The sequence below is a fragment of the Nicotiana tabacum genome, chromosome 10, assembly GCF_000715075.1.
Source record: "Nicotiana tabacum cultivar K326 chromosome 10, ASM71507v2, whole genome shotgun sequence".
Lineage (NCBI taxonomy): Eukaryota > Viridiplantae > Streptophyta > Magnoliopsida > Solanales > Solanaceae > Nicotiana > Nicotiana tabacum.
In genome coordinates, this window is record NC_134089.1 from 50,258,497 (window position 1) to 50,402,675 (window position 144,179).

Genomic DNA, 144,179 nt, shown 5'->3' on the forward strand with positions numbered 1-144,179 from the left:
TGAAATGTGTACCTGGATACTGAAATGTAAAGAAGAAGTGGAAGCAGAAGAGTCAGCAGCAGCAGCACAAGAATGGTAGTAACAAACAAAGCAATACAGCAGCAATGACAATCCCAGACCAACAGACCAAAGCAGTAAGCCAATGGTACAATAATCAATATTTGATCTTTTCAAAAATTCAGAGGAAAAATCCTAAAATCTGATAGAAACAAAACAAACTGGATACTGGACTTCAGACAGGAAAGGATGAGAAAAAGTAGTGTTTTCCAGTCGAGCAAGAATTTCTTTTCTAAATCCCCCTCCTGATTTCAAAAAAAAAAAAATTCTCTTTCTCCCTTAGAAACTGATTCTGTTTGGTTTCAGTTTCCCTTTTGTGTGTATTTTGTGTGTCTCCCCCCCTGTATCCCTATCTTCCTCCTCTTTTATAGCTCCAAATCAGGCTATTTGAACAGCCTGTTAATCAATCAGGTCCCCTCCCATGTGCTGTCCCTTTTCAGTTTCCACTTAGCTAATTAAGTATAAACCTCCCCCATGATATTCCTGACAGTACCCTCTAATATTTAAACTAAAAGGCAGACAGGGCAGCAAGAATATAATCTGACAAACATGCTGTCAAATTATTTTAATCAGAATGGCTTTTATGCACATGTTGTGCACTAATGCACATGCCCTCCAATTCAGGCTGTAACTAACAGACCAAACCTTAGATTTCTGAAATCAAATTAACAACTATAAGTTACTAAACCCAGTCCCTAATTGATTCAGGCAATGCTTAACAGAAGCAGGTCAATTGGTTATTGTTCGGACAACTGAAACTAATTGACGACACATATCGACTCGACTATATCAATCATAACATGTACAATCATAGCCAAAATCAGACATTTAACAGTATCGAACACATGATTTGAATTGTACTGACTAAGCAAAATTGTACTCGAGGAATTAGTTAATCAGTTCAAATTTGAAATTCAACTAATTGCACAACAAATACATACATACACATTATCAGAACAAGTAGAAGAAGGACTCAATCAAACAACATAGGTTCAGGCAAGGTGGACAGGACACAGTCGGTAAAATTCGAAACACAAATTTCACAACAACATGAACAGCCTTTTAAACAAACATGGACTAACAGAATAAAGAAAAGAAAACAAAACTCACCTTAAATCCCGAAAAATCAAAAGCCTTAACTTGGATTCGAACAGACCTTTCTTAAGGCTGAACGGACTTTAATCGAAGTGTTTCTCAGATGAGAAACACTTCGATTAAGGTCCATTAGACCTTAATCTCTTGGTTTAAACGAGATACGGACCAGTGACGAGGAACCCTAAGGTTCCAAAGATTAGATCTGGGATTCATGCTTCCCTGGTCAGATTCGGACCAAACCAAGCATGGTTTGGTCACGAGGGGGGTCTGGGGAGTGTCTGGTGTGAAACTGGGGTTAAACGGTGTAAGTCAAGTTCCGACTCGAATCTTCAAACGAAGATTCGAGAAGGTGGGAAGGGATTCGAGTTAAGTGGTTAACAGATCCATGTTCAGGATGACAAGGGGGTTCTATGGTGTTAAGGGTGGGGTTACCGGCGTCCATGCTGCTGGCTTTCACGGTGAAGAATACAGGGGCGGCTAGGGTTTTGGAGGGTAAGGGGATGAGGACGAAGGTGACCTAAAGCTGGGGTTCGGATAGGGGGGCTGGGTAAGGTTATGGGTTTATATAATTAGTGGATAGGTGGATCCTGGCCGTTGGATGAGACATGATGAAGGGCCAGGATCCTTCAACTAACGGGGAACAGTGTCGTTTCGAGGGTAAAGGGTTGGGGTCGGTCCGGGTGAGACGGGTCGGGTCTGTTAGTGGGTACGGGGTGTGAGATCTTGGCCGTTGGATCAGTTTGGTTTGAATGGTTGAGATGGATCGGCATTAAAACGACGTAGTTTTGGTGTTAAACTACATAGTTTTGTGGCCTGGGGGTGGGCTGTTCGGACTGGTGGCTTGGGCCGTTCATTTGGGCTTCAGATTATGAAATGGGCACGACCCAAATTCATTTAAAACAAATTTTTACCCTCTTTTTCTTTATTTATAATTTCCTAAATACACAACCTAAATAATAAAACTAGACACCATTAATTAACACTTAACATATTTATTTCACGCGTATAAAATGTTAAAAGTAGGTAAAATTAAACAAGGCAACAAATCAGGACAAAAAAAAATGCGTATTTTTGTGATCTCCCATTTAACAATCGGATTACGGTTCACATTACGCACGACACATACATTTTGTATTTTGTTTTAATAAAAATGGGCAAAAATCATAAATAATTAACAAAGTGCCATGTAAAATCCAAATTTGTACAGCAGGACCATATGTTATTATTTTTTTAATTCTTTTGGAGCGATTGTCGCGTAAAACAAAAATCACGTGCTCACAGCTGCCCCTCTTTGTTCGGAAACACGAAGAGTTTTCGTGCAAAGATAAAGTGAGCGGATATGAGCGATTTTTTGCCTACGGACTACTCCGTGTGAAGCATGTTTTTGAAAGATCTGACCGAATCTTTGCTTCAAAGATTTCCTACATATCCCGGGCTAAACAGGAATCAGGTCAATGTAGTTCTGGAAGCTTCGGTAGCTGGGACTACCATGGGATTGCAATGCTTGCTGTTACTGCTGTTGCTGTTGTCACTGCTGCGTCACTGACTGCCTTATTACAACCAAAGGAAAATTGGAACTGAACTAACTACTTATATGCATGTCAACTGCGAGTTACAAGATTCCTATCTATGATTCTTTTGCGACTTGATCTTGGGTCTTAGCTGATTGTGCTTGGAGACTTTGATCAGAATCTTGATGCTTGCGAGTTGCGGCGACTTGTTCAATCTTTGGGATACTGAGTGAAACGCGACTGGCAGAGTTCAGGACCTTAATCAAATGTTGGGGTCGATCCGCCTTCCATTTACTCTGATATCTCGGGACATCTTCTTTTTGTCTTTTTCTTCTTTGATTCTGAGTTGAGGCTCATCTCGTGGGTCATTTCGATCCGTGTGGCTCGAGGTTAGACATGCGGGAGAAAACAAACAAACGAACGAAATTTTCTGCCCCAGTTTCACTAGGAAAATTTCGTGAATTATTCGCCAGGAAGTTCATAAAATTGATGAAGGAAGATAAAAATGCTCAGTTCAGGGTTGGAGCCCTAATACCGACTAGCTGGGGAGAAGTTCAGTTTTAGAGTTGAAACTCTAATACTGACCAACTGGGAAAAAGTTCAGTTTAGGGTTTAAAACCCTAATGCTGACTGAAGGAAAAGTTCAGTTTAGGGTTTAAAACCCTAATGTTGGCTGAAGGAAAAATTCAGTTTAGGGTTTAAAACCTTAATGCTGACTAAATGGAAAAACTCAGTTTAGGGTTTAAAACCCTAATTCTGGCTAAAGGAAAAATTCAGTTTAGGGTTTAAAACCCTAATGCTGACTGCATGGAAAAGCTCAGTTTAGGGTTTAAAACCCTAATGCTGGCTGAATGGAAAATCTTAGTTTAGGGTTTAAAACCCTAATGCTGAATAAAGGAAAAATTTAGTTTAGGGTTTAAAACCCTAATGCTGACTGCATGGAAAAGCTCAGTTTAGGGTTTAAAACCCTAATGCTGGCTGAATGGAAAAATTCAGTTTAGGGTTTAAAACCCTAATGCTGACTAAAGGAAAAATTCAATTTAGGGTTTAAAACCCTAATGCTGACTAAAGGAAAAATTCAGTTTAGGGTTTAAAACCCTAATGCTGACTGCATGGAAAAGCTCAGTTTAGGGTTTAAAACCCTAATGCTGGCTGAATGGAAAAGCTCAGTTTAGGGTTTAAAACCCTAATGCTGACTGAAAGGAAAAATTCAGTTTAGGGTTTAAAACCCTAATGCTGACTGCAGGAAAAATTTCAGCTTAGGGTTTAAAACCCTAATGCTGATTAAAGGAAAAAATTCAGTTTAGAGTTTAAAACCCTAATGCTGACTGCATGGAAAAGCTCAGTTTATGGTTTAAAACCCTAATGCTGGCTGAATGGAAAAGCTCAGTTTAGGGTTTAAAACCCTAATGCTGACTGAAAGAAAAAGTTCAGTTTAGGGTTTAAAACCCTAATGCTGACTAAAGGAAAAATTTCAGTTTAGGGTTTAAAACCCTAATGCTGATTAAAGGAAAAATTCAGTTTAGGGTTTAAAACCCTAATGCTGACTGCATGAAAAATCTCAGTTTAGGGTTTAAAACCCTAATGCTGGCTGAATGGAAAAGCTCAGTTTAGGGTTTAAAACCCTAATGCTGGCTGAAAGGAAATATTCAGTTTAGGGTTTAAAACCCTAATGCTGAGTGCATGGAAAAGCTCAGTTTAGGGTTTAAAACCCTAATGTTGGCTGAATGGAAAAGCTCAGTTTAGGGTTTAAAACCCTAATGCTGACTGAAAGGAAAAATTCAGTTTAGGGTTTAAAACCCTAATGCTGACTGCATGAAAAATTTAAGTTTAGGGTTTAAAACTCTAATGCTGATTAAAGGAAAAATTCAGTTTAGGGTTTAAAACCCTAATGCTGACTGCATGGAAAAGCTCAGTTTAGGGTTTAAAACCCTAATGTTGGCTGAATGGAAAAAGTTCAGTTTAGGGTTTAAAACCCTAATGCTGACTAAAGGAAAAATTCAGTTTAGGGTTTAAAACCCTAATGCTGACTGCATGGAAAAATTCAGTTTAGGGTTTAAAACCTTAATGCTGATTGCATGGTAAAGCTCAGTTTAGGGTTTAAAACCCTAATGCTGGCTGAATGAGAAAAAAAAAAGTTCAGTTTAGGGTTTAAAACCCTAATGCTGGCTGAAGGAAAATTCAGTTTAGGGTTTAAAGCCCTAATGCTGACTAAATGGAAAAACTCAGTTTAGGGTTTAAAACCCTAATGCTGGCTGAATGAAAAGAGTTCAGTTTAGGGTTTAAAAACCTAATGCTGATTAAAGGAAAAATTCAGTTTAGGATTTTAAAACCCTAATGCTGACTGAAAGGAAAAATTCAGTTTAGGGTTTAAAACCCTAATGCTGATTAAAGGAAAAGTTCAGTTTAGGGTTTAAAACCCTAATGCTGACTGAATGGAAAAGAGTTCAGTTTAGGGTTTAAAACCCTAATGCTGACTGGCTGGAAAAGAGTTCAGTTTAGGGTTTAAAACCCTAATGCTGGCTGCATGTAAAAGCTCAGTTTAGGGTTTAAATCCCTAATGCTGGCTGAATGGAAAAGCTCAGTTTAGGGTTTAAAACCCTAATGCTGACTGCATGGAAAAGCTCAGTTTAAGGTTTAAAACCCTAGTGCTGGCTGAATGGAAAAAGTTCAGTTTAGGGTTTAAAACCCTAATGCTGACTAAAGGAAAAATTCAGTTTAGGGTTTAAAACTCTAATGCTGACTAAAGGAAAAATTCAGTTTAGAGTTTAAAACCCTAATGCTGACTGCATGGAAAAGCTCAGTTTAGGGTTTAAAACCCTAATGCTGGCTGAATGGAAAAGCTCAGTTTAGGGTTTAAAACCCTAATGCTGACTGAAAGGAAAAATTCAGTTTAGGGTTTAAAACCCTAATGCTGACTAAAAGAAAAGTTCAGTTTAGGGTTTAAAACTCTAATGCTGACTGAATGGAAAAGAGTTCAGTTTAGGGTTTAAAACCCTAATGCTGACTGAATGGAAAAGAGTTCAGTTTAGGGTTTAAAACCCTAATGCTGACTGGCTGGAAAGTTCAGTTTAGGGTTTAAAACCCTAATGCTGACTGAAAGGAAAAATTCAGTTTAGGGTTTAAAACCCTAATGCTGATTGGTTGGGGGGTGAAGTTCGAGAATGCTAGCTAGCCTCTCTTTTTTTGGATTTTCTTGTTTTAGTAGCAGATAAAAGGGAGTCTCGTAGAAACTTACCTTTCGAGTGAATTCCTTATTGTCAAAAATATTTCTTGTACCCATGTACCTTCTTCTTTGGGCGACACCTGCTTCTTGCACGGTTGTCTTGGATTATACCTGTTTCAACTTTTCAGACAAAGAACAATTGTTAGTTCGGAAATGACGGTCGGTTTGGTGACCTTGATCGTTCCTGTTGCTTTGTTGCGTTCTTATTTCTGTCGCGAAGTCCCGCCGTTGATTGTATTCAAATGGCGAAACTCTTTTGACTGCTCAGGCTTTGTATTTCCAGATTCTGTGATGACTTGCCTCGTAAGGCTCTTTTTTTTTCTTTTTTTTTTGTGTCCCATCTTGCTTGGAGATTCTCAACGGGGATTTTATTGGGGATACTCTGTGGGGATTTGTACAAAAGGAAACTCTGTGGGGGGGGGGGGGAATATTTACAAAGTGGATTCTTTGTGTGGATTTTTGTACAACAGGGCATGCTGGGGATTTGTTTCAAAGCGGGCTTTCTAGGATTTGTTGGGGTAAGCTTGTTGGGGAATTTTTACAAAGGGACTCGCTGGGGATGTGCTGGGGAAATTACAACGGGAATTTTTTTTTATATTGGGGAGACTTTGTCGGGGATTGTACAAAGGGAGACTCTGTGGGGATTCGTCCGTAGGCGGACTTGCTGGGGGAAATTTCTCTTTTTCCTCTTTACTTTGAACGCCATCAAACATCATGATTCATCAGGCTTGGACAAACGTACCAACGAAACGAGGCGTTTTCCTTCATGAAACGGAATTCCGTGCAACCAAACCTGCCACCTGTCCTTTCCGGTACATCTAGAACTTGGGCTTAAACATAAAAGAGATTCGAAGAAAAACAAAGAAAAGATAAAACGAATTTCAGAAAAGGAGTGCCCCCTTCGGAACGAGAAAGACTTATCTGAGGAAGATAATGCTGGCTTTAAATGACATGACATGCTCTTTGGACTGGACGCCTGACTTTCCATGAGCTTGCGTTTCCCTCAACCAGAACGGATATGTGATTCCAAACCTGGTGGAACTTTGCCGAAACCTCCTTGGGTAGGGTCACTCTTTCGGCCAACAGCGCCCTTAGCGGGTTTTCGCCGGCTGACCTCTCTCATTTCTCTTCCTGTCATCGCTTGATAGCACTCTTTGTGAGTTTTTACTAAACAAGCTCTCTCATTTTAGTTTCTCTACTCCCGTCGCCTCGTGGTGCCCGAAGGTTTTCACCGACGAGACTCTCTCATTTTATCTCTCTCAATTCAGAGTGTGCCGGTCTCCATTTGTGACGCTTATTGGTTTCCCACTATCTTTGGTAATTGATCTGAAGGCTTGTGCTTGGTAAAGAGAGGTAGATGATACTAACTTCTAAACTGCTCGACGTGCCCCGGTTTCAATTTCAGGGTGAATGGGATTTTATTGTTGGTGTGACTAAACCTCAGGGAGAGGCTGCCTACGTATCCTTTTGGAATCAAGTCAAACGTAGTTCAGGCCTCAATCAATTTTTTTTTTTTTTGTAAGCGGCTCAAAGGTTTGTAGAGAGAATTGGGCAGTGTTTGGGGAGTAGTGGGGAATAAAACCTTCATCATTTCAAATGTGTCAAGACTACTAGAGTATAATTCAGACGTAGTATCTCTTGACTGCATCCGCATTTACTGCTGTGTCGGGGTCATTTCCTTCGATATCACCTAAATACAATGCTCCTCTCGGCAATATCTTCCTTATGATGTATGGGCCTTTCCAATTTGGAGCAAACTTCCCTTTTGCTTCCTCATGATGCGGCAGAATACGCCTCAGTACCAGCTGACCTACTTCGAAATTCCTGGGTCGGACTTTCTTGTTGTAAGCACGGGCCATTCTTCGTTGGTACAACTGTCCATGACAAACCGCGACCATTCGCTTTTCATCAATCAAAGTCAATTGCTCTAACCGAGTCTTGACCCACTCGCTGTCTTTGATTTCTGCTTCGACAATGGTTCGAAGCGAAGGAATTTCTACCTCTACCGGTATTACAGCCTCGGTCCCATAAACCAGAAGATAAGGAGTCGCTCCTACTAATGTGCGTACCGTAGTGCGATACCCCAACAGTGCAAATGGTAACTGCTCATGCCACTGTCGGGAACTTTGGATGGTTTTCCTCAAAATCTTCTTGATGTTTTTGTTTGCCGCTTCCACACCACCATTGGCCTTTGGCCGATAAGGAGTAGAATTCCTATGCGTTATTTTGAATTGCTCGCATACATCTCCCATTAAGTGACTGTTCAAGTTTGCTGCATTATCTGTAATGATAGTCGCAGGAATACCGAAACGACAGATAAGATTTGAGTGTACGAAATCCACTACAGCTTTTTTAGTGACCGACTTGAGGGTGACAGCCTCTACCCATTTTGTGAAGTAATCGATGGCAACCAGTATGAATCTGTGTCCATTCGAAGCCTTTGGTTCGATTGGTCCAATAACGTCCATGCCCCAGGCGACAAATGGCCAAGGTGCAGACATGGGATGCAGTTCCGTGGGAGGTGCATGAATCAAATCACCGTGCACCTGACACTGATGACACTTCCGAACGAAGCTAAAGCAATCCTTTTCCATGGTCATCCAGTAATAACCTGCTCGAAGGATTTTCTTCGCTAAGACATACCCGTTCATGTGAGGTCCGCACACACCTGCGTGTACTTCGTGCATGATCTTTCTCGCTTCCTCGATATCGACACATCTTAGGAGATTGAGGTCCGGGGTCCTCTTATATAACAATTCACCGCTCAGAAAGAAACCACTTGCATGTCGCCTAATGGTCCTCTTTTGATCTCCAGTAGCGTGCTCGGGGTATTCTTGTGTCTTCAGGAACCTCTTGATGTCATGGTACCAAGGCTACGTATTTGATCCCTCCTCGATTACATTGCAGTAACCGTGTCTTTCCTTGATTTGGATTTCCAAAGGATCGACGTGGGCGTTGCCCGGGTAGGGTAGCATTGAAGCCAAAGTAGCAAGTGCATCTGCCAGTTCATTGTGACACCTCGGGATATACCTGAACTTTATTGATGTAAAGCGCTTGGTGAGGTCCTCCACATGCTGTCGGTATGGTATAAGTTTGACATCCCGAGTTTCCCATTCACCTTGGACTTGTCGGATAATCAGGTCAGAATCTCCCATAATCAGTAAGTCTTCGACATCCTGATCGATTGCCATATGCATGCCCATGATGCAGGCTTCATACTCAGCTGTATTATTTGTGCAAAAGAAACGCAGTCTAGCTGTGGCGGGATAATGCTGACCGGAAGGAGAGATCAAAATTGCCCCAATCCCTACACCTTTGGCATTCACGGCTCCATCAAAGAACATTTTCCAAACATGAGCATCCTCCGAGACCACCTCTACGGCGTTTACTTCTTCATCTGGAAAGTAGGTACTCAATGGCTGGTATTCCTCATCGACCGAATTTTCGGCCAAATGATCTGCTAGCGCCTGGGCTTTCATTGCCGTGCGAGTGACATAGACTATGTCGAATTCAGTAAGCAGGATTTGCCACTTGGCCGGTCTCCCAGTAGGCATCGGTTTCTGAAATATATACTTCAAAGGATCCAGCCTGCTTATGAGGAAAGTAGTGTGGGCTTGGAGATAATGTCTCAGCTATTGAGCAACCCACGTCAGAGCGCAACATGTCCTTTCCAGCAGAGTGTATTAGGCCTCGTAGCCAGTGAATTTCTTGCTCAAGTAGTAGATTGCTTGCTCCTTCTTTCCGGTTATGTCGTGTTGCCCGAGGACGCAAACGGTAGAGTTCTCCAAGACTGTTAGATACAAGAAAAGTGGCCTCCCAGGTTTTGGAGGGACCAAGACTGGGGGATTCGAAAGGTATTCTTTGACTTTATCAAAGGCTTCTTGACACTCAGCTGTCCATTTAATCGCCGCATCTTTCCTTAACAGCCTGAATATGGGCTCACACGTGCTTGTCAGCTAGGCAATAAATCTACTGATGTAGTTCAACCTGCCCAACAAACTCATCACGTCTTTCTTCGTTCTCGGGGGAGGTAGATCTCTGATAGATTTTATCTTAGTTGGATCTAGTTCGATACCTCTCCTGCTTACGATGAAGCCCAAAAGTTTGCCCGACGGGACTCCGAAAGCACACTTGGCTGGGTTTAGCTTCAAGTCATACTTCCTTAGTCTCTCGAAGAATTTCCTCAAGTCTTGGATGTGATTATCCTGCATCCTGGACTTGACTATCACGTCGTCCACGTACACCTCTATTTCCTGATGCATCATGTCATGAAAAATGGCAGTCATGGCCCTCATGTAAGTAGCCCCAGCATTCTTCAAACCGAATGGCATGACCCGATAGCAGTAGGTGCCCCAAGGCGTGGTGAAGGCAGTTTTCTCGGCATCCTCTTCATCCATCAGTACCTGATGATACCCAGCGTAACAATCTACGAAAGACTGTATCTCGTGTTTGGCGCAATTATCAACGAGGATGTGGATGTTGGGCAGTGGGAAATTATCTTTGGGACTTGCTCTATTCAAATCTCGGTAATCTACGCATACCCGAGTCTTCCCGTCTTTTTTCGGTACCGGAACCACATTCGCCAACCATGTTGTATATTGGACTACCCGAATCACTCCCGTTTTCAGTTGTTTAGTGATCTCCTCTTTAATCTTGTCGCTGACCTCAGTTTTGAACTTTCGTTGCTTTTGTTGAACTGGAGGACAATCAGGATGAATCGACAATTTATGAACCACTAGATCAACACCTAGACCCGGCATGTCATCATATGACCAAGCAAACACGTCTTTAAATTCAAAAAGAAGTTGAATTATCGCCTCTCGCGTTTTCTTGTCCGTGTGAATGCTTATTTTGGTCTCCCGGATTTCTTCAGGAGTTCCTAAATTAACCGGTTCGGTGTCATTCAGATTTGGCTTAGGTTTATTCTCAAAATATTCCAACTCTCGGTTTATTTCCCTAAAAGCTTCTTCCGCATCATATTCTGGTTCTGGGTTCATTAATTCGCAGTTAAATAGCTCATTGTGATCTGGGCGTGAAGTCCACAAGCATGTCATATTTAAAGCCGCATTATTATAACTGAAAAGAAAGATAAAAGGAAAAATAACAAAAATCAGAACAAAAGAAAGAATGGGAAAGCAATGATGATTTTTTTTTATTTTTTTGGAAAGTTGGAAGACAACAATGTTTACAACTTAGGAATTCAAAACAACAATGGAAAGGAAGAGAACGTTCAAGTTATGTCCTGGAGATAACTTGTGACACAGGAAAGGTGGCAGGACAGGTCTACCCGGACTTCTGTCTAGTCGGGAATGGTGTGGCCTCCCAGTTTTGAAGTTTGGCGTTCGGCCCCACGTTCATCATCTTAGCAGTGCTTGTGCCTTCACCTGGTTGAACCATGTGGATCTCGTAGAGCATCTCTCTCATCGCTCCACATATCTCCTTGATTTCCTCAGCTGTGAAGACCTCATCATCTTCTTCTTCGGCGTACCTTGGCCTGATGAAAGTTGCATATAAATCTGGCAGTGGTCGAGGTAACTTCCAACCCTCATTTTTCCTTTTCTTTGCCCATTCTTCGTCTGCTGGAGTAGGTTTGAAACCTAGTCCAAAAGGTTTCTTGGTGACTGGCAAGGTAATGGGTTCTGTTATTCCCTGAAGGGTTCGTCCAAGCCCCTTCCCTGGCCTAAATCCGTGCCGGATCATCTCTTTGGCCACCATAACCGAGGCGTTAGACAAGAAAGGCTGGGGGCAGGGTATTCCCTCTTCGTGCTGCTCTGCCAGTACAATCTCAAAAGCTTGAAAGACCGTATGTTCGCTCCCTTCTCTCGGTTCCAGATATGGGATGGACGGGTCCCGATAAATAGCATGCTCATCTTCCCCATGGAGCACGATTTCTCGGTCTTCGTACTCGAACTTCACCATCTGGTGAAGAGTGGAAGGCACGACTCCTGCCGCATGGATCCAAGGTCTGCCAAGGAGAAAATTGTAGGATGTATCCATGTCGAGCACCTGGAAGGTTACTTGAAATTCGACTGGTCCTATGACCAACAACAGGTCTATTTCTCCCAAGGTATCTCTCTTGATGCCGTCGAAAGCCCTTACGTAGACATTGTTGGGTCGGATTCTTCCGGTCCCAATTTCCATTCTTTGTAGCGTGGAGAGCGGGCAAATGTCAACGCCTGAGCCCCCATCCAACATTACCCGCTTGACATAATAGTCTTCGCATTTAACTGTTAGATGCAAAGCCTTGTTGTGTGCCGCTCCTTCTGGGGGTAGATGGTTCTTGCTGAAAGAGATTTGGTTGACGGCGAAGAATCTTTCTGTCATCCGCTCTAATTGTTCTACCGAGGTTTCAACTGGCACATATGCTTCATTCAGGGTCTTCAGTAAGATCTTTTGATGCTCGGTTGACCTCATTAACAATGACAACATGGACACTTGCTCGGGGTACTTGCGCAGTTGATCCATCACTTCGTAATCCGGCATTTTCATTTGTTGGAAAAACACTTCCGCTTCTTCAACACTTACGGGCTTCTTTGGCAGGAAGCGCCTTTGTGTGGCGTTGTTCAGTTCTTGGGTATTTGAATACCTTCCAATGAAAGTATTTTATGGAAGTTCTCCCATGACCTCTTTACCTTTGTACATTACCAAAGTCTTTTGATAATTCCACGGCACTGTGGACGGGTTGGTCATTGGCTTTTGTGGCACGCGTCCGATAACCACTGGCTCATTCAGCCGAGGTGGTTGAATCGTCCCCCGGACCACATAGGCCCCTTTCGGCACGTACATAGGTTTTGTTTTTTTGATTCCGAAGTTCTGCGTCTTCTCAGCTCGACCTCGTGGTATGTAAAGAACTCCATCCTTTACCGGTTCCACTTTCTTCTCCACCTTATTTTCAGGCACTTTCTTTATAGCTTTGGCCTCCTCCCCCTTTTTCTGGTTTCTGGTCTGTTTCGGGCCTCTTTCCCGTGTCGACAATGGCAATTATGGCTTTCAGAGCAGGGTCGAACTCTTTGTCTTCACAAATCATTCCGATCAGCGGCCCATTATTGTGAGCAAGTAATGGATTGTTAGTTACATTCGGGATCTCCTCGTCCCTTAGCACTATCTTCCCTTGCTCTATCAAATTTTCGACCACTCTCTTCAACGACCAGCAGTCATTTGTATCATGTCCCTCGGCCCCTGAATGATAGGCGCATCTGACTCCAGCTTTGTAAGAAGGTGACGTCGGGTTTTGCCTTGTTTGAGGGATTGGTTGCAAGAAACCCAACTGGACCAGTTTTGGGAACAAAGTTGAGTATGGTTCACCGATGGGCGTGAAAGTCCACCTTCTGGGTGGCTCCTGAGGGCGGAAGTTATTCTGCGAGGGTTGTGGGTTATAGTGGTTGCGGTAAGGAGGCTGATTTCTGGGAGGTGGAGCTGGGCCTCGGTTGGCTTGTTGTGGTGGATGGGCATAAGGCTGGGCATTCATGACCATATAAGGTTGATGAGCATATGCCAAATTTGAGTGGGGGTAGTAGTGTTGTGGGGTTCTTTCCAGAAAACGGGGCTTGGGATGACGATACTCCCTTGCTTCCGAGGCTGCCATAGTCGTTTCTTCCTTCTTCTTCCCTCTTGTCATTCCTCCGGACCCACTTTGGACGGCCTGGGAGGTCGCCCTTATGGCTGCTTGACTCAGAATCCTACTTGTTTTCAGACCATTTTCCACCATCTCTCCAATCTTGATCGCTTCCGCGAATGGCTTACCCATGGCTGACATCATGTTTTGGAAATAGTCAGACTCTTGAGCCTGGAGAAAGGTAGTGACCATTTCCACTTCATCCATGGGAGGCTTCACTCTTGACGCCTGTTCACGCCACTTAATAGCATATTCTCTGAAGGTTTCTTCTTCAAATTCGACAGAGAATTTCGGTCTGGCGCAATGTCGATGTTATACTGGAATTGTTTCACAAAATCTCTGGCGAGATCATCCCATATATGCCATCGGGACATTTCCTGGTCCATATACCATTCCGAGGCTATCCCTACTAGACTTTCCCCAAAATATGCCATTAGCAGTTCTTCTTTTCCGCCGGCTCCCCGCAATTGGTTGCAGTATTTGTTAAGATGTGCAATGGGGTCACCGTGCCCATCGTATTTCTCGAACTTTGGGGTCTTGAAACCCGTTGGCAGGTGTACGTGAGGGAACATGCATAGGTCGGCGTAAGAGACGCTCTTCTGCCCGCTCAATCCTTGCATATTCTTCAAACTTTGTTCAAGGCTTCTCATTCTCTTGGCAATCTCATTTTGTTCTGCAATTCTGGGGTTCTGATCCTGCCCGGGTGCAAGCTCGCGCTGAGGCGGTAGAGGATTAGTGCTGGTAGCGAACCTAGTTGGTTCCATTAAGAACGATGGTGCTTGGAATGTAAAAGAGGATGAGTCAAAGCTTGGCTTGTACGTGGCAGGCTGTGCCGTAATCGGACAAGGCGATGCAGTAAAGATGTTCATGCTTGCATCGGTGGATGACATTCGGGGATGAGGCTCAGAAGGCGATCCAGCAGAGAAGGCTGAGGTGGCTGGGTACCCGAATGGGGTAGCAGGATAATTTATGGGGACATTAGAAGTCCCACATGACCTGGAGAATAATTCAGGGAATCCGGGGACGACACTTGGCGACTCTTTCCCATTATTCCAGTCGTCCAGCATTTCCAACATGCGGAGCCGTAGGATTCTATTTTCCTCCGCAGTTGCGGATTCAGGTGTGAGGACGGCTGAGATTGAGCTCTCCTCGGAAACAGGGATTGTTTGCAATGGAATTTCTGAAGACATTTCCACACTTCCTTTTGACCTGGTGAAGTAAGTGTGAGTACTGCTTCTGGTCCTAACAACAGGTAGTTGAACACTTCTCCTTGACCTCGTGAAATATGAGTGCGAGGCCAGACTTTCACCAAACCAACCGTCTTTTCAAAAACCCTGGGGAGACTCAACGACAAACGCACGGTTAATTTTGCAGCAAATAACAGATAGTCAATCTCACGTTGGGCATGATGCACCTATACAATTAAGTGGATTACTACATGTTTGCTACGAGAGCATGCGTCCTTCCGGCATTTTCCTCTTATTAGTTTTTTCCCTCTTTTTTTTATTTATTTATTATTTTTTATTTTTGCAGTAAAAGAAATGCGACCGGATCCGATGAGGATTGCCTACGTATCATGATGCCTACGTGAATCAAATCATTACGTAGTTCGAAAAACACAAATGAGCGTAAAAGAAGCAACCTCTTTATTGTTGAAATGGTCTATTACAAACTACATTTTGCAAAAGAAAGAGCAAACTTTGAAAATAAACCTAGACTCAAAATAGACTAAAAATCACCCTGATGGGAAAAACAGGCAGAAGATGCTAAGATGCAGGCTTGACTTATGAGTGCATTATGGTTTTGAAAATTGGTGTCCGCGGGGCATCGTTCGGCCTCGCCGCGGTCCTAGGCGTGAGATCCCTCTCAAGTTGCTCCAGCTCGTGCATAGTCTGCTTGACATAACCCATCACTGCCGAGAGGACGGTAACGCTGGACATGTTCTCACATCGTAGACATCGTCTGGTGATGGCATGGGCAATGGCCTTGATCCTATCTCTGGTTTGCTTCTTCTTTACGAGCAGGCGTTTTATCTGATCGCTGCATATCTTGAATACTTGAGCATCCTGTATATGCTGATGCTTCAGTCGCCGTACTTCCAACTTCATCTGGGCTATTGAGTTGTACCAATATCTGCTCTCAATTTGGAAATCCTTGGCCTGATTAACTGCTTTGATCTCAAGTGCAGCCATCTCTCTCTTTATTTTAGCAACAGTTTTCTTGTGGTCGCCTTCCAATTGATTCAGGTATTGGCGATGCTTATCTACTCTTGTATCCCACTGTGCCATGAGCTCTGCTATGACGTTTTCAGATTTCTCCAAACCATCTTGCCATTCCCTGATTTCACTTTTTAGCCTTTTTATCATCTGCTCGTCTGATCGACACCTTGGCTGTTTGTCCGCATCCACCTTTATCTGTTTGATATGGGCTCTGAGCATTTCGTTTTCCTGAATTAACTTGTTCCGCTCTCCCAGATTGGTAGCAACTTGCACGTTGTGCTCATATTTCAAGCCTTCCACTTGTTGCTTTAACCTGCTGATTTCGGCGCAATAGCCTCTTTCCTTTGCTAACCAATCCCACTGCCTTTGCGATGATTCGGTGAAATTCCGGATGTGGGGTCTCTTAGCCGGCCTTTCATGCTCAAATTACCTTCTATACCATGCAAGGTAACCTGGCGCCGTCTCTCCTTTGGCTCGATCCCGCATGCAAGTATCTGATTTCAAATATTGACACTCACTCCAGATTTGGCGAATCTTTGCTTCTGGGAATTGTCCGTTAGGACTTATCTCAACTGCTTGAGTGCTAAGATCTTCCTCATGAGGTACTGTCTGGCATCTTTCGAACTGTCTCAAAACTTGGCAGGGTGCGTAAGGTTGAATGCTCTTAAGCCCCATCAGTAAGAAATAAGTTTTAGCTGCCGACATATATAGGATCTCATCAACAGGCAACCATCCTAGCGTCCATTGTATTTGGCTGGCAGTAAGAGCTTGAAAGAACGAGGTCCATGCCAGGACTCCTTTGGGAAAACTGATCTCTTTGGTTCTCGTGTAAGATTCTTCTATGCAAGTCTTTTCCGGGGAACCATGGCTCAAAATCTCGGAATGATGGCAGAGGTGCTCGGTCATCCATATCTGTAGGAGCAAGTTACAACCTTCGAAGAAATTTCCCCCAGCTTTACAAGCTGTAAGAGCTCGAAAGATGTCAGATACCACCATAGGCGCGAGAGTACTGTCATTTTGCGTGAGTAAAGTGCTGACGACCCCGGATATCTTCAAATCAATGTTTCCGTCTTTCCTTGGAAATACCAGAAGGCCCAGGAACATCATTATGAACGCTACCCGTCTGTGCTTGTCCCACTTCTGACGAACACCTTTGCTGCACAGTTTGTTGATTGGATTATTGAATCCCCCCTCATGACCGTACCTATCATATATGAAGCATGGAGTACAAAATCCGGCTGCCAGATCCGGGTTATGGACTGTTCTGGGTATCTTCAATGAATCTAGGAACCGATGTACCGTGACGACTCTTGGGGCGACCAAGTATTTTTGCCTCAACGGAAGTTCAGCATTCCCGATGTACCCAGCCATTTCTTCCAAAGTCGGGGTGAGTTCAAAATCAGAGAAATGGAAAACATTGTGCACCGGGTCCCAGTAGGAAATCAAAGCTCTTATGATATCTCCCCGAGGTTGTATTTCCAACAAACCCACGAGACCTTTCAGATATTTCTTGACCTCATTTTGTCCTTCAATACCTAGATCATTCCACCATAGCCGTAACTTGATAGGGATTTTGGTCATTATTGAAAAATGTTCATTTTGCATCGTGCTCATCCTGCACATTTATTAAGGTGATTTTAACAAAAATGAATTGACTCAAAAATATTTTACAAAGGGGATCAAGTTTTGAACACGACCTTTAAACACTTTGGGGACGAAGATTTTAAGGCTGTGAGGGTCAACTGGACAAAAATGCTAAGCAAGACCCAAAGGTGGCTGTTTATGCAAAGTCAGCCTTCCGGCGTCCCTTTTTCGGAAACATTCGGCTATTTATGATAAAACAGCGTCACCCGACTTATTTATGACTCTTTTAAAAATTGACACATCTTCTTTTTTTCTTTTTTTTTATTTATTTATTGATTTTGGCTATTTTTAGCAAAATGGGGTTGAACCCGACGAGGGTTGCCTACGTATCTCACATCCGGTGAGAATCAAACCGGCGTAGTTCGGCCTATCGTGAATAGAGAAAATCAAATAAACCTAGAAAACAAGAATATATATTTTTATACTATTTTTTTCTTTTTAAAAGAGATAAAGACTAAAGAAAATATTTATTATTTTTTTTAGGAAATATTTGGACTATTAGTCTGAATTTATAAAAGGGGTACTACAAAAGAAACAACATTTTTTTTTTGAATTATGAATTTTCCGTTTTTTTTACTTTTAAATAAATACCTTCTCTTTTTTTTTTGATTTTGAAAATGATAAAAAGAAAATTTTTATATTATTTTTTTTAAAATCAAACTAGAAGACAATCTTTTTTTTTATATATATTTTTTAGAAGAAATTCCGGCGAGGTTTCGACACTACTCGGACATTGGTTTTTCCAAAAGAAGTAATTATCTCCCTACGCTGCTATTTTTCCCTTTCATTTTTAGAAACCGGTCAGCATGCGGAACTGAAGCAAATAAATGCGCAAAACAAATAGGATGCAGCAGGATGGTCTTTTCATTTCAGATTGCTAGTCCTAGACGGACCCAACCCCTGTGTTGAGTCCCCTAAGTCAAATGCAACATGATGCAAATAAGCGTTCCTACTAGGGATCCGGCATGAAGTTTCGTTATACTAGGTTCACAACCTGGGTATTCGTTCTAGACTGTGTACCCAAGCGGACAACTCGAGTCGAGGAGGGGGCTACGTACCGGGGACCCGCGAGATCGTCCGGCTTTGTAACTTGTCCGACCTCTTTCTTATTTCAGGTATTGACACTAACAGAATAGGGAGTCTCGACCAGCGAGCTTCTCCCCGGAGGTAAGAAGAGAAGGGTTTCGGCATAGTTTATACACAGTTCAAATAATATCAAAGCGGTAAAAGACAACATTTAGCACGTTATGCAAAAGCATGTAATAAAGATCAGATAATAAAGCCAAATATAACAATTATTCTAAGCTCGAATTCTTGAACCCTGAACCAGTAGTTCTGGGTTGCATTTCCCCAGCAGAGTCACCAGAGCTGTCACACCTCCTTTTTGCGCGCCCGCCCCGAAGGGTTGAATGCGCGAGGGGAGTTTTTCCAATTTAAGTGACAATATTCGAAATGGGATTATTTATTTAATTCAGATTCGCCAGAGCTGTCACACCTCCTTTTTGCGCGCCCGCCCCGAAGGGTTAAATGCGCGAGGGGAGTTTTTCCAATTTAAGTGACAATATTCGAAATGGGATTATTTATTTAATTCAGAGTCGCCACTTGGGAAAGGTTTGGCTTTTGGTGTCCCAAGTCACCGGTTTATCTTGAATCCCAAATCGAGGAAAAATATTCGACTTTTCCAAATGAAGTATGCGAACCAGAAATTCTAAGTAAGGAATTCTGTTGACCCGAGGGAAGGTGTTAGGCACCCTCGAATCCCGTGGTTCTAGCACGGTCGCTTAAACTGTTATAATGGCTAAATATCTGATTTAAATACATGTTGTGACTTATGTGCTTTTATTAAATATTAAACCGTTTTTATTATTATCATTTAGTTTTATAGAATTGCAACGTCGCGAAAATGTATCTCGAACCACGTCGCAATCAATGCACCCATAGTTGTTGACCATTTCGACTTTGTCGAGATTTGGATTCGAGTCACATCAATGTGCACCCGAGTTTAAGAATGTAACTTAATTAAGCCGCGCCTAAAGAAGCCTAGCGCGTTATTATTTTTTGTAGAAGGCCATGAAATTCACTAAACGGCCTATCCTGAATTCTAAATATTTTTTATGGTTATTTGTTGAGGGCCCCGCAATTTCGCATTTTTATTTGGCGAGGCTCGTCTCTATTTTAGAAAGGGTATCCTAAAGTGGCTACATTTCTAATGCATTTGTCTCTAAAACTAGAAGGAAAGGTACATGCTAATTTAATTATATGCTTTGGCCTAACCTGGATTCTTATCAATTTCTGCTTAATTATTTACAAAGTGAAGAGGCGTCATACCTTGTGAAGCATGCGAGATTGACCAAATGCTATACTTGTATCTAAACATTTCTTGAATTGAACTTAAACTAGACTTATTTTAGGCTAGATTAAGGGAATTGAACACTAGGCATTATTGCTAATGGGGATTCGAACGTGCTTCTATATACTGCCTAGCGGGTCCTGATGAAAGAACTAAAGTAAAACAGAACATCATTGTGTAAGGTGGAAATATTCTATCCTATGTATGTCATTATAGTTAAACAGGAATCCGATCAAAAATTCTATGTTAATTATCCATGCATTCTACATACTGTACATCATATCTCGTACTAACAAACAACTATAAACTAAGACGCAAGAGACTAGAACTCAGCTAAGCACCAAACTGATCTTTTCCTGCTATTGAAATTTACAAACTAATCATATATATAGAAAGAAATCAACATGCCATGAGTATTACAACAGACATTTAAACTTCTCCAACTTTCATTTCATGCTTTCAGACTGTTACAGTTACACCAATATGGGACTTGAAATGTGTACCTGGATACTGAAATGTAATGAAGAAGTGGAAGCAAAAGAGTCAGCAGCAGCAGCACAAGAATGGTAGTAACAAACAAAGCAATACAGCAGCAATGACAATCCCAGACCAACAGACCAAAGCAGTAAGCTAATGGTACAATAATCAATATTTGATCTTTTCAAAAATTCAGAGGAAAAATCCTAAAAACTGATAGAAACAAAACAAACTGGATACTGGACTTCAGACACGAAAGGATGAGAAAAAGTAGTGTTTTCCAGTTGAGCAAGAATTTCTTTTCTAAATCCCCCTCCTGATTTAAAAAAAAAAAAAATTCTCTTTCTCCCTTAGAAACTGATTCTGTTTGGTTTCAGCTTCCCTTTTGTGTGTATATGTATGTATTTTTTCCTCCTCCCTCTTCCCAGACCTCCTTCTCTTTTTATAGCTCCAAATCAGGCTATTTGAACAGCCTGTTAATCAATCAGGTCCCCTCCCATGTGCTGTCCCTTTTCAGTTTCCACTTAGCTAATTAAGTATAAACCTCCCCCATGATATTCCTGACAGTACCCTCTAATATTTAAACTAAAAGGCAGACAGGGCAGCAAGAATATAATCTGACAAACATACTGTCAAATTATTTTAATCAGAATGGCTTTTATGCACATGTTGTGCACTAATGCACATGCCCTCCAATTCAGGCTGTAACTAACAGACCAAACCTTAGATTTCTGAAATCAAATTAACAACTATAAGTTACTAAACCCAGTCCCTAATTGATTCAAGCAATGCTTAACAGAAGCAGGTCAATTGGTTATTGTTCGGACAACTGAAACTAATTGACGACACATATCGACTCGACTATATCAATCATAACATGTACAATCATAGCCAAAATCAGACATTTAACAGTATCGAACACATGATTTGAATTGTACTGACTAAGTAGAATTGTACTCGAGGAATCAGTTAATCAGTTCAAATTTGAAATTCAACTAATTGCACAACAAATACATACATACACTTTATCAGAACAAGTAGAAGAAGGACTCAATCAAACAACAGAGGTTCAGGCAAGGTGGACAGGACACAGTCGGTAAAATTCGAAACACAAATTTCACAACAACATGAACAGCCTTTTAAACAAACATGGACTAACAGAATAAAGAAAAGAAAACAAAACTCACCTTAAATCCCGAAAAATCAAAAGCCTTAACTTGGATTCGAACAGACCTTTCTTAAGGCTGAACGGACTTTAATCGAAGTGTTTCTCATATGAGAAACACTTCGATTAAGGTCCATTAGACCTTAATCTCTTTGTTTAAACGAGATACAGACTAGTGACGAGGAACCCTAAGGTTCCAAAGATTAGATCTGGGATTCATGCTTCCCTGGTCAGATTCGGACCAAACCAAGCATGGTTTGGTCACGAGGGGGGTCTGGGGAGTGTCTGGTGTGAAACTGGGGTTAAATGGTGTAAGTCAAGTTCCGACTCGAATCTTCAAACGAAGATTCGAGAAGGTGGGAAGGGATTCGAGTTAAGTGGTTAACAGATCCATGTTCAGGATGGCAAGGGGGTTCTATGGTGTTAAGGGTGGGGTTACCGACGTCCATGCCGCCGGCTTTCACGGTGAAGAATACAGGGGCGGCTAGGGTTTTGGAGGGGAAGGGGATGAGGATGAAGGTGACCTAAAGCTGGGTTTCGGATGGGGGGGGCAGGGTAAGGTTATGGGTTTATATAGTTAGTGGATAGGTGGATCCTGGCCGTTGGATGAGACATGATGAAGGGCCAGGATCCTTCAACTAACGGGGAACGATGTCGTTTCGAGGGTAAAGGGTTGGGGTCGGTCCGGGTGAGACTGGTCGGGTCTGTTAGTGGGTACGGGGTGTGAGATCTTGGCCGTTGGATCAGTTTGGTTTGAATGGTTGAGATGGATCGACATTGAAAGGACGTAGTTTTGGTGTTAAACTACGTCGTTTTGTGGCCTGGGGGGTGGGCTGTTCGGACTGGTGGCTTGGGCCGTTCATTTGGGCTTCAGATTTTGAAATGGGCACGGCCCAAATTCATTTAAAACAAATTTTTACCCTCTTTTTCTTTATTTATAATTTCCTAAATACACAACCTAATTAAATAAAACTAGACACCATTAATTAACACTTAACATATTTATTTCACGCGTATAAAATGTTAAAAGTAGGTAAAATTAAACAAGGCAACAAATCAGGACAAAAAAAATGCGTATTTTTGTGATCTCCCATTTAACAATCGGATTACGGTTCACATTACGCACGACACATACATTTTGTATTTTGTTTTAATAAAAATGGGCAAAAATCATAAATAATTAACAAAGTGCCATGTAAAATCCAAATTTGTACAGCAGGACCATTTGTTATTATTTTTTAATTCTTTTGGAGCGATTGTCGCGTAAGACAAAAATCACGTGCTCACATCGGGCATTTTCAATCCTTCAAGGATCTAGTTAAATTAGGGTTATTTTAATGACTTGGCTAATTTCTTTCTTATTTGTTGACTGATTTGATTTAGTTTGGGCTTTGAAGCCATTGCAGACCTCACTCCAGGGGGTTGATTTGGGACATTGGGTCAGAATTTAGCCCAAATTTTGGTTTAAATATCGGGCCAGTCTGACCCAGTTGGTTTCCTAGAGTAAATTAACAGAACATTCGGGGGCAGTTTAGGAAATGGGGGAAGGGGAATATTTTGTAACAAGAAGGGGAAGCTTCTAGGAAGCTGGGGTGGGGGCTGTTTTGATAATTGGTTAATCACGTTAAGGGTAATTCAGCAAAAAGGGAAAATCAGGTAAGGATTAGTTAGCAAAAAACAAAATTAAAAAAGGACTGAATGGCAAAAAATATCTCCTTGGGTCTGCCCTATTTGCTTACCTATAAAGGCATATTTTCCTTGCCATTCAAGGCAGAATTTCCAGAGATAGAAAAATACAGAAGAGCAAACGGCTAAAGCTTTACTGTTCCATTGAAATTTCTCCTTCTCTTTGTGATTTCAGAAGTTTTCAAGCCCTAAAACATTTTCTAATTCATATGGTGGCTGAAAGGGTTTGATTTTGGTTGGTTTACGAGTCTGACCTGATGTTTTGGTTGATCTTGTTATTATTGCACATTATTTTCTGGAATTGAGCTGGTTTTTGCTGGGAATCACTGTTCTATTGCTTTTTCCTGCTGATTTCTGCTGTCTTTGCTCGGCTGTAGCCACTGCTTCTTCATCTTTGTTTCCTCTGTCAATTTCCAAGTATTTCCTCATACCATTGTTAACAAATGAGGTGCTACAAGTTAGAACCAGACTGAATCTGTGTACAGAATTGAGAATTTGAGTTGGAATTTGAACAGAAGCATTGGTTAATGTTGAGCTTCTATTAGCTCCTGCTGTTTTATGTCCTTAATTTCCCCTATTCTGAAATAATTCAGTATTTCTCTTTCAAATATGTTAGTCTGCTCTTTCATGCTCAATGGTTTAGGGTTGTTTGGTCATTTGGAATGAATGCTTGGATTTTTGGCTCTGTAATTGTAAATGGAAGCTCATGTGTGAATGGACTATTAAACATGTTGTAGATTGCTTGAGTATGCCATGTGGTTTTCTGTAGCTCGCAATTAGGGGCTGTTATGATGAAGTATTGTCTATTCTGCAATTTGGATTTGCATTGTTATGCTTAATTAGAAGTACCATTTAAATGGTCTGTATAAGTTTGAATTCCTTGTGTTTATTTGTGAAAGTTAGCTCAGAAATTAAAGCGCAAGTATGATCCGTTCTGATGTTAAAGTTGAGAGTCATGCTGAAATATGTGAAAACTGATTTTGGAATTGTTAATTGGGCAATTGGTTGAATCAGAAATCATGTAAGTGGCTGGTATATGATATTTGGGGGGTCTGACCGTTTTTGGAAAATAAAACACAAGTTTCTTTTTTTTTGATAAATCAATCTCAATGTGTCCAATGTGGTATGAATCGATGAATATTTTGAATTGGCGTGATAATGGGGAACCTGACTTCTATGTGAGTTGATACGGACTCACAAGGATTCGATCCTGAGTCTCTGTTTTTTCGCTGCAATGTTTACGAATTGGGCCTGCTATCGAGGTTTGGCCCAAATCATTTTTGAAATCAATGTTTCATTTGTCACCGTAAGTTCTTGGGTTCAGGTTCTAAAAGAAAAGGACCATTTGTTTACTTATTCTACTTTTTGGCTTTAAGCTTTAACACATAACACCTTTTTGAATTCCATTAGGCTTTTTCTTTAATTAAGCTAGACTATCACAAAGTAGATTGGACCCAGAATCTCTGGTTCAGGGTTCAAGAATTCGAGCTTAGGATAATTGTTATAGTTGGCTTTATCCATTATCTGATTTTGTTACATGATTTGGGCCTAATGTGCTAGTTGACTGCTTTTACCGCTTTGACATTCCGTGAGCTGTATATAAATTGTTGCGAAATCCCTCCTCTCTCTGAGTCTTCTAAATCATGAAGAAGTGTGCACTTCGTGTGACTTCTTTTCTGTTAGAGTCATATTCCAAATTTAGAACGAGGTTCGGACAAGTTGCAAAGCCGGTGAAGCTTCTGTATTCCCGGTACGCTGCCCCCCCTCGGCTCGAGCTGTCCGCTCGGGTAATCCAGGTCTAGAACAATAAACCCAGGTTTTGACCTAGTATAACAAGACCTCACGCCGGATCCCTAGTAGGAACGTTTGTTTGCATCATGTATATTTTGGCTTTGGAGACTCAACACAGGGGTTGGGTCTGTCTAGGACAGGTGCACCCGAAACAAAAAGACCATCCTGATGCATCCTACTTGCTACTTGTGCATTTATTTGCTTCGGACTTGCATGCTGACCGGCTTATGAATATTGGGAATAGTTGAGGAAAGAGAAATAGCAGTATGAGGGTTAAAGAGAGTTAATCGCCTCTTCTAAAATAAAACCTAATGTCCAAACAGTGTCGAAACTCTGCCGAATTTTTGAGAAAATAACAAAAAAATAAAAAAGAGGAAAAACAAAAGTTGGTGTTTTCAAAAATAGTTTTATTTGCCAATGGAATGAAAAAAAGTCTTGTTTTCAAAAATAGTTTGTTTTATTTGCCCGAACTACGCCAGTTTGATTCTCACAGGGTGTGAGATACGTAGGCAACCCCCATCGGGTCCAACTTCCTTTTTTGCGAAAGTAGCCAAAAGAAAAAAAATTTTACTTTAATTTGAAAATAATTAGGGTGATGCCATTCTTGTCAGAAATAACCGAATGTCCCTAAAAGGGCGTCGGAAGGCTGTTTTTGCAAGAACAACCACTTTTGGTCACTTTTAAAGGTTTTGGCTGGTTAACTGACATAGCCTTAAAATCTTCGTTTCGAAGTGCTGAAAGGCCGTGTTGGCAAGGCCGGATGTTTTGTGAAAATTCTGAAAGATGGTCATTTCTCTTTAGTCAAAACGAGTCATGACATTTTTTAAATTAAAATCACCTTAATAATTGTGCAGGATGAGCACAAATCAAAATGAACCTTTCTCAGTCCGTGAAGAGATCCCTTTGGAGCTACATATGTGGTAGCATGATTTGGGGGGCGACAACAGGAAAGTTGTGACAAAAGCATTGGGCGGTCTTATTGGGCTTTTGAAGGTCAAGCCCAGAAAAGACGTGATTGAGGCCTTGATACCGTTTTGGGACCCAGCACATAATGTGTTCCACTTTGCGGATTTCAAGTTAACTCCTACGCTAGAAGAGATAGTAGGCTATGCTGGTTTCGATGGGAATCTCAAAAGTCAATACCCGGTAGAGCCAATGACGGTGACCCCCCACAAATTTTTGGACTTGTTAAGCATCAGTCGGGACATCCGAGACGGAAATCTAGCCAAAGGATTTTGTGCCTTCTACTTTCTGTATCGACGTTACGGGAATCCCCGTGGCTTTAAAATGCCAGATACCGGTCTTACTCACGCTGGAAATAGAGACTAGTGGAAGGCTCGGAGAGGATTAACTTTCATAGTGGCGTTCTTGGGTATCTTGATTTGCCCGAGAAAAGACGGGAACATAGAGATGAGGCTAGTAGGGATAGCCGACTTTATGATGAAAAAGGCAAATGGGACTATATTGCTGCTGATCTTGGCATAAATTTACCGAGCTCTCACTCTCTGTCGAGAAGGAGCGAAATTCTTTGAAGGGTGCAATATGCTGTTACAAATATGGATGGAGGAACACCTTTGCCACCGTCCCGATTACTTGAATTGCGGTATGGCCGGCCTTGAGTGCATTGAATAACATGAAAAGCGAGTAGAGGGTTATGAGTTTTCGGATGGTACGGAAGCATGGCATGCTCATTTGAGATCTTTGACCGCAAATAAGATCGAATGGACATTCCGGTGACTCTGGGTCAACGAAGCAATCTATATGTCGGCTGAGGTGTGTTTCTTGCTGTTGATGGGTCTTCGGAGTATCCAGCCTTATGCTCCGCACAGAGTCTTATGTCAGTTAGGCCGATACCAGACCATCCCAAACAATAAAGATTTGAGTCGGCAAGTCATTGAGTTAGATCTAAAAGCTGCCTTCCCAGAAGAGAAAGTGCGCCGGATTTAGCATTAGTGCAGATTCTTAGGGCCTAATACTCAAGTACGAAACCTATCCAGAGGCGAGATGGAGCATAGTTATACTGCTTGGTATGGTAATAGATCCCAAGCACAGCATGAACCTGACAGGCCCACAAAGAGGCCCTATGTCCAACAATTTACCGACGGAGAACAAGTGCAATAGGACTGGCTGACAAAAGAAAACGAGTGCAGGGCTACCATAAGCAAATTGGAAAAGCAAGTCAAAGAACTCCAATTCAAGAATAGCCTGCAAGTTGCAGTGGATGAATGAGAAAAGAAAAAGCTAGCCAAAGAAAATGAGGCCCTTCGAGCTCAAATTCAGAAAATGAAAGTAGCGGCAGAAAATCCAGCCCGAAGCGACAGAGATGAAAAACTCATAGCTAACCTGAGGCAGAAAGTAAATGACTATAGTTTTGATTTGAATAAAGTAGAAAGTGAACTGGCCAAGGCTCGAAAGCAATTGGCTAAAAACGCAGATGAACGAGTACGCCTGGTTAAGCAATTGAGAGAAAGGTACGACGATGAGGTCGTAGGGTTAAAGAAAAGGGTCATCATCATGGAAAACAAAATGATCAAACAGGCAAAAGACTTCAAAGTTGAAAGGCAACATTGTTATACAACATTGGCGCAATTAGAACTATATTTGCAACAACTTCAGGAGTAAAATCATGCGGTTGAGCAAACTTTGGAAGCCAGGGCCCAGCAGATTGGGCGTTTGATACAAGAAAAAGGCATCATAAGAGAGAGAATTAGAAACATTGCTGACTACATCATTATGAAGTGCCAGATCTGTGAGGAAATGACTCGCACTACCTTCTTTGCAGCAATAATGACATTTGTTAAATAGATAATGAGCGACTTGGATCGACTTCAAAGGGAGCTTGCATATAGGCCCGCGACGAGACCAAATGATGTCCCGCGGGCACCAGGAGCATTGATGTATTCATGATTTTTCCGTTTGAGTCTGTATTTCCCTTTTGTTAGCGTCTGTCAGTCATGTTGAGTTTATATCTTCTTTCTACTAGAGTCTGGCAAATTGTTTTCGAGTCTGTATTTTCTTCTGTTGGAGTATGATGTCTATTTTCGGAGTCTATATTTCATCTTTGCATCGAAATCTATTAGTCTTTTGGAAGTTATTAATTTTGAGTTTGTAATGGAAGCAGTTGTTTTTTATTTTACTTTATGAAAACTGAAAATCCCAAAAATGTTTTATTTCGCACTTATCTACAAGAACTACGCTTGGTCTGATTCATGCGGGGTCATGATACGTAGGCAATCTCCATAGGATTCGACCGTAACCAAAAAAATTAAAAAAAAAAAGAGGGGAAGAAAATAAGAGGAAAAACAAGAGAGTAAAGAAAAGGAAAGAGCAGAAAAACGAGAGAGAAAAGAGAGAAAATAAGAAATCAAGAGAGAGTAAAACAAAGAGAGAACAGAGGCAAGAATGAAGGGAAAGGAAAGAAAAGAAAAGAAAGAAAAGGGGAAGTTTGCAATCGAAAGAAAGAAAAGGCCGGGATGACGCATGCAACCGATCAAATACATAATGGAGACGGTTAGCTACTTAGGTGCATTCATGCCCAATGTGCGGTTTCTAATCTGTCAAAGCCTAATCGCTAACAAGATTGTTGTTTGATGTATTGAGTCCAGGTAGGTGGTTAGTTGATCGGCATTCTGGAAACTCACTCCTACAACACCCGATCGAAAGACAGGCTGAATATGGCCAACCAGGAACCGGAAACAAGTATTGTCGACCCATCGAAAGAGGTGGAAGAAATGGACGTTAATGCGATGAGGGAAGAAATGTATAAGCTGAAGCAGCAGATCGCTGAAATGTACCAAGCCTGGGCTAAAGGGCATCCACCACCAGCTTATCCCGCTAACCCTGCTTATATCCCACCATCAGCCCAACCTCCGGAGCCTCCCACCGTGAACTCATCTCCAGCCTTTCCCCTCTACCAACAATTTCATCGCGCCACTTCCCATACTTCTCAATATCCACAACCCAAACAAGTCCCATACCCTCCCCCACCAATTACACCTGTTTTTGTGGCATCTCCACCTGCTACATTACACCGATCTTCCACTGAACCCCTGTTTCGAACTCATGACAACCTGTACTATCCCCCTGAACCCACCTTCAAAGTTCCAGAACCATATACTTACACCCCTTATCTTGATATCCCGGCAGAGATCGAGAAACCGCCCAAAAACCCCGAGCATGAAGAGATGATCAGAAAGGTCAAAAGCTTAGAGCAATCGTTCCGAGATATGAGGGGTCTGGGAGGGCAAGTGAGTGTGGCCTATAAGGATTTATGTCTGTTCCCAAATGTTCAGTTGCCAGCAGGGTTCAAAATGCCCCAGTTTGATCTGTACGATGGGCATGGTGACCCAATAGCACACTTAAGAGGATTTTGTAGCAAAATGAGAGGAGCAAGTGGAAGGGATGAATTGCTAATGGCATATTTCAGCCAAAGTTTAAGTGGATCGGCCTTAGAATGGTACACCAGACAATATCACAACAGGTGGTACACATGGGACGACTTGGCCCAAGCTTTCGCCTGCCATTTTCAGTACAACCTCGAAATTATCCCAGATCGTCTATCGTTGACAAAGCTGGAAAAGAACCCCAGTGAGAGCTTCACAGAATATGGATTCCGCTGGAGAGAGCAATCAGCGAGGGTTGACCCTCCGATGAAAGAAAGCGAGATGGTTGATTATTTCTTGCAGGCCTTGGAACCCACTTATTTCGGTCACTTGGTGTCAGTAGTAGGTAAGTCCTTTAATGAAGTCGTGAAAATGGGAGGCATGGTTGAAGAGGGACTCAAGTCCAACAAGATCATGAGTTATTCAGCAATCAAGGCGACCACTCAAGCCATTCAAAATGGTACTGGGGGTGTGCTCGGGAAGAAAAAGAAGAAGGAGGATGTTGTGACAATTGAGTCGGGAGCTTGGGTTGGATCAAGTAACCTTCCCCGTTAGTACAATCAGCCGCGAACCTATCTCCAAACTTACCCCCACACTCCATATAACCCACCACAACACTATTACCCACCGCCAGATCCCCATTTTTCTGTCCATCATGCACAAACCTATACCCAGCCGCCCGCTCACTCACAATGGCATGCGCTAGCTCCACAAAACCCATACCAAGCTCCACAAAATAACTACCCATCCCCAAAAGCCAACAGAAATCCTCCTAGAACGGGTTTTCGACCCAACCAAGCCTTTAAGAATGAGAGGTTGTAGAAGCAAAAGACTTTCACTCCATTGGGAGAATCGTATGCTAGCCTATTCCACAGACTAAGACAGTTGGGTATGTTGAATCCGATTGAGGCTAAATTGCCGAATCCCCCTCCCAGAAATCTTAACCGCTCGGTGAGTTGTGAGTATTGTTTAGGGGCCCCGGGACATGACACAAAGAAATGCTAGAAATTGAAAACAGCCATTCAAGAACTCATTGACACCAATCAGATTGAGGTCCAAGCTCCATAGGCGCCCAATATCAATCAGAATCCCTTGCCAGCCCATCATGAAACAAATATGATTGAGATAGTGCATAGGGGAGAGGAGCCTAAGAAGCCTTCGCAAACCGTCTTGATGATTCGGGCTAGTGAAGCCGGGACATTTGAAAAGTCAACCAGTGAGAAGTCTGTGACCAAGTTGAGCAGGGCAAATAATGAACCATCTGTGGAGGTCAAGAAGGGGTCCTCAAGTGATGTTGTAGGAAAACATGAAAAAGCAAAAGTGGTTGTGCCAGGAGTGATGAATAAACCTATGGTAATTGTGAAGGGTGCCCCCACAGATCCTGTTGTTATCAAACCGGTAACTCAATTACCAATAGTTAACAGCAAGGCAGTCTTATGGAATTATGAACGAGTGACAGTGACTTACAAGGGGAAAGAGGTTAGAGAAGAAGTGTGTGAGACTCATGGTTTGACTCGATTAGGGAGATGCTTCGCCCCCGAAGAGTTGAGAAAAGCTAAGACCTCAAAAGATAATCCAGTGTTGGTGAAGAAAGCGGTGACTGAGGAGGAAGCAGAAGAATTTTTGAGAAAGATGAAAGTGCAAGATTATTCCATTGTGGAGCAGTTAAGGAAGACACCAGCTCAAATCTCGCTCTTGTCATTATTGATCCATTCAGACGAGCACCGCCAGGCTTTGATAAAGATCTTGAACGAGGCTCATGTTCCCCACAAAATCTCAGTAAACCACTAGTAAAAGATAGCTAACAAGATATTTGAGGTAAACAGAGTCACTTTTTCTTATGATGAGTTGCCCGTGGAGGGTACCGAGCACAATAGAGCCCTCTATCTGACGGTGAAATGCGAAGATTCCGTGGTTACTCGGGTACTGGTTGACAACAGGTCTAGCGCAAATATTTGTCCTCTCTCCACATTGAACAAGCTGCAAGTGAAGGATGAAAGAATTCACAAGAACAATATTTGCATTCAGGGATTCGACGGTGGAGGGAAAGATTCAGTCAGGGACATAGTGCTTGAGCTCACAATAGGGCCAGTTGAATTTACCATGGAATTTCAGGTGCTCGATGTGGCTGTTTCGTACAATCTTCTGTTGGGACGACCCTGGATCCATGCTGCCAAAGCAGTTCTGTCTACTCTGCATCAAATGGTCAAGTTTTAATGGGATCGATAGGAAATTGTTATACACGGCGAAGATAATTTGTGTGTGCCCAATGGTGCCATTGTTCCGTTCATAGAGGTTGACAATGGCAAGGGACCATGGGTTTATTAGGTTTTCGACACAGTATCGGTAGAGAAAATTCCGGAAGGAAAGTGCGCTCTAACTCTAAAGATGGCTGCTGCATCAGTCATGGTAGCTGTTGAAATGTTGAAAAAGGGTTTCGTACCGGGCAAGGGTTTGGGTGCAACTCTGCATGGTATTGTGCAGCCAGTTTCTCTTCCAAAGAATCTGGATACTTTTGGTCTGGGGTTCAAGCCTACCATTGCAGACGTGAGAAGATCTAGAAAAATGAAACAAAAAGCATGGGCATTGCCAAAGCCAATCCCGCGTCTGTCCAGATCATTCGTCAAGCCGGGTATCAGAAAGCAATTGTTGTCAAAGGCACCTGGACCACTGATTGGTGCCGATGGAGACTTGGAGAAGGGGTTCGAAAGGTTATTCGCTGAGGTTAACATGGTTCAGGCTGGGGAAGGGTCCAGCAGGGCAGATGTGCAATTCGTGGGACCACGTGCAAAAGTCAACAACTAGGAAGCTACTCCTCTTCCTATCCGGAGGGAATCTTGGTAGTGGGTTTTGATTTTCTTTTGTTGTGTGGATTATTCCAGGGTCTGTAATTCAGATATTATGTTATGTCCAGTTGGATGTGTTAAAACCCTGTTATCTTTAAATTCAATGAAATGCAATTGTTCCTTTTCCTTTATTTCTTCTAATTTTATTTTGTTTTCTTCTTTTGTACAGTTCTTTTTACGCTGATATCAATGACATGACATGCATAAGGAATCTTCGGCCCAGTTTTAAAAGCCAATCTAACTCTGAAATAATAATACAAGAAATTGAGTGCGATAACGGGTTGGAATTTGATGATAATGAGGCCTATGAAGAAATTAGTAAGGAAGTAAGTCATTTTGAGAAAAAGCCCAAACCTAATTTGAATGATATAGAAACAGTTAATCTAGGGGACCAAGATAATGTTCGTGAAACTAAAATAAGTGTCCATCTGGAACCTTAACTTAGGGAGGAGATAATTAAAGCACTGTTCGAATACAAAGATGTTTTTGCATGGTCCTATGATGACATGCTGGGTCTAAGCACAGATTTAGTGGTTCACAAGTTGCCCACTGACCCGACATTCCCTCCTGTCAAACAGAAGCTGAGAAAGTTCAAAACGGATATGAGTGTAAAGATCAAGGAAGAGGTCACCAAGAAGTTCGATGCCAAAGTCATTCGGGTCACCCGGTATCCCACCTGGTTAGCCAATGATGTGCCTGTATCGAAGAAGGATGGAAAGACCAAGGTGTGTGTTGACTATCGGGATCTCAACAAGCCAAGTCCAAAAGACAATTTCCCACTGCCGAACATCCATATCTTGATCGATAATTGTGCCAAATATGAGATTGGTTATTTTGTGGATTGTTACGCGGGTTATCATCAAAACTTAATGGACGAGGAGGATGTAGAAAAGATGGCATTCATCACGCCGTGGGGAACATACTGCTATTGGGTCATGCCATTTGGTTTGAAGAATGCTGGGGCAACCTACATGAGGGCAGTGACAACAATCTTCCATGATATGATACACCAGGAAATCGAGGTGTATATGGATGATGTGATCGTGAAGTCTAGAAAGTAGTCTGACCATGTCATGGATCTAAAGAAGTTCTTCCGAAGGCTTCGCAAGTACAATCTCAAGCTTAATCCTGCAAAGTGTGCTTTTGGGGTGCCGTCTAGAAAGTTGTTGGGGTTCGTAGTCAGCCGCCGGGGCATTAAATTAGATCCATCGAAAGTCAAGGCTATCCAGGAATTGCCACCTCCGAGGAACAAGACTGAGGTGATGCGTTTGTTAGGGAGATTGAATTATATCAGCAGGTTCATCACTCAGCTCACGACAACTTGCGAGCCTATCTTCAAACTATTAAAGAAAGACACTGCGGTCAAGTGGACAGATGAATGTCAGGAGACATTTAATAAGATAAAGGGGTATTTGTCAAATCCACCTGTGTTGGTCCCGCCAGAACCAGAGCGACCGTTGATTCTATATTTGACGATTTTGGACAACTCATTCGGCTGTGTATTGGGTCAACATGACATTACTGTAAGGAAGGAGCAGGCCATATATTATCTCAGTAAGAAATTCACACCGTACGAGGTCAAGTACACTCAGCTTGAGAGGACGTGTTGCGCCCTAACTTGGTTAGCCCAGAAGTTGAAACATTATTTGTACTCTTATACTACTTACCTCATATCTCGCTTGGATCCATTGAAGTATATCTTTCAGAAGCCTATGCCCACAGGGAGGCTTGCAAAGTGGCAGATCCTGCTCACAGAGTTTGACATTGTCTACGTGACTCGAACCGCAATGAAAGCACAGGCCTTGGCGGACCATTTGGTTGAGAACCCGGTTGATGAAGATTATGAACCTTTGAAAACTTATTTCACTGATGAAGAAGTGATGCACATTGATGAGTTGGAACAAGTCGAGAAGCCTGGACGGAAACTTTCCTTTGATGGAGCCGTAAACATAAAGGGCATGAGGATAGGAGCAGTACTTATTTTTGAAATAGAGCAGCACTACCCTGTTACGGTTCAGCTTCGTTTTTACTGTACCAACAACATGGCTGAGTACGAGGCATGCATTCTGGGTTTGAGGTTAGCTGTAGATATGGGTGTCCAGGAAGTCTTGGTCTTAGGTGACTCAGATCTTCTGGTTCACCAAATTCAAGGATAATGGGAAACATGGGATTTGAAACTCATACCATACAGACAATGTTTGCATGATCTTTGTTAGTAGTTTCGGTCAATAGAATTCAGGCATATCCCAAGGATCCATAATGAAGTCGCCGATGTTTTAGCTACTCTGGCGTCAATGTTACACCATCCAGATAAGGCTTATGTGGACCCTTTGCAGATCCAGGTCCGTGATCAGCATGCTTACTGTAATATGGTAGAAGAAGAACTTGACGGGAAGCTATGGTTCCATGATATCAAAGAATACCTCCGGATGGGGGTATGTCCGGTACATGCCACATGTGATCAGAAAAGAACAATTCGATGATTGGCAAGCATATTTTTCTTCAGTGGAGGGGTGTTATACAAAATAACTCCAGAGCTTGGATTGCTAAGATGCATAGATGCTAGACATGCCACAGTTATCATGACTGAGGTACACTCCGGAGTTTGTGGACCGCATATGAGTAGGTACGTTTTGGCAAAGAAGATTCTCCGAGCAGGCTATTACTGGCTCACTATGGAGCGAGATTGCATCAGTTTTGTGCGCAAGTTTCATCAGTGCCAGGTACACGGAGATTTGATTCATTCCCCACCATCTGAACTGCATACCATGTCGACACCATGGCCCTTTGTTGCTTGGGGCATGGATGTCATTGGGCCAATAGAGCCAGCAGCATCAAACGGATACAGGTTTATTATGGTAGCCATTGATTATTTCACCAAGTTGGTTGAAGCAAAAACTTTCAAATCTGTGACCAAGAAAGCAGTGGTCGATTTTGTGCATTCAAATATTGTCTGTCGATTTGGGATTCCGAAGGTAATCATCACGGACAATGGTTCTAATCTCAACAGTCATCTGATGACGGAGACCTATCAGCAGTTTAAGATTTTACATCGCAATTCCATCCCATATCGCCCCAAAGCGAATAGAGTAGTCGAGGCAGCTAATAAGAACATAAAGAAGATACTTCGGAAAATGGTGGAAGGGTCCAGACAATGGCATGAGAAGATACCTTTCGCATTGTTGGGTTATCGCATTACTATTCGTACTTTAGTAGGGGTCACTCCTTATTTGTTGGTGTATGGCACGGAGGCAGTAATACCCATAGAAATTGAAATCCCATCCCTTCGGATTGTCGCTAAGGCAGAAATTGATGACGTTGAATGGGTCAAAACCCGCTTGGAGCAATTAAGTCTGATTGATGAAAAGGGATTGGCAGCAGTATGTCACGGCCAATTGTACCAACAAAGAATGGCGAGAGAATATAACAAGAAGGTACGTCCACAGAAGTTCGAAGTGGGTCAGTTAGTGTTGAGACGTATCTTGCCTCATCAGGCTGAAGCAAAAGGAAAGTTCGCCCCAAACTGGCAGGGTCCATTTGTCGTAACTAGGGTATTGTCCAATGGCGCGCTATATTTGACAGATGTGGAAGGGAAATGCATGGAAATGGCTATCAATTCCGATGCAGTCAAGAGATACTATGTATGATTCCTTTGTTTGATTGTACTTGTTTGTATTTGACATATTTTAAAGATTGAAATGACGAAGGCGTTTTGTTCTGCTATCTAGACACTTTATCTCTCGTCACCCCTCTTGAGCCTTATTTATTTTCTTTCTTACCCCTCCTTCAAATCAGTAGCAAAAGATCAGAAACACAAGCGTGAAAGATAAGTAAAGGAAAAAGAGAAAAGCAAAGAACGAAAGGAAGAGGAGAAAAATAAAAATTGAAGAAAAAGAGAAAAAAAAGAAAAAAAGCGAAAGGAAAGAAAATAATGAAAAAGAAAAGAGAAAAAAAAACAAAACAACAAAAAGAGAAAAAAACAAACAAAACAATAAAAAGAGAAAAAGAAAGCAAAAAGAGAAAGAAAAGAAAGAGTAAAGAGAAAATCACGACAACAAAGTAATTCCTATGACGTGAACTATGTTCGACCTGATTCCTTTTAAGGATACGTAGGCAGCCTCACGGTTCGGTCTCATCAAACAAAATCCAAAAGCCCCCAAGCAAGAAATTGGGGCAAAAGTTGTGGTTGTTGTGAGAAACTTGATTCCGAAAGTTGTAATTCTAACCCATTTGAATTGTTTTGAGCCTTTTATACCTTTTCTTTCCAACCCTATCCAAAAGCCCACATTACGGTCCAAAGAAAGACCTTCTGATCAATCTTTGAGAAATTCCAAGTCGAGCAGGTAAAGGTAATTCCTGTCAGGGGAAACACTCTGGTTCAAGCAGGAAAAATAAAAATGAGAGAGTCTTACTGGTGAAATCCTTCACAGACACCGTAAGGCGACGGGAGTTGAGAGAAATAAAATGAGAGAGTCTTATTGGTGAAAACCTTCACATGCACCGTAAGGCAATGGGAGTTGAGAGAAATAAAATGAGAGCGTCTTATTGGTGAAAACCCTCACAGGCACCTTAAGGTGAAAGTGAGTTAAAAAGTCAACAAGGGAGAAAGGTCTGTTGGTGGAAATTGTTTTATGGCACCGCAGGATGAACGAGGTCATGTTTTGGGTAAAGTAATCAGGTCATGGAATTTCTGAGGCAACAAAGTACAACAATTGAAAGTTGATTGGTTGGATAGATTGGGCCAATTAATCCGAAATGCATGTCATGATCATTGGTACCAGCTGTTCCACTCAGATAAGTTTCTTTTTCTTTTTCCCTTTGTAGTAGTTATCTGGTTTTGGATTCTTCTTATCCTTAACCCGCAAAGTCATTGCATTTCATTTTCTTTTGGGTTTATTTGTCTAAGAGGCTTTAATGTCAGTCTTGTCCCAAGTAAGTGGAAAGGAGTTTTAAAGCTCACTACCAACTCCCAAAATTGCAAATCACAATATGGTCAGAGCATACTAAAGACAACATGATGTAAGGTGGGGTACAAGGAATCACTGGAAATTTCATCGGTGGAATGATTTGGTAATGTCATGGGAGATGCAAAGGTTCAGATAAAGGGGTCAGAGGTATGAAACAACAACAGGGGTATAGAACACTCGGTTCGTCAAAGGTCGTGGGATTTGAAAGTCAGCTAGAAAGGCAAAACGGTTCAGCGCCAGTTCGGGAAAGTTATTTAGAACAAAACAATGCAGTGGAAAGATCTTCAACAAGAATGCCATCAGCTAACCAGCACCTTAAACTAACAAAATTTTCTTTGATTGAAACAGGGGCAGACAACTCGTTTGCTTCGGAGAAACTCTCCGAAGGGGAAAGAACAAACATCAAAACAGGTTTGACCGTAAACTTTTAGGACCCTCCTGGAAAATGGACCTAGTTTAAAGTTCAGAAATAGCATAATCTAGCATAAATGTATCCCAAAAGAATATAAGTTAGCTTAGAAGTTTGCATGTTCGAGATAGGATTCAATTAGGCGTTTCCAGGACCCTCCTGAATAATGGGACTTAGCTTTAAGATTTTGATTAGATAATAACATTTAGCATAAGTTCTGCTATAGGGTAGCATAATTCAGCCATGAAAGTTGTCACTCTTAAGATAGAACTTGACTTTTGATTTTCAGGACCCTCCTGGATAATGGGGAGTAGTTTGAAGACCCTCTTAGATAACAAGATTTAGCAGAAGTCACACTTTAGAAGATATAACTTAGATTTTTAATTATCGTTTAACTAGGAATTTCAGGACCCTCATGGATAATGAGACCTAGCTTTCAATTCTTAGTAATACTTGGTAATACAATTTAGTTTTACACTCACATCTATGCCCAGCCGCCAAACTAGGGCAGAAAAAAATTTGCTTTGTTTTTATCTATTTTAAAGTCAGGAGCCCGCTTGGAGAGCAGAGAATACATTTTAAGTTGAAGTTAGGAGCCCGCCTGGAGAGCAGGGAATACATTTCAAGTTGAAGTCAGGAGCCCGCCTGGAGAGCAGGGAATACTTTCAAATGCAGCAGTCAGGAGCCCGTCTGGAGAGCAGGGAATACTTTCAAATTTAGCATTCAGGAGCCCACTTGGAGAACAAGGGAGTACAATTCAAGTTTTGGTTTTTCGAGATTCTTATTGATATTCGGTAATGTGATTCGTTTTGCACTTACACATGGGCCCAACCACTAAACAGGGGCAAGAAACCTTTCTTTGTTTTATCTATTTTGAAGTTAGGAGCCCGCCTAGAAAGCAGGGAATACATTTCAAGTTGAAATCAGGAGCCCGCCTGGAGAACAAGAGAGTACAATTTAAGTTTTAGCTTTCAAATTCTTTGTTTTGTCTATGTTGAAGTCAGGAGCCCGCCTGGAAAGCAGGGAATACATTTCAAGCCAGCATTCAGGAGCCCGCCTGGAAAGTAGGGAATACTTTCAAGTTTAGCAGTCAGGAGCCCGCCTAGAGAGCAGGGAATACTTTCAAGTGTAGCAATCAGGAGCCCGCCTGGAGAACAAGGGAGTACAATCTAAATTTTAGTGGTCGAATTTGTTATAGAAGTCAGGAGCCCGTCTGGAGAGCAGGGAGTACTTTCAAATTAGCATTCAGGAGCCCGCCTGGAAAGCAGGGAACACTTTCAAATTAGTAGTCAGGAGCCCGCCTGGATAGCATGGGAATACACTCATGTTTTGAAGTCACGAGCTCGCCTGGATAGCATGGGAATACATTCACGTTTTGAAGTCAGGAGCTCGCTTGGATAACATGGGAATACATATCAAGTTCAGCAGTCGGGCATCCGCCTGGAGAAAGGGAAGCATCTCAATTTACAATTCAAGACGGCAACAAAGGAATTTTACCAAGAGAATACAAGACAACAAGAAACACAAGATTAAGTTTGAAGATCAAGATATGATTTTGTAAAGCATAGATCATAGTCTAGTCTAGCTTCTTTTATTTTTCGCACGGCGTAATAAGGGTTTCAGTGAGCAGTAGCAGCAGCAGCAGTGAAATCACAGCTCCATGGTAGTCCCAGCTACCAGACATTCCCGAACTACAATAACCTGATTCCTTTTTAGCCAAGGATATGTAGGCAACCTCGGAAACAGAGTGCGGTCAAATCTTTCAAAAATGCTTCCCACGGAGTATTCGAACGGGCAAAAATTGCTCGTATCCGCTCACTTTATCTTTGCACAAAAACTCTCCGTGTTTCCGCACAAAGAGGGGCAGCTGTGAGCATGTGATTTTTGCCCTATATGAATTACTCCCATAAATTCAAAACAAAATAATCTCTTTTCATTATTTGCAATTTTTGTGGATTTTCGTAGCATTTTCTGTTAATTGTTTGCATATTTGTTGGTGCATTTTCATTAGTGAAAAATACAAAAAAATATGTTGCATTGGCATTTAGGTTTAATTTTACATTTTAGGATTAATTAGAAAATTAATCGTTGCATAAAATGGGAAAATCACAAAAATAGTTTAATTTGCACTTTTAATTTTAGCTCTGATTTTGAGTAGCTTTCTTTAATTAATTTGTTTTAATTAATTGTGTCAATTATCATTTTAGATTTAATTAGTTTTTGTTTAGTTCTAGAAATTAATTCTGATTTTAATTAATTTTCGAAAAAAAAGGGAGAAAAAGGAAAAGGAGAAAAAAAAGGGTTTTGAATTAAGTTGATCTTGAATAAAAATGAAAGGGATTTCACACTTTGGGCCAAATCACTGAAAATTCCCAAAGCCCAATACCATTTCCCTTTAACCCATCCCAAACCAGCCCATTCCGACCCCGACCCAATTCTCCACTTAGTCTAAACGGCGTCGTTTTGAGTCCTTTTAAGCTTGGTTGATCCTGGTCCTTTATCTCCCAGTATCTAACGGCCAAAATGGTTTCTCATAATGCAATTAATATGTCTGAACCTAGTCCCAACGAACCCCTAACTCACCCCCTACCCCGCCTCATCTCTCATCGTCCCAACACACCCCAGAAAATCCCTCGTCGCCTCCACCCTGAACCGCCCGCCGAAAATCGTTTCCGCCGGCGGCATCGGTCCAATCGCTATCAGATTAACACCATAGATTCCCCTCCTCCTCCTCTTTCCAAGTCTCCAAATCCCCACCCTCAAATCCTAACCCAGCCTCTCGAATCTTGAATCAAAAGGAATGACCAAAACCCTAACGCCTCCAATCAACCCCAAATTAACACCACATAGCCACCACAACCCCCTCATGCCAAATCCACACTCCATTTCCCTCGAACCTTGTCGAAGCTGATCGAATCCTAAATCTGAGATCGACCCCTGAAGTTCAGAAATCATTTTTTTATCGGACCTGGTACATGCATGGTCCTAAGGCACTGTTCTTCGAGTCTTGAAGTTCGGATTCAAACAATTGACCTTAGCTTTGTTAGGGCTTTTGTCTTCGATGTATTTCGAGTCTGAATCGGTAAGCTCCTTTCTTCTCTTGCCTTCTCTTCCTTTTTGCTGTCTTGTTCTCTTCCTCCTTCCCCTTTTCTTTAGCTTAGTCTAGTCTGGCTGAAACTCGATTAATCTTTCGAGTTTGAATTGGTCATTTGTTCATTGTCCTTCTCTTCTTCGTGAAAGTTGTTCTTTGTTTCCTTAGTTGTGTTATCAGCCCGTTTAAAGGTCTAAATTCATATCTCGTTTAGTCACCTAGTTAAATTAGGGTTATTTTAATGACTTGGCTAATTTTTTTTCTTATTTGCGTATAATAATCAGTTGACTAGTGTAGGTTTTAATTATCGAAATCTTTCAAGTGTTTGCCTTTTTGTTTGTTGACTGATTTGATTTAGTTTGGGCTTTGAAGCCATTGCAGACCTCACCCCAAGGGGGTTGATTTGGGACATTGGGTCAGAATTTAGCCCAAATTTTGGTTTAAATATCGGGCCAGTCTGACCCAGTTGGTTTCCTAGAGTAAATTAACAGGGCATTCGGGGTTAGTTTAGGAAATAGAGGAAGGGGAATCTTTTGTAACAAGAAGGGGAAGCTTCTAGGAAGCTGGGGTGGGGGCTGTTTTGGTAATTGGTTAATCACGTTAAGGGTAATTCAGCAAAAAAGGAAAATCAGGTAAAGATTAGTTAGCAAAAAGCAAAATTAAAAAAGGACTAAATGGCAAAAAATATCTCCTTGGGTCTGACCTATTTGCTTACCTATAAAGGCATCTTTTCCTTGCCATTCAAGGCAGAATTTCCAGAGATAGAAAAATACAGAAGAGCAAACGGCTAAAGCTTTACTGTTCCATTGAAATTTCTCCTTCTCTTTGTGATTTAGGAAGTTTTCAAGCCCTAAGACATTTTCTAATTCATATTGGTGGCTGAAAGGGTTTGATTTTGGTTGGTTTACGAGTCTGACCTAAAGTTCTGGTTGATCTTGTTATTATTGCATATTATTTTCTGGAATTGAGCTGGCTTTTGTTGGGAATCACTGTTCTATTGCTTTTTCCTGCTGATTTCTGTTGTCTTTCTCGGCTGTAGCCACTGCTTCTTCATCTTTGTTTCCTCTGTCAATTTTCAGGTATTTCCTCATATCATTTTTAACAAATGAGGTGCTACAAGTTAGAACCAGACTGAATCTGTGTACAGAGTTGAGAATTTGAGTTGGAATTTGAACAGAAGCATTGGTTAATGTTGAGCTTCAATTAGCTCCTGCTGTTTTATGTCCTTAATTTCCCTTGTTCTGAAATAATTCAGTATTTCTCTTTCAAATATGTTAGTCTGCTATTTCATGATCAATGGTTTAGGGTTGTTTTGTCATTTTGAATGAATGCTTGGATTTTTGGCTCTGTAATTGTAAATGGAAGCTCATGTGTGAATGGACTGTTAAACATGTTGTAGATTGCTTGAGTATGCCATGTGGTTTTCTATAGCTCGCAATTAGGGGCTGTTATGATGAAGTATTGTCTATTCTGCAATTTGGATTTGCATTGTTATGCTTAATTAGAAGTACCATTTAAATGGTCTGTATAAGTTTGAATTCCTTGTTTTTATTTGTGAAAGTTAGCTCAGAAATTAAAGCGCAAGTATGATCCGTTCTGATGTTAAAGTTGAGAGTCATGCTGAAATATGTGAAAACTGATTTTGAAATTGTTAATTGGACAATTGGTTGAATCAGAAATCATGTAAGTGGCTGGTATATGATAGTTGGGGGTTCTGACCGCTTTTGGAAAATAAAAACACAAGTTTTTTTTTTTGATAAATCAATCTCAATGTGTCCAGTGTGGTATGAATCGATGAATATTTTGAATTGGTGTGATAATGGGGAACCTGACTTCTATGTGAGTTGATACGGACTCACAAGGATTCGATCCCGAGTCTCTGTTTTTCCGCTGCAATGTTTACGAATTGGGCCTGCTATCGAGGTTTGGCCCAAATCATTTTTGAAATCAATGGTTCATTTGTCACCGTAAGTTCTTGGGTTCAGGTTCTAAAAGAAAAGGACCATTTGTTTACTTATTCTGCTTTTTGGCTTTAAGCTTTAACACATAACACCCTTTTGAATTCCATTAGGCTTTTTCTTTAATTAAGCTAGACTATCACAAAGTAAATTGGAGGTGCGCCGTATTAGACAATAAAATAGTTTATGGCCCCCTAAATCTAGTTTGAATACCCTTTAAAATTAGAACTGAGGGGCGCCATGCTGAACAAAAATGACAATTGCGTGGCTCTCACTTAATTATTTCTTCTAAAATTCTTAGAATTCGAGGCGTGCCATTTAGCAAATTTTAATGGCCCTCGCAAAGTTGCAACGCGAAGCTGCTTTAGGCGCGTTAGTTTAATAATATTATCTTCCTAAACTCGGGTGTGCATTTCATGTGACCCAAATCCAAATCCTAAAACGCTGAATAAAATATGTTCGGAATTGCGGGTGCATTTCATGTGGCGTGATCCAAAGGCACATTTTAAATGACGTTCAATCTCTGTTAAAAATGAATAAAAGCGGTTTTGAAAGGTTAAAAGTGCACATAGGTTTTAAAAGTGTTTTAAAATCAGATAATTAAGCCAAATACAACAGTTGAGCGACCGTGCTAGAACCACGGAACTCGGGAAGGCCTAACACCTTATCTCGGGTTAACAGAATTCCTTACTCGAATTTCTGGTTCGCGGACTGTTAAACAGAGTTAAGCTTTTCCTCGATTCGGGATTCAACCGGTGACTTAGGACACCATAAATCTCTCAAGTGGCGACTCTGAATCTTTAATAAATCCCGTTTCAATTGTCCTTTAAATTGGAAAAAACTCTCTTCTGGGGGTGTAGGTAAAAAGGAGGTGTGACAATCCCTCTCCTCTCTCAAATGTTCTCAAACCTAACCCTAATTGGACCTCACCATCATTCATCTATGGCTATCGATGGTGGTTTCTCACCACCCCCAAGCCTCTATTATCCTCTCTCACATTGGTATTGCCATCTCCAGGGCCCTCAAGGGACCAGGGTTAGTTGGCTTGCATCTATGGCTCCTTTCTCGCCTGTTCCAGGCTATTCCAATATTATTCCGAGTAAGATCGTCCTACATAGACTACGATCTATGAGTTTCTAAGAATGTTTCTTCACCTCTGTGTTGTTCTCCTCGAAAACCCTAATTTCTTTCTTCTGAACCTCTTAGATCTGTACAGATCTGAGATGATTTAGACTTGTTTCATATGAGTTTTACAATAACCTTGTGATTCTTTACAAGAATCGTATGATTTTCGAGTGATTCTTCATTTTTCTCTAAACTAGGGTTTCTGAGATTTCTTTTTCAAAACAGTTGGTAATTTTGTAGTGCTTGATCTTCTGCTTCTTTCGTGTTTGACTGATTTTGTAAGTTTGCTACAACCTTAACTCGCTTGTACTGAAAACCCTAATTTTCTGACATTTCTTTATTTGGCTTCTAAGTACTGGTGTACTGATTTTGTTCTTGCCATGGTTCTTATGATTTTTCTTTAGCCATTTGAATGTCTTGTGATTTTCTTGTCCTAATATGCCTTTCACTGATTCTATACGTTTGTGCTCATCCTGACTATTCATCTTGAATCACTATCGATTTAACTATTTGTTGTTTTAAAATTATGTGTCGAATCCTGACTATTCATTTCTTACCTTATTTTATCCGCTAAACTTGCTGACTCTTTCATGATTTTCTCTTTGATTGAACCCTTGATTATTCTGAAGTCCTTATTTCTTGGTTTGATTTGAACATTTTTCCTTAACAAAACTTTCGCTTCTTACTTCTCTACTCGGTTTAATTGAACTGCTTGCCTTAATTAATTTTTCCTTGCCTTATTTGTTATTTTGTTGATTCTTACTGATTGTTTCCTTAATTTAAATCCATGTGCATTCACCCCTAATTACCTACTCTATACTTAAGCTGTACTCGATTTCCTTCCTTAAGTATCTGTCCGCTTTTACCATTGATTGATTATCCCTTGATTAAAGGGAAGACTCTTTGATTTTACATGTGATTTATTCCCTAAATTTCTCTAATTGCTACTTAATTGATCCCTTACCTTATTTTGCTAAGCTTTTGATTACTATATAAACTCCTTCCTATTCTCACTTCTGACAATGAACATTAGTTCACAAAAGCACACTTACACTCTAAAGCTCTCTTTTTCTCCTCTGTTACTTGTGGTATTCACTGGTCTAGCCGGCTGAAAGCCAAGCCTAGATATTGGAACTACATCTGCTTTATATTCTGCACTCTTTTATTCATCTGGTATGTCTCTAGTTAAATTTTAAAATCCAAACACTATATGTTTCATTCCTGCACTAGTTCATCAACTATGAATCCAACTTGTATTCCTGCTTACTTCTTTGCCTAGCATGTCTAAACTCTGTCCTACTCAATGTATGATTAGTATATCTGCACTTCACCTAGTTATTTGATACTTAACTATGTTTGTTTGTGAATATTTGTTCAATCCCTCAATCATGTGATCATGTTGGCTATTTGATGTATGTGATTGACCTTGCCTGTATGTTTAATCTTATTCAAGACATGTCAGGCTTTCTGTCCATGACTAGCCTGCTAAGTCTCTAATACCCTAAGTGTTTTATGCAGTTTGTTGACTATATGTTTCCCCTATACCCTATCCATGTACCCCCAATGTGACTTTTCTGTGCCCCAATCCTTTTATCCCCATGTGATATCTGTTTGTTGAGTGTTTCTGAATCTGGATGTTTTATGACCAATTGATTATCTGCTATTTTCAAAAGAGTTTTGGTACTCTTCTCAAACTGTCTTTTACCACCAAACTATTTCCTATTTCAGAAAACCTTTTCACTCCTAAAGTCATCTGTATTATTTTCAAAACACTTTTCAAAACTATGACAAGCACTCTCACTTTACTCTTAGAATACTAGGTTCTGCCCCTCTGACAAGTGTACTTCCTTGAGATCCTTGAGATCTCTCTGAAGTCTGGCATGTCAGAGCTGGCCTTTCCACACTGCACCTAAATCAGTTATTATTTGAGAAAAGGTCTAGGTGTGAGCACTGCCTGGGATCTTTGAGGTCTTTAGAGAACTCTGACAGACCTAGACATGGAATTGGCTATGAACGTTGGGCATTTGAGGCTATTGGAGGCTTGAAAATCATTTGGGCCTACTACAGGCTCCCTATAGATTAATTTCTGTTTATTTATGTAATTTTTTTTATTTCAATTCATTAGTCTGTAATAATTATTGTAAACAAACAGTGGGGTGATTAGTGAAAAAGGGAGGGTAGTATATATTGTGGGTAAAATTGGGTAGATACCATGCCTATAGGGTCCATGCTGATTCAAATATGTTTGTTATGTTTGCTTTACTTCCACACAATTAAAAACCATGCCTATAGGATCTAAAATGGCTTCAATAATAGAGATCATGTCTATAGGATTAAAAACCAACTCTATAGAAATCATGTCTATAGGATTAAAAAGCCAGCTCTATAGAAATCATGCCTATAGGGTTAAAAAATCAACTCTATAGAAATCATGCCTATAGGGGTTTCACTTTGGTTAAATGTATGATGTTTATTTTACCTCATGCTTAATTAGAAGTCATGCCTATAAGACTTAAAACAGTTCAATCAGTTCAATTCGTGGTTATATATTCTGAAGTGGTTTAATTAACTAAATCTGTCCGCTTCTTTAAAAGGTTTTCAAACACTGCCCTAAAATTAATACCGCTAGAAAAACATGTCTACAGGATCTCAAGTTATTCGTTTAAAAATTGTTCACAGTTTTACTGCATTCCTAATCAATATAGATATCATGCTCTTAGGACATCACTGTTATGTGCTTTGGCAAGCCTATAGGGCTATTAAAAATCTTGCAACTATAAAACTGCGCTTTGTTATTTGAGACTGCTCACATTCAACAGGTCTAAAATCAGTAGGCAAGCTGAATAGGTCTTTGACACTTTGTCTTAATTTAATGCTGTATAATCTCTGCTCACCTAGATATCATGTTCTAGGATTTTCTCTTAAATACTTGAAACTGTTGTTTGAGACGTGCATTTGTTATGTTTGTGGAGGTGAATGTGAGCCAGTATTTGTTCTCTTTATAATTGTTTTTGATTGACGCCTAGACTTTTATCCTTTAAAACCTTAGGAAGTTCTTGAACTACCTAAATTAGAGGTCCTAAATACCTCCAGGGCCACAAGGAAGGGACAGGAAGTGCACGCATACTTTTCAAGGTTACTAGAACGCTTTAGGCTATGATCAAGGGGAGAGAATTGGGTAGTAAGGATATGATGACTACGCGCTAATGTCACGTGTAGCCCCTCATTGAAGAGTGATTATCGAGCATTGTGTGGAGTGATCCTGTAGGCTAACCAACCTAGGACCCCTATTTCCCAATTTTCATTGTTTAGATAAATTTATTTTCCTTTATATATGTGCAACTTGTTCAAACCTTTTCTTTTATTTCATTACTTGAATCATACATGTGCCTAAAAATGCCAAAACATGCCTTTATTTGCAAGTATGTGTTAGAACTATTTATTTGCTAAAACGACTAATTCACATAAGTATAAGTTCGGCCGGGATCCACTGTTGTGGACCGCGAGGGGTGCCAACACCTTCCCATCAAGGTTATTTCGAGCCCTTACCCTAAATCTCTAGTAATGCAAACTAGTCTAAGAGTTAATCACTCTAGGTGCCCTAACGCACCATAATCCGTTAGGTGGCGACACTTCAAATACCCAAATCCCAAAAGGAAATGAGTTATTACCCCCATGAATCTCTGAGCCCGGACCTTTTCTCCGCGGAGGAAAAAAGGGGCGCGACAGCATGACGACTCTGATGGGGATATTTTTAGGATCTTACCATAACAAAGTTATCTTTTGTAAATTAGTCCAAGCATGCTCTATCCCACGTACCCTTTCCCCTTATTTGAATTTAACTGTCTATTTTCAAGTATTTGTGATTTCTTTATTTCTGAAACTGATTTGTCTCCTTATTTTTATTTTTCGTAACTGCCTTTCAATTATTTAAATACTGTATTTATTATTTTCCTACGTTCAAATACCTGACAACATGCTATTTATTGTTGCATAACTCATGCTCCACATCATATTCTATTCGTGCATATTAAATCATATAGCAACGCTTGACGAGTGTTTGCGTTCTTCCAATTTATTACCCTTAAATTTGGAAAGGCTTATTTGCGGTAAAACTAGTCGATCAGCGGTGTAGTCGATGGTTCCATGCCTTTCCCTCTGAAGTTGTCCGCTTGAGGGTAGCAGTTTAGACCCTCATAGTAACCTTACTCTGATTGAAATTGTGCATGAATCATGTTCAAACCTAGTCGGATTAATATGTTAGCCACGTAATGCTCCTTTAAGATGAGCCTTATCCAAAAGTTCACCGGGGTTTCCATAATTCCAACGGACACAACCACACTCTGTGCATTAATCTGGAGAACTAAATGCAATATGCTAATCATGAATGTACAAATAGTCGAGTCTGGTGGGGAAGAATGGACTAACCTTTTTTTTGTTTTGCAGAAAATGAGGCACGAGGTCACCAGATTCGGTATGGTCAACAATATTCCACCATTGCTACTAGACTGGTGGGAGGACCTTTCCTCAAGTGACAAGAAACATGTAAGAAAGTACCTGGGTAATTTGCCTTCACTGGTAGACATTCAGCCAAATAACAGGTTGATCGAGGCTGCCACTTTGTTCTGGGACAGTGAAAGGTTTGTGTTCCATTTCGGCGACATAGAAATGACTCCACTCCTAGAGGAAATTGGGGGACTTGCGGGATTGACCTGGGATAGACCTGGGTTGTTGGTACCGGAGAACCGTACTGGTAAGGGGCACCTAAAGATGATAGGGTTGAAGAAAAATGCTGACTTGGGATGCTTGGAGAAGTCCTACATACCCTTGGAATACCTGTACGAGAAATATGGCCATAGCAAGTCCTACCGTACCTTCCACGACGATCTCTCTCTCACTTCTCTGGGACACATCCACCGCAGAGTGTTCGTGTTCATTGTATGCTTCTTAGGCCTGATAGTATTCCCAATTACAAGGAAAAGAATCCATATTAGGTTGGCCATGGTCGCCAAGACTTTGATGGAAGGGGATCAATGGGCAAACATACACTATAGTCCCCATGATCATAGCCGACATCTACAAGGCTATGGAGCGCTATCAAAGAGGGGTCAAGCATTTCGAGGGTTGTAACTCGTTGCTGCAGTTGTGCTTATTAGAACATATTAAAAAAGGTCACTATCGCCAAGAATTTCGTGAAGGGCTTGGAACGACCATATTGCCTTTCATCACCCCAAGCGGATGTCTTACATTCCGGACATATTTGCTCAGCTGGAAAGCGCCAAAGAGTGGGTAGAGGTCTTCGACAATCTGACCGAGGAACATGTGCAATGGATGTTTGAATGGTTCCCAACAGACGAATTCATCATCAGATCCAGGGACGCTCCACACTTGGTACTGATTGGGTTAAGAGGGATATACCCTTATATCCCTATCCGAGTCATGAGGCAAGCAGGCAGGAAATAGGTTGTACCCAGGATTGCCAAAATGAGCCATTTCAGAGCAAACTTTCAGGATGATGATGTCCCTTACAAATGCCAAGCTCGGCACATGTGGCACTATAAGATCATTGTGGAAAAGAACACCATTGAGCCAGATAGGTATCATCCGGGGTGTGAACCTCTCTACCCAGCATGGTTAGAGGACAATCTGAAGGGGATGGTGATGCCAGGAACTGGTCGAGGGAATAGGATCATAGACGAAGAAGCTAAGGCTCAAGTCAAATACAACAGTCTGCGCAAGAGGGTCCACAACTCTGAGAATGAGCACCGGGAAATACACGAGAGAAATATGAGTTTGATCGACGAGTGGAAAGAAATGGCTATCACTTCCAACATAAAGTTGGAATATCTGGAGCAAAGATTAGTGGAGCTAGAGGGAAAAGTCATAAAGAGGATTGAGGATTTCCAGAATGCCGAAGGAAGTGAAGGAGGACATCTGGCCAGAGCCTACCTGCTGCTGGGTCTGCGCGAGCTGGGGAACCTGTACGATGGAGTCAAGAATATCAAATCCAGGGAAGGTCCTTCTGGGACCAAGTAGGCTAGATTTATTTGCTTTCCTAAATGTTATAAGGCCAAGTGCCAATATTGACTTACTTTTCTATTGTCTTAGTGTCGTTTTGGGATTCGTCTATTTTCACATTATGAAATGAATCATTTACTGGCACCTAAAGTTCTCCAAATTTACTTGTCGCTAGGCCTACCTCGAGCACAATGAGGCTCCCAAATTAGGACATAAATTTACATTCCCACAATATGTGTTTAAATATTGCAAACATTTCAGAATCCTTACTGACTTGTTTACCTTTTCAGTTTTTCTTTATTTCTTATTCCCATCCCCTAAGGTTGGTTTACTCATACTGGCATCGTCAACATATCACACCAGATCTAGAGGCTCTCCACCTCCTCTGTTACATCTCGTACTTTTCTACAGAGGATTTGAGACACTACTTTTAATGACCACGACTGTTAATATGAGCGGAGGGAGAGTGAGATCGCTATGTGTGTATATTATATATTACATAAACATATACAAAAATATTTATATATTGGGGGAGCAATCTCTACAAATTTACAGCGACTCAATTTGGACGGATTGGATCTCATTTGAAAGGTAAAAAAAAAGTGTACTTTATTTGCACGTATTTTCTATACTTGATAAATCAGTTTATATAAATGGGTACACTTATATACAGATATGCGTATTATTATTTATGTTTTGATGTATTGCTATTGGATTCTTTTATTTGTTGTATTCTGTTTTGTAATTTTGTTCGCGGTGATCTCAAAGTTTAATTTCGGTCTAAATAAGATTTTTTTTTTGTGATAAGTTGGGAATGAAGCATAAAAAAAAGATGCTTGGAGTTAATTTTTGCTAATTATTAACCATTTTGACTACTTAGATTAATATTAGATACATTTTGATATGGTATTTATATTGAGTGGAAAGTTTTTGTAAAAAGGTTGAAAAATATAATTTTATATACTCCCTCCGTTTCAATTTATGTGAACTCATTTGACTGGGCACGAAATTTAAGAAAAGAGAGAAGACTTTTCAACTTGTGGTGTAAAATGAAGCACATATATTTTGTGTGGCTATAAATTATTGCATAAAGGTAGATTGTTTCCAAATAGGAAAAGAGATCATTCTTTTTGACACGGACTAAAAAGGAAATAAGTTCACATAAATTGGAACAGAGGGAATAGTTATTAATATTACTACTTTCGAATATGCTTTAAATTATACACATAATATAAGAAAGTTCATGACATTTTGTTTATTATAAAGATAGAAATTATTTTGTCACAAGAAAAGAAGGTTATCTTTTTACCATTTTAAGAATTAAGCGCACGAGAATTTTTACTCTTTATATGAGATTAGGAAAATTTTAAGTGAAGAAAATATATTCATTTTTATATAGATGTTTTAATAAAATAATAGTGTATGCATTTATTTCGTATGGTACCACATGACCATGATAGTAAATTATATAAAATGTATTAAAAATAAGTAGAATTTTAAGTGATTTGAGACAATTTTTAATTACGTGAATAATTTATTAATTACCGGGTAACAGAACATTTCCTAATTACCTAATAATTGGATAAAGCTTAAACTTATCTACCCTACCCAACCCCACGTGGCAGCCCCTTTTGATTTAGAGATACTCATTAGTCATTTATTGACACATTAAGAATTGGTTTACATCTGGTTCACACGAAGAGAAAGGAATGGAAGTAATCTTGTTGATTTTGTTACTTTAAGCAAGGTTTTTTTTATGCGGAAGGAGTCCTTTGGAGTTTCAGCTTTGAGAGAGACTCGGTGGAGAGTTTGCTTTTGTCACTTGGCTATATGAGATTTTTCTAATGGCGGGTGAGGGGTCTTTCATCATTGTTTTGTAGGATGAAGGTAACTTTGCATGACCCCACCTTGATTTATACAGTATATATGATAATTCGTACTTCTTCCAAAACAACAAGAGTCAAATATTATACTGCTAGCATTTTAATCTTTGTTTCGGGGTGTTTGGACCACTTTCAAAGTCCAGTTGTGTAAACCGTTCTCAGTGCAAGTGGAAAAATTGTAATTTCAACTAGCATTGTAAGTCATTGAAGACAACACATTCTCATACGTATTTTCCCCTACTTCGATCCGTCGCTACGTGTTGTCGTAACGGACGTGAGGAATTTTCAAGAGAATCGACTCAGGACGTGAGGAATTTTCAAGAGAATCGACTCAGGACGTGAGGAATTTTCAAGAGAATCGACTCAGGTATATTAAGGCTAAGCCCTCCCTCTCTTCTTTTGGCATGATCCGAATTATACTGAAGAAACGAGCAAACGCACAAGTCTCCATAAATTACTCTATTTATAGAGATACTAGGGGTGTCTATATTGTTGATTCCCCATGAAAAATACTATTATCTTCTGTTCATGGGTCTCAAAATAATACGCAGTTAAAAAAGTTTATCCGGAAGAAATATTGAGATTATTACGAAAAGATTTTAGCTTGGCGTGGTATCTCAGGCGGGTCTATGAGATTTTGGAAAAAGTTCTATTTTTGGTGTTTCTTCTTTGTCTCATAAGCCTACTTAATGCTTGCAGCCACGATGAATTTCAAAGCTTTTTGTTTTTTTTTTTTGTCTGAGAAAAAGGTAATATGTGCCTGCCCCATTATGTTGATATTTTGGTATTTTGTCTTAAAACAAACTGTAGCTTGGCGTGGCAGCTCACGTGTCTATGAGATTTTGGGGGAAAAAATTCCATCTTTGGTGTTTGAAGCGTATATGCATTCAGAGTTTCATAGATTTTGAAAGAATAACTATATTATAACGTATCGAGATATTTTATTAACGTATTTCATATGCATTTCATGTATTTATATATGCACATTGACTCATGACTCAGACGACGTTATATACGCATATATATGTGTATATTTATGTATATATGTATATGGGATATGGGAAAAGGTTACGGCGTTATATCTCGAACATTTAAGCTACATCTCGAACATTTTGGTCCTCATAACTCTTTTGCCTGGACTGAGCTATACGAAGTCGCTCCTAAATCACCTTAAACTTCTCCATGGTGTTGATACCCAATTTTTCCTTATATATTTTTAATACATATATATTTTCAAAATAGCACATATGCAGTTATAAGCATGCATAATTATTTTTATAATTTTTCTATAATTTTAAAAGCTCCATATCAATTTATTTCTTCTCCTTTTTATTTATAAAATATCCAATAATTATCCTTCATATCCTTTTGTGGTGATTTAGCCATTTAAATTCATTATTTATGCCAACATAGTGTTTAAATATTTTTAGTGCATTTTTTATAATTGCATTTATGTTTTTAAGATAAATTGCACATCTTTGCAATAATAGCCCATACTAATGCATAATTACATTATTGATGCATAAAATGGTATTTTATATTTTTAAACTGTTAAATAACTATTTTTGAATCATTTTACTACACGAAATATTTTTTTTGGAACTCATTTATTATTTATTTTTATAAAGTATGTAGTTATTAAAAGTGGCTATTTAAAATCTGGCCTATTTTTATTTCAAATTTGGTCCTAATTCAACCCAACACCAGCCCAATTTCAATTTAAACCTACCCAGCCCAAACCCTAATACCCGATCTGGCCCCAAACCCTTTTAATCTCGGCCGTTGATCATATAGATCAACGACCACAATTAGCCTCTTCCTTTTTAGTCCCAAACGACCCCCCAAACCCTTTCATTTCCCATCGTCCGCCGCCCTAAAATCCCTCTCCTCTCTCAAATGCTCTCAAACCTAACCCTAATCGGATCTCGCCGTCACTCATCTATGGCTATCTATAGTGGTTTCTCACCACCCCCAGGCCTCTAGTAGTCTCTCTTGTACTAGTATCAACATCTTGAGGGTCCTCAAGGGACCAGGGTTAGTTTGCTTGCATCTATGGCCATTTGTCGTCTGTTTCAAGCTGTCCTAGTTTGATTCTGAGTGAGATATTCCTATTTCAAACTGTCCTGTTTCAAGCTATTCCGTTGCTTGCTATAACAACCCGACCGGTCATTTTGAGCTTTTGCACTTTGCTCTCCCGTTCTCGGGCATGACTTTCCCTATGTGGTGTATTATGACTTATGTAAATTGTTGGTGTTGGGTTTCAGGTTAATCAAAATGAATTTGGAAGAACAGTCTTAGTTGAAAGCTTAAATTTGAAAGGTTTGACCAAGATTTGACTTATTTGTATTTGATCTCGGATTGGATTTTTTATGATTTGGTTAGCTCCGTTAGGTGACTTAGGACTTAGGAGCGTGATTGGAATGATGTTAGAAGTCCTTGGAAGGTTTAGGCTTGAATTGGCGAAATTGAGATTTCAGCGTTTTCCGGTTGATAGGTGAGATTTTGATATAAAGGTCGGAATGAAATTCTGAGAGTAGCAGTAGCTTTGTTGTGTCATTTCGGATGTGTGTGCAAAATTTCAGGTCATTCGAACGATGTTTGATAGGCTTTCTGATCGAAAGAATAATTGAAGAGTTCTTGGAGTTCTTAGGCTTGAATCTTATGTTAAATTGGTGATTTGATGTTGTTGTGAGCATTGCGAAGTTTTGAACGATGTCATGGGATGTGTTGGTACAATTGGTTTTATGTTCCGGGAGTTCCAGGTAGGTTCCGGGATGTTTTAGGCCGAAAATCATAGCTGTAGTAGGTCTAGAAAGGTTGCAGGCCTCGGAACTCACCCACGTGGTCCACACAAAAATGAAGTGCATCCGCGATAAGTGCTGTGCGGAACGCACAAAATGGTGTGCGGCCGCAGTAGGTGCTGTGCGGACCGCACAAAATGGTGTGCGGCTGCGGTGAAGAACATTCTGCTGGTCCTACTTCAGAAGCTCATATATTTTGATCTACAAGGAATTTTGATATTATTCAAAAACAAAAGTTGTAGAACTTTGTGTCTAGTTTCTTGAAATGTAAAGATATCCTAATTTGGACATTTGTAGTGAAAGTTATGGCTAAAATACTAAAGCCTGGCAGTGCAGAGGAAAGCCTGTGCGGCCGCGGTCATTTTTGTGCGGACCGCACTGGTTTTGTGCAGACCGCGGTCGATTTTGTGCGGTCCGCGGAGGTGGAAATCTGTGGGTTACTCTATAAATATGAGGTTTTGGGTTTTATTTGATATTGTGACCTAGAGAGCTCAGATTTTTGCGATTTTTCGAAGGTTTTTCTAAGAAGTTCATTGGGGTATGTGATCCTAACTCAGCTTTGGCTAGAGTACATGAATCTATCATTGAATTTATCATTTAATTCGTGATTTGGGAAGAAAATTGTGAAATCTTTCAAAAATATAATATGATGATTTGAAGGACCAAATGGTATTAGAATTGGATAATTTTCGTATAGATAGACTCGTGAGAGTATAAGGATTCTAGTTTTGTGAATTTTGTCAAATTTCGAGATGTGGGACTGGGGGTCGGGTTTGAACAATTTCTGAAATTTTGTGGTAATTCAATTGTTTTCGCTTGGGCTTTATTCCCTTAGCATATTGTGACGTATTTGTTCTGATTTTGGATAGATTCGACGAGCATGGAGGCCAATTCGAGGGGCAAAGGCATCGCGAGCTAGAGAATTAGCCGGTTCGAGGTGAGTAATGATTGTAAATGATGTTTTGAGGGTTTGATACCCTGGATTGCTCATCGTAGTGCTATATTGAGGTGAGGCACATGCTTGACGACAAGCGTGGGGTCGTGTACTATTGGGGATTGTGACTTGGTCCATCCCGATTGATGATTTTACCTCGTATTTGACTGAAACTTATTTGGTATCATCATGATTTAGGCTGTTTGCCATATTTGGGCTTCGTGCCAACTATTTGAACCCTTCGGGGATTTTTATTACTATTTCCTCACTACTTTGACTTACTAATTGAACTCAGTCATGCTATTTTCCACTGTTTTACCACTCAGCCATTTTTAATCCGTTTTGAGACTTAAATGATATTTTAAATGATGTTTTGGGTTGAGAAATACTGTTTTACTAATGCCCGAGGGGCTTGTGAGTACTTTTATCTAAGTAAGGCCGAGGGCCTAGTTGTGAGGAAACACTGATACTGATTGAGGCCGAGGGCCTGAGATATGTACGCCACGAGGTGGTTTGTTGATATTGTTTATGAGGCCGAGGGCCTAGGATTCATATATACGCCACGAGGTGGCTTGACTGATATGAGGCCGATGACCTAGATTTTATGCCACGAGATGGCTTAATATTGCGCTTGGGCCGTAAGGGGACCCTCCTGAAGTCTGTACACCTCCAGTGAGCGCGGGGTACCCATTGTGATGTGAGATATAGTTCGAGGGGCTCATATTGTTCTATGTGATAGCCCGAGGGGCTGATATTGTTCTATGTGATAGCCCGATGGGCTGATATTGTTCTATGTGATAGCCCGATGGGCTGGTATTGTTCTATGTGATTTGCCCAAGGGGCTGGTACCGTTCTATGTGATTGTCCGAGGTGCTGTTATTGTTCTAAGATATTGCCCGAGGAGCAGAGTTGTTGACATTGTGCCCGAGGGGCGAACCTTTAACATTGTGCCCGAGGGGCGAACCTTTATGTGTTTATCTTTCATATTTACCTGTCATTTACCTGTTAAACTATGTTATTTGTGCCCGAGGGGCGGATTTCTGTGCTTATCTGCACTAACTGTTTTTGGCATTCATTTGTGTAACTGTTGGAAAAGTCATTTTCAAAAAGTTTAAATTGAGCCAAAATATTTTAAAGAGATTTTTAAAGCTTCACTACATTCTTACTGGTTTTGGACTGCTTCTATACAACATCTTGATATATTTTATGTGATTTCTTGCCTTCAGTATTTATTTATTATTATTACTCACTGAGTCGGAGTACTCACATTACTCCTTGCACCTTGTGTGCAGATTCAAGTATGTTTTGGCTGATCGAAGGCAGAATCCTCAGAGTTAAGCAAGGTAGCTGCCGGCGTTCGCATCATTGCTTTTCTCTCTCTTCAATTCATTAGATTGTGTTTGTACACTTCAGACCTTAAGTTGTATTAATACCCTAGTAGATGCTCGTGATTTGTGACACCCCGGTTAGGACCGTGTCGGGCTGGATTTCTGCATTGTTATCTATGTTTCCGCTATTTAGTATCATGTAAACCATGTTTAGACTATATTTGTGTTGATTAACTGTTTTAAAGGGAGAATAGGGTTAAAATGGCTGGCCTTGTCTTCATAAGAGGCGCCATCACGACTAGGTTTGGGGTTAGGGTCGTGACAAGTTGGTATCAGAGCCTAGGTTATATAGGTCTCATGAGTCATGAGCAGGTTTAGTAGAGTCTCGTGGATCGGTACGGAGACGTCTGTATTTATCCTCAAGAGGCTGCAGAACCTTTAGGAAACCTTCACATTCTTGAATTCATATCGTGCGTCCTTGATTCAGCTTGAGATATAACTCTTGATTTCATTCCACGCGTTCGTATGCACGCATGAGCGCTCAGTATCAGATGTGCATTAATGCCTTGTGATTCCCCGATTGAGGGGCCAGATGTGATCTCCGTGAGTTGATATTAGGCAGTTTGGAGGACTTGAGGTTGGATTTTTGCCTATAGGTTGAGCACCGAGGTGCTGATTGTGTGAGCAAGTGTTTTTGAACTTATATGTGCAGTATTGTCCCTATTAGTGGAAGTGATGGCTGGATAACTATGTGATGAGTATGTTGGTACTGCGAGATGTATCCATATGATTTGGAAGCGACGAGAAAGGTCAGCGGGAGGATAGAAAAACTATTAGGTGCTTGAATTCCACCTTGATTCGAGGTATAGTCCTGAGTTATAGGCGTGTGAAGGATTTTTTCATGTTTCCCAGTTGAAAGTGAAGTAAATTTCATGTTGCGGTATGAATTCAAACTCAGGAAGACTAAGTGACTGTGTACAGTTTATCACGGTGGAAGGTATACAAGAATGTTAGTTGGAGGCAAAGCAAGTGGGTTATCTCCTGCGAAGTGTTCCGAGGTTGTGTGATCCTTATGTGTCTTTTAGAAGGTATCATTTACAAGTGAAATGTAAGTGTTGAAATTTGAATTTTGAGTCGTTTAAGAGAGTGGGCTTGACTGTCGCAAGGAATAAATACAAGACTTGCAGAAGATTCAAGTTACTAGATGGTCTGTGTTTCACGAGCTTATGAAGGTTTGAGTTTAATATCACTATGGTATTATGGTAGCAATAAAGTGTATGCGTTATGAGTTATGGTGCGTGTTTTGACCTATGGCTTCGAGCCAAGTGGGGGAGTCCGCTATTGAATAGTTGATTGCAAGGTTATGTGCTCTAATGGTTCCAGCTCGAGGCGTATTTGTGAATCAGTTATGGCTCGAGTAAAGGAAATTTAAATAAAGCCTATGTTATGCTTTATGGGTGTACGAGCATCAGAGAATAACTTGAGTCGTGGTTGGTAAGGAATGCTCGGTGCATAAGGTAGGAAGTTGCTTGGTTATATTGGAATGGGGTCACATTCTGCAGTGTCGGAGTGCTAGTGAAGCATAGGTTTTTTGGTTCGTTTAATCAATCTAACTGCGGTTTGAGTGGAGTTAATGACTCTAGAGAATGGTCCTATTGTGTTCAAAACTCTACATGCAATAATTGGAGGCTTTTAAGTTGTACTTATGGCTAGAAACTGAGTTTTTAGTGGAAGATGACAAGACTTGTGGTATTTTCTATATTAATTATGGGATTCTATATATCAGTATCGGGAAGGTGAAGGTAATAACTTTGGGGAACACTTAAAAAAAAAGTATTCAGTGGCTTATGAGCCTTAGACGGTGTGGCTTTATGCTTGGGTTCCGTGTGGTAAGTCAGGGTTGAGGAATTGTGATGATATAGCAAGGAGGGATATCAAGCTGAAGGTAAATTAGAAGGGAACTCGGATAGATGGGGTAGTTTGGTAGTAGGCCGGATCGGTATGGTAAGTATATGATTAGTTCCTTAGGGGTGTTCGAGGTAATGAGTTCCTACAGGTATTTCGCGGCAATGCCCTTACGTTTTGATGGTTTGCGTAGCTTGCCGAGTTAGAAGGATTCAGTCCTGGCAGGTCTGGTTTATGCAAGGGGAACTCGGAGAGTTCTTGATGGTTTCTACCTCGATTGGAGATGTATATTTTCTGTGGGCATGAGGAGCAGGGGATGCATAGTGATTTTCTTGTAGATGGGATCAATGGAAAGTTCTTGACTAGTTGAGTATGTAGATGTTTGTGGCTCAGAAGGGAGATAAAGTTCTCATGTTATTCTAGGATGGTATGGTATATGCAGTATGTTGTAGAGGATTGAGATTTGCTTGTGTAAGGTTATGATTAAGTTTTGGAACGGAAAGTCATAAAATTCTTAGGCAGTATGGGCAGTTTCAGATGATTAGGGGGATGATCTTCAGATGATTAAGGAAATGGTATTGCTAATTGGAGTGATTTGATGAGGGTATATGTTTCAGGAAAGGCAATGTGACTAAGTTGATGGTACTTCAATAGTATTGCGGCACCTTCTTGATAGATCGATTGCGGGTATTCGAGTTTGCTTGGTGGCACCGAGGAATTTCAGAGTATCTCTCGTGGAATGATTGAGTATTTGAGGTGTGGTATGCATTCAGACGACGGAATTGGGGTCAAGTGTGTTGAGTCATTTTCCATATGGATTTGGAGGCAGGAAAGTCCTCACATTTATGCTATGTTGAAATTGTGAGCCGTGTGTATCAACACTGTTTAGCGACTATCGAGGTTTGGAAACCCGAGCGGATTTTTCGTTGTTGGGTATGTTAGATTTTGGATGTGATATTGGGTTCAGACTGGTTGTCTCCGCGTTGTGCCATTTTGGACTATTGCGCTAAGGCGGTGCTGTTGGCTATGCCGAAAATGCCACAGATTGAGTGGCGAGGTTCGACGGAGTATGTCCTAGTGGAGTGGTTTTATTTTTTGAGGACCCAGTGGACGACTGGGAAGAATTGTCTTTCTTATATGGGCTTTCGTGATAAATGTCAGTGCAAAGGCTTCTACCATTGATTCAGTTCCGGTGGTGAGGGACTTTTTGGATATGTTCTTGCGGACGGGCATGCCGTCGGGCAAGGTTATTGATTTGATGCCGAACACCGTATTGTACGGCATCGACAAAGTTAGAGGAGTTGAAGGAACAACCTCAGGATTTCCTTGATGAAGAGTTCATTGGCAGGCCAATGTAGATGCGTGTTCTAACTTGAGTCGGTTTGGTTGGCTCCAAATTGTATTGCTGGGAGAGTTGTTGTGATTTTTCAGTTATAGGCATATAGGGTGCGGTTCTATTGAGGTTTCATAGTGGAAGTTGAGCGAGAAGAGAAATTGGGTGCTACTCGGTGAATGGTGTATTGGTTATGTCCTTTCGGGTTTGTGTGGTGTAGGTTATTTGCTCTACCGTGGGTATGATGATTTACTTTGGTTCTTGACATCAAATTGTGTGTGGTTGTCGATTTCGGGCATAGTGACTTGAGGTGGTTCATGTAGAGCAGTGTTGGATAGGATCGCGCATCGTAGCAAAGTTATGTGGAGGTATGACCTTATGGGTTAGATTCGTGTGTTCTGTTCCTATGATGCGAGACAGGTTCTCAGCCTTGTGTTGTGGTGGTACCGGTGAGCTTGAGGTACAACTCTTTCATTTGAGTCATTTTCATACTTAGAGGTATGTTCTGACTATTGCTTATTGGTGCACGTATTATGCAAGTGGTGGCTTAGGCATGACTGATGTGTCATGTCACCAGAGTAATGTGTTGGATTATAGGAGATTGTTGGGATTAATAATGGATACGAACGGATTCGATTTCAGCATGTTGGAAGGATAATATCAAGCTTCGGCTCAAAAATTTGTTGCGGTATTTGCCAAAGGAGGAGTGGCTTCTTGAATGGTTGATCTGGAAAATGGTTATGGCTTACCGCGTGTTTTAGGGATCATTGGCAATATATGAAAGTGTTGGGGTGAGACTTTAGTTGATAAGATTTTTTCTATCGGTATTCGAGTGTTATGTGCAACTGCTGTAATTAGAATTATCACTACGAGTGTTTGAGTTATGTGGTATATCAAGTGATTGCACCTGAGATTGCAAGTATGGGTTATTACAGCTTGTTCGGGCTTATTCTGAATATAGATGTGAGATTCTGATCTTGTGAATGATTTCAGAAGTGAAAATGTGGTTCTAAGGCTTATGGGTTAGATTGGTTGTGAAATTTCAGTTACTGTGTGTTATCAAGCCTATGTGAGATAGAGTGACGTGGGATCACCCCCAGGTATGTGCATGGTGAGGTTATTCAACAATTGGTTGGCTTTGGGAACAACTCCGGGCACGTTCGAGGACGAACACATGTTTAAGTGGGGGAGGATGTAACGACCCGACGGGTCGTTTGGAGATTTTGCACTTTGCTCTCCCGTTCTCGGGCATGACTTGCCCCATGTGGTGTATTATGACTTATGTAAATCGTTGGTGTTGGGTTTCAGATTAATCAGAATGAATTTGGAAGAACAGTCTTAGTTGAATGCTTAAAATTTGAAAAGTTGACCAAGTTTTGACTTGTTTGTATTTGATCTCGGATTGGAATTTTTATGATTTGGTTAGCTCCATTAGGTGATTTGGGACTTAGGAGCGTGATCGGAATGCATGTGTCACACCTCCTTTTTACCTACACCCCCGTAAAGGGTATAAGATATAAGGGAGTTTTTCCAATTAAAGGACAATCGAAACGGGATTTATTATTAAAAAATTCAGAGTCGCCACTTGGGAGATTTATGGTGTCCCAAGTCACCGGTTGAATCCCAAATCGAGGAAAAGCTTGACTCTATTTAACAGTCCGCGAACCAGAAATTCTAAGTAAGGAATTCTGTTAACCCGGGAGAAGGTGTTAGGCATTCCCGAGTTCCGTGGTTCTAGCACGGTCGCTTAACTGTTATAGTCGGCCTATTATTTGATTTTTAAAATACTTTTGAATCTATGTGCGTTTTAACTTTTAACCGCTTTTAATTCATTTTTAAAGAAGACTGAACGTCGTTTAAAATGTGCCTTTGGATCGCGCCACATGAAATGCACCCGCAGTACGGAACACATTTTATTCAACATTTGGGATTTGATTTGGGTCACATGAAATGCACACCCGAGTTTAAGAAGGTAATATTATTATAATAACGCGCCTAAAGCAACTACGCGTTTTTAACTTTGCGAGGGCCATAGAAAATTCACTAAATGGCACACCTCGATTTCTAAGGAACAAATGCATTAATTAAACGAGGGGCACGCATTTAAAATTTATTTGGCACGGTGCACCTCAACCCCAATTTAAAAAGATATACATACTAGATGTTTGAAGGCCATAAGCTATTTTCGTTATCTAATATTGGCTCGCCTCCAGTAATTAAAAAAAGTAAAATAAGGCTTAAAGAAATTATAACTATTCCTAACTTGACGATCAAATTCAGATTATTAATCACAATGACAGCGTTAGGAGAAACTAAATCCGTCCTCATTTTCTCAAGGCTTGGGCCTGGCTTGAGGCCCAATGCCTAGTTGCAAAGAAATTTCACACCAACGAAAAGCTAGGCATGTGCGGTCCTGGGGAGAACCACATTGATGCCGGATTCGCAATAGGGATTCGTTCATACAACTTCTGACTTTTAAACAAATACCAAATTACATTCAAAGGTCAAGACATGCTTTAAACGTTTCAATCATGTTATTCAAATATGTATATAAGTTGCCCACCATTTAACAAGACTATACGGCCTAAAGCTTTCAAAAAAACGAATGCAAGTATTAAAACCAAACTCACAAGTTTTCAAGTCTGATTTTCAACTCTAGTCCTGCTTACAACCCTTTTAAAACATCTGAGAACTTACGTGTGAATATGGACAACACTAGACTAAGGTACCCCCTAAAATAAGTAAACCAAATCCTAGGTTGGTGCACAAATGAATTTGAAAAAGCCAAACCCAATCAAGACTTAAGAGCCCAGATACTGCCCAGGCCCAAATCAAGGAGTCAGACTCGAATTCGAGTCCATACCAACAGCAAACCTGCTACACTTTAACATGATCCATCTCCTTATTCTCACTTCGCATGCGTGCTCAATTTAGCTATAGCAATTTGACAATTAACAATGTATTCTTGTAATTTGAACTCACAAACACATCATGCATCTAAAATCAACTGACACTTCTATCAATAACAAAACCTAGAGAACCGAACAAATGGAAATCAATAATTCTCACAGTAGCCCTGTTACAATTCCATCATAAGACTCAAAGTCCTCAAGCACAACTTCATGTTAAATAAGCTGAGATAAGAAATTGACACTACAAGCTGAGAAAAGAAACTAAAGAAGAAGAGCATCTGATAACATATTCTTGATCTCCTTTCAACAAAACACTTCATAAGCTATCCTGTACATGCTTAAATCAGGGATATGTACCTAAAGATGGAAGGAAACTGGGATTAAGGATTAGTAGCAATAACAAAGATCAACAGCAGGAAGCAAACAATGAACCAGTTTTAAACCAAAACAATGCTCAACCAGTCCACAAAACAGCTTCAATCGAATAGTAACTCATCCAGTTTCAGTCCAAACTTAAAACAGCTAAATTCAATCCATCTCAACACCAGATGAATCAGAAATGGCTCAGCAAATTAAAGAAAAATCAGAGAAGAAGTCCAATGGAACAGTAGTTTTCTGAAATTTTTAGCCGTGTTTTAATTTTTCTAGATCTTTCTCCTAGGTCTCTTGAGTCTTCCTTTCAATGCAAGAAATGATGCCTTTATAGACAAGAAATTAGGGCAACCTAATTAATCAACAGATTTGCACTTCGACCCCTTTTGAATTTTTCTTTTTGCTCAAATACCCTTAGCTTAAAACTTAGATTTTCAGATTAGCCCCCCCACCCCAGCTTCCTAGAAGCATCCTTTTCAGTTACAAGAGATTCCCCCACCTAAATTTCCTATACTAACCCCTAAACCCTATTATTATCCTCTATATACCAGGCAGGACCAGGGTCCAATTGACCCGAATTAGTGAGTCTGAGCAGATCCAAATCAATCTCCTCTTAGGCTAAACAATCTTTGTGACCCAATTAATATGAAGAAAAACTCAGAAAATCAAATGTTCAAATTCGGAAGCCTAATGACTCGGAGCCAAATTAAGCCCAAAACGAGTATGCAAAATTAGAACTACCCAGACTAGGAAACAACTGATAATCAAGCACACCCTAAATCTAGCATGCGGACACAGATGATAAAAATAAAATAAGAAAAGTAAAATAAAATAAAAAATGAAACCAAACAGACAATCAAAACAAAAAAAATGAGAAGGAGTAGAAGAAGATGGGGAAAATGAACACAAAATAACAGGGTAAAAAAAGAATACCTAGGAGTTTCGGATGAACAAGAAATATGGAAAAATGCCTTAAATTCTTCAATTTCCGGATTTTTCGGCCAAATATGATATTAATCGTGTGTTCTTTATTAGGCTTGAGATACCTTCAGAACCCGATTTGGAGTTTTTAAGGTTCGTCTTTTGATCGAGGCATTCGATGAGATTCAGGGGGCTTTGAAACAAACGGAGTGGGGATTTGAGATGAGGGGAGTGAGGTGGTTATAGGGTGTGATTTTGGGTGGGATTGGGGTAGGCGCCGCCACCGGAAATGGCAAGGTTTTTGAGGGAAGCGCTTCTAGGGTTTGTCTAGTCTGAAGGGGTCTAAGAGAGATGAAAGCTAGGGGGGTTCTAAGGGAGGGTAAGGTCCGTTCGGACAGTTAAATACCAGGGAGGGGTGATTTGTGTGCCGTTAGATCAACCAAACATAGATGGTCCAGATTGATTTGGTCAAAACGGTGTCGTTTGGTTCATGCAAGGGTTTGGACCGGATCGGGGGCGGGTATTGGGCTACGTTGGGCGGGTATGATGGGGGAAAGTCTTGGGCCTTGGAAATTTTCATTAAAAATGGCCCAGACCAACCCTCTCTTTCAATTCCTTTTCTTTTATTTCCTTTTTTTCTTTGCAAAATTCTTTTTTTCTTTTCTAAATTAATTCTTAAACCAAATTATCTTATTAAACTAAATTAACTACCTCTAAATAATAATTTCCACCACTAATTAAATGCAAAATTAAAGAAAGCTAACAAAATTCGAGAAATTAAAATTAAAGTGCAAAAACGAATTATTTTTGTGATTTTTCCATTTTGTAAAACATTAAATTACTAATTAATTCAAAAATGCAAAAATTAAATCCTAAATTCAAATGCAACATATTTTGTATTTTTCATTAATTAACAAACGAAATGCATAGACAAAAATGCAAATAATTAACAGAAAATACCACAAAATCCACAAAATTGCAAATAATGAAACAAAATTACTTTGTTTTGAGTTTATGAGTGTATTTCATATAGGGAAAAAATTAAGTGCTCACAGCATGTTGGAAAATCCTTGGAAGGTTTAGGCTTGAATTGACGAAATTGAGATTTCGGCGTTTTCCGGTTGATAAGTGAGATTTTGATATAATGGTCGGAATTAAATTCCGAGAGTTGCATTAGCTTTGTTGTGTCATTTGGGATGTTTGTGCAAAATTTCAGGTCATTCGGACGATGTTTGATAGACTTTCTGATCGAAAGCATAATTTAAAAGTTCTTGGAGTTCTTAGGCTTGAATCCTATGTTAAATTGGTGATTTGATGTTGTTTTGAGCATTCCAAAGTTTTGAAAAAGTTTGAACGATGTCATGGGATGTGTTGGTATAATTGGTTTGAAGTTCCGGGAGTTCTGGGTAGGTTCCGGGATGTTTTAGGCCGAAAATTATAGCTGTAGCAGGTCCAGAAGGGTTGCAGGCCTCACAACTCACCCACGCGGTCCGCACAAAATGAAATGCGTCCGTGATGACTACTGTGCAGATCGCACAAAATAGTGTGCGGCCGCGGTAGGTGTTGTGCGGACCGCACAAAATGGTGTGCGGCCGCGGTGAAGAACATTCCGTTGGTCCCACTTCGGATGCTCATATCTTTTTATCTAAAAGGAAATTTGAGATGATACAAAAACAAAAGTTGTAGCTCCTCGTGTCTAGTTTCGAGAAAGATTAAGATATCGCAATTTGGACATATGTAGAAAAAGTTATGTCTAAAATACTAAAGCTTGTCACTGTAGAGGAAAACCTGTGCGGCCCCTGTTATTTTTGTGCGGACCATACTGGTTTTGTGCGGACCACGGTCGATTTTGTGCGGTCCGCGGAGGTGGAAATCTGTGTGTTATTCTATAAATACAAGGTTTTTGGTTTTATTTGATATTGTGACCTAGAGAGCTCGGATTTTGGCGTTTTTTGAATGTTTTTTAAGAAATTCATCGAGGTAAGTGATTCTAACTCAGATTTGGCTAGAGTACATGAATCTATCGTTGAATTCATCATTTAATTCGTGATTTGGGAAGAAAATTGTGAAATCTTTCAAAAATGTAAAATGACGATTTAAAGGACCGAATGGTATCGAAATTGGATAATTTTCGTATGGATAGACTCGTGAAAGTATAAGGATTCTAGTTTTGTGAATTTTGTCAAATTCTGAGATGTGGGCCCGAGGGTCGGGTTTGACCAATTTCTGGAATTTTGTGGTAATTCGATTGTTTTCGCTTGGGCTTTGTTCCCTTAGAATATTGTGACATATTTGTTCTGATTTTGGATAGATTCGACACGCATGGAGGCCAATTCGAGGGACAAAGGCATCGCGAGCTAGAGAATTAGCCAGTTCGAGGTGAGTAATGATTTTAAATGATGTTCTGAGGGTTTGAAACCCCGGATTGCACATCGTAGTGCTATATTGAGGTGAGGCACACGCTTGACGACGAGCGTCGGGTCGTGTACTATTTAGGATTGTGACTTGGTCCGTCCCGATTGATGATTTTACCGCGTATTTGACTGAAACTTATTTGTTATTATCATTATTTAGGCTGATTTCCATATTTGGGCTTCGTGCCAACTATTTCAACCCTTCGCGGATATTTATTACTATTTCCTCACTGCTTTGACTTACTAATTGAACTCAGTCATGCTATTTTTCACTGTTTTACCGCTGAGTCATTTTTACTCAGTTTAGAGACTTAAATGATATTTTAAATGATGTTTTGGCTGAGAAATACTGTTTTACTAATGCCCGAGGGGCTTGTGAGTAAATTTGACTGAGTAAGGCAGAGGGCCTAGTTGTGAGGGAATACTGATACTGATTGAGGCCGAGGGCTTGAGATATGTATGCCACGAGGTGGCTTGTTGATATTTTTTATGAGGCCGAGGGCCTGGGATACATATATACGCCATGAGGTGGCTTCACTAATATGAGGCCGATGGCCTAGAGGTTTTGCCACAAGATGGCTTGATATTGCGCTTAGGCCGTAAGGGGCCCCTCCCGGAGTCTGTACACTCCTAGTGAGCGCGGGTACCCATTGTGATGTGAGATATAGCCCGAGGGGCTGATATTGTTCTATGTGATAGCTCGAGGGTCTGATATTGTTCCATGTGATAGCCCGAGGGGTTGATATTGTTCTATGTGATAGCTCGAGGGGCTAGTATTATTCTATGTGATAGCCCGAGGGGCTGGTATTATTCTATGTTATTTGCCCGAAGGGGCTGGTACCGTTCTATGTGATTGCCCGAGGGGCTATTATTATTCTGAGATATTGCCTGAGGGGCGAAGTTGTTGACATTGTGCCCGATGGGCGAACCTTTATATGTTATCTTTCACATTTACTTGTCATTTTACCTGTTAAACTATGGTATTTGTGCCTGAGAGGCGGATTTCTATGCTTATCTACACTAACTATTTTTGGCATTCATTTGCGTAACTATTGGAAAAGTCATTTTCAAAGAAGTTTAAACTGAGCCAAAATATTTTAAAGAGATTTTTACAGCTTCACTGCTTTCTTACTGATTTTTGACTGCTTCTATAGAACATCGTGATATGTTTTACGTGATTTTTTGCCTTCAGTCTTTATTTATTATTATTACTCACTGAGTTAGAGTACTCACATTACTCCCTGCACCTTGTGTGCAGATTCAGGTATGTTTTGGCTGATCGGAGGCAGAGTCATCAGAGTTTAGCAAGGTAGCTGCCGGCGTTCGCAACATTGCTTTTCTCTCTCTTGTATTTCATTAGAGTGCTTTGTGTGCCTTGTAACTAGATTACACATTAGGATATGAATATGCCTTAATTTTGAGGATGTGTTGTATATGATACATGTTTAATCACTTGGTGGCTATGTGAATATAATCACTACACTTATTTTAGCCTTAATAATGCTTTATTTGTTAAATACCCATCCACATTTTACTAATTTCATGTCCTTGTGCACTTTACTGATAAATTATGAATTCATATCCTTGATGAAATTTTGGCATTATTGTGATTTTGTGGCTCATATAGACATGTTGAGTGGATTTTTTGGGTATTGGTATGAGGTCTTTGCCATGCTAGCACGAGGTCTTTTCCGTGCGAGTGTGATTATATTATGGAACGAGGTCTTTGCCGTGCGAGCACGAGGTCTTTATCATGCAAGTGTGATTATATTGTGGCAAGAGGTCTTTTCCATATGAGCATGAGGTCTTTGCCGTGTGAGTATAATTATATTGCGCTACAGGGTCTTTGCCGTGCGAACACGACGTTATTGCTACGTGAATAGGATTATAGTGCAAGCACTCGGTCTTTGTCGTGCCAGTGTAATTGATATGGGCACAAGGTGTTTGTCGTACAAGTGTGATTATATTGGTTCACGAGGTCTTTGTTGTGCGAGTGTGATTGGTGAGTGTGACTAAAAATGCGGGTACGAGGTTCCATATGTGCGCGTTTCTATGTAATGACTTGTTGTTGAAGCTAAGCCGTTACTTGCAATTATTTGTTAACACTTGTTCTAATTAAATTATTATTATTATTATTGTTTATGTTATACTTTCTATTTCTAGTCTTTGATATATTGCACAAGTCATTTAACTAGTGAATATCACATGACATGAACCTCGACGCTACTTTACCGATGTTCGCCTTGATACTTACTGAGTGTCGACTATAGTGTACTCATACTACACTTCTGCACCTTGCGTGCAGATCTTGGAGTTGAGCTGGTGTGGATGACGAGGGATATCATTGAAGATTCACCTATTTTCCAAATATAGTTACCATTTGTCCTTGGTAGCGTTGAATTTGCACCTCTATTCATATATATTCCAAATAGCTATTTTATTTATTTTCATACCAGCTTTGTAAATCTAAATCTTAGTGGCTCATGACTTGTACTACCAATCATTGGGATAGTTGTATGTAATTTTGTTGTAGTTTTTACTTTATATTTATTGCTGGTTTTTTAGTTTAGGAGTAACTTATACTATTTGGCTTACCTAAAGGGTTGGGTAAGGTGCCATTATGACTTGATAGTGTTTTGGGTCATGACAAGTGTCATGACCCAAACCAATGAGCCGCGACGGGCACCAGATACCTTACTCAACTGAGTACCAATGTAACATATCTTTCTTATCGTACTATCATGGATAAATGGGCCAAAAGAGCCGTCATAAGATAACCAGAATAAAAAAAGAGAATACTAGACATAGGACGATCCAACATGATATAGATACTTATACATGTGACATACAAGCCTATAATGCCGACATGATTATTTGTATACTCAAAACATAGGACAGCAAGACCATACAAGTATCTATATACATGACATTTGTCTACAAGCCTATAAGAGTACATAAATATCATAAAGATCAGGATAGGACCCCACCATACTAATCAATACATATCAAAATCATACTGACCAAATAGGCAACTCCGGAGCAAGTAGAGTACACCAACACCTTCCGCTGAGCTGATAGCCTACTAGGAGGACTGTTAACCTGTCTATCGGGACCTACGGGCATGAAACATAGCGTCCCCAGGAAAAAGGGACATAAGTACAAATAAAGTACCGAGTATATAAGGAATGAAAAGTAGTATATAAAAGACATGAAAGAAACAATGATTAAAGAACTCAATCTATAAGTTTTAATAGCTATGTGAATCATGAAAAATTTATAATGTGATGCATGTGCATATAAATGTCATACTATTCATAGGTATATGTGTACATAATATTATCAAGCCTCTGTGGGCATCCCATCATACCATCTCAGCCACTGTGGGCGAAAGCATTAACGTATACCAGTTAATCAAGCGGTGGTGCATTTACAACACCGTAACATGTTCCCATATCCTATATACATGAAATATATGCGTATATGACGCCATATGTTCATGGGTCAATGTATATGTATAACTAAATGTGTTTATCGTGAAAATGGTAATAACAATTAAATTTAATTATTGGATTCTAAAAATACATGATCTATTTTTATTCTAGTTTGTTAAGCAATAGATGCTATGTATGTGGGACTTAGAAACGAAATGAGAATTAGGAATAAGGTGACAATCAAACCGATAGGTTGACAGTCGGGGCCTCAAGCTTGTCGATTCAGGAGCCTCGAGGTCGATTCCGGAGCTCGGTTGGGAGCTATCGAGGGGGTCGAAGTATGACTAACAGTTATAACAAAATCAACGAAGGCTCTTTATGGCCAATGATAAGCAATAAAAGATGAACAATAATGAAAACAACAATAAAGATGATAAATGGAAGCGAAAATCTCAAGAGAGTATGTTAGAGAGCAAAAGGAATGTTCTTGTTTATTTCGTGTGGAGAAACTGAAGCAATAATAGGCCTTCACAAAATGACTAGGATCCCCTTTATATAGGAGGGGAATCCCAACATAGTACAAAATACATTAATGACAAAGATGGAGATGGGACAGCTAGATGACACCCTGATTCGGGTTTAGAGTAGCTCACTAGGCTCTGTCAGTCCTTGCCGTGTACCTTAGGAACTCCCCATTTCTACTATTTCCATAATCATCACTGTCCCAAGGCCGAGTGTCGACGACCCTCGAGGGAGGATACTCGGCCGTTGCCTCGAGCCTTTGAGGTGATCTTCCGAAGTGCCTTAAATGGCAAGAAATTGGACCCTCCGATTTTACTGTATACAGATAGTCCCCGCATTTCCTAGAACAAAGCGATAGAAAACGATTTTGATCTTCTATTCCGAGGCATCATTACTATGACATCAGCCTATTAGAGCATTAAATGCCATGCCCAAAAAACCGTGCAAGGGTTACCGTCAAATGCGACTATCGAGAAACCTACGAACCACTACTAGTTCATCCCTTCCGCTTCCACACGGCTCCTATAAATGCACAAATTGTTGGATATTTCTTACTTTCCCAACTACTTCAAATTTGCAAAGCCAGACCCATCCCTACTTGCATCCTTTCATCTTACTTTCTTAGAGAAATTTCACCATCATCATGGCTAGAACCTCAAGGACGGTTCCTCGAAAAGATGAGGCTGGCTCTTCATCTCGAACATATAAAGGGAAACCCAAAGTGATACCCACCTTGGGACAATGTACTCCCACCGAGTTTGACATGTCGAAGGACTTTACCATTGATAAAACTTCATCCACACCAAGCCGATGCGAGCTCGTGTCCCGATACATTAGTGTCGTGACCAACATAGGGATGGTGAAGAAAGACTACCAATGGAGGGACGTAGTGGAGGTGGAGATTCCCAGCCCTGATGAGAATATAACGGATCACAAGGCTGGCTTCCTTCATATATATATACTTACCCATTCACTTTGGGTCCTGTCGATCCCTCTAAATCCCCTCCCCCGGAGATAGATCCGGTTATCCTTGATTTTTGTGACAAATATCAAGTGATGCTCGGTCAAATCTATCCTTCTTTATGGAGGATAGTCTTGATGCTCCACCATTTCTCCGATGGGGTCGAGGGTGAGACCTTTACACTCGACTATTTGATTAGGTTGTACAACCCCCGATTTTATTGGGGTTTGATTAGGCTTCACAATCGATCCAAAAAATCATTTTTCTCAAGCACCGACGAGGAGAAGGATCTAGGGTGGATGAGTAGGTCCGTCCAGGTGAAGACCTCGAACATTATTTCGGCCAGGAGGATGCCTTTCCCGGAGAAGTGGAACACACAGCGTAAACATTTTTTCCCTTGGACATGTTTTTTGATTTTCTTTCCTTTCTTCTGGAGAAATGACCTCTTTTTGGTTTCTGCAGCTACCGCTTAGTATCCCGAAGCGGTCTTGGATCTGTCGGGATGGATCGAGCGATTGGACAGCGCATTCCCATATCTTGTTCGGTCTTGGCCTGACCTGGCTAAGAAACGGTGGGTGGCCAAAAATCATGGTAAAGCTTCCTTGCCACCTATGTCTTAGATTTATATTTTTTCCCCGTATCCTTTGTGTTGATAAGTTACGGTCGTTGTGCTCGTGAAGATCTTGGTGAGAATATGCGGATGATGCCGCCCCCTAGTGGCGAGATGGAGACTTCGAAGCCCGTCAATGGCAAGAAAAGGAAAGGTAAGACGGTTGCCGATCCTCCCATGGCAAAGAAACCTAAGTCATGCAAGCCTCGAGCTGTCACTAGGACCTCGGCTTCAACTTCCAGAGCAAGCCCCGACGCTGAGGATAAGGATGGTGATGGTGATGAGGGCGAGTGCCGGTTGACATGGAGGATAAGGTCGGGCGTAGGAGCCTCGCAGGTGCCTCGATCTAAGACCCTCGAGGAAGGTGTCAATGTGGTCCCGGATCCCATGATCAGATTTGGTGCAGTTTTCGCTAGGGGGATCGTTTTCGCTGATCTTGAAAGGTTGGGACTCGGAGCTTTTCAGGGGCAGGAGTTGCCCATCGGATACATCGATGACATTGATGGATTTAGCTTGGGCCTTCAGTTCTCGTTAGGGGAGCTAAGTGATGCCCAGGATGTGAATACCGCCAAAGCTGGGGGCCCTCTTAAGGGTGGATGCACACTTGGCAACATTCTTGACGATGTTAGCGAGAACTTCGATCTTGACGCTCCCGGCTCTGTCAAGGCGGAAGAGAGGTTCATGTAACAGGTGATAGCTGTTTTATGTATATTTCCCTTAGTCTCGAGCATTTTTGTTCGTTCTTCTAAGTCTTCTGTTTTGCTGTACTGTGAGGAGATGTATGATCATGCCCTCTCCAGGCGTAATGAGGAGCTTTCATGCCGTGAGAAGGAGCTTGAGAGGCTGATCTTGGGACTGCGAGATTCAGAGGCTTACTCTGCTTGAAAGGAGAAAGAGTGGCGAGCTCCGGGCTGCTTTGGAGGGAGCATTCCGAGAAAAGGCTGCTTTTGCTGAGTAGGTTTTTTGTTATGTATGAGTCTACCCTTCGTTCCCATAATCTGATACTAACTAGCTTACCTTTCCCTTCACAAATCGGGCAAAGGGATTCGCTGATCGGGCAAAAGAATGCGGAGATCCTCGAGCTGAGGGAATGAAACAGGGTGGCAGCCTCGGAGTTGGAATTGACCCATGATCTTATCTACAATGCCCGAAAGGAGGTTGCTGTGCTGACTACGGGAAAGTCCGAGATCGAAGGAAAAGTTGCTACTTATCTGCAGGACGTATCCACAACGAATTAAATAGCCCGTAAGATATTGATAGGGGCCGAGCTGAAACTAGCCCGGGCTATCAAGTATGCTAGAGCGAACGCGAGAAGGGAAGCCATAGAGGGGGTTGGAACCAGAGATGTCGATCTTTCAGCCAAAATTGAGGAGGCCTGAGAGTTGGAGAGAAAGTCGACGCTCTTGATCGCTCCAGATGAGGATTCTAGAGATGGTTCGGAGGATAGTGGCAATAAAGAGTAGGACTTGTGTCGCTTTTGCTCTTTTTCTTGTGCTTGTACTCCCGAGGGAATGAGTCTTCTAAAGACATCCCTTGTAAATATATTTTTGGCAATGCAAAAGGGGTTTTCTGCCCTAAGTCTTTTATATCTCATTGCTCTTGCTGAGTCATTCTTCGAATTTTAATAGTAACTCTTTGGAGCCCATTATTCGAGTAATCGGGACCCCTAAAATCGGGTCCTACATTGAAGTTAGGTTGATAGCTTCTTTGGGGCTGATGCTTGTGACATCAAGAAGCCCTCCGAGGTCTTGATACCTCTTGACTCTTGTGGGGTAGTGGCATTCATGCAATCTGATAAAGGGAGCCCTGGGGTGATCCTGGGTGGTCCCGCCAGTATATTTCCCAAGGAAAAGTGACGTTACCATGGTCAGAATTAATTGGCCTTCTAGGTAGGCGAGCTGCTGCTGCTTTGCCCTTATATATTCATTCACTTGCTTCTCCAATGAAGATTTTGCTACTCTAAGTAACTATTTCTTTCATAGAACTTGGCGCTTTGTACTAGTTCTCTCATCGTTTCAACTCAAAATCTTTGGCCAAATCTATATCCTCCTCCTCTTATTTTATCGTAGCCATGACTACTACGTCGACATCCGCCCATCAAGGAAAGGGGAGTTCTGCCTCTGTTCCGCGCCAGATTGGTGGTACACTGTCGCTATATGGTGAACGGGCCTAGAGGTGCTTTGTTTCGAGGAGGGACTTTACATTGGAGAGACCTCCCAATGTTTATGGACTTCGAGAGAATGCATCAAGGTTCATCTCATCAGTAGGGGAGGAACACCTTGAAATGATCAGAAAAGACTGTGGATAGGGAGGAGTGGTGCTACAAGTACCTTCCTCTGGGTTGAGCATCATGACTTATGTCGAGGGGTTTTTGAGCGTGTACACGCATACTTTTACATTGGGTCCCCCTGACTGGGTCGTGCTTAAGTTTTGTCGGAGATATCAGGTTACTTTGGTGCACACTCACCCATCCCTTTTGAAGATAGTGCAGACGATAAGATACTTTGTAGATAAGGCCGAGCTCAAATTTACCCTTAGTCATCTCGTAAAGTTATATCGGCCACAACATTATCGGGGTTTGATTACTCTGCGGCGTCGATCCACCTGGTCTCCTACCGTTGACGGTGAAGAGGATGAGGACTGATGATGGATGAGCCGATTCGTTCGAGCACGGACTATAGATATCATTCCTAGAGAGTTTCTGCCCATTCCTAAGAAATGGAATTTCACACGTAGGTGCCATACCTATATTTTTATCACTTTGTCTGGAGTCAGGCTCCATTTGGCCGAGTGGTATCGTAAGCTGGTAGCTTGTTTGACCTATAATAAGAACTGGTGGTGAGACCTGCCCAAGGGGAGATGGGAGGCAAAGCATCATGGTAGGCTCTTGGTGGCTTATTTCCCCAGAATTGTACTTTTATTTTTAGCATACTAACTTAGCCGCTATAGGTATTGGAGATTTTTTTGATATGAGGTCGTGCCCTCTAGGGGAGGAGGAGAGACTGCCGACCTCGGGGTCGAGGGTCGATGATAAATGAAAAGGGTCTCCTATGTGTGAGGAGGCTCGTAGCGGGGCGAGTCCTTCTCAGTGGTTCAAAAGATGTGGTTCAACCAATCATCTGGTTTTGGAGGCCTCCGTTCTCGAAAGAATTTTCCTTGTTTCTGCTGCTGGTAATTCAAAGAGCGAGGAGCATATGGAGCCTTCTTATTTTCCTACCAAAGGCGCTTTAGGGGACACTAAGCCATCAGACATTGGCTTGGACTTTGGTGAGGCTCAACGGCTTGGCTTTATGGTAGGCTTCGGTAGCTGACATAGGATTATTCTGATTTCACACCCTTCCTTTCTAATTGAATTTTCTTTTGCAGGCCTTTGATAGGCTTAAATCCGAACTGCTTCGCTATGAAGCTAGGTTATGGAAAGCTTCAGATAGGGAGAAATCCCTTAAGCTTCTTTGTGAGAGAAAGAAAAACGAGCTTGTATCCCTGCGGTGTGAGGCAGATCGAAGCCGGAGCTGCGAGAGATGCCTCGAGAGACATGTATCTTGTATTTCATGTTGATGTATGCTAATCCTTTCTTTTTCGGAGATTAATGTTTCGATATTTCAGTTGGAGAGAAAAACAGAGGAGTGGAACGACTTTGGGGCAAAGTTTACCGGGCCAAACGTGAGTTTAACGAGCTGCAGGCCCATGTACATGCCCAAGTTGCGGCCAAAGAGAGTGCTTTGGCTAAAACTTCCGCCCTCGAGATACAAATCCGGAATGCTCGTGCAAATGATTCTGCGCGAGCGAACATGATCGCAAGGCTCGAGTTCGATCTTTCGAAGGCAAAGGCTGAGGTGGTGAATGCTCGGGCCGAGGTTGTAGTGAGAGGCACTAGGACGGACCAGAAAGCGGTGGCTTATTTGAAGAGAGCTGCCACTACTAGAGCTGAGCTGAGGAGAACCCTTGGTCGTGCGAGCAGTAGTAAAGAGTACGCGAAGTGCAAATCTCAGAGGGAAACTCTTGAGGAAATTCACGCCAGGGGTTTCAATCTTTCGGAAGAGATCGAGCAAGCCAAGGCGGAGGAATATGATGCCAAGTTCCTTCTGTCCGATGCTGAAGATGGCGAGGACGGGGCCATCGGGCCATAGCCCCTAAGGGGGACGTTTATTTTCTTTCTCTTTATATATAGTGCTTTCATAGTATGCCATGAATGGAGCTTGTATTTTATTGTATATGTGTAAAAAATAAAACCTTGCAGCTTCATTTCTTTTGTATCTCTTTCTATCTCGAATTTGGCCATGTAAACTGGTCTTTGAGTTGGTAGGAATCCTTGCATTCATGATGCAGTCCTGGGGCTCATTAGGTTGGCCCGTAGGCTCTTACGCACTTGGTCGATGCCACTTTTTACATGGGCTGGCGACAATGACTCTCACGCCTTGGGCCGATGCAGCCTTTTAGTGTGGGCTGGTGACGATGGCTCTCACGCCTTGGGCCGCTGTAGCCTTTTAGTGTGGGCTAGCAACGATGGCTCTTACGCCTTGCTCTTATGCATATTTAGTTAACTATTTTGGGTTCAGTCTCCACATCGGGTTACGTATCGAGCTCATTCGACCTTCAAATTTTGTATTTGCGCGGGCTGATGACAATGGTTCTTACGCCTCGGGCCGATGCGACCTTATATATATGTGGGCTGGCGACAGTGGATCTTACGCTTTGGGTTGATGCGACCTTTTATGTAGGCTTTATTTTTCCCTCGTTAAGGACTTTTTTTGAAATAATTTTTGCCTAACTCTTCGACGTTTTAATAAAAAACCTCGATTGTGAGTCGATATATGGCGATGATCGAGCACCTTGGGAGGTTTGGATCGGAGGATGAGTACCTCAATGCCGATGTTTAGGAGCTGAAGTTGTCGAAGCTCTTTGGCCTATGTCGAGGGTAGCCTATTTAACCGATTCTTTTTGAATTAGATTTGAAGTAATTGAAGGCCTACGATTTCGTAACGATGGTCAGGCGTCCCCGAGTCGCGTTAGTTTGGCTGGTATAGTCTTATGACCGAAGTCATTTATGTTCGGCCGGAGCATTTAAGTCCCAAGTGAAGTAGTTTTGGCATATATATCAAGGGTATGCCTTTTTAGGGGTCTTACAAGTTCGATATATAGCCGAAACTTTGAGATCAGGTTTATGCCTATAGTAAGGTCTTACAAGTTTTACATGCCTTTAAGGTCTTACAGTTTTGGATACTTGGTACAAGTATTGTTCATGCCTTGCTTGAGGTCTTATTGATATTGATGTTGCCTTATATAGGTCTTACGAGACCAACGCTGCCCGCGTGCGGCCTTACGGCCTCGGGTTTTGATAAGTCGATGGAGATGGCTCTTGACGACAGTCCCCGAGTCATTGAGGTTTTTTTGACTCGGGATCCATTACTTATAAACATGATATTGCCTCATTGAGGGCTTACAATTTTTGGAATTTTCGACCCGGAGGTCATTTGAGTTTTTGACGCTAGTCCCCGAGTGTTCGGGTTGTCTTTTGGATCCGTTTTGTGATCTTGTTGTTGTTTCCTCGTTGAGGGCTTACGAGCTCGAAGCTCCGACCCGGGGGTCATATTTTTGTGAGTTATCGACGCTAATCCCCGAGTGTTTGGTACAATTTCGGCCTTGGAGATGCTTTGCGATTTTCATGTTGCCTTGATGGGGGCTTATGAGTTTCGAGTCCCGACCCGGAGGTCGTTCAGGTGTTGAATCGTTGACGCCAGTCCCCGAGTGTTCAGGACGTTTTCGGTGGAGGAGTCGTTTTTGCGAAGGTGTCGAGCTTCTTTTGGTGTGTGAGATGCTTTGATAAAATATATTCTTCAATAACTTGGTACAAGTGTACATGTTTTCGCCGTCGGGGGCCTGGCTATACGGACATGGTTCGTTCGACCGTTTAGCCCGGTACATCATTTCCCTATTGGGACCCCATTTGGCATTTCATGGTTTTTCTGAGTGGATGGCCTTCCGGGGGGTGCCTCCCAGTGTTCGAGGTTGATTGCAAAAGAAACCTTTAATACTTGTTGAGTTTCCTTAGGTAGCATGTGGATGTTGCCTCATTAAAAACCTTGCCGGTAAAACCCTTTTCGGGATAAAAACTCGGTCGAAGGAAAAGAGTGCAACTACTGCTTTAAAACCTTAAGGTCTTCGGGTTGGGTTAGAGCTTTGACTGCTTTGGTCGGGCGCCTGCACAAAGGTTAGCATTTTTTAACATAAAATGAAAAGGGAGATGGTTATAACTCAGTGGCGATTGCACTTTTAAACCTTGGCATTCGTTTGGAGGACGCGGTTTTGCGACCAAAACACTCACGCAAGTGTACGCGATCTTCAAGTAATATAGTAATAAGTAAAGTATCGTTCCCACGAGGAGTTATGATCAACTTATCGACTGATGTAAACTTAAACAATTATCGATTCAAGCTAATTCATCACAAAATACATAAATAACCAATTTACAATTTAACTAGTAATCACACAATAATATAACTAAAAGTTTACTACACCACTTATGCAATTTTCTTTTAACAATTAATAAAAGAGATATTCCAGGGACATGGGCTTGCTAGAGATCATGCTACGCTTTTAGCTTAAGAATGATTTACTGAATTATCTAGGTTATTGATTATAGGGTTAATAATATCCATAAAAATCTGTCGAATTCTTATGCACCTATTCAAGTTAAATTAATACCTATATTTCTATGGCATTAATATTAACTTGAATCCATTTACAATTCATATTTTTCAACCAAACAAGGCAGTTAAGTATAGTTCTATCTTAATCGCGAATCTTTCACCCGATGCCCAGGATCAAGATCTTGTTCTATTTGATTCTATATGCAATCAAGAATTTCCTTTTTCATGTTTAACTCAAGATTCATAAATAGTATTTCACTGTTAGCTATGCAGTTTTAATAATTTATAACAGAATCAAATAAAGAACCCATAACGATAAATTCAAGATCATCAATTTAAGCAGTAAATAACATAATCATCTAACAACATTGACCCTAGAATATTTGGGTTTTTAGCTACTCATATTCATACAAACATCAACAATATAAGTCTTAAACATAAACTAAATAAATACAAGAAGAACGTTTAGAAAAACTCTTTTAATCCTTGCTCCAAAGTGTTGTTCCTCTTGATTTTTGATGCTTCAAGATGAGTCTCCTCCTCTCTCTAAAATTAGGTCTCCCTATCAATAATGGCTGCTTTACCCTTTTAAATCGTGTAAGAATGGGTTTTGACACTTATACCCTTTTTAGACCGAAATAGAATAGTTCTGCAATTTTTACACACCCGCGGTGCCCCACGCGGCGCCCCGTGCGACGCATACATGGATCAGATAGAGGCAGAATACATTTTAATGAAGCAGAACAATTTTTGCTAGAATTTGTATGGCCGCAACGCCCCACCCGCCGCGCCCCGTGGCGCAGCAGTGCATTTTTCTGTGCTTCTTCATTTTTTCTTTTGTTTTTCTATCAGGACTTGCTATGCGACCCCCGAACACGATCCCAACTTGATTTATTTAGATTTTACTCAGACTTCAAATCCCCGAATTAATCAAATTCATCCCAAATTTAATTCTTAAGTCGGAATCTCTTCCTGCAAGGCATAAAGCATGAATTTAGTACAATTCATAATTATTTAAGCTCAAACCTTTGTAAAATGCAATAATTAAAGTGTTGTTACAACGACTAAAATACGAGTTTTTATCCTATGATCAACACCCCATACTTAAACCATTGCTCGTCCTCGAGCAATTAACATACACTTCACATAAGGGCGACCTTTTTATCAAACAATTTCTTTAACAACACATGCCGAAACTTAAGTACCAGTTCATAATATTTCAACCTCAAGACATGACTCACTAGTGCCACACATTTTCATAACTTGCTTACTTACTCTAACACAAGGGTCAAAAATTTTCCTTGCTTTTACAAATCATGTGCCCTCCCACAACTAATATAGACTAGTTCCTCTCAAAATAATATTTAAGAATATTTAGGAACTCAAAATAGGAAGAATTAACTCACTCTCAGAATTGAAATTCATGTGCAACAGATGACATACCATATGTTTGCCCATAGTGTAATACTCTACTAATTGAGCTTATTCAATCAAGGATCAAATAGGACTTTAATTAGTTGTAATGCAGGATGAGGAAGGGTGTGATAAATATAGAATGTAGTAGCTACACCTCTTTGAAAACTTCCATACATACACCATTTCATTTCATAATTTCAGCATCAGTCTTATGTTAAACCATCTCCAACCTTTTTGAGGTTTTACATAATAACAACAAATCCCATTTTCTTTAAGCACCATAAGTTAGGGAATGTTACTAATGAAAATTCATCCCCAATATATATATATATATATATATATATGTGTGTGTGTGTGTGCATATTTTTTTTAAATAAACAAACAAATCTCTTCTCAACTTTAACAACATTAAAACAATACTAAGTGCTCATGAGAGATAGAGGTCCCCGGTTCGCCCTCCGTGAACCATCGTAATGGCACCTAGTCTCTACGACTAGGTAAGCCTAAATTGCAGAAGAAAACCAAAATTTGCGGAAGTTAACAATTTAAAACAGGAATAAAGTAATAACAATGTTTAAATATACCGCTCGGCATACACTATGTTTAACTCTAAATACTAATACGAAAATCCAAGACCCGGAAATACCATGAATCACAAGCTAAGAAAAATACTACATAGCTCTAACTCCGGAATGTCTAATAAGAACAGAAAAATACAGAAAGACTAAATACTAAAAGCAGGAATAGAAAGGGACCCCTCGGTGTGTGGAAGTGGCAGATGTACCTCAAAGTCTCTAAGCAGTCGCCTCCCTCAAGGATGGTAGGCCTGAGTAGCGGTACCTGGATCTGCACATGAAAAACATGCGCAGAAGGGGCATGAGTACACCATAGCGGTACTAAGTAAGTGCCAAGCCTAGCCTCGGTCGGGTAGTGACGAGAAAGTCAGGGCCCTACTGAGATTAAATAAATAATAAGATGACAGGATAAGATAAGCATTATAATTGAGAATCTACAGTAAGAATCTATACAGGATAATAAGAGTACGATAAAGAAAATAGAGATAAAGGCAAACCAGAAGGAAATACCACTAATAGCAAGGATGATAACTGGGGATCTCATGGTATCCCGAGAATCTCTTGGTATCCTCTATGTATACAAGGGATCTATTGGTATCCCGAGGATCTCTTGGTATCCTCAATATATGCTAGGGATATCTTGGTACCCCGAGGATCTTTTGGTATCCTCAATATACGTGCCTGGAATATCTTGGTATCCCGCACCACAGTCCATATCATAAATACGTATAGGGGATATCCTGGGATGCCGTCCCGTAGTCCCAAATTAAAACACACAGAAGCAACACAAGAATACTAAATTAAATGCTAATTTTGTACCATGTAAATAATTAATTCTAACTTAACATGCTTCACGTAATGCAATTAAGGCAGTTTAAGCAAATAGGCAACTAAACCAACTAAACATACTTTTCTAAACTACAACAGGCTAAATTCGCAAGTAGAATAACAGGAAAAAGGAACTCAATTGAAATACTTAAAGTAAAACCGAATTTTGAACAATTAGCTCAAGTACGCACTCGTCACCTCACGTACAAGGCATTTCAATTATCAAATATATCATATCCTAAGGGGAAGGTCCCCAACACAAGGTTAGACAACCACTTACCTCGAACCAACTCAAAATCAACCTGAGACCATGTTCTTGCCACAAGTACTCGACTCCAAATGGCCCAAATCCCAATGAACTCCTCTGAAAATCTCCCTTGTAAAGTGCTCCCCAAGCTTCTTCCCGTTTTGAAAAAGATGAAAAACGGCTAAATTTTGCAAAGGCAACAATTTATATGTTCTGCCCAGCGATTTCCGCATTTGCGGCCCTGGGACCGAATCTGCGGTCCCGCTTCTGCGGAGACTAGGCCGCATCTGCGACTTTCACTTAAAGGCCCATTTTCCACATCTATGGTTACCCTTCCGTAGGTGCGATACCACTTCTATGGTGAACTACCTGCATCCGTATTTCCAGAAGAGGTGGCCAAATTCCGCTTCTACGGCCACTTAGCCGCTTCTGCGACGCCGCACATGCGGAACCCAAACCGCTGGTGCGGTTTTGACAGAACCAGCAGCTGAAGCTGCAACTTAAATTCCAAAATCTTTCCGTCAACCATCCAAAATCATTCAGAGGCCTCCGAGACCTCAACAAAAGGCACCAAAAAGTCACAAACAACTATCCAAACTTGTACCAATCCTTAAAATACCTAAAACAACATTGAAACCTCGAATTAGCCATGGATTTAAGCCTAAGAACTCCAAAATTCTCAAAAATACGCTTTCGATCAAAAGTCTATCAAACCTCGTCCGAATGCCCCAAAATTTTGCACACACGTCACATTCAACACTACGGAGCTATCCAACTTCTGGAATTCCATTCCGACCCTCGAATCAAAATCTCACTATCGGACCGGAAACTCCAAAAATTCATCTTTCGGCATTTCAAGCCTAAATTAGCTACGGACCTCCAAAACACAATCTGATCACGCTCCTAAGCCCGAAATCACCTGACGGAGCTAACAGAACCATTGGATTTCTATTCCGAGGCTATCTTCACACTGTTTTGACTACGGTCAACTTTCCAACACTTGAGCTCTCATTTAGCTCCAAAACTCAAAGTCGAACATCCCAGCAATTCAAAATAGCAGAAATAATCTCGGGGAAAACATTTTATAGAGGATCATGGCGTTAATTTCTTAAAATGACCAGCTGGGTCGTCACATCCTCCTACACTTAAACATTCGTTCGTCCTTGAACAAGCATAGAGACATACCTGAAGTAGTAAAAAGATGAGGGTAACGGCTGCACATATCCTGCTCGGTCTCCCAGGTCGCCTCTTCGACCGGCTGACCCCACCACTAAACCTTTACTGATGTGATGTCCTTTGATCTCAGCTTTCTAACCTGCATGTCCAATATCTCCACTGGCTCCTCAACATAGGATAGATCCTTGTCCAACCGGACTGAACTGAAATCTAACACGTGAGACAGATCACCGTGATACCTCGGAGCATCGAAACATGAAATACCGGATGAACTCCGGCCAAGCTGGGAGGTAAGGTAGGCTCATAAGCAACCTCCCCAACATGCCTCAATATCTCAAAAGAGCCAGAAAACCTCAAACTAAAATTCCCTTTCTTCCCAAACCCGAAGCAGAACCCACTCTCTAAGCATATAGGAAACATCATGAACCTTCCAATCTGTGTAACTCTTCTGTCTGAACTGGGTTGTACGGAGTCTGTCCTGAATCACCTTAACCTTCTCTAAAGTATCCTGAACTAGGTATGTGCCCAATAATCTAGCCTCACCCGGCTCAAACCAACCCACCGGATATCTACACCGCCTACAATATAAAGCTTCATACGGTGCCATCTGAATGATGGACTGATAGTTGTTGTTATAAGCATACTCTGCCAATGTCAAGAACTAATCCCAAGACCCTCCAAACTCAATCACACACGCACAGAGCATAACCTCAAGAATCTGAATAGTGCGCTCAGACTGTCCGTCTATCTGAGGGTGAAATGGAATACTCAACTCTACCCGAGTACCCAACTCATGTTGAACGGCCCTCCAGAATCGTGATGTGAACTAAGTACCTCTATCTGAAATAACGGAAACTGGAATACCGTGCAGGCGATCAATCTCCCGGATATAAATCTCCACTAACCGCTCCGAAGAATAAGTAGTACACACAAGAATGAAATGAGCGGACTTAGTCAGTCGATCCGCAATCACCCAAATAACTTCGAACTTTCTCAAAGTCTGTGGGAGCCCAACTACAAAGTCCATGGTGATCCGCTCCCAGTTCCACTCCGGAATCTCTATCTGCTGAAGCAACTCACCCGGTCTCTGGTGCTCATATTTCACCTGCTGACAGTTGAGACACCGAGCTACGAATCCAACTATATCTTTCTTCATCTGCCTCCACCAATAGTGTTGTCTCAAATCCTGATACATATTCACAGCACCTAGATGGTTAGAATACCGCAAGCTATGGGCCTCCTCTAGAATCAACTCTCGCAGCTTATCAACATTGGCTACTCAAATCCGACCCTGCATCCTCAATGCCGTATCATCACCAATAGTCACATCTATGACATCACCGTGCTGGATCTTGTCCTTGAGGATACGCAAATGAGGGTCATCATACTGCCGCTCCCTGATACGATCAGATAAGGAAGACCGAGAAACCACACAAGCTAGAACCTGACTGGGCTCCGAAATATCCAATCTCACAAACTGCTGGCTAAGGCCTGAACATCCATTGCCACAGGTCTCTCCGATGCTGCTAAATAAGCAAAACTCCCCAAACTCTCTTCCCGATGACTCAATGCATCGGCCACCACATTAGCCTTGCCGGGGTGATACAAAATAGTGATGTCATAATCCTTCAGCAACTCTAACCATCTCCTTTGATGCAAATTTAGATCCTTTTGCTTGAACAAGTGCTGCAAGCTCCGATGGTCAGTATAAATCTCACAGGGAACTCCGTATAAATAATGGCGCCAAATCTTCAGGGCGTGAACAATGGCAGCTAACTCAAGGTCATGAATATGGTAGTTCTTCTAATGTATCTTCAACTACCTGGATGCGCAGGCAATCACCCTACAGTCCTGCATCAACACCGCTCCGAGGCTAATCCTCGAGGAATCACAATAGACCGTATAAGACCCCAAACCTGAAGGTAATACCAAAACTGGGGTAGTGGTCAAAGCTGTCTTGAGCTTCTGAAAGCTCACCTCACACTCTTCTGTCCACTAGAACGGAGCACCCTTCTGGATCAACCTGGTCATGGGGGTTGCAATTGATGAAAACCCCTCTACAAAACGACGATAGTAGCCCGCCAAGCCAAGGAAATTGCGAATCTCTGTAGCTGAGGATGGTCTGGGCCAACTCTGCATGGGCTCTATTTTCTTTGGATCCACCTGAATACCCTCACTCGATACCACGTGGTCTAAGAATGCCACTGAATCCAACCAAAACTCAAATTTCGAGAACTTAACATATAAATTCTTCTCCCTCAGAGTCTGAAGCACCGTCCTCAAGTGTTGCTCATGATCTTCCTGACTCCGGGAATATACCAGAATATCATCAATAAAAATAATGATGAATGAGTCAAGTTATAGCCGGAACATACTATGCATCAAATGCATAAAGGTTGTTGGGGCATTGGTCAGCCCAAATTACATAACAAGGAACTCATAATGACCATACCGAGTCCTGAAAGCAGTCTTCGGGATATCTGGCTCCCGAAATTTCAACTAATGGTAACCTAAGCGCCAATCAATATTAGAAAACACCCGTGCGCCCTGAAGCTGGTCAAATAGATCATCAATATGAGGCAAAGGATAGCGGTTCTTCATTGTAACCTTATTCAACTGACGATAATTTATACACATACACATAGAACCATCCTTTTTCTTCACAAACAAGACAAGAGCACTCCAAGGTGATACACTGGGCCGAATAAAACCCTTATCAAGCAATTCCTATAATTGATCCTTCAACTCCTTCAACTCAGGAGGAGCCATACGATACGGAGGAATAGAAATGGGCTGAGTGCCCGACAATAGATCAATGAGAAAATCAATGTCTCTATCAGGCGGTATGCCCGAAAGGTCATCTGGAAAAATCCCGTACTACTGGGACAAAATTAACTGAAGGGGTATTAATACTAACATCTCTCACATAAGCTAGATACGCGTTACACCCGTTCTCAACAATACGCTGAGCTTTAAGAAAATAAAAGACTCTACTGGGAGTGTGATCTAAAGTACCCCTCCACTCAACATGCGGTACACCTGGCATAGTCAGCATCACGGTTTTGGTGTGACAATCAAGAATAGTATAATAGAGCGACAACCAGTCTATGCCCATGATAATACCAAAATCAACCATGCTGAGTAACAATAAATTGGCTCTGGTATCAAAACCACAAAGAATAACCAAACATGACCGATAAACACGGTCCAAAACAAGAGAATCTCCCACAGGTGTAGAAACATAAACATGAGAACTCAAAGAATCTCGAGGTACACCCAAATTCCGAGCAAAATAAGAAGAAACATAAGAGTAAGTAGAGCCTGGATCGAATAAAATCGATGCATCTTTGTGACAAACCAATATAATACATGTGATGATAGAATCGGAGGCAACAACCTCGATACAGGCAGGAAGGGCATAGTCTCTGGCCTGGCCTCCCCCTCTAGGGCAACCTCTACCTCTCGACCTCCACCTCTAGCTGGATGAGCAGGTGGGGTAGCAACTGGAGCTATAATCATAGCCTGAGAACTCTGTGGGGCACGTTGTGGCTGAGAAGTCTGTGGAGGTGCACTACTCCCAAGTCCAGGGCAATCCCTCACCACATGGCATATGTCACCACACTCAAAACAAACTCTAGGAGGATGTGGCAGTTGTGACTGGCTCGGGCCAGGTCTGCTGGACTGACCTCTAAAAGCACCCCACATAGGAGGCGCGCTAAAATCCGGAGGTGCATAATAAGGCTCCTGAGGCCTAGGAGGAGTTGGAGCACTAATGGCTGCTGGAAGATCTAAATGAATAGGGCAACTCATATAACCCTTACCATGATGACCTACAGCTGGGGCACGGGCACCAGAGAAATGGCCCGACTCTCGAGACCTTTTGGCCTCCCTCTCCTCTCTCTCCCTAGCATGTATACCCTCAATCTTCCTAGCAATGATCACCACCTGCTAATAAGAAATATCCATCTCCAACTTACGAGCCATGCTCGATCTGATGCTGGGAATAAGTACCTCAATAAATCGGCGAACTCTCTCACGAACAGTAGAAACCAAGGCTGGTGCATGCCTAGCCAAACTAGTGTAACAGACAGCATACTCTGAGATAGTCATAGAACCCTGGCGCAAATGCTCAAACTCTGCGCGTCATACGTCCCTAAGGCTCTGAGGAACAAACTCTCTCAAGAACGGATCTGAAAACTAGGTCCAAGTCAGTAAAGTAGCCTCGTCTGGACTGTCTAACTCATTGGTGCGCCACCACTCATAGGCGGCTCCTCGAAGCTGGAAAGTAGTGAAGGAAACCCCTCTAGATCCTAATATACCCATGGTACGGAGAATACGGTAGCACTCGTCTAAAAATCCCAACGCATCATCCGATGCTAACCCACTGAATGTTGGAGGATCATACTTCTTGAACCACTCAAGTCTCCGCTGCTCATCCTCTGAAGCAGCCGCCCTGTCCGCTGCTTGGGAGTACGGGCGGCGGGAGTCTTTGCTCCTCCCCTGACCTAGGATGTGGCTGCAGCAAGGGGAAACAACCCTGCCTGAGCCAAAGTGGTGTACATGCTCATAAACTGCGCCAAAGTTTCCTAAAGGGCTGGAGTGGTTATAGCAGTAGGCGTATCAGGTGCCTGGACTCCGGCTGGAACTGCTGGTGGTACCTCGGCGGTAGCTTGCATAGGTGCTCTAGCTGCACCACGTGCGCTTCCTCAGCCTCTACCCCGGCCCCGGCCTCTGACAGCTGCAGTAGGGGGCACGGGTGCCTGATCATCTCAGGTAGAGGGTGTCCTCACCATCTGTGAGAGAATAGAAGACAAAAGTTTAGAATTGTGATGTCAAAATATCGCACGACAAGGAAATCAAATGAAGTGGAAATTTTGCTAACAGTTACATAGCCTCTCGTAAATAAGTATAGACGTCTCCGTACAGATCAGCAAGACTCTAATAAACTGGATTGTGATCCATGAATCTTATGAACCTAGAGCTTTGATACCAACTTGTCTTGACCCCGGTTCGCCCTCTGTGAACCATCGTGACGACACCTAGTCTCTACAACTAGGTAAGCCTAAATTGTAGAAGAAAACCAAAATTTGCGGAAGTAAACAATTTAAAACAGGAATAAAGTAATAACAGTGTTTAAATGTGCCGCTCGACATACACCATGTTTAACTCTCAATACCAATACGAAAATCCAAGACCCGGAAATCCACGAATCACAAGCTAAGAAAAATACTACATAGCTCTATCTCCGGAATGTCTAATAAGAACAGAAAAATACAGAAGGACTAAATACTAAAAGCAAGAATAGAAAGGGACTCCTCGGTCTGCGGACGCGGCAGATGTACCTCAAAGTCTCTAAGCAGTCGCCTCACTCAAGGATGGTAGGCCTGAGTAGCGGTACCTTGATATGCACATGAAAAACATATGCAGAAGGGGTATGAGTACACCACAACGGTACTTAGTAAGTGCCAAGCCTAACCTCGGTCGGGTAGTGACGAAGAAGGTCAGGGCCCTACTGAGATTAAATAAATAATAAGATGACAAGATAAGATAAGTAGTACAATTGAGAATCTACAATAAGAATCTATACAGGATAATAAGAGTACGATAACGGAAACATAGATAAAGGGAAACCACAAGGAAATACCACTTATAGCAAGGATGATAACTGGGGGATCTCTTGTTATCCTCTATGTATACAAGGGATCTCTTGGTATCCTCAATATATTCTAGGAATCTCTTGGTATCCTTAATATATGTGTCAGGGATCTCTTGTTATTCATCATCTCAATCCAAATCATAAATACGTACAGGGAAACTCCCAGGATGTCGTCCCGTAGTCCCAAATTAAAACACACAGAAGCAATACAAGAATACTAAATTAAGCTAAATTTCGTACCAAGTAAATAGTTAATTCTAGCCTAACATGCTTCACGTAATGCAATTAAGGCAGTTTAAGCAAATAGGTAATTAAGTCAACTAAACATGCTTTTCTAAACTACAACAGGCTAAATTCGCAAGTAGAATAAATCAGGAAAAAGGAACTCAATTGAAATACTTAAAGTAAAACTGGATTTTGAACAATTAGCTCAAGTACGCACTCATCACCTCACGTACAAGGTATTTCAATTATCAAATATATCATATCCTAAGGGGAAGGTCCCCCACACAAGGTTAGACATGCCACTTACCTCGAACCAGCTCAAAATTAACCCGAGACCACGTTCTTGCCACGAGTACTTGACTCCAAATGGCACAAATCCCAATAAACTCCTCTGAAAATCTCTCTTGAAAAGTGCTCCCCAAGCTTCTTCCCGTTTTGAAAAAGATGAAAAATGGCTAAATTTAGCAAAGGCAAGAATTTATATGTTCTACCCATCGAATTTCGCATTTGCAGCGCTTCTTCGGATACTAGGTCGCATCTACTACTTTCACTTAAAGGCCCATTTTTCGCATCTGTTGTTACCCTTTCACAGGTGCGGTACCGCTTCTGCGGTGAACTACCCGCATCTACGTTTCCTGAAGAGATGGCCAAATTTCGCTTCTACGGCCACTTAGCCGCTTTTGCGGTGCCGCACCTGCAGAACCCAAACCGCAGGTGATAAAGTAAATAACACTTCAAGTAGCTGATTCTACAATTATATTCTAAGCTAATACACAAAATTATGTAAAATGACCAAAACGCCCCTCGAGACCAGTCTCGAAATCGGGTAAAATTTCTATTTCCAGAATTCTCACATTCTCACGAGTTCAGTCATATCAAAAACATCAAAATTGGACCTCAAATGGTCCCTCAAATCATCACACGAAAGCCTCTAATTAGTCAAGCCCTAACCCCCAATTACCACTGATTTTCCTTATTGTTTCATGCTTAAATTGATAAAAATCATTCCAATAGCGAGTTTAGGGACCAAAGAACTTACCCCAATGAACTCCTCTGAAAATCTCTCCTGAAAAGTGCTCCCCAAGGTTCTTCCCATTTTGAAAAAGATGAAAAATGGCTAAATTTCGCGAAGGCAAGAATTTATATGTTCTGTTCAGCGATTTCCGCATTGCGGCCCTGATGCGGTCCCACTTCTACAGAGACTAGGTCGCATCTACGACTTTCACTTAAAGGCCCATTTTTCGTATTTGTGGTTACCCTTTCGCAGATGCGGTACCGCTTCTGCGGTGAACTACCCGCATCTGCGGTTCTAGAAGAGATGGCCAAATTCTACTTCTGCGGCCACTTAGCCGCTTCTGCGGCACTGCACCTGCGGCACCCAAACCGCAGGTGCGGTTATGACAGAACCAGTAGCTGAAGCTGCAACTTAAATTCCAAAATCTTTCCGTCAACCATCTGAAATCATTCTAAGGCCTCCAGGAGCTCAACCAAAGTCACAAACAAGTCACAAACCACTATCTAAAGTTGTACAAATCCTTAAAACACCTAAAACAATATCGAAACCTCGAATTAACCATGGATTTAAGCCTAAGAACTCCAATATTCTCAAAAGTACGCTTTCGATCAAAAGTCCATCAAACCTCGTCCAAAAGACTTGAACTTTTGCACACACATCATATTCAACACTACGGAGCTACTCCAACTTCCAGAATTCCATTCCGACCCTCGGATCAAAATCTCACTATCGGACCGGAAACTCCAAAAATTCAACTTTTGGCATTTCAAGCCTAAATTAGCTACGGACCTACAAAACACAATCCGATCATGCCCCTAATCCTAAAATCACCCGACGGAGCTAACGAAACCATCAGATTTCCATTCCAAGGACGTCTTCACACTGTTCCGACTACAGTCAACTTTCTAACACTTAAAGTGTCCCGAAACTCTTCGAAACTCAAAGTCAAACATCGCTGAATTCAAAATAGCAAAAATAAACTCGCGGAAAACAGTTAATAAGGGATCGGGGCATTAATTTCTTAAGATGACCGGCCGGGTCGTCACAAGATAGAGGTTCAAACAACTGATATATTTACATAAATTGGCAATGTTTGTAATGTGGATGCCAAAAAAATAAGATTAATGACTCAAAAGGTTTGACTAAGATATATACAACTAGATGGGAACAATTATAAAACTGGTTCAACAAACAAATGCCAATATCATCTCCTAAACTAAATATTGCTACTATTTCGCTTTGCAAAACACTTGAGGGCAAGTTCTAGATATCAACTATTATGCACAGAATATTTTAGCAACCTTACTCACACATTGGCACACAACTCACTCAAGCTTGGATCTTTCTCGACTCTCTAGTTAAAGCAGTTAAGTATAGTTATAAATACAAAATTTAAGGCACTTACTTTAGAATCAAGAATTGAGGTTGAGCATCATAAATAAGGTACATACCACTTCTAAAGCATGTGTATTTAAGGAGATTAACTCTGTAAGTTAGAAACTTTTTATTCAATTGAACTAAACAAATTACACTATACCCGGTTCAAATACAACATTGGAAAAGAACCGCGGAACAAAGAAAAACCAAGGGGAAATGTTTAAATTAAACCAAAACTAGCATACACTAAACTGAAATAAAAGGCAAATGTTTTTTTTTGAATTTTGACTTCATTTCCCTCAAGAAAATCCATCGTCGGGAAAACAAAATCGAAATAAGTACCACTTACTACCTACAAATGCTATAATCTACCAAACCAAAAAGTTTAACAGTCTAAACAAAATCAAACAACCAAAAATACAAAAGTAAGTATATTACAATAGGGGCAAGTCACCCCACACTTAAAAACTTGCATTATCCCTAATGCAAAAGATCAAAATAGATCAGAAAAGAGACTCCTGAGGCCATTGGCCTAAGCATCTTCATCTTCAAAGGTGCACAAATATCCCGCATCATCTGAGGGAATAAAGTTCACATCTTCATCCGGTGGAAATTGTCCTTGCTGAGCCATTTCTAACCACTGTTGAGTGAAAGGAGATAGATGGTGATTTTGTTGTAACTCTTCCAAGTTCACTTCCCCTCTAGAGGCGCGAAGGCGCAGGTTAGCAAATAATATCTGCAAAGTTTCTTACACCCGGATAAACCTTTGATCGGCATTAAGTGTAGCTGCAGGCGGATCTATCACAGTCGTGACATCAAGCGCCCTGATAGATTATGCCACTTCTATCTTCCGATCATAGTGATACTCTTCTTCAATGTAGTGCGTCCGCAATAACCGAGTGATCATACTCGGATAGTGTAGGCGGCATCCCCCAAAAGGTCTCACCTTTGACATGTGTTCTAGCATAATTTTCCCAAGATGAACCTGCATTCCTGTTAAAAATGCGTAAAACAAACAAACCTTTAGTTTTGATACGTCCGTATCACTTTGTGTAGGCATGATTTTAGCATTTATTAGCTTTAAGATAACACATGCAGGACGCTGGAATGTTCCTTTTTTCATCTCCTTGGGAAACTCATTTGAATCTCTAGTCCACAAGGCAAAGGAATCTGTACCACATAGCTGCCTGCGAATGTCTCGGTAGTCTAGTTTATGAAGAAACCTCTGAAACAGCTTATGTGAATGCTCAGTGAAACCCATTATTTGATTGATGACCTTTGACGAAAATGGAATCACTCTGTTTCTGACCCTTACTTGGTAACTTGCTTCTAAATCGCCTCCTGGTTGCCAATTGGCGTAAAATTCTTTTACCAAGTTGATATTTATGCTATCTCTTGGCGAAACAACCCTTCAAAACCCAAAGCTCGAATGTTATTATATATTGCATTATACTTAAGAGAGAGCTTAGTTTCATCTATGGAAACTTCAGGAGTTGGTGGCATAGCAGGAACAAATGATTGGAACCATTGTATTGCATGGGATGGAATATCCTTGATGCCATATTTTCACTTTGGTACCTCATCTGCATCAGGGTCGATGTGTTCCTCTTCCTCTTCAGCTGGTGCTGGAGGGGGTGCCCTTCTACCTCTCCGTCGACTAGTAGATGCAACCTCAGATAGGCCAGTGTTTGATCTTTTGCTTGGGCGCCGAGACATTATACGTACACAACATGATATATTAGCTAAAAAAAACAAATATCAGTTTAAGAGCAAGTGGAGTAAATACCCCACACTTATGTTATTATCATGTTGACACTTAACATGTATAATAGGGATTCAGACTACCCTGTTCTTCAATTAGAATGACATAATGCTTATCGGCCTATCCAACATTAGAGAGAATTACAACAATTATAAATAAAATAAAAATTCAAAAACTAGGCTGAACATATTAAAAATATGTATAAAAAGAAATTAGTCTATTTTACAAAATCCAAAATTATTATACAAAATACACTACATAGGCACATTAGCATGAATCCTACATATCATTTTACATAAAGCAAATGAAAAATCATGGTTTAGCATAATGTCATAGTTGTTATCAATAATAACATCTCACAATGTTTCTCAATTTGCAACATTAATCAATTTCATGTCACTTAGACATTTTAACAAACATATTGTAAGCATGTCTTGCATTCTTAAAATTTCTACTTGAAATAAGGCAAATTCACCATATCAACAACACAAATATGCCTACATCACAACTAAACATCACCACATCTTCACAATAATATTCAATGCACAAATTTTCACTTTCTTACATGTATTTTCGAAATAGCATACCCCTCAACAATCTTCAACAAGAAACTCAACCCATATCACCTAAACACACCCTAAAATCCTCCATAATCACAAAGATAATATACATTCTAAGTTTCTAATATTATTTTCAACATATTAATAAAAGAAACTAAAAGAAAATTAAGAACACAATACTTGCTAGGGTTTATACAAATACAATTGAAATAAGAAAGAAAATACAACATAAAGTACTACTAGATTGAAAGAAAAGAGAGAAGAAAATACTTACCTTGCAAGAAGAAGAAGGATTTGGGGATGGATTTGTTGGGTGAAATTTATTATTTTTTACTCCTTTGGGTTTAGTCTTAGAGAGGCAGAGAGTTTGGGAGAGGGTAATTGAAATAAGGGAAAGGGGGGGGGGTCGGTTATTAAGGGGTTTATTTTAAAATTTTTTATTTTATTTAAATATGCCTACCGCGTCGCCCCCTGCCGCGCGATAAGGCAAAAATCCCAGTTGCTCTGAAATTTTTTTATTCTGCCTTGTCTGTGCAATGTTGCCTGGCGCGGTGTGTGGCACGACACCCCATGCAATGCGGTAGGCCAATTTTTCATAGAGTTAGCCTATTTTTCGATTTTTAGCTCACAACTTACACCCATACATCTTTGTACACTGATTTTATGTCAAATTCATGCTTGCACCTGACTAAAAACATTATAACATCTAAAATCTAATATTTCTAAACTAAAATTAAAAGTTAGTGATGTTAGTAATTGGGTTGCCTCCCAACAAGCGCCTGATTTAACGTCGCGGCATGACTCAACACTTCATCACACATCAACCAAATCTACCGAGGTCTTGTGACGTTTAATATCACCACCCCAATAGTCTTTTACTCGCTGACCATTCACCAAGAATGTGCCACTTGAATTTATGTCCCGCAATTCAACTGTTCCATGAGGAGTCACACTTACCACAATGAAAGGGCCTGCCCAACGGGACTTAAGCTTTCTAGGGAAAAGCTTTAGCCTTGAATTAAACAAGAGAACTTCTTGACACGGATCAAACTCACGATGTTGGATGTGCTTGTCATGCCACCTCTTGGTCTTTTCTTTATATAACTTGGCCTTTACATAAGCATGCAACCAAAACTCATCAAGCTCATTGAGTTGTAGCAGTCTTTTTTCACCGGCTAAGTCCATACCCATATTTAGCTTTTTGATTGCCTAATAAGCTTTGTGTTCTAGCTCAACGGGCAAATGACATGCCTTCCCATAAACCAACCTATATGGAGAAGTACCTATTGGAGTCTTGTATGCAGTTCGGTAAGCCACAATGCATATTCTAACTTACCGGACCAATCTTTCCTATTTGCACTCACTTTTTTTCTCCAAAATCTAATTTACCTCTCTGTTTGATACTTCAACTTGACCACTCGTTTGAGGGTGATATGCAGTAGCAACCTTGTGTCTTACCCCATATTTTGCTAGAACATTTTTAAACATTTTGTTACAAAAGTGTGTTCCTCCATCACTTATCAACACCCTTGGAGTTCCAAAGCGTGTGACAATGTGCTTCTTTACAAAACTTACCACTACCTTTGCATCATTAGTAGGAAGAGCAATGACCTTAACTTACTTAGACATATAATTGACTGCAACCAAAATGTATCTGTGACCATTAGAGTATGGAAATGGTCCCATGAAATTAATTCCCCAGACATCAAAGAGCTCCACTGCCAAAATATTTTGCAAAGGCATCTCGTTCCTCTTCGTGATTGTACCTATTCTTTGACACCTGTCACAATTTTTAACAAGAACATGTGCATCTTTAAAGAATTTTGGCCATTAAAAACCTGATTGCAAAACCTTTTGTGCAGTTCTGTCTCTACCATGGTAACCTCCATAAAGAGAAGCATGACAGTCATGCAATATTGCATTCATCTCCTCCTCAGGGACACACTTTCTTACCAATTGATCTGCGCATTGTTTGTATAGAAAAGGCTCGTCCCACATGTAAAATCTCACATCATGTAAAAATCTTCTTCTATGATCAGCTGTGAATTCTGGTGGAGTCACCCCACTTGCAATAAAATTCACACAATCAGCATGTCATGGGGTTTCATCCGAAGTGATGGCTAGTAACTGTTCATCAGGAAATGTTTCCTTGATTCATTCTCCTTCAGTGACATGGCCTTGATTTTCCAACCTGGACAAGTGATCTGCAACCTGATTCTCTGTCCTTTTTCGATCTCGAATCTCTAAATCAAATTCTTGCAAAAGAAGAACCCATCGGATTAACCTTGGCTTAGCATCTTTCTTTGTAAATAAATACTTGATAGATGAGTGATCTGTTAAACTATGACTTTGGTTCCCACTAGATAGGACCTGAACTTATCAAATGCCCATACTACAGCAAGCAACTCTTTTTCAGTAACAATATAATTTATTTGTGCTGGATTAAGAGTTCTGCTAGCATAATGAATGGAGTAAAAGATTTTCTCCTTCCACTGCCCAAAACAGCTCCAATGGCTTTGTCACTTGCGTTGCCATCAACTCATATGGAAGTTTCCAATCTGGAGAAATGATAATTGGTGCAGTAACTAATCTTCTTTTCAGCTCATCAAATGCTTTCAGACAAGCATCATCAAACTTGAAGGATGTATCTTTCTCAAGATGCCTGCACAAAGAAGATGAAATTTTTGAAAAATCTTTAATGAAATAACGATAAAAACCCGCATGGCCCAAGAAACTGCGAATGCCTCTAACTGATGTCGGTGGAGGTAATTTTTCAATTGCTTCCACCTTTGCTTTATCTACCTGCAATCCATTCTTGGACACTTTATGCCCTAGGACGATACCTTCTCTTACCATGAAATGGCATTTTTCCCAATTAAGTACCAAATTCGTTCTTCACACCTAGCAAGTACCTTGTCAAGATTCATTAAACATTCATCAAAAGAACATCCAAATACAGAAAAGTCATCCATAAATACTTCCACAAATCTTTCAACCATATCAGTGAAAATAGCCATCATACACCTTTGAAAAGTCGCAGGTGCATTACAAAGACCAAATGTCATTCTTTTAAATGCATATGTTCCATAGGGACATGTAAATGTGGTCTTCTCTTGGTCATCTAGGGCTATAACAATCTGATTATATCCCGAGTAGCCATCCAAAAAATAGTAGTATTCCTGTCCAGCTAATCTATCAAGCATTTGGTCAATAAAGGGGAGAGGAAAATAATCTTTTCGGATGGCATTATTCAATTTTCTATAATCTATGCAAATCCTCCGGCCAGTAACAGTTCGAATGGGAATCAGATCATTGTTTTCATTTGTCACTACAGTCATTCCTCCTTTATTTGGAACATATTGGACTGGACTTACCCATTTGCTATCAGAGATTGGAAATACAATACCTACATCAAGCCATTTAATCACTTCTTTTCTTACCACCACTTTCATGTTGGGATTTAGGCGGCGTTGTTGTTCTATGCTCATCTTGTGTCCTTCCTGCATGAAAATTTTATGCATGCAAAAACCTAGACTAATACCTCTTATGTCAGACATTGTCCACCCAATTGCTCTTTTATGCTTACGTAGAACTCTCAACAATTTTTCCTCCTGCAATTTAGACAAGTCAGAAGAAATAATAACATGTAACATATCAGAACTACCCAAATAAGCATAATGATGGTGAGAAGGTAAAGCCTTTAGTTCCAATTTTGGAGCTTATTCAATTGATGGCTTCGGAGGAGGACCACTTGGCCTAATCAAAGGGATTTAAACCTTTCATATATTCACATGATGCATTCAAAATACGCTTCATCTCTTCAACCTCATCATTAATCTCCAAACTCTCAAACAACACGATTGCTTTCTCTAAAGAATCCTTCAAATATACACTTGGGGCAATAAGTTGCTCATCCATCTCCATGACGGATATCATAGACAACTCTTCATAATGGCGAGGAAGTTGAATTGCTTTGTATACGTTAAAAACAACTTCCTCATTGTCAACTCTCATGATCATTTTTCCTTCTTTTACTTTAATTATAGCATCATCTATAGCCAAGAGAGGTCTTCACAATATAATTGGAAATTTTTCATTGGCTTCAAAATACAAGATAATGAAATCAACCGGGAAAATAAATTTCCCAATTTTTGGCAACACATCTTCAATCACCCCTTCCGGGTAAGCTATGGACCTGTCTGCTAGTTGCAACATCACCGTGGTGGGTTTTGGAGCTCCCAAACCCAAATGTTTGTACAAAGACAATGACATCAAATTCATGCTCGCTCCCAAATCACAAAGTGCATGGCCTATATCAACATTACTTATTCTCACAAGGATAGTAAAGCTGCCAGGATCTTTAAGCTTTTGAGGAAGCTTATTTTGGACCCTTGAAATGCACTCCTCAGTAAGTGCAACTGTTTCAAATTCAGTCAATCTCCTCTTGTTAGCCACAATATCTTTTATGTACTTGGCATACTTTGGAATTTCACGAATTGCATCTACCAACGGAATATTCAATTGAATCTGACTCAACATAGAGAGAAATTTGTTAAACATGTGATCATCATTCTTTTTCTGCAATCTTTGTGGAAAAGATGGTGGTGGCCTTGGAACATTCACGGGCGCTGAAACTATATCATCTTTTTTTGCTTCCTGTGTTGCTTTGAGAATCAATTCACCCTCAGGTATAGGCTTGTCTTTTCTCTTCTTTGGAACTTCTTCTAATTCCCTTCCAGTTCTAAGTGTAATTGCACTAACTTGCGGATTTTTTTCTGTATCACTTGGAAGAGCACCTGCAGGCCTAGTATTTTGATTTGCAGCTAGCTGTCCCATTTGCCTTTCAAGATTTCTGAAGTCAGTTCTGAGTTGTTGATTTCCATGCAACAATTTCTTCAACAAATTATTTGTACTTTCTTCTACCTGCTGGGGTGGCCTTTGAGGTTGATTAAAATTTCCTTGGGGTCTATATTGATTCTAATTTGATTGATTTTCACCCCAGGAAAAATTAGGATGATTCCTCCAATTTGGATTGTAAGTGTTCCCATATTGCGCCTGTTGGTTCATCTGACCTCTACTTTGTTGCTCCACATAATAAATAGATTCAGGATTCGTTGAGCACATGTCACTCATGTGATTGTCACCACACATTTAACAACAAATCGACATTTGTTGAACATGTTGCATTTGTTGTGTCTGGTTCATTGTCCTTCTATTCATTTGATTTGCCAATTTTGCTATATCTGCTCTCATGGCAGAAAAGTCATCAAGTTCTAGTACCCTTGCTATTTTCTATTTCCTAGCTCTCCTTGGTTCTCCCTCACCTTGCCAATTATGATCATTAGCAGTAAAGTTGTTTAGCAGAAGTTGTATTTCACTATATGGTCTCGCCATGCAACTACCTCCACAAGCTGAATCAAGATTCATCTTTGAAGTCTTATCTAATCCATTAACAAAAGTATGTCCCAATACCTCATCAGTTTAACAATGATGAGGACAGTCTCAGAGTAGTTTCTTGTATCTTTCCAAAGCTTGGCGAAGAGTTTCACCATCCCGTTATTGAAACCCAAGAATCTTGCTCTACAAAGGCTTTGTCGTTTTAGTGGGAAAAAACTTGATTAAGAATTTTATGCTAAATCATCCCAAGTATAGATTGAATTAGCAGGATCCTTCTATAACCATTCTTTAGCTTTCCACAACAATGAAAAAGGAAACAAGGTCAGCCTGACATAGTCCTTGGAAACATTTGGATAGTTGTAAGTATCCGTGATTTCCAAAAAATTCTTACTGTCCCTCTGTGGGTCTTCATGAGATAGACCTACATATTGCCCAATGGACTAAATCAGCTGTACCATGTACTGTTTAAGCTCAAAGTGACCAGTGATATTAGACTTCACAATAGCCTGAGTCATAGTAGCAAGATTTGGCCTTGCAGCTTCTATCACCGAACGCCCTCCATTACATGCCGTCACTATTGGCTGTGGTTGAACTAAAATATCCAACTCTCTTTCTGTTTTGTATCTAACTCCAACTCCTTCCTCGCTCTATGAAGTGTTCTTTCAATTTCATGATCAAGAGGGAAGAGATTGATTGTGCTTCTACTCCTCCGCATTCAAGAGAAGAGCCTGCGTAACCCAAACAAAGTGAACTGAAAATTAATGCTTAAACCAATAGCTAATAAAAGCTTAACTCAGTCAAGTAGCTAATTTCTAACTCCCTGGCAAGGGCGCCAAAAACTTGTTGTGACCAAAACACTCATGCAAGTGTACGCGATCTTCAAGTAATATAGTAATAAGTAAAGTATCGTTCCCACGAGGAGTTATGATCAATTTATCGACTGATGTAAATTTAAACAATTATCGATTCAAGCTAATTCATCACAAAATACATAAATAACAAATTTACAATTTAACTAGTAATCACACAATAATATAATGCAAAGTTTACTACACCACTTATGCAATTTTCTTTTAACAATTAATAAAAGAGATATTCCAGAGTCATGGGCTTGTTAGAGATCATGCTACGCTTTTAGCTTAAGAATGATTTACTGAATTATCTAGGTTATTGATTATAGGGTTAATAATATCCATAAGAATCTGTCGAATTCTTATGCGTCTAATCAAGTTAAATTAATACCTATATTTCTATGGCATTAATATTAACTTGAATGCATTTACAATTCCTATTTTTTAACCAAACAAGGCAATTAAGTATAGTTCTATCTTAATCGTGAATCTTTCACCCAATGCCCAGGATCAAGATCTTGTTCTATTTGATTCTACATGCAATCAAGAATTTCTTTTTTCAAGTTTAACTCAAGATTCATAAATAGTATTTCACTATTAGCTACGCAGTAAAATAATTAATAGCAAAATCAAATAAACAACTCATAACGATAAATTCAAGATCATCAATTTAAGCTTCAAATAACATAATCATCTAACACCCATGACCCCAGAATATTTGGGTTTTTAGCTACTCATATTCATACACACATCAACAATATAAGTCTTAAACATAAAATAAATAGATACAAGAAGAAAGTTTAGAAAAACGCTTTTAATCCTTGCTCCAAAGTGTTATTCCTCTTGATTTTTGATGCTTCAAGATGAGTCTCCTCCTCCTTTTTATCTCTAAAATCAGGTCTCCCTATCAATAATGGCTGCTTTACCCTTTTAAATCGTGTAAGAATGGGGTTTGAGAATTATACCCTTTTTAGACCGAAATAGAATAGTTCTGCGATTTTTACACACCCGCGGCGTCCCACGCGGCGCCCCGTGCGACGCGTATATGGATTGGACAGAGGTAGAATACATTTTAACGCAGAAGAACAATTTTTGCTAGAATTTGCACTATCATGGCGGCCCACGCAGCATGCCCCGCGGTGCGGCAATGCATTTTTCTGCGCTGCTTCGTTTTTTCTTTTGTTTTTCTATCCGGGCTTGCTATGTGACACCCCAACATGATCCCTACTTGATTTATTTAGCTTTTACTCAGACTTCAAAGCCCAAAATTAATCAAATTCATCACCATCCCTTATGGGTTGTTGAAGCCAGCCCCTTTATACGAAAACTTTTGCGACTATAAATAAATTAACTGTTTGTGTAGCTTGGCAAGCCGTCCCTTATGGTTTGTTGAAGCCAGCCCCTTTATAGAAAAATTTTCGTATTTGTGATTTAGTTTGGTTTCTTGGAGTCTCTTGCTCTGTTCCTTATACTGTGGTATCAGAGCCAGCCCATCCTTTTGGAGGGAGGAACAATTTACTAAATATGTCTGAGTCATTTCCATCATCCTCTTCCCTTGCAAAAATGAATATGTCCCCTACTTTATATAAAACCTTGTCCAAAAAATATGATTACCTCTATGAAGTAGATATCCTACCGGATGAACAAAACGTATCCTCCACTGAACTACCCCTCATAAACCCCTACTCAGCTTTCGCCAAAAAATCATTTGCACCCTGGACCCCGTTCCTAAGTCCAACACAAACCAAAAGGAATCAAAGAATATGTTGCTGCCTCAAAACTTGACCAGCATCCTATTATTGCCACTCGAGAAGAACAATTTATCACTCTTTAAATCCCAGATGATTTTCCCAGACAATGGAAAGATCATGGTTTTACCCATATCCATTTTGGTGCTATCCGAACCGCTTTAACATATCACGGAAGAAAAGGTCAACATGTTGTAGCTCGACGTTCTCTTCTAGATACAAGGTACTTGGAGTACCAACATGCAAATCTGGGTACTGCAGAAGTTACCCTGAATGCTGGGATTGTCTTCATAACTATCTTTCCAAATTTCAACATGTCCCTTTATGATCCAATCTTAACCGAAGCTATAAAAATCCAAGTCCAAATCCAAGGATCCCCTCAAGCTAAAGATTCCATCCAAGCCACTCTTCATCACCAAATGGCGTGGTGAGTCCAAAATCATGCCATGGATCTTTGCCTTCCCGGAGGAGAAAATGCTTTACTCCTAAATATTGATGCTACCAAAGGAAACACCATGTGCACCCAAATACCCAGACAAATTTCCAGAGATGAACTGATCAAAATTCTTCCTGATTGCTGGATCACAAATTATGAAAAGTTAAGAGAACCAGAGGAATCTCTACAATCTGGTGAACCAACTTTTACCAAAAGAAATGGCAAAACTATTTGCATAAGCTTTGACCATTCCCATCTCAAAAAACCCAATAAAATCATCTTCTCTCGCCAAATGATTCAACCCAAAGATACAACACATACATACCCTGAACTTGATAGAGAATTCTTTTGGAATATAAAAAGCATCATGAAGAACATGACTGGTGTCAAAATTTAGATAAAGAAGGAAAAAGAGCTTGGTGGTTCAAATGCCCCTTTAAGGGACACCGCCTTTGTGATCTTAATTGCACATGTCAAGACTGTTTGGAAGATCCAATTTGAGAATATGATAAACACTACCAGCGTCATTGGGAAAGGTTCGCCCTCAACATAACCAAATCAAAATCCAAGAAAAAGGGGAAAACAATAGAAAAACAATTTTGAGCCAAATATGAGAATAAAGATCCTTCAATTGGCTCATTAAGCCGTCCGGGTAAATATGAATTTCTTTTTAGTTACAAACCCCAGGAATGGCCAAAATTACCAGAAAAATTCACTCCAAGCTGGGAGGATAGTGAAACCACACCAAACCCAAATCACCATCAGCTCATACCCCAGAATCCAAAAAACCACTTGAACTTGAAACTTCACCGACTCAAAATACCATAAATCCCACACAACCACAGATATTCATGCTAAGTCCTTCAAGCTCCAGTCATAACCAAGATTTTCCTTCACTTCAACCTTTTGAAAAAGATAGTATAAGCCATGCTCCAAAAATTCCAAAGAAAAACATAGTGCTACCTACTGGAGAAAAACCCCCAACAAGTGACATCGAAGCAACAATGAACTGGCAATCAGAAAACTCCATCTGCCAAAACAAGGTGTTGAATAACATAGGCAACACCATAAAGAAAGTGGTCCATACACAAAACAAAATTATGAGCAAAGTGGAAACAATTGAGAAAAAGATGGAGCAGACATCGTCTCACCATGCCGAACTAATCAAAGCCTTGGAACTAAGACTGGCAAATTTACAATATGAGATTTGTCCGCCAGGAACTTCACTTTTCCAATTCTTCCAACAACAACAAAAGAAGACTATTTCCATCAAATAACAAATTCAACTTCTGAGACATGACCACTTTGAGCCACAAAAAACCCTAGTTTTCCCCTCAAAACCTACCTTCTTCCCTATGTCTCCACAAGCCATTCCCCAACAAAATTAGACTACACCTTTTCTAGTTTTCCATCTGCCTCACAAAATCCAATCTCTTTCACCTAGCCCTTAAAAAAAGAACATGATTTTGATATCGCAAAAATGGTTTGGGAAAGGAAAGATTCCCTAGCAGCACAGAAACAAACAAGAAAAGGCGAGACCAAGAAGAAAGTTCTAAAGGGTCCAACCCCGAAAATCTGATGATTTTTGACCAGAAGGTTCCAGACCTCTATGTCTCCCAGCCACGATACATATCAGAAGAAGATATACCATGGTCGGAATCTCTAAATTCATCAGACGATGAAACAAGGGAAGATAGCTCTCAATCAAGCAATGAATCCATACCAAACTCTTCTGAATACGACAATCCCCCAATATTTGTAAACCAGCCATGTGACCCAGAAGTATATGAAATAGATGAGGAACAAGAAGGCATGACAGATGAGCCAATCTTAGAAAGAAAATAGGAGCCCATGGCGTCAAAACCAGTTGGAACTGATTTCCACACTTTCACCTTAGATGACGTCAAGGTTTCAAGATGGCCTCAAAGGATCCAAGACTTCTATACTTGGACGGTGACCAAAAATTTTGTGGAACGAGTATATCATCCTGTTAAAATTCACTTCACGGTTCTCAGGAAACCTCTGAGATTGGTGGATCTCACTTGGAATTCAAAAAAAAAATACTTTTGTTACTTCCCAAGATTTTGCCTTCAACATCAGAATCCTATATAAAATTTTATGCGGAGATACTGGCCAAAGACAGGAGAAAATGAGAAGACAACTCTTCGAGATGAAGTGCGTGTCATTCGACAGAAATGACATTGATAGGCATTTTTAATAAATGGCGAAGATATACTTTGAAATCGGCGGAGACATCAATCTGAAGCAAGCCTTTGTCTCTTCCCTTCCAAAGTTGTTGGCAAGCCGAACCGTGACCATCATTGAAAGAAAAGTTTCAGTCTATAACAATCCCACAAATTGGTTACATCAGGCAAGCTATTTTTGTCGCATTGGATGACATTTGTACGAAGCGCTCTGCCCTAAAATAAATTATCCAACACAATCCAGCACTTGACAAAGCATGCCGCAAAACTGATCTAATCACCGGATTAGGATGTTCCTGCCACACATCCAGGTGAAGGAGAGAATTCAGGAGATTCAGATGACCAAGAATTCCATACAGGAAATCAAGGTCTAAGAGATGCACAAAATATTTCAGACGTAGAAGGCCAGGAAATTTTCACAAGAAGAACAGATGCTATTTTCCATAAGATTGGACACTTTGCAAAAAATTGTCCCCAATCAAGAAGATCTGTCAAACTCCTTGAAGAGATTAAAGATTACACTAGCATACATCTTGGAAAAGAGGAGGACCTTGAATCCATATTCTCTGTGGATGATGAACCCAATGAAGAAACTTTATTCTCTCTTGATATCTATGAAGATCAAGGCAATGATCACTACCAAATTTCAGAACCAGTGATCGAAGCCCGAGAGGAGATCAACGCTCTCGCAGTCGTTCCTCAAGTAGAACTCAAAGTCTATTAATCCAAATGGGATAAACCAATTCGAGTTATTGCTTTCATCGACACCAGAGCTGCTTCTTCACTCATAAATCCTGTTGTTCTCCCTAAAGATCAATGGGTGATGCATTTTAAAGATTTCAACACTGCATCAAATACAATCTTGACCACAACTGTCATTACAAAGCACCCGGTCACAATTGAGTTCTTTCCAGGGTTGAAGTACAGAACCAAGCTGCTAGGATCTGATGTACCAGGAAAGGATCTTATTATTGGATTCGACATTTACAGACAACTTTGAGATCAACTCCAGTTCAAAACTAATGGTATAGCTTTTAAAAAGTAGTTCAGACCTTATTCTGAGATTTCAAGGCTATTCCAAATCACCGACGATGAACAAATTAAAGAAATTGAGCATAATCTCATTGAACATTCATATGTTGAATCCCACAAGGATTTCATGAAGAAAGGGAAACACCCGTTATGGAAAAATGAAGAGTTTTTTATCAGGCTCCCTTTCAAGAAGTATGAAAATATCAATCCAACAGAAGCCAGCCATTCAGGGATGAATCCAGACCATCTTCAGCTTGCAAATAAAGAATGTGAAGAACTTTTGGAATTTGATCTGATAGAGCCATCAGATTCACAATGGGCATGCGAAGCATTTTATGTCAACAAAAGAGCTGAACAGACAAGAGGAAAACTCAGGTTAGTCATCAACTACCAGCCACTTGACCATTTCCTCCAAGATGATACGTTTCCTATCCCAAATAAACTCACCCTTTTCTCCCACTTAGCCAAGGCCAAATATTTTTCCAATTTTGATTTAAATCCGGATTTTGGCAATTAGGAATCCACCCTGAAGAAAGACCCAAAACGGGATTTTGCATCCCCGATCATCACTTCCAACGGAAAGTCATGCCCTTCGGGTTGAAAACTGCACCCTCCTTATTCCAAAAAGTCATGATAAAAATATTCCAACCCATCCTCCATACCTCTTTAGTTTATATAGATGACATCATGTTATTTAGTGATACATTGGAGGAATACATCAACTTGCTTCGTCAATTTGAGGCATTGGTAACACAATACGGAATCATGCTTTCAGCAAAAAAGATGGTTCTTGCTCAAAACGAGATTAATTTTCTTGGAATGCATTTTGTCCAAGGTGAATACACTCTAGGACCACATATATGTCAAGAATTACTCAGATTTCTGGATACCAACCTCACAAAAAAGTAGATCCAATAATTCTTGGGCATAGTAAATTATGTGAGATATTTCATCCCAAATATCTCTACATACATTTCTCCACTCACAGAGATGCTCAAGAAAAATGCTACACCATGGGGAAAGAAACAAGATGAAGCAGTCAAGGAATTGAAGTAGATTTCTAAAAATGCCAAGTCCCTCTATATCCCTTCAGACGGTAAGAAGATATTGCAAACTGATGTCAGCAATGAATATTGGAGTGTTGTTCTATTTATAGAAAAAGATGGCCAGAGGAAATATGTGGATACTCCAGTGGAAGGTTCAAAGATGCCGAGCAACATTATCACTCCACTTTCAAGGAAATTCTTCCAGTAAAGAATGGAATCAAGAAATTTAATTTCTTCCTTATTCATACAGAATTTCTAAAAGAGATGGATATGAAGGCCTTCCCAAAGATGATTCAGCTAAATGAAAAAATTAATACCAATCCTCAGATTCTCAGGTGGGCTCAATGGTTCTCTCCATACAAATTTCAAGGCAGGCACCTGAAAGGAAAGGATAATATTCGCGCAGATTTTCTATCTTGAGCGGAAGAATTTTCACAGGGATTTTCCCCATCAAAATTGAAGTCAAAGCAAAAGTTGATCAGCCACATCTTCCTGCTCTCAAGTATACCAGGAACAAGTTCATCAAAGCCAACAGACCATCTACCAGAGTTGTTCAACCTCATGGATCCCTTTGATCCGTCAATTATTATGGAAAGAAGAACTCATTATGAGCACCAAGTTTTCCGGCAACATGGAGGATCAATTCTCAGGCCATATGGGGTCAATCCAGAATACCCTTTTTGCCATATATTCATAGCTCAAACCAAGGATTTTCCACAAGAACTATTATGGTTTTTCTGGTACCTATGCCATCAGTATTATACTTCATGGAAATCAAATGCAACGTCTTCAAGGATTTTGATAATATTGCACCAGCTCTTAAAGTATTTTTACTATGGTTCAAGCTTAGAAGATATTGGATGAAATTTTCCAGCGATTCCTACGCAGCAAAGATATTCATGTTACATAGGCCAGTGAAGATAAATGGAAAAGTCCAGGCGCAAGTAGAGGTATCATTCTGGTGGAAATTTCTCGTGTCCATTTTATCAATGGAGGAAGAATATAGCGAGGCACAAAGAATCCTTTTCCAGCAAAACAGGTGCATCCTGAGAGAGATATGGCCAAAAGATTGGGCAAGCTGGAATTATATCAACACTCATCCTCACTAGGAAAAAGTCCAGGAAGCAGCAAAAGAATATCAAACCCCATACGAAGTCATCCGAGAAAAAATCACTCACGACATTTCCAGATTGAAGTTGCGGATTACATCTCTCAATACAAAGGAGAAAGAACATAGCGGAGAAGGACCGTCAAATTCCAAGCATTACTACATAAGGTCTTTGAAAAGATGCCTAGAGGAAAACCCTAGAATCAATGAAGGATAATTATTTAAATCCTTTCTAATCCCACCATAATCCTACATTACCTACCAAAAAACCCTCAAAAATATCATACCCATGCCAAGACAAATTCCCACATCTTTCCATATTATCCGGGCCCCACTTCCACTTGTTTTCACATACTTCCACATGCCTCCCCATGCTTAGTAACATGCAACAAAATACTTTCACATGCAACACAATACTTTCACATGGCTTCACATGCTCCCTCATACTTTCACATGCTACACCATGTATATTTCACCCCTATCACATGTTTTCAGGTGTTTTTTAGTTGTTTTGCCTAAAGTCTTTCACATGCCAAGATACACCCGTTCGTAGATAAGTTTGCCATGTAAGATAGGTTTATTTTATCATGAAAGTTTGTCCTATAATAACCTCCTAGTCCTATATAAAGGAGGCCCTGTAGTAGTGGTAGGATCATCTTGTAACCTTTGTAAATAATTTTTGATATATTACATATGTGTGCTTTCTAAATTTCCCTCTTGTTCTTTCTTTCAAATGGATGGAAAGGCCGGTCTATGTATGAAAATAGAGTAAGAATACTCTTTGAAAGTTAGCTTATTGTAGTTCGAAAGGTTTCTAAGTTATAAAAAGCTAATGTTGGTTATAGTACAAAAGTTTTCTGAGTTGTGTAGCTTGGCAAACTGTCCCTTATGGGTTGTTGAAGCCAGCCCCTTTGTAGGAAAACTTTTTCGACTATAAACAAATTAATTGTTTGTGTAGCTTGGCAAGCCATCTCTTATGGGTTGTTGAAGCCAGCCCCTTTGTAGGGAAACTTTCGTATCTATGCTTTAGTTTGCTTTCTTGGAGTCTCTTGCTCTGTTCCTTATACAAGGCAAAAAACATGAATTTAGTACAATTCATTATTATTTAAGCTCAAACCTTTGTAAAATGCAATAATTAAAGCATTGTTACAACGACTAAAACACGAGTTTTTAGCCTATGATCACACGGTACGACTCTATTTTTGGGTACAGTTGAGGGCGTGCCTGGTGGTCGCTATTTTATCATTGGCTTATTTCTTAGTCCCCCTGTTAGTGGAGACTTTGGTGGAGCCTAGTAGCAGCTGCCTCAAAAGATCATGTGTATGACATGTTGCAGCACGTCCGCTTTGTTATTTTTGGTTGTTTCTTTTCCTTGAAACTGATTTTTGTCTTGGTCGCTAAGGAATTCCTGAAGGTGACATTGTCGAGTAATCGGGTCACTTCCTCCCGAAGTTGCCGGTAATCCTCGATCCTATGTCCGTGTGCGTTGTGGAATTCACACACTAAATTATGGTTCCTTTGTGAAGGATCCGATTGTATAGGCGTGGGCCATCTGGTGTCTATGATTTTACTAATGGCGAACACAATGTCTGATACATCGACATTGAAGTTGTATTCTAATAAGTGAGGTGCCTCTGTAAGTCCCGCGTTCATATCGAACCGAGCTCTGTTGATGAGTCCCCGAGGATTCTGTCCGCGGTCTATCCTTTGATCATTACAAGGTGGGTTGTGCCTCGGGGTGTTCCTTCTATTTTTGGTGTATGGTTAATATCTTTCTTTGTTTAGCTTGGCTCCTTCGCCAGAAGACTGCTTGGGTATACCGAGCGTGAGGGGGCCCTCAGCTGGTCGTCTTTGACCCTGATCTTTGACTGGTATTGGTTGTGGACGTCCGACCAGGTCACAGCGGGATATGCGACCAGATTCTCTTTCAGCTACTTCTAAGCCACCGAGCTTCGTTCATTCAGACCATGAGTGAAGGCCTGCACTGCCCAATCGTTGGAGACTGGTGGTAGTTCCATTCATTCCGTTTTGAAGCGAGATATGAACTCTCACAGCATTTCGTTCTCCCTCTGCTTGATTTTGAACACGTTAAATTTCCTCGTTGCTACTTTGATAGCACCGGCATGTGCCTTTATAAAAAGTCTGCTAGCATGGGAAATGAGTTTATGGAGTTAGGATCTAGGTTGTGATACCACATCATGGTTCCCTTCGAGAGTGTTTCCCCGAACTTCTTTAGTATGAGGGACTCGATCTCGTCGTCCTTTATGTCGTTGCCCTTCACTACGCAAGAGTAAGCAGTAACATGCTCAATGGGGTCCGAGGTCCCATTGTATTTTGGGAGGTCTGGCATTTTGAATTTCTTTGGAATGGGTTTTGGAGCTACTTCCTCTGGGAACGTCCTTTGTATGAACTTCTTCGAATCCATACCTTTTAGGATCGGGGGCGCGCCTGGAATTTGGTCGACCCTAGAGTTGTAGGTCTTGACCTTTTTGTCGTTGGCTTCTATCATTTTCTCGCCCGATTCGATCCTTCTGGTGAGGTTCTCGAGAATCTTTACGATGACAGGATCAGTTATTGACCTATTATTGCTCGATCTCTCCGGTACCTGTTTGGCTGGGAGAGCTGTCCCTGATGCTACCGTGCTAGGAGTTTTCTAGTGACTTTGCAGCTGAGCGATAGCCAGCTGTTATGCCTGCAACATTTCAAAAATAGCATTAAGGCTAGCCTCCCATTCTTCCTTAGTTGGGGTTTTTTGAGCCTCTTGTTGATCCCCTTGGTGCACACTCATGTTGGTGTGCGAGCTTATATCGACATGTTGGGCGTCGTGTGAGACCGCGTCCACGAGATTCGGTTCTGGCACATTCCCAGGGTTTTGTGGTGGCACACCGACACCGGGAAAACCCACATTGTTTTCTCCGTGGTCCTCAAGATTATTGTTTTCACCTCCATTCACTTAGTTAGACATTTTGACCTGTAATCAAAGATCTTGGACAAGAAAAAGCGTGAAAGATAACTCGCGTTGTGTAGCTAAACCAACAAGAAAATAATCACAATTATTTATAGCCCTACGGTGGGCGCCAAACTGTTTCCCGTGAAAATGGTAATAACATTAAATTTGATTATGAGATTCTAAAAATACGTGATCTATTTTTATGCTAGTTTGTTAAGCAGTAGATGCTATGTATGTGGGACTTAGAAACTAAATGAGAATTAAGAATAAGGTAATAATCAAACCGATGGTTGACCGTCGGGGCCTCGAGCTTGTCGATTCGGGGGCCTCGTAGTCTATTCTGGAACTCGGCTGGGAGCTATCGAGGGGGTCGAAGTATGACTAACAGTTATAATAAATCAACGAAGGCTCTTTATGGCTAATGATAAGAAATAAATGATGAACAATAATGAAAACAACAATGAAGATGATAATGGAAGCGATAATCTCAAGAGAGTATGTTAGAGAGCAAAGAGAATGTTCTTGTTTATTTCGTGTGGAGCAACTGAAGCAACAACAGGCCTTTACAAAATGGTAAGGATCCCCTTTATATAGGAGGGAAATCCCAACATAGTACAAAATACATTAATGACAAAGAAGGAGATGGGACGGCTAGATGACACCCTGATTCGGGTTTAGAGTAGCTCACTAGGCTCTGTCAGTCCTTATCGTGTACCTTAAGAACTCCCCATTTCTACTATTGCCATAATCATCACTGCCCCAAGGCCGAGTGTCGATGACCCTCGAGGGAGGATACTCGGCCATGGCCTCGAGCCTTCGACGTGATCTTCCGAAGTGCCTTAAATGGAGAGAAATTGGACCTTCCAATTTTATCGTATACAAAATGCAATGCATAATGAAGTAAGTTAGTAAGATCTCTACGTAGCAACTTAGCAACTTTAGCAACTTACGTATTTTTCTAAGACCCATGAACAGAAGATATAACAATAATACATATGAGGAATCAAGAACATAGACACCCCTAGTACTTCTAAGAATAGAGTTATTTGTAAAAGTTCTGTGTTTGCTCGTTTTGTTTGTATCGTATGGATCATGCCAAAAGGAAAGAAGGGATATCCTTAATATATCTTAACTTCATTGACTCCTTAATACCTTCCAATAAATTCTTCAAACAACTCAACTCATTCTACCATAGCATAAGTAGATCGTTTATGTAAATTTGGGCAGCATCTCCCTTATAACAAGAGCCTCCTCCAATACCATATACCAACAAAAATGACCAGAAAAATCCATCAATACACAATTATCAATAACAAGACAACATAAAACAACAACAAGTCACAACTACTTTACGACGAGCGGCAAGCTCCAATTGGAATTCATATACCACATATAACCCCTTATAGACTTCTTAATTTAACTTAATTGTATCACTAACATGATAATGAATTCATTCATCAATGATTCCAGCCTTATACCATATATTTATAACAAGAAAACAATCCACAACTCCAATTATCCTCAATGAATAATTTTATTCACTAGTTTATGTCTAGTTCATCCATTTAACTTAATAAATGTCAAGATCACCTTAAGTAGAAGCAAGAACACAACATAATTACCCTCTATAGTAGATTCAGGTTGAAATCCATGTTATATTAACCTTATAACAGCCCAACACACCTCAATCACTTCATACCCAAAATGACAACTAAAGTAGTGTCAAACACCCCAAAAATATTACAAAGAATGACTAATCCACCATTTCTCCATTATGTGGTGTTTATACACAATTTATCCTCAAAAACTCCATTAAACCGAAGCAAAATAGACATCCCAAAAGTACACAAAACAGCCCACAAAACAGTCCACTACAAGTCGAATAATTCGAATTCACGGCTTCCGATCACCGTCCTGTGAGTTCTAACTATTAGGAAACGAATTTATCAATCTTTATTGATATTTAAAATCTTAAATACAGAAAGTAGGTAATTTCTTACCTATTAAATACCTACTAAAACTTAAACTACAAGGAAAAAGAGAGGCGATATAGCGATACTTACGTCGTAGGGATTGTTCTAATGTTATCGCTTCTTGATTTCGTGCCCGGGATGGTAATTTGTTTTAAACCCTTGTAGAGAGCTTAAAGGGTAAAGTTAGGGGTCTTATTTGTTCGTCTCTCTGGAAAATTAAATAAAGAGACGAGATAAGAATATAAATATCCTTTTTTTTAAAAGTCAAAAAGGTGCTACTTGGCACCCTAACATTGGTCCTTCTTCCAACACTAATAACATTTTATGCGGGTGTCGTACGACCGAACGGTAAGAGCATTGCAAATTATATTCCAAGTTCTTCAATTTGGCATATAATATATCTCAAAAAGATCTCATATAACACACGAAATGTATTTTTCAAAAGGCTTCATTACAAGGCAAATCCTTAGTCGGTTTTCCGCAACTAAAATCCAATTTTTTCCAAACTTTATATTTCATACCCAAACATCATATATATTCATATAATGAATTTAAACTTATTTAAATCATGATTAACATGTCTCGTCTTCATCTTAACTTGCTTAAGACTTCGGTAAACTTTTCTTATCCTTGTAGAAGGATTTCGTCCCTTTTGAGCTTACATTAGATTATCCTATAATGACAGTGACTTCTAAAGTACGGGGTGCAAAAACATGTCCCCTTAGAAACACTTTTCCCGAATGTTAACTCTTAAAGTCTTGCAAAATGGAGTGTAACATCATTAAATCACTTTATATACTTTAAAGAGGATCTTATTTCTGAACATACATCAATTGACTTACGATGTACTGTCACGTGCAAAATATGGGGTGTAACATCATTCCCCCCTTTGGAACATTCGTCCTCGAATGTTGAGTGATACGCTTATCATGCTCATAACCTATGGCTCTTATGAATACTTTAATATTTTCCTTTGCCATCTAGGCAACTATTTTGTGAATAAATCCAAAGAACAGGGTATTCCCCCCTTTAGGCCTCTTCTCACATCACGACTTGTGATTGGAATTCTTCCAATCTCGTAACTTTAACTACCTTATGTGATGCAGCATGTATGACTCTGTCGTTTTATGTATGGATCTTCACTCCTTTTATCTCCACCTTTGGCCAATCTCTTGGCTTTACTTTGTGAACTATACAAAAATATGACAAGATGTCCCTCTGGGCATATATAGGTGTACTGAAGTTCTTTGCTTGGTACTTTGCCGAACAAACGACTATTGTTAGATCTTGTTTCATATCCTCGGTTATCTATGCATATGGCTTTACTACAATAACGTAGGTCATACTATACCATAACTCTTACTTTGGTTTATTATTACCAAGGTCTGCTACCCAACTCTAGGTTACTCTCTCGCTGCTTATCCTATATGTATACATCTAAGTCTTTTAATGCTTCCTTATTACTGTTCATCTTAATAATGACAGACTAATATTATCTCATACTGTGTAACTTTTATCCATCTATTGTTGATTCACCTTAATGTTGATCTATATCTACCATTGATAACTTGAGACCTCTTACGTAATACATTGTCACTAAGGCTCACTTTCCATCGGGGAACATCTGAAGTGATTTTCCTGATCCACCTACGGGTGATACTATACTTCAATAACCGTATTTTATAGCATCCCAACGTGATTCATCATATGGGTTCTAATCCTGTGCAACTCATGAAACCCCTATTTTCAAAATTGTTACTCAATCAAAGGCCTAAACGTCATCCTCTTATCTATTACCATTACACCCTTATTCTACTACTAGGGGAGTATTTCACCTCTTCTAATTGCTCCTATTCTTATACCCCTCTGAGTTCATTTAGACTATACTGAGCTTTCTAGACTTATGGAAACCATCAGCTCTCTTGTTTTGATGGATTTAATCTTGAGGACTTACCTATTCTCGTTACCTTCTCACTCACCTTTTCTTATACTTACTCCTATCAACCTAAAACCTTGTTGCTATATGATACTTTAGCGTACGACCTACACACATCTATTTATACTACTCGCAACCTTCCTTTAACTTGCTATCACTATAGATTTCTTTTGTGCCTTATTAGTTGTCTTTAAATGTAAGCAATGACTATTCTTGTTCATTCTGCCACTTGTTGCATGAATACTTGGCACATCTTAGTGCCCACATATATTGGAATTTGATGCAACCGAAATGATCTTGAATATCACCTTTTAATTTTTTTCTTCTTCCCGTTCATTAGCCACGATAGGTGCCACTATCTTATGGAGTGCATACAATGTTTTGTGAGACTTATAAGACCATCTCTTCTTTATGTCACGATGCTTAAGTTGAAGCTTTCTTCCTTATTTCCATAGCTAGACTTTCTTTGTAGTATTTAAGGGAGACCTTTTGACTCCAGTAAAGCTGCGAACGTATTATATCGTATACCCAAAAGAATCTTTGATGTTCTTACTTGTCTATAGTTATCCTTAATTACATACCTCCATGCCCTTGTGCTCGTACGGTTGCTTCTAAACTGAAATTTTTGATTGTCTCCCCACTGACACTTTCTTTAATTTCTATAATACTTATACGGTACCTTAAACTACCCTACTCCTATCTGAAAATTTCTCAAGGATCATGATGTCATATATGCGAGCCTGAATTCACTATGTTAAGGTTCACTACATTTATCTTGCATGATCTACTGATTTGTTTATTACCTCTTGTCTAGCCATAATTAGGCTCTTCTTGAATCAACTACAGACTAATCGTTGGTCCATTCTCATATCTATATTCCGCGTAAATATCTATTGGGTTATATCTTTTGTCTTAACTTACCTCTCGAACTGGCCCCTTATTTATCAATAACATCTCGGGGGAACCCTTACTTCCTCTCCCCGTCATCGTGCTTGCATAATGTTCTAGAATCATAGCATATCTATAGGATTTGAATAAATTCAATCTCGTTCCTTTCGCCTTTTTACCACATTCTTCCTTTACAATTCTGTAATTACCTTTTTATCTTTGGTGTCTTTTCACATCTTTACTTACATCTTACTCTCCTTGCGGTAACCCCTATGTACCAAGGATAACTAAAGTTCTTACGCACGAGGGTGACACCTAGTGTACCTGGAACACATAGTCCCTTAAGCTTAACATTGCTCGCAACGCTCGCTTTAGGGAAGCGTCTTCATGAATGACCATTAAAGGTTATTCTTTTGTTGTCCATTCTACTATTGGCGGAATGCAATCTCTAAAATTCTCATAATGTTGACTATTATCAAATCTTCTGATCCCTAATTCATTTTCAGTGGATCTTGTTCACTAGCCCATACTGATTTTTATTACTCCGGGGGTCTAACTATTCTTTTTGGTAATCACATTAGAGTCACCAACTCATTTCTCGAAATGAGGATATGACCTTTAGCCTATAATCTTTTGTTGTTTCAAGGCGTGTCATCTTTTTTCTTTTCCTTCACTTGACTATAGACTCTGTCATCATGTCATATTTTGATTTACCCTTATCACTCATTTATCACATTTTACTCATGATGCTTTACCAACTCTCTTCTTATTTTCCGGCTAATATTTTTGTCTATCACTTTATTCTGATAACTTTAACAAAATGTTCTTTCTATTTTAGCTCACATTGCTTGATCTTACTGGCTTTTCGGAATGCTTAACGTTCGCCATTTTTTTTACTAGGGGCTGGAGTTATACTAAGGTAAATATTTATCCCTTCTAGGATCCCACTGCCTATCTTCTGAAATTTTTGCATATTCTAGTATTCATATCTGACTGTACTATTCTAGAGTTCACCTTCTGAGTGTCTGACAAGGAGATTTATTACCACATTTGTACTATCATTCGGAAATGTTAGCTAATGATAACAATCCATTCACAATTTTGGGTTACTCTAACCCAGCGTGATCCTGATATCCTATCCTTCTCTGAAACTATATATGTCAGCTCCTATAGGGCATAATTGAGATAGGTGTGGTCAATTGTATATAACTCGGTTACTATTGGAAGTAACTCAGAATGCATGTATTTCTCTTCCTGAATTGTAAATATTGATAATCTTCATTAGCTAAGTACCTCGTACCATTCTTCATCTTGCTTCTTTTACTTGCTGAAACTTGTGTCTATCTTCTGATTCTCTTATTCCTTTTTACCATGTAAATGGATAGATATTTTTGCCTTAAGGCTCCTTATCAAGAAGCTTACACATCTTAGTACACACATGATTTGCTGAAGACCTCACATTTACTCATCATAAGCATGATGCAAAATCGAATTCTTTTGACTCAACTCTTCCACAACCACATTCAATCTCTTACCAATTGTCTTTCTCGATGTATGTATTGTTCTATTACGAATAAAATAAAATTTAGGAATTTGAATTCATACAACTGAGCTCTACCGCATGATCTAGAGTAAGAAGAAAGAGTGACAGTCCTAAATTACCTGTAGCCTCTTACTTATAAGTATGATGCACAACACACCCATAAATAAGACTCTACTAAACACGACTTGTAGATTCCTAAGGGCAGAACTGCTCTGATACCACTTCTGTCACGACCCAAACTGATGGGCCACAACGGGCACCCGGTACCTTACTCAACCGAGTATCACTGTAACATATCTTTCTTATCATACTATTATGGGTAAATGGGCCAAAAGGATCGTCATGAGATAACTAGAATAAAAAAAGGAATACTAGATATAGGATGACCCAACATGATATAGAAACTTATAATGTGACATAAAGGCTTATAAGGCCAACATGATCATTTGTATACTCAAAATATAGGTCGACAAGGCCATACTAGTATCTATATATATGACATCTATCTACAAGACTCTAGGAGTACATAAATATCATAAAGGTCGAGACAGGGCCCCACCATACTAATCAACACATATCGAAATCATACTGACCAAATAGGTAACTTCGGAGCAAGTAGAGTGCACAACACCTTCCGCTGAGCTGATAGCCTACTAGGAGGACTGCCAACCTAGATAACAGAACTTGCGGGCATGAAACGCAGTATCCCCAGGCAAAAGGGACGTCAGTACAAATAAAGTACCGAGTATGTAAGGAATGAAAAGTAGTATATAAAAGACATAAAAGAAACATGGATTAAAGAACTCAATCTGTAGTCTCAATAGCTCTGTGAATCATGAAAAATTTATAATGTCATACATGCATACCATGCATAGGTGTCACACCTCCTTTTTTACCACCCGAGGGGGTATATTAGGGAGTTTGTCAAATTAAAGTGACATTAATTGAAATGGAATTATTTTATTTAAACTTTCAGAGTCACCACTTATAATAGTTAATTTGGTATCCCAAGTCACCGGTTTATTTTAAATCCCAAATCGAGGAGAATTTTGACTTTATTTAAAAGTCAGTGAAACTAGAAATTCTAGATAAGGAATTCTGTTAACCCGGAAGAAGGTGTTAGGCATTCCCAGGTTCCGTGGTTCGAGCACGGTCGCTTAAACTAATAAAATTGGCCTAATTATCTGATTTACTACATGTTTTAAACCTATTGTGCATTTTTAACTTTATAAACCCCTTTTAATTATTTTAAACCGCTTTTAGGATTTACGGAATTATTTCTTGAACAACTTATGATTGTCTTACACTTTCCATATTGGAACACATCGCAAACCACGCTACATGAAATGCACCTGTGATTCGCGACATGTTTATCATATTAATATTCGAAGTTGTTAAGCTCAGGTTACATAAAATGCACCCCCGATTTTGGGAATTAGGTATCATGACTATGCCACGGAAACCGTAACCATAGCCACGATGATTTATTATAAAACGCGCCTAAAGCAAGCTACGGATGTTCAAGGGTGTTTTCTATACTAAGTTAATATTAATGTGAGGGCCATAGCTTATGGATTTTTATTTGTGTGTGTCACACCTCGATTTATTTTACAATGTTTGTGTTTCACTTAAGCAGAACTAAGGATACTCATATTTTAATCCTAATTTAAAATTCACCAAGAAGCTTTTAATCAAGGACATGCTTAAGGTGTGAAAGGCTAGGCTTTTAAATCACTTTTGAAAAGGGGTTTGGGTTTGGGTCAGCAATGGCCCATTACTTAATTAGTTTAGGAAATTCAGCTTTGAAAGCTATATTTGGGCTCAGGATGTGGCCCAGCAGAAAGGGACTCAAAGGCCCTTTGCCCCAATTGGAGTCATAATCAAGTTTGCCCGCATTGGGCTAATATTAGGCGGGCCCGGTTGTGGTTATCTAACGTCTGGGACTATCTACCTTTATGTTTTAAGCTATAACATACATAATACATGTTTGTCGAAAACCAATTCACTCTTAAGTAAAAAATCAAAATCTGAAATTAAAATACTACTCCAGTTTGAAGATTAATTGCACTATTATGATTTGCAAAGAAAAAAAACATGTATTTGCACTGTAATTCACAAGGAAAAATTTATAACTAAGCCAAGTTACTTGGGTTTACTACCCAGGCCCAATGGCTCAGGCCCAAACTTGTCGAGATTTGTTTTTCCTCATCTGGGCTCATTTACAAGTCTAGCCCAGCTTGAATCACAGAAAAAGGCCTTTTAGCCTTGAAGATTTGGCCCATAGCCTTGGCCATTGTACCACTATACTTACGAGATGCGATGATAGAATAATTACACTCCTAATTAGCAGTTACATTAATCACAGTACATGGAATCAAAACTAATTAAACATATTGCATCAGTCGAGCCCAAAGCTCTAAAAATCAGAAAATTACATCATGGCTTATTAATACATAAATTACTGCATTAAACTAATCTTTTACATTAAAATATTATGAGAAAAAATACAACAACTTACTCTATTACAATGTCTATGAAGAAACTAATGGCCCAATGAACATCTACTCACTTTGGATATAACTGATCCATCAAGCTTAGTTCACCAGTATAATGCTATAAATTTCAGTACCCCATCAGCGAACAAATCCCAAATTTGGACTTTAATGCATGCTGATTTGGCCAATTAGTGGCCAAATCTACAGGTTATAGCCATGACTTCAAACAAAATGCTATACTAAATCATTTGTGAGCAGAAGAAGAATCAGTAGCTTTAGTGACCAACAGTTTTAAAAATCAGTGTTAGAATGAAAAATATTTAACTAAAGAGGCATCTTCACACAAAGTTACTTTTAAAGGAAAACTACAATGCATCAATGTTTTTAAACAAACTGATCAAGCCAGATTATTTCCAACTTAAAACTCACATAATAGAAAAACTAATCAGTTCCATATCAGCACAATCAACAATTAACATAAGAATGCATTCATTTATCGCATGAATTCTGCAGCTTCAATTTTATATCATTTTAACAAAAATATTACATGAAGAAAAGTTAAATTCAGTACCTTAAACAAACAACAACAAAACCAGCAAATAATAGATGAAAAAAAACTGCCTAGAGCTTGAAAGAAGTGGAACAGCAACATAAATCAAACAGCAAAAGCCAAAATCAAACTAAAACCTAACAGCTACAGCAGCTAACAACAATATACCCCAAAGAAACCAAGAATATTCACTTTCAATTCATATTTTTCTACTTATGAAGACCAGAAATATCAGGGAGGTTTTTTGAGTGTTGTTAAAATCAAAAGGAATCAGCTCTTTAAGAAAAAACAGTAGCTGAACTTTAGAGAGTATTTTTTAGAGTTTTTCCAAATCTACTCCTCTGTGTAGAAAAAGGTACCATATAAGCACCAATGATACCCTGAAGGAAATATTCCATCAGCCACAAAGAGTATATTCTAACAGAATTAGACATCTGACTGTCCCTCATTAGTTTCGGTACTTTGTACTAACCAAATGAGGCCAGTTGTCCTTTATTCTAGAACATTCCAGCATGGATTTTATCCTATTTCAGAATTATCCACCCCCTTTATGACCCCTTAGATTTCCTTTTGTTCAATCAACCCCCAGGAAGTTTCTACTGATTTACAAATTTAGGCAATCAAAGATAAGGTTGTAAAGGATCAGAATGCAAATCAAAATGTCCAACAAAAAATTGAAAATGATGCAATTTAGACTAAGAACCTAATCAGTAAATAAATGTGTTTTATCTAATTAAACCTAAACAAAACTAGACTTAAACGGCTAAATGCATCTACACAGTAACCAAACCAAAATTATCAGAAAAAGCCACAAAGAAATCCTAGAAGTTAAACTACTCAATTTATGCATTAGCATGTCGAAATTTAATTACAGAATATCGGAGAGGAGCAATTAAACAAGAAAAAATTGAAACTAAGACAGAATAAATAATTCGCCAGAACCCTAGTTAAGCTAAACTTATGCAAAATTGAAATGAAGTTTTAACATGCTTTAATTAAACAAATAACAATTTAAAAGAAGAAAAACCCTAAAATTATGCGGTTAAACAGAAACAATTAAACACGAAGAGGAATCAACAACAAAGAAAAATAAAAAATAAAGAGAAGGTAGAAGAAGTTACTTAATGTTCATTTTTAAAAATAAAACTGGACCATCTAACGAATTTTGACCAAATTTCAAGGGATTATATGAACTTGAACTAACATTAATCGAATATTCTTAACAAGAACAGTCGAATAATGAATGTTTGGGGTTCAAACGACCAAAATCTTACCGGAAAGCAGAAAAGGGGCAAAGGTTAGGGTTCAGAGGATCTTAGATTTGAAATTCGAAGAAAATGGCAAGGATTTTTGGGAAATTGGTTGTAGTTTATGGTTCAGGGGGTGTGAGGACTGTGGGGTGTGATTTTGGGGTCGTTTAGATAATTTAAGGTTTTGGGATTCCGATCTTATATCTAAGATTCGAAACGTTTGGTATGGATTTGAAGGAGATGGTTTGGAAAGGAGATTACAGGGTGTTAATTTGGTGAAGTTTGGTGTGTTGCCGCCGTCATGGGGCGATTTTCAATGGAGGAATATGGCGGAGCCGGTGAGGGAATGAAGGCGGCTAGGGTTTGGCTCTTGGTTTATGTGAGAGACTGAAATGAGAGGGGAAATAGGGGGGTTAACTTGTTTGGACAGTTCTATATGGATTGAAGGGCCAGTTCCCACCCGTTAGATCATGGGAAATCAATGACTAGGATCATTTTGGGAAAAAATGGGGTCGTTTTAGGAGGGCAGTGGACTGGACCAGGTAAGGCTGGTTTTGGGCCTGTGTTTAGGTTGATTTGGGAATGGGTTTAAGCATAAAATCAGCCAAATTCAATTTTAAACCATTTCTTCAATTAACCCTTTTATTCCCTTTTTCTCTTTTTTATTTTTATTTTTCTTTAGAAAAAATCCTAAATTAAACCCTAAATTAATCTAAGTTGTAAAATTAAACTAATTATCTAATTATAAAATTTTTAAAAATTACTTGATCCTAAATTAATAGAGAAAAAATCACTAATCTAAAACTTAAAAAGGTAAAAATGTAAAAATGAGCCTTTTTGTGATTTTCATTTTTAATAAAACAATAAATTAACTAATTAAATCTAAAAATACAAAAATAGAGATCTAAATGCAATGCATGGTATTTTTGACATTTTTTTATGATTTTTAACCAAATTAAATGTGCACAAAAAAGCAATCAATTAATAAAATCCTACAAAAATCCTCTAAAATGGCAAATAATTGGAAACAAAATCTATTTTCTTTGATTTTATAGGAGTATTTCACATAGGGAAAAGTCACATGCTCACAGTTGCTCCTCTTTTCTCGGAAACACGATGGGTTTTCGGACAAAGACAAAATGAGCAATTATGAGCGATTTTTGCCCGTTTGAACTTCATGAGAAGCATCTTTTGAAAAAGTTTGACCGAACCTTGATTCGGAGGTTGCCTACATATCCTTCGCTATAAAGGAATCAGGTCAGTGTAGTTCTGGAAGTTTTGATAGCTGGGACTATCGAGAGACTGTGATTTCACTGTTGTTGCTGCTGTTTCTACTTGGTGCTCCTTATTACATTAAAATGAAAAATAAAAAGCTAAACTAGCTAAGTCTTGTATGGTTCTTCCTGCAGACTCTGATCTGAATTTGATGCTCGTTAGCTGCAACTGTTGGTTCATTCTTCTTTATCTTTTCAAATCAAGGCGGGACATGCAAAGCTTGTGACATCAATCATATCTTGAGTAGTCCGCCTTTTTTCTCTGTTTCTACACTTTGAGTTAAACTTCTTTTCTCGTTTCTCTTTTCATTTATTTGGATTGAGACTTCTTCTTTTGGTCATCTCAAACCTCATGCCTTACGGTGAAAACCTGTTCAGACACCAAAACAAACAAACGAGTGAAATTGTTTTGCCCCAGTTTTCAGTAAGAAAATTTCGTGAGTTATGCCGGTAAAGGTCATCAGATTATGCCGGGGAGGGTCATCGGGTTATGCCGGAAAAGGTCCGGGTTATACCGGGGAGATCCACGAGTTATGCCAGGAAAGTCATCGGGTTATGCCGGAAAAAAGGTCATCGGGTTATGCCGGAGAGGCCCATGGGTTATGCCGTAAAAGTCATCGGGTTATGCCGGAAAAGGTCCTCGAGTTATGCCGGGGAGGTCCACAGGTTATACCGAGAAAGTCATCGGGTTATGACGGAAAAAGGTCCTTAGGTTATGCCGGAGAGGTCCATGGGTTAAGCCGGAAAAGTCATCGGATTATGCCGAAAAAGGTCCTCGGGTTATGCCAGGGAGGTCCACAGGTTATGCTGGGAAAGTCATCGGGTTATGCTGAAAAAAGGTCATCGGATTAAGGCGGGGAGGCCAACGGGTTATGTTGGGAATGTCATCAGGTTATGCCGTAAAAGGTCCTCGGGTTATGCCGGGGAGGTCCACGGGTTTTGCCGGAAAAGTCATCGGGTTATGCCGAAAAAGGTCTTCGGGTTATGCCGGGGATCAACTAGGGAGTGGAACCCTATACTTGAAAAGACTACCAGATTATGCTGGCAGCGACTAGGGAATGGGATCTTATGCTGGGAAAACGTAGCTAGAGGTTTGGGGCGCTAGGCTACCATGATTTTTGAATCTTTTTTCTTCTATTCTTTTCTCTTTGTTTTTCACTTTTCATTTTATTTAGGACAATGAAGGAAAAGTTTAAAAGGACTTCCTTTTTCGGGTCAACTATTGCTGCAGAACCGTTTTAGTTTCTGCGTGCCTTGCTTTTATTGCACCTGCTTCTTGCAAGGTTGTTTTGGACTGCACCTGTTTTCTTGTTTTCAAATCAAAGAACAATTTGTCTGTTTGAAATAGTGGTTGGTTTTGTGGACTTGATTGTTTCGATCACTTGATCTTGGCCCATCTCTTTCGATGAAAATCTCCATTGCTCGCTGGCTTTCTGGAAATTGGTTTCATTTCTAAACCCAGGGATCTTGACTTTCCAAATTCCACATGGTGATTAACCCGTGTGGGGCTTGGATTTTTTCATTTTATTTTGCCTTTAGGGGCACTTGACTTTGGATTTCTTTCCTTTTTAAGAATTTTGACTTTGGAGCATCGATCATCGTGGCCAGTCGAGATCGACTTGATGCACCTGCTGAGGTGGGTGCTTTCCTTGAATTTCAGCTTCTGTTAAACAAAACCCTATAAAATCAATCTTGCCATCTTTTCTTTGTATTAGTTCCGGAGGAGAATTAGACCAAAAAGGATTCAAAGAAAAGTATAAAACGGATATGATAATGAATTTAAATGAGGAGTGCCCCTTTCGGGGAAAGGAATGACGGACTTATCTGGAGTGCATGCAGACTTCAATAGACATGACATGCTTCTTAGACTGGATACCCGATCTGTGCAAACCATCACACTCTCAAAAAACCCTTCATAATCCATAATCTAGAAACCTTGCCAGGACTCTTATCAGTACCGATGGTTGTAAGTGATTCCTTTTTCGATCAGTGGAACCCTTTGCGGGTTTTCACCAACCGACCTCTCATTTCTCTTCTCACTGTCGCCTTATAGTCTTTTTTATGAGTTTTCACTAACAAGACTCTCTCATTTTCAATTTTTCTGCTCACCATCGCCTTACGGTGTCGTATGGGTTTTCACCAATAAGACTCTCTCATTTTATTTCTCTCATTTAACTAAATCAGATCCAAGTAACCAACATATTTCTATTTTGAACATCTTCACTGATTGATCTGAAGGACTTGAACATGATTTAGGGTAAAAAGAATTTGGATTGAAATACAACTTTGGAACCTTTCTAGTGAACCGTCGCGAAACCATTATAACTTCTGCCCAGTTTCATCTTTGGAGGGGAATGTGGATTTTTGTTTTGGTGTGACTGAACCCCAAAGAGAGGCTACCTACGTATCCTTTAGGAATTAAGTCGAACGTAGTTCAGGAAAACTTTGTTTTTGATTTTCCCTTTTTACAAGCATTTTTGGGTTCCAAAGAGGGTAATCAAAGAAAGGTAACCGGCTAAAAAGGTTAGCAAAGGGTTAAAGTGATTGGGTAACGAGAATGAAAGTCTTCGTCGTCCAACCGGAGAATTTTGGTATCGCAGAATGGTTAAACGTAATACCTTTTGACCGCATCTTCATTGACAGCTGTTTCAGGGTCATTTCCTTCAATGTCTCCCAAGTACAACGCCCCTTTCAGCAGCAATTTCCTTATAATGTAGGGACCTTTCAAGTTGGATCGAACTCTCTTTTTGCTTCCTTGTGATGCGGGAGAATACATCTCAAAACGAGTTGCCCCACCTCAAAATTTCTAGGCCACACTTTCTTGTTGTAGGCACGGGCCATTCTTTGTAGATACAACTGCCCGTAGAAAACTACGACCGTCCGCTTTTCATCAATTAGGGTCAACTGTTCCAAACAGGTTTTTACCCACTCATTATCCTCAATCTCAGCTTCAACGATCATTCGGAGAGATAGAATTTCAACTTCTACGGGTATTACGGCTTCGGTTCCATAAACAATAGATATGGTGTTGCTCCAACTAATGTGCGCACAATTGTGCGATATCCCTATAATGCAAATGGCAACTTTTCATGCCATTGTCTAGAACTTTGAATCATTTTCCTGAGGATCTTTTTGATGTTTTTGTTTTCTGCTTCGATAGCACCATTAGCTTTGGGCCGTTAAGGGGTAGAGTTACAATGTATGATCTTAAATTGTTCGCATACCTCCCTCATCAAATGACTGTTCAAGTTTGCAGCATTGTCCGTAATGATAGTTTTAGGAATACCAAAACGACAAATAATGTTGGAATGCACAAAATCCACCACTAATTTCGTAGTGATGGCTTTGAGAGTGACTGCTTCGACCCACTTTATGAAGTAGTCAATGGCAACTAATATGAATCTATGCCCATTTGAAGCTTTTGGCTCGATTGGCCCAATGACATCCATACCCCAAGAAACAAACGGCCATGGTGCTGACATATGATGTAATTCTGAAGGCAATCCTTTTCCATAGTCATCCAGTAATAACCTACTCGAGGGATTTTCTTTGCAAGGACGTATCCATTCATATGGGGACCACACACTCTTGTGTGTACTTTATTCATAATTCTTCCGGCCTCTTGGGCATCCACACATCTTAAAAGGTTCAGATCTAGAGTCCTTTTGTACAAAACCACTCTGCTCCAGAAGAAGCCAATGGCAAGCCTTCTAATGGTTCTCTTTTGGTCTCCACTAGCTTGCTCGGGATATTCTTTTATTTTCAAGAATCTTTGATATCATGATATCATGGCTGGATATCAGGATCTATTTCAACTACACTGCAATAACCATGTTTTTTATCAAATTTGGATTTCTAGTGGGTCAATGTGGACATTGTCTGGATACGGCAGCATCGAGGCCAAAGTAGCTAGTGCATCGGCTAACTCATTGTGAAACCGAGGAATGTACCTAAACTTGACGGATTTGAATTGGTTGCTAAGATCTTCCACATGTTGCCTGTATGGAAGAAGCTTGACATCCTGAGTTTCCCATTCACCTTGAGCTTGTCGGATAATCAAGTCAAAATCTCCCATGATTAACAATTCTTCCACATCCTGATTGATTGCCATGTTCATGACCATAATGTAGGCTTCATACTCGGTAGTGTTGTTCGTGGAGAAAAACCGAAACCGGTCTATGGCCAGATAGTGCTGACCAGTGGGCGAAATCAAAATTGCCCAAAACCTGACACCTTTTGCATTCACAGCTCCATTGAAGAACATTTTCCAAGCATTAGTGTCCTCTGGAATTACCTCAACTGAATTTACTTCCTTGTCTGAAAAGTAAGTACTCAAAGGCTGATATTCATCATCAACAGGATTCTCAGCTAAGTGATCCACCAAAGCTTGAGCTTTCATCGTTGTGCGAGTGACATAGACTATGTTGAACTCGGTGAGCAGGATTTGCCATTTTGCTAACCTTCATGTGGGCATCGGCTTTTGGAATATGTACTTCAAAGGATCCAATCTGGTTATGAGGTAGGTGGTGTAGGCCAACAAGTAATGCCTAAGCTTTTGAACGACCCAAGTTAGGGAGGAGCAAGTCCTTTCCAACAAAGTGTATTTGGCTTCATTACTAGTGAACTTCTTGCTCAAATAGTATATGGCTTGTTCTTTCTCCCCGGTCACATTGCGCTGCTCGAGAACACATCCAAAAGAATTCTCCAATACTGTCAAGTACAAAAACAAAGGCCTTCCTAGCTCAGGTGGAACCAACACTGGCAGATTCGACAAATATTCTTTGATTTTGTCGAAAGCTTCCTGACACTCATCTGTCCATCTAATCATCACATCTTTCTTCAACAACTTAATGATGGGCTCACACGAAGTCAACTGAGCAATGAATCTGTTGATGTAATTCAACATACCCAGTAGACTCATAACATCTTTCTTGGTTCTCGGAAGAGGCAAATCCCGAATAGACTTTATCTTTGTTGGATCTATATCAATGCCCCTTCGACTGACTACAAACCCCAAAAGTTTCCCAAATGGTACCCCAAATGCGCATTTGGCTGGATTTAACTTCAAGTCATACTTACGCAGATGCTCAATGAACTTTCTCAGATCTCGCACATGGTCGTCTTGCATTCTTGATTTAATGATCACATCATCCATATATACCTCAATTTCCCGGTGCATCATGTCATGGAAAATGGCAGTCATAGCTCGCATGTAAGTTGCCCCGACATTCTTCAAACCAAAAGGCATGACCTTGTAATAGTAAGTACCCCTAGGGGTGGTGAAAGCCGTCTTTTCTGCATCATCCTCATCCATCAAGACCTGATGATACCCAGTATAACAATCCACAAAATACGGTATCTCATGTTTGGCATAGTTGTCAATAAGGATGTGGATGTTTGGTAATAGAAAGTTGTCCTTGGGGCTCGCTTTGTTCAAATCCCGATATTCAACACACACTCTGGTTTTCCCCTCTTTATTTGGCACTGGGACCATATTAGCCAACCATGTGGTGTATCAGACCACTCGGATCACACCCGCTTTCAACTGTTTGGTGACTTCTTCTTTAATCTTGTCACTGATATATGTTTTAAACTTTCTCTGCTTTTATTGAACAGGGGGGTAACTGGGTTATGTTGGCAATTTATGTACCACTAAATTAACACTCAGTCCTGGCATATCATCATAGTACCAAGCAAACACTTCTTTGAATTCGAGCAAAAGTTGAATCAATGCATCCCTAGTTCTTTCATTAGTGTGAATGCTTATCATGGTTTCCTGGAACTCTTCTGAACTACCCATTAACTAGCTCAGTTTCATTTAAGTTTGGCTTAGGCTTATTCCCAAATTGTTCCAATTCTCGGTTTATTTCCCTAAAAGCCTCATCTTCATTGTATTCTGGTTCTTGATTCATTATTTCACAGTTATATAGCGTGTAAGGATCTGGGCATGAAGTCCGCAAGCATGTCATGTTATTTAAGTCCGCATTATTAGAATTGAATGAAGAAATAAGAAAAATAACAAAATAAGAAAGAATAAAGGAAGAGATTCATAGACGATGAAATATTGATTTCATTTCATTGAATTTGAAGATAGAAGGGTTTACATTGGAATTTTAAAGAAAATAAACTAAAGACATTCGAGTTACACCCTGAAATAACTCAGAATGCAGAAAAGATGGCAAGACTGAGCTGTCGGGATTCCTGCCTGACTGGGAACTGACTAGACTTCCAATTTTGAAGCTTGGCATTAGGCCCTATATACTGCACCTCAGCAGTGCTTGAGACTTCACCCAGCTGGACCATATGAGACTCATATAACATTTTCCTCATTGCCCCACAGATGTCCTTAACTTCTTTGGCCGTGAAGGCCTCATCTTCTTCATCTATGTACCTTGGTTTAACAAAAGTTCTGGCGAGATGCAGGACCGGCTGAGGTAGAACCCAACCGTCATTCTTACGTTTTTTAGCCCATTTAACGTCGACTTCTGTAGCTTGGAAACCGACACCAAAGAAGTTCTCACTGGCAGTCAAAATGATGGGCTCCGTAATGCCTTGCAAAGATGCCCCGAGCCCTTTCCCGTGCTTGTAGCCATGCCTGATCATCTTACTGGCAACCATGATTGATGTGTTAGACAAGAATGATTGAGGACACGGGGTTCCTTCCTCACATTGGTCTGCGATCACAATCTCAAAAGCTTGGTAGACTATGTGCTCGCTACCTTCTTTAGCCTCCAGACATGGGACTGATGGGTCCCTGTAAATTGATTTCTCATCTTCTCCATGAACCACGATTTCCTGATTTTCATGTTCGAACTTAACTATTTGGTGGAGAGTAGATGGTACAGCCCCTGTTGCATGGATCCAAGGCCTTCCTAAGAGAAAATTGTAAGAGGTGTCCATGTCCAAAACCTGAAATGTCACTTCAAAATCCACAGGGCCGATGGTTAAGATCAAATCAATCTCCCCTATCATGTCCCTTTTGATGCTATCAAATGCACGCACGCAAGCATTGTTGGGCCTGATCCTTTCAGTACCAATTTCCATTCTTTGTAGGGTCGAGAGAGGGAAGATGTCAACCCCAGATCTACCATCCAACATAACTCTTTTTATGTAGTACCCTTCATACTTAACAGTTAGATGAAGGGCGTTTTTGTGGGTAGCCCCTTCTGGTGTTAGGTCATTTCGACTAAAGGAGATTTGATGGACTTCAAAAAATCATTTTGCCATTCTTTCCAATTGCTCAACAGTGGTCTCGACCGGAACATATGCCTCATTAAGGGTTTTTATATGCACTTTCTGATGTTCACTCGAGCTTATGAGTAGAGACAACAGTGAGACATGGGAAGGAGACTTTCGGAGTCTATCAATTACATCGTATTCCACAGTTTTCATCTTTTGGAAGAATTCCTCTGCCTATTCGGCACTGACTGGCTTTTTCAGTGGAAAACACTTATGTTTGGCATTGTTCACTTCTTCCAGATTGAGGTACTTCCCGGACGGGTTTGTTTCATTCACTTCCCCCATGATTTATTTTTCCTTGTACGTCACTACCACTTTGTTGTAGTTCCAGGGGATGGCAGTGGGATCCTTCATGGGCTTCTGTGGTGCACGGTTGATAACCACGGGCTCAGTCAGCCTGGGTGAAATTACCGGCCCCCGCACCACATAAATCCCCTTTGGTACGTACATCTTTGGTACCGTCAGTGTGACCTTGTTTTGTTCAAACCTTTTGGGGGGACTCAACACAAACTGTTCTTTCCTGGGTTCCCTGGGAACATATAGAATAGCATGTTTAGGAGGTACTGCCCCGATCTTGGTTTCCACAAGCTTTTTTACGCTTTGAGGAATGGATTGTTTTTCTTCTCATCCTTAGCTTGCTTTACTGTGGTTTTGGGATTCTTTTCAACATCGGCAATAACAATGATAGCTTTCAAAGCCAGGTCAAACTCTTTGTCTTCACAGATCATCCCAATAACCGGCCCGTTGTTGTGAGCTGGTAATGGGTTGTTGGTTACACTCGGGACCTCTTCATCCCTTAGCACTACCCCGTTTTTGTTTTATCAGATTTTCAACCACCCTTTTTAGGGTCCAACAATCCTTAGTGTCGTGCCCTTCTGCTCCTAAATGATAAGCACATCAGGTATCGTGTCAGTAGGAGGGCGACTCTAGATTTTGCCTATTTGGAGGAACGGTCTGCAACAGACCCATTTGAACCAACTTTAGGAAGAGGCTAGAATATGACTCACCAATGGGTATGAAGTTGTTCTTTCTGGGTGTCTTACGGGCACGGGCATTATATGGAATGTTGTTCTGTGGGGGACGGGGATTGTATGGAGCTTGGTGAGGAGGATTATTTCTAGGAGATGGAGCTCGATTCTAGTTATACTGTTATTGTGGCCGAGCATATGGCTGGGCATTCATCACTGCATAGCTCTGAGGAGTCATGACGTGTGTCGCATGTTGGTGAGGGTAATAATATTGCGGGGTGCTTGAGGAGGAACCGAAGTAACCTCGGGGTTGACGAGGATTTCTCAGACCTGAGGCCATCATTACCACTTCTTCTTTCTTTTTCCGGTTTTCCACGCCCCCTGACCCGTTATGGATTGCTTGAGAAGTAGCTCTTATAGCCGACTAGCTCAGGATGCGACCAGTTTTCAAACCATTCTCCACCATTTCCCCAATCTTTATGGTTTCCACGAACGACTTGCCCATAGTGGACATCATATTTTGGAAGTAATCAGCCTCTTAGGCTTGCAGGAAGACACTAACCATCTCGGTCTCATTCATTGGGGGTTTCACCCTGGTAGCTTGCTCACGCCACTTGGCGGCGTACTCTCGGAAGCTCTCCGAAGACTTTTTCTTGAAATTAGACAAAGAGTTTCTATCCAGAGCTATGTCCATGTTGTACTGGAACTGTCTAACAAAATCTCGGGCCAAGTCATCCCATATGTGCTAGCGGGAGATGTCTTGGTCCATATACCATTCGGATGCAATTCCAACTAGACTCTCCCCGAAGTAAGCCATTAGGAGCTCTTCTTTTCCGCCCGCTTCCCTCAACTGATTGCAATACCTCTTCAAGTAAGCTATGGGGTCCCCATGTCCATCATTCTTTTCGAACTTGGGAGTCTTGAAACCGATGGGCAGATGAACATGCGGGAACATGCACAAGTCAGCATAGGAGACATTTTTCTAACCACTCAGGCCTTGCATGTTCTTGAGATTTTGTTCTATGTTTTTCATTTTTCGAGTTATCTCATCTTGCCCGGGATTCTTTATAGTTCTCTCTTGTCCCGCAGTAAACTTGTACCGAGGTTGTTGAGGGTAGGAGTTTGTAGTGCAATGAGCCGTGTCTGATGGAAATGGTGGTGTTTGGGATGTAATGGATGATGACTCAAAGCTGGGCCTGGGCAATGCTGGTTGTGCCGTAGCCAAGGTTGGTGATGCAGTGAATATGTTAGAAGCCACTCCTGAAGTCAATGCTTGGGGGTGAACCTTAGAAGGTGTTTCGGCGAAATGGGCGAACATGGTGGGATATCCGAGTGGGGTGATTGGGTAATTTATAGGGACATTGGAGGTTCCACTTGTTCTGTGAATCAGCTCGGGAAAACCAGGTATTGCGCTAGGCGGCTCTCTACCGTTAGACCAAGCGACCCACATTTCGAACATGTGGAGACGAAGTGCCCTGTTCTCTTCAGCAGCTGCTGACTATGATGTCGGAATGACCGGCAATGGGCTATGCTCTGGGATGGGAATTGTTGATAGATGACTCTTTGACGACATTTTGACACTTCCCTTAGATCTTGTAAAGTAAGGATGCGAAGCCAGGTTACAATAAAACCAACCACCTTAAAAACAGAACCTAATCTCAAAGCATACACAACAAACCGATTAGTTTGATACAATTAACACATAGGGTATCGCACGTTGGGGAATACAATGCACCTAACCAGTTAAATGTATTTCTACATGTTTTGCAACGGTTGCATGTCTCATCCCGACTTTTGTTTACCTCCTAGGTCTTTGCATCTTTCTTTTCTTTTGGCGCTTTTCATTATTTGCTCTATTTTCTTTTTACTCTCTTTCCTAAATTGTTTTCTCTCTTTTTCTTATTTTCTTTCTTTTTCTGGTTTTCTCTCTTTTCTAGTTTTCTCTCTTTTTCTGGTTTTCTCTTCTTCTTTTTTTCTGGTTTTCTCTTTTTTCGATTTTCTCTTTTATTCGAGTTATCTAAAACCATGACCGGATCCGATGGGGATTGCCTATGTAACACTACGCCGCGTGAATCAGATCATCACGTAGTTTAAGGAATAGATGCAGAAATAAAAGAAAGAAACAATTTTGGGTTTTCAAATTTTTTCATTAAAATAAAAACTTCTAATTTTTTGTATTATAATGATTCCATCATACCTTTCTAAGAATTGAAAAAAAAAACTCGAAACAAACTCTAGAAATGGAAACTGAAATATAGACTAGAAAGGAAAATCAAGAATACATAAGTGCTTCCAAAACTACTCCAGGGGCCCGTGGGACATTAGTCGGTCTCTCCACGGGCCTACGTGCAAGATCTCCTTAGAGGAGATCCAGGTCATCCATTATTTGGCGAACATAGGTCATCACTGCGGCGAAGAAGGTGGATCTAGTCATGTCCTCACACTCATGGCATTTCATGGCGATGTAGTCAGCAATTCCTCTAATCTCTCTAATCATGCCTTTCTCTTGGAGCAGGCACCCAATTTGTTAAGATCTAGCTTCCAAGACTTGGGTGTCATTATGGCTTTGCTCTTTCAATTGTTGCATTTCCTCCTCCAACTGGGCCGTCAATGCATAACAATGTTCCCTCTTTGCCTTAAGTTCTTTGTTTGTTTAGCCATTTCATTCATGAGGGTAGTTAGCTTTTTCTACAGGGTTGCGACTTCTCTATCATATTTCCCTTTTAACTGTCGAAAAAACTCTGCCTGTCCCTCTGCGTTCTTTATCAACTGTGCCTAAGCTCTTGCCAGACTACCTTCTGATTTTTCCAAATCATTCCCATACTCACATATTTTCTTCCTAAGACCATTTATGAGTTTTTCATCCATTCGGCTCCTTTCTGGATTCTCAGTATCTATCTTCATTCTTTGGATCTGGGCTCGAAGGGCTTTATTTTTTTGGGCCAACTTTTTCCTTTCCCCTTCATCAGTAGCAGCATGTACACTACTATCAAATATAAGATCTTTGATTTGCCCCTCCAATTTGCTTATCGTGGCCCTGTAGCCTTTCTCTTTTACTAACCAATCCCATTATTCTTGCGCCCCATCAGTGAACTATTGGATGTAGGGCCTTTTGGAGGGCCGCTCAGGCTCTTGATAGACTTGGACCCTTTTTCCATACCAGGCCATGTAACTAGGCTCTAACTCACCCTTGGACAAATATCGTACCCGAGTCTGTGGCTCCAGGAACCTACACTAACGCCAAATCTGGCGAACCTTATCTTCCGGGAATGCAGCTTTTGGACCTAGTTCAATGACTTGTCGACTCAAATCTTCATCATGAGGGACAGTTTGGTACCTTCCTAGCTGGCACAGAACCCTATGTGGAGCATACGACTGAATACTCCGAACACCCATTAATAGAAGAAAGCACACTTCGGCCGATATATAAATGACTTCAATGACCGGGAGCCAACCGAATGTCCACTCAATTTTGCTTGCAGTCAAAGAACTCAAATGTGCAAACTATGCCTCCGTACCTTCTGGAAACTCATGACCCTCTACCCGGTTTTGATGTTCTTCAATGCAGTTAAGGGTCATACCATAATTCATGTACCCCGGATGATGGCAAAGGTGTTCTTCCATCCAAAGTTGTAAAAGCATGTTGCAACCCTCAAAAACTTTTCCGCCCGCTCGGCAAACAGTTAGAGCTCGATAAATCTCTGCTAGGATCATCAGTACAATAGTGCCATTAGCCTTTTTAATAATGAAGTTGGCCATTCCTACGAGCCCCAACTCTATATGTCCATCCTTCCTTGGGCAAATTAAGGTGCCTAAGAATGCTACTATGAAGTCCAGTCCCTGACGTGCTTTCCATTTGCCTTTGTTCCCTGAATGAGTTAGACCGATGTCTGGAGCCTAAAAAATGTGCAGATCCCCATAACCATATACAGGAAGTAGAATGTGCAAAATCTCTCAGTCAAATATCCATCTTTGACTTCCCGACTGATACTCAGAAGGTCCAGAAACTTGTGAGGGGTCACTGCTCTTGGTGCCACTAGTTACCGGTTCCTGAGATTTCCACTAAGACCAGCATAGCCCACTATTTCCTCAAGTGTAGGGGTTAGCTCAAAATCACAGAAATGGAACACATTATGCACCGGGTCCCAAAAAGGTAGTAAAGTTTCAATTATATCTAACCTCGATTTAATCTTCAAAAGACCAATGAGATAGCCCAAAGATTTTATTGTAGCACCTCTGCTGACCTTTCCCAGGTCATTCCACCACATATGGAGTTCTAGCGGGATTTTCTCTAGAACTTTCAAGGGTTCATTTTAAATAGTACTCATCCTGCACATTTATTTAAAGTGATCGTTTAAAAGACCATGATTTATTTTGACTCAAAAAAATATTATCAATTTTTCAAAATTGCAATTCAAAACAAAACACTTTTGCAAATACGGCCCTTCAGCACCTCAGGAAAGAAGATTTTAGGGTTGTGCTTGCTAATTGGCCTAAATTTGAAAAAAATGATCATAGGTGGATATTCTTGCAAAAACTGCCTTCTGGCGCTCTTTTGGGATATTTTTGGCTATTTAGACAAAAACGGCATCACCTAACATTATTATGACGAAAATGAGAACATTTCAAAAAATTTTGGGTTATTTTGCAAAAATGGGGTTGGACCCGGTGAGGGTTGTCTATGTATCCCACATCCGGTGAGAATCAAACTTGCGTAGTTCGGGCAATTTTGACGCAATATAAAGACATGAAATATTTTTTGAAATAATTTTCCTTTTTCTCTTTTTTTTTTCAAAGTTTCGGCAGAGTTTCGGTATATTTTGGACACTAGATTTTTCAAAAATGGGGAATTATCTCTCATAACTTAATTTTATTTTTTCAACTTTTCTCCCTTATTCTGGAAACCGGTCAACATACAATCCGATGCAAATGAATGTACAAGTAGCAAGTAAAATGCATCAGGATGATCTTTTGATTTCGGGTACACTTGTCCTAGACGGACCCAACCCCTGTGTTGAGTCCACAAAGTCAAATGCACGTGATGCAAACAATCGTTCCTACTAGGGATCTGGCATGAGGCTGTGTTACTCTAGGTTTAAAAACCTGGGTGTATTGTTCTAGACCTGGATTACCCGAGCGGATAGCTGGAGCCGGGAATACAGAAGCTTCACCGGCTTTGCAACTTGTTCGAACCTCGTTCTAAAATTGGGATATGACACTAAAAGAAAAGAAGTCACATGAAGTGCACACTTCCCGGATGATTTAGAAGACTTGGAGAGAAGAAGGATTTCGTAACAATTTATATACAGTCCAAACAATATCAAAGCAGTAAAAAGCGGCATTTAGCACATTAGCCTCAAACATGTAAAAATCAGATAATAAATAAAGCCAAGTATAACAGTTATTCTAAGCTCAAATTCTTGAACCCTGAACCAGAGATTCTGGATTCGATCCCCAACAGAGTTGCCAGATCTGTCACACCTCCTTTTTTACCACCCGAGGGGGTATATAAGGGAGTTTTTCTAATTAAAGTGACATTAATCGAATGAGATTATTTTATTTAAATTTTTAGAGTCGCCACTTGGAATAGTTTATTTGGTGTCCCAAGTAACCGGTTTATTTTAAATCCCAAATCGAGGAGAATTTCGACTTTATTTAAAAGTTTGCGAAACCAAAAATTCTAGATAAGGAATTCTATTAACCTGGGAGAAGGTGTTAGGCATTTCTGGGTTCCGTGGTTCGAGCACGGTTGCTTAAACTATTAAAATTTGCCTAATTATCTTATTTACTACATGTTTTAACCTATTGTGCATTTTTAACTTTATAAACCGCTTTTAGCATTTACGGAATTATTTATTGAACAAGTTATGATTGTCGTACACTTACCGTTTTGGAACACATCACAAACCACGCGACATAAAATGCACTTGCGATTCGCGACATGTTTATTTTATTAATTGTCAAAGTTGTTATGATCGGGTTACATGAAATGCACCCCCGATTTTGGGAATTAGGTATCATGACTATGCCAAGGGAACCGTACCCATAGCCACGATGATTTATTATAAAACGCGTCTAAAGCAAGCTACGGATGTTCAAGGGTGTTTTCTATACTAAGTTAATATTAATATGAGGGTCATAACTTATGGATTTTTATTTGTGTATGGCACACCTCGATTTATTTTACAAGGTTTGTGTTTCACTTAAGCAAAGCTAAGGATACTCATATTTTAATCCTAATTTGAAATTCACTAAGAAGCTTTTAATCAAGGACATGCTTAAGGTGTGAAGGGCTAGACTTTTAAATCACTTTAGAAAAGGGGTTTGGGCCAGCAATGGCACATTACTTAATTAGTTTAGGAAATTCAGCTTTGAAAGCTCTATTTGGACTCAGGATTTAGCTCAGCAGAAAGGGACTCAAAGGCCCTCCGCCCCAATTGGAGTCTTAAACAAGTTTGCCCGCATTGGGATAATATTAGGCGGGCTCAGTTGTGGTTATCTAATGTTTGGGCCTATGTACCTTTTTGTTTTAAGCTAAAACTTACATAATACATGTTTGTCGAAAACCAATTCACTCTTAAGTAAAAAAATCGGAATCTGAAATCAAAATACAACTCTAGTTTGAAGATTGATTGCACTATTATGATCTGCAAAGAAAAATAACGACATGCATTTGCACCATAATTCACAAGGGAAAATTTATAACTAAGCCAAGTTACTTGAGTTTATTGCCCAAATCCCAATGGCCCAGACCCAGACTTGTCGAGATTTGTTTTTCCTCATCTGGGCTCATTTACATATCTAGCCCAGCTTGAGTCATAGAAAAAGGCCTTTTTGCCTTGAAGATTTGGCCAATAGCCTTGGCCATTATATCACTATACTCATGAAATGCGATGATAGAATAATTACACTCCTAATCAACAGTTTCATTAATCGTCGTACATTGAATCAAAACTAATTAACCATAATGCATCAGTCGAGCCCAAAGCTCTAAAAATCAGAAAATTACATCATGGCTTATTAATACATAAACTACTACATTAAACTAATCTTTTACATTAAAATCTTATGAGAAAAAATTCAACAACTGACCCTATTACAATGTCTATGAAGAAACTAACGGCCCAATGAACGTCCACTCACTTTGGATATAACTGATCCACCAAGCTTGGTTCACCAGTATAAAGCTATCAATTTCAGTACCCTATCAGCGAACAAATCCCAATTACTGGCTTTAATGTATGCTGATTTGGCCAATTAGTGGCCAAATCCACAGGTTATAGCCATGACTTCAAACAAAATACTATACTAAATCACTTGTGAGCAGAAGAAGAATTAGTATCTTTAGTGACCAACAGTTTTAAATATCAGTCTTAACAATGAAAAATATTGAACTAAAGAGACGTCTTCACACAAAGTTACTTTTAAAAGGAAAATTACAATGTATTAAAGTTTTTAAACAAACTGATCAAGCCATATTATTTCCAACTTAAAACTCACATAATAGCTAAACTAATTAGATACATATCAGCACAATCAATAGTTAACATGAGAATGCATTCATTTATGGTATGAATTCTGCTGCTTCAATTTCATATCATTTTAACAAAAACATTACATGAAGAAAATTTAAATTCGGTACCTTGAACAAACAACAACAAAACCAGCAAATAACATATGAAAAAAAAGAAACTGGCTGAAGCTTGAAAGAAGTTGAACAACAACAGAAATCAAACAATAGTAGCCAAAATCAAACCAAAACACAATAGCTACAGCAACTAACAACAGTATACCCCAAAGAAACCATAGTTCTTTACTTTCAATTCATATTTTTCAAATTATGAAGACCAGAGATATCAGGGAGGTTTTTTGAGTGTTTTTTTAACTTCAAAAGGAATCAGCTCTTTAAGAAAAAAAGCAGTAGCTGAACTTTAGAAAATATTTTTTAGGGTTTTTCTAAATCTGCTCCTCTGTGTAGAAAAAGGTATCATATATAAGCACCAAAGATGTCATGTGTTGAAGGAAATATTCCATCAGCCACAAAGAGCATATTCTAATAGAATTGGAAAGTTGGTTGTCCCTCATCCGTTTCAGTACTTTGTACTAACCAAATGAGGCCAGCTGCCCCTTATTCTAGAACATTCCAGCATGGATTTTATCCCATTTCAGAATTATCCCCCCCCCCCCCTTATGACCCCTTAGGTTTTCTTTTGTTTAATCAACCCCAAGAAGTTTCTACTTATTTACAAATTTAGGCAAATAAAGATAAGGCAGGAAAGGATCAGAATGCAAATCAAAATGGCCAAAAAAAATTAAAAATGATGCAATTTAGACTAAGAACCTAATTAGTAAATAAAAGTATTTTATCTAAATAAACTAAACAAAACTAGACTTAAACGGCTAAATCCATCTACACAGTAACCAAACCAAAATTATAAGAAAAAACCACAAAGAAATCCTAGAAATTAAACTACTCAATTTATGAATTAACATGTCGAAATTTAATTTCAGAATATAGGAGAGGAGCAATTAAACAAGAAAAAAATGGAAACAAAGATAGAATAAACAATTCACCAGAACCCTAGTTGAGCTAAACTTATGCAAAATTGAAATGAAGTCTTAACATGCTTTAATTAAAAAAATAACAGTTTAAAAGAAGAAAAACTCTAAAATCATGCGGTTAAACAAAAACAATTAAACACGAAGAGGAATCAACAACAAAGAAAAAGAAAAAATAAAGAGAAGGTAGAAGAAGTTACCTAATGTTCATTTTTCAAAATAAAACTGGACCATCTAACGAACTTTGACCAAATTTCAACGGATGATATGAAATTGAACTAAAATTAATTGACTGTTCTTAACAAGAACAGTAATAAGAGTTTGGGGTTCAAACGACCTAAATATGACCGGAAACAAGAAAAGGGGAAAACGTTAGGGTACAGAGGATCTTATATTTCAAATTCGAAGAAAATGGCGGGGATTTTTGGGAAATTGGTTGTAGTTTAGGGTTTAGAGGGGTGTGAAGACTGTGGGGTGTGATTTTCGGGCCGTTTGGGTGATTTAGGATTTTAGGATTCCGATCTTAGATCTAAGATTCGACACGTTTGATATGGATTTGAAGGAGATGGTTTGGAGATTTGGAAAGGGTAAGGAAAGGAGATTACAGGGTGTTAATTTGGTGGAGTTTGGGATGTTGTCGCTACCGTGGGGTGATTTGCAACGGCGGAATACGGCGGAGATGGTGATGGAATGAAGGCAGCTAGGGTTTTGCTCTTGGTTTAGGTGAGAGACTGAAATGAGAAAGAAAATGGGGGGGGGGGGGTAAACTTGTTCGGACAGTTATATATGGATTGAACGGCCAGTTCCCAGCCGTTAGATCGTGGGAGATAAGCGGCTTGGATCATTTTGGGGCAAAACGGGGTCGTTTTAGGAGGGTGGTGGACTGGACCGAGTAAGCCTGGTTTTAGGCTTGGGTTTGGGTTGATTTGGGAACGGGTTTAGGCATAAAATCAGCCCAAATTCAATTTTAAACCCTTTCTTCATTTAACCCTTTTATTCCCTTTTTCTATTTTTTTTCTTTAAAACAAATCCTAAATTAAACCCCTAAATTAATTTAAGTTGTAAAATTAAATAATTTTATAATTATAAATTTTTAAAAATTTACTTGATCCTAAATTAAAAGAAAAAAAAATCACTAATTTAAAAATTAAAAGATAAAAATATAAAAATGAGCTATTTTTGTGATTTTTATTTTTAATAAAATAATTAATTAACTAATTAAATCTAAAATATAAAAACAAAGATCTAAATGCAATGCATGATTTTTTTGATATATTTTATGATTTTTAACAAAATTAAACGTGCACAAAAATTCAAACAATTAATAAAATCCTATAAAATGGCAAATAATTGGAAAAAATCTATTTTCTTTGATTTTATAGGAATATTTCATATAGGGCAAAAATCGCATTCTCACATTAGGTATATGCGTACATAACATCATCATGCTTCTGAGGGCATCCTATCATATCATCTCAGTCTCTGTGGGCGAAATCATTAACGTATACCAGCTAATCAGGTGGTGGTGCATATGTAACGCTATAACCTTTTCCCATATCCCATATACATTTAATATACGTGTATATAACGTCATCTGATCATGGGTCAATGTACATGTATAACTGAATGCAATGCATAATGAAGTAAGTTAGTAAGATCTCTCGGAATGTCATAAGATCAGTATGCCTTCGGATAAACTTTAGCAACTTACATATTCTTTTGAGACCCATGAACATAAGATATAATAATAAGACACGTTGGGAATCAATAACATTAGCACCCCTAGTACTTCTAAGAATAGAGTCAATTGTAAAAGTGCTAGGTTATTCTAAGCTCGAATTCTTGAACCCTGAACCAGAGATTCTGGGTTCGATCTCCAACAGAGTTGCCAGAGCTGTCACACCTCCTTTTTTACCACCCGAGGGGGGTATATAAGGGAGTTTGTCCAATTAAAGTGACATTAATCGAAATAGGATTATTTTATTCACATTTTAGAGTCACCATTTGGAATAGTTTATCTGGTGTCCCAATTCACCGGTTTATTTTCAATCCCAAATCGAGGAGAATTTTGACTTAATTTAAAAGTCTGCGAAACTAGAAATTCAAGATAAGGAATTCTGTTAACCCGGGAGAAGGTGTTAGGCATCCTGGGTTCCGTGGTTCTAGCACCGTCGTTTAAACTATTAAAATTGGCCTAATTATCTGATTTACTATATGTTTTAAACTTATTGTGCATTTTTAACTTTATAAACTGCTTTTAATTATTTTAAACCCTTTTTAGGATTTACGAAATTATTTTTTGAACAAGTTATGATTGTTGCACACTTACCGTTTGGGAACACATCGTAAAGCATGCTGCATGAAATGCACCCGCGATTCGCGAAGTGTTTATTTTATTAATATTAGATGTTGTAATGATCAGGTTACAAGAAATGCACCCCTGATTTTGGGAATTAGGTATCAGGACTATGCCACGGGAACCATACCCATAGCCACGATGATTGATTATAAAACATGCCTAAAGCAAGCTACGATTGTTCAAGGGTGTTTTCTATACTAAGTTAATATTAATGTGAAGGCCATAGCTTATGGATTTTTATTTGTGTATGGCACACCTTGATTTATTTTACAAGGTTTGTGTTTCACTTAAGCAAAACTAAAGATACTCATATTTTAATCCTAATTTGAAATTCACTAAGAAGCTTTTAATCAAGGACATGCTTAAGGTGTGAAGGGCTAGGTTTTTAAATCACTTTAGAAAAGGTGCTTGGGTTTGGGCCAGCAATGGCACATTACTTAATTAGTTTAGGAAATTCAGCTCTGAAAGCTCTATTTGGGCTCAGGATTTGGCCCAACAGAAAGGGACTCAAAGGCCCTCCGCCCCAATTGGAGTCTTAATCATGTTTGCCCGCATTGGGATAATATTAGGCGGGCCCAGTTGTGATTATCTAACGTCTGGGCCTATGTACCTTTTTGTTTTAAGCTAAAACTTACATAATACATGTTTGTCGAAAACCAATTCACTCTTAAGTAAAAACTCAGAATCTGAAATCAAAATATAACTCCAGTTTGAAGATTAATTGAACTATTATGATTAGCAAAGAAAAATAACGACATGTATTTGCACCGTAATTTATAACTAAACCAAGTTACTTGGGTTTACTGGCCAGGCCCACTGGCACAGGCCTAGACTTGTCGAGATTTGTTTTTCCTCATCTGGGATCATTTACAAGTCTAGCCCAACTTGAATCACAGAAAAACGCCTTTTAGCCTTGAAGATTTGGCCCATAGCCTTGGCCATTATACCACTATACTTATGAAATGCTCTAAAAATCAGAAAATTACATCATGGGTTATTTATACATAAACTACTGCATTAAACTAATCTTTTACATTAAGATCTTATGAGAAAAAAATACAACAATTGACCCTATTACAATGTCTATGAAGAAACTAACAGCCCAATGAACGTCCACTCACTTTGGATATAACTGATCCATCAAGCTTGGTTCACCAGTATAAGGCTATCAATTTCAGTACCCTATCAGCGAACAAATCCTAATTTTGGGCATTAATGCATGCTGATTTGGCCAATTAGTGGCCAAATCCACAGGTTATAGCCATGGCTTCAAACAAAATACTATACTAAATCACTTGTGAGCAGAAGAATAATCAGTAGCTTTAGTGACCAACTGTTTTAAAAATCAGTCTTAACAATGAAAAATATTGAACTAAAGAGGCATGGTCATGCAAAGTTACTTTTAAAAAGAAAACTACAATGCACCAATATTTTTAAACAAACTGATCAAGCCAGATTATTTCCAACTTAAAATTCACATAATAGAAAAACTAATCGGATCCATATCAGCAAAATCAATAGTTAACATGAGAATGCATTCATTAACCGTATGAATTCTGGATCTTCAATTTCATATCATTTTAACAAAAGCATTACATGAAGAAAAGTTAAATTCAGTACCGTAAACAAACAACAACAAAACCAGCAAATAACAGATGAAAAAAAGAAACTAGCTGAATCTTGAAAGAAGTGGAACAACAACCGAAATCAAACAACAACAACCAAAATCAAACCAAAACCCAACAACTACAGCAGCTAACAACAGTATACCCCAAAGAAACCAAGAATATTCACTTTCAATTCATATTTTTCAACTTATGAAGACCAGAAATATCAGGGAGGTTTTTTGAGTGTTTTTGTTAACATCAAAAGGAATCAGCTCTTTAAGAAAAAAACAGTAGTTGAACTTTAGAGAGTACTTTTAGGGTTTTTCCAAATATGCTCCTCTGTGTAGAAAATGTACCATATATAAGCACTAAAGATGCCATGTGCTGAAGAAAATATTTCATAAACCACATAGAGCATATTCTAATAGAATTGGACAGCTGGCTGTCCCTCATTGGTTTCAGTACTTTGTACTAACCAAATGAGGCCAGCTGCCCCTTATTCTAGAACATTCCAGCATGGATTTTATCCCATTTCAGAATTATCCACCCCCTTTTATGATCCTTTAGGTTTCCTTTTGTTCAATCAGCCCCCAGAAAGTTTCTACTAATTTACAAATTTAGACAAAAAAAGATAAGGCTGGAAAGGATCAGAATGCAAATCAAAATGGCCAACAAAATTTGAAAATGATGCAATTTAGACTAAGAACCTAAACAGTAAATAAAATTATTTTATCTAATTAAACCTAAACAAAACTACACTTAAACGGCTAAATGCATCTACATAGTAACCAAACCAAAATTATCAGAAAAAACCATAAAGAAATCCTAGAAGTTAAACTACTCAATTTATGAATTAACATGTCGATATTTAATTATAGAATATAGGAGAGGAGCATTAAACAAGAACAAATGAAAACAAAGACAGAACAAACAATTCACTAGAACCCTAGTTAAGCTAAACTTATGCAAAATTGAAATGAAGTCTTAACATGATTTGATTAAACAAACAACAATTTAAAAGAAGAAAAACCTCATGCGATTAAACAGAAAAAATTAAACACGAAGAGTAATCAACAACAAAGAAAAAGAAAAAAAAAAGAAGGTAGAAGAAGTTGCCTAATGTTCATTTTTCAAAATAAAACTGGACCATCTAACAAACTTTGACCAAATTTCAACGGATGAAATGAACTTGAATTAACACTAATCGACTGTTCTTAACAAGAACAGTCGACTAGAGAAAGTATGGGGTTCAAATGACCTAAATCTTACCAAAAAACACAAAAGGGACAAAGTTTAGGGTACAGAGGATCTTAGATATGA